Source organism: Anser cygnoides, chromosome 29 (assembly GCF_040182565.1).
Source record: "Anser cygnoides isolate HZ-2024a breed goose chromosome 29, Taihu_goose_T2T_genome, whole genome shotgun sequence".
In the NCBI taxonomy this organism is placed as follows: domain Eukaryota; kingdom Metazoa; phylum Chordata; class Aves; order Anseriformes; family Anatidae; genus Anser; species Anser cygnoides.
Genome location: NC_089901.1, coordinates 994,351 through 1,133,809, shown reverse-complemented (window position 1 = coordinate 1,133,809; position 139,459 = coordinate 994,351). Strand labels below are relative to the sequence as shown.

The following is a 139,459-nucleotide window of genomic DNA, read 5'->3' as shown; positions in this document are numbered from 1 at the left end:
TTCTGTCACCCTCCTTGCACACGTTCATTGCAAATGCCTCTCTCTGACATATCACTCTACCCTGCCTTCTGGACTGGTGGCAACAGCAAACTGGAGGCTCTTGGTGACAGCCAACATGGCTTCACTAGATCGTGCCTGACAAATCTGGTGGCCTTCTACGATGGGCTTACAGCATTGGTGGAGAGGGGAAGAGCAACTCACGTCATGAACCTTGACTTGTGCAAATCATTTGACGCTGTCCCACACCATATCCTTGTCTCTCAATTGGAGAGACATGCATGTGATGGATGGATCACCTGGTGGGTAAGGAAGTGGCTGGATGGTCACCCTCAAGGAGCTGGAGTCTACAGCTCAATGTCCAAGTGGAGGTCAGTAAAGAGTGGTGTTCCTCAGGGGCCAGTATTGGGACCAGCACTGTTTTAACACTTTGTCAGTGACACGGACAGTGTGATTGAGTGCAATCTGAGCGAGTATGCTGATGACACCAAGCTGGGTGGTGCAGTCGATACACTGGAGGGAAGGGATGATATGCAGGTGGACCTGGACAGGCTTGAGAGATTTTCCTGTGAGAACCTCATGAGGTTCCCAAAGGCCAAGTGCAAGGTCCTGCAGCTGGATTGGGGCAATCGCAAGCACAACTACCGGCTGGGTGGAGAATGGCTAGAGAGCAGCTCTGAGGAGAAGGACCTGGGGTGTTGGTGGATGAGAAGCTCAACCTGTGCCAGCAATGTGAGTTTGCAGCCCAGAAAGCCAGCTGTATTCTGGGCTGCATCAAAGAAGTTTGGCCCAAAGCTTGAGAGAGGTGATTCTGTCCTTCCACTCCGCTCTCGGGAGACCCCTTCTGGATTACTGCATTCAGCTCTGGGGCCCCGAACTCAAGAAGGACATGGAAGTATTCGAAGGAGTCTAGAAGAGGCCAAAAACATGACAGAGGGGCTGGGGCACCTTTTCAATGAAGACTGTCTGAGAAAGCTGGTTCTCTTCAGCCTGGAGAGACCCTATAGCAGCCTTCCAGTACCTAAAGGGGCCTTTAGGTAATGTTTTAAAACTAAAAGAGGGTACTTTAAAATTAGATATAAGGAAGACATTCTTTCCTTTGGGGGTGGTGGTCAATGGAACAGGTTGCCCAGAGAAGTTGTGGCTGACCCATCCATTGCCCCTTTGTGGCCAGAAGCCTCCCGTGCCAAACCAAGCTGGAGACCCCCCCTGCAAAGTTGCTGTTTAACCTCATCTTTTCTGCATGGGGCGTCCTCTGCACCACAGAGCCCAATCTCAGCTTCCGCTTTGCCACAAGCGTTCTGCATGGGCGCTACAGGGCCTAACTCTCCCATGTCCTGCCCTGGCTCTGCCATCCTGCTGGGCAGGGGAGAGGGTGGTGAGAACAAAGGGATGAATTTGGGTGTGGAACGTGGGGCCTGGCAGAGACAAGGAGTCGAGGGAGAGGACAGGGTAAGGAGGCAAAGGCAGCACGAGCGGTGGTGTTGGTGCGGGGCCACGTTTGTGCCAGGAGCATGAGTGGGCATCAGGTGGCAGGAGGCGAGGGTGATACTGTAAAAGCCAGTCAAAGGAACTCTCTAAGACTCAATTTGGAGTTTTAGAAAGCAGGCGTTCTTTCATTGAGGTGCTGGACTTAGTGGGGATCACTCCACCTAGTGTGCTTACAGAACTGTTTGAGCTATAGGGGTTATATACAATCAAAACATACATGTTAATCAGATTTCCCCAAAACATATTCATACTATTTCCTGTAACTCATTAAAATCAGTAAATGTCTCTGACCCATGCACATTTGTTTCCACTGGTGGTCTTTCAGGGGTCTCTGGTGGTCATCGGTAGTCTTCCTCACTATGTTCGTTAGTTGAATCCAGTTCTTGCCCATGCTCAAGCCATCTAAATCTTTCTTCTCTTCTTCTTTCATCTTAGGCATGCATACAAAGCTTAGTTGCTTACACATCCAAGGATATACGCATAGCATGAGTTCCTCGCCTAATCTTCTGACACATCCTCTAGGCATGGGTCAGCTTGCCCTCATTCTGAGATACAAGTCTGGAGGCTCTTATAGATAAAGCTGACTAATTAGTGAGTAAGCTAACATCAGGGATGAAAGTTTCTAAACTTCCTTCTGTCTAACAAAACCTAGTAAATGTTTCACCTATCTGCCAATGAAGCTTTTCAAATTTGATGCCATTGTTCTGTCAAGGAAGAGACCATTTTTCCTTTCAGCTCGCTATCGAGAGGAGGCCAGGAAGCGCCTCCCAAGGCCGCTCCTGCCAGCAGAGACAAGGCCGGGGCCGAGGGGAGGGGAGGAGGCTGGAAGGGCGGTGGTGAGGTCCCTGCCGCTGTGCGGCCTGGTTGCCCCGCAGGAGATGTGCTGGCCGGCAGGCCTTGTGAGGTCACCCAGCGCGTCACAGAGCACCCCAAGGCAGCAGGGATGGCACTGGAGAGGCGGGTGGCAGAGCGCAGCCAGGGGCTGGCTGTGGGTCCCCTCTGCTGCAGCCGCCTGACGGAGCGTGGCAGGAGGAGGGCAGGCAGGGCTCGTGGCAACCACGCTCACGGTTGCCTTGCCACAGGGTGCTGCAGAGCTTGGGCAAGGCCACCACAGCCCCAGCCCCTTGCAAGGCACCGCAGCTGCTGGGACAAAGGCAGATCCTGATATAGAGCCAAAAGAAAAGGAGGTCATTGGTGAATAAGCTGAACAAGACTGGACCCAGTACTGACCCCTGGGGGACACCAGCAACTACAGGCCTCCAACTAGACTCCACACCACTGAGCACAACCCTCCGAGCTCTGCCATCCACCCAATTATCAGTCCACCTCACTGTCCACTCAGGTAGGCCATGCTTCCTGAGCTTGTCTATGAGGATGTTATGGGAAACAGTGTCAAAAGCCTTTCTGAAATCAAGGAACACCACATTCACTGCTCCCCCCTCATCTGCCCAGCTAGTCGACTCATCATAGAAGGCTATCAGGTTGGTTAAGCGTGATTTCTCCTTGGGGAATCCATGCTGACTACTCCTGATCAACATATCCTCTACATGCTTGAAGATGACCTCCATGACTAGGTTCCGTTGCGGTACATTCCAGAATGTGCAGTTTCTTGTGAAACTCTTGGATTTGGTGAATAAATGTCATTGCATTTTCCAAGGAGAAGAGAGCCTCTCTTTCCCACCTTGTGATGCTCTGCATCAGGGGCAGAACAGCTCCATACATGACAGCAGGCTTGGACCGGACTGCAGGAAGAGCAACCAGGAGGAAAAGAGCCTGGGCACAACCAGGAATGCCATATGAGCCGGCAGTGCTAAACACGGATATGGTCATGTCCACACTGGGCTGCACTAGGAGGAGTGTGTCCACCCAGGCAAGGCACTTCTCATCTTCCATGACTGCACACTGGTGTGGCCCTAACTGGAAGAGTCTTTCCCAGTATGAGGCTCCTTTTCTGAAGGAATAGTGAGGAATGGAGAGGGTTCACAGGAGGTGTGCCAAGACAGGGCTAGGGGTCATGCGTGTGGAGGCTGAGAGCCCTGCGCTTCCTAGGCCTGGTGAAGCTCAGGCTCAGGGCACTCTTGTAGGAGCTCCTGAGAGCTGGAAATCTGCTTTCAGAGATGATGGCCCATTTTGGGTAGGGAGAAAGAACGTGAGAAAGGAAAGCCACCACAATCTGCCGTTTTGGAGGTCCAGCATGGTGATGAGGAGAAAGAAATGGCACTCCAAGGGCAGTGCTGTGGTGACTCAGAGGGAGTCTGGATCAGCCGATGGCTTTGCGTTTCAAGTCAAAGACAGTGAGCACAAGCAGTTCCTAGTATGGGTAGGGAGGTGCTGCAGTGGGGAAGCAGGTTGGATGTCCCCAGGCTGCAGGGAAAATGGTTCAGGCATGGGGCAGGACAGGACAACCTGTGGGGAGACGTCCAAGGGCACTGACAGGGCTGGAAGGCCCTGACAGAGCAGAGGTCTTTGTCCCCTTGGCTCTGACTGCTGTCTCTGCCACTGGGGCCTATGAGACGACACACTGTGCTCCTGGCACTGAAACCATGTGGCCTCCCTGCAGCCCTGTGCACTGGTGTTGTACTGTTGTCCTTTAGCTGCCATCACACAGCCGAGATCCCACTGCCCCTTGAAGAGCAGCATGAGGGACAGAAGCTCTCTTCCCAGAGCTGGGTGTCAGGCCTTGGTGTTTGCTTTGATAAAACACATGAAGGTTTTCCTCGGCATCAGGGCCACCTTTACTTTGCCTTTGCCTGCCTGTCATCACTGCCTCCCATTTCCTTCTCTAACAGGTCCATGGGGGAGCTGTGGTGGTAATGGCCCCCAGTGGGACCAATTAACACTCCCAGAAACTTCAGCATTTCTTCTGGCCTTCCCTTCTTGTGCGCCCGGCGCTATCTCCTCTCAGGACCAGAGGTCCACGGACTCAGCACCAAATAGACCCTGGGGCTCAGTACAATGCAGAGAGCCCTCCTGTGCCCTCCTTCTGCCCAGCAGTTCCTTCAAGGCTTCAGGGCTTGTACATCTAAGTGGGGAGATTTCGGGAGGGTAGCGAATGAGGCAGATTTCAATGAACAGTTGATAACAAGAGAGTTTTCCCTTCAGGTTGGATTCTTTCTTGATGTATTTCAATTCTCTGCCCTCTCCCTTTGCTATTGATCCAGAGGGTCTCCTAAGGAGGCCTGGTCAGCTTGGAAAAGCGGTCCCTTGAGGCCAGACAGTCTGTGGGCAACCTTGCTCCTCACCTCCCCAGCCCCACCATTTCTCTCAGGAGCCACCTGGGACTTGCAGCACTTCTCCTCCCATCAGACTTCTCCAGTCGGGGCTGCAGCTGCATGTTACAGCTCCTTTGCACCAACTCCCAGACCTTTTCCCCACAGAACTGCCTGCACGCAGGCACAGAAGGATTGCTCCCCATTGAAAACCAACCAAAGTTAAGTGTGATGCAGTTCAGTAAAACACTCTCCTCAGCTGTGTGCCCAGTGCAAGCTGCAGCTAATGACGGTCACCTTCCACAAGGGATGGCCATACAAGAACTGTTTCAGACAGAGTGTTTGAGGTGATGAACATGCGCTCTTTTTTAAATTTTATGTATTTATTTTTATTTTCTTTCCTATGTTGGAATAGTTTGTTCACCCTTCCAGGCAGACCTTGCTAGGTTCAGAGGCCCCTCTGGACTGAGGCTGGGAGCTGTCAAGAGGACCTGTGGGAGACCGGAGGCCCTCAGGAGCTGCAAGTGGAGGCTGGGCAGCGTGTCTCGGATCATCAACACTGGCCATTATTAACTATTAAAACAAAGGAAAACAAAATCACAAAAATCGTAAAAGCGGAAATGTGCATCAATCATAAACTATCAATGCTTTAGAAGTTTGCCTTTATTTCTGTTTAGTTTTGTTTTATTTATTTTTTTTTTTAATTTTTATTGACATTTCAAAACATTTCTAGTATTGTTAGGCCAACACCATTAAATAAGATCATTCTGCATCTTGTACAAAGCCCTGTGACCCGCCCCCCCCTCCCCACCCCCAATCTTATCTGCCCATGCAAGGTCCATGACAATTCACAGTCTTTGCAGGAAAGTAAATAACACTGAGATTTTGACCTCGCTGCACAGATGGAGGAAATCAGGGCCATGAACCTGCATGCAATATTCATTTTTCCAGGTGAAAGGAAAGTGTGGCAAAAGTAGAAACGATGCTCAGCTGTCCTTTAGGGCCAGGACAGAGTATGCATTCCCTTCAGACAGGTGAAGAGACGGAGTTCACCTGCCTGGCTTTAGATGGTCCCCTACAGCACAGGAGGATTCAGGCCCCACAGCATCTCCTCTGTCGCCAGCAGAAATTGGGCCTGAGGTCAAAGGACCACAAGGCATGTTGGCAGGGACCTCAGGAGGCCTGCAGCCCACGTTGTCACAAGCACAGCCAGAACAGGCTGTTCAAGGCATGATCCTGTTGCATTTTGCAAAACCAGCAAAGATGGAGACTGCACAGCCTCCAGGTGACGCCTGGCTGAGCTCATGGTGAAAAGGCTTTTTGCCTTCTCTCCAGCCTGAAGCTCTCCTCTTTCAGCTTCACAGCTGTTGTCTTTTGTCCTCCCACCCTGAACCCAGCTGAAGATCCTGGCTCTGCATCCTCCACAACCCCCTCAGAGCTACAGCCAGAGGAGGTCCCCCTCGTCCTGCCCTTCTCCAGGCTGGACAAGCCCAGCACCCTCAGCCTCTCCTCACAGGCAGAGTGCTCCAGAGCATCTTGGGGGCCCTGTGCCAAACCCGCTGCAGCTTGCTGACATCCCTCCTGTCCTGGGGACCCAAAATCTGGATGCCGTCTTCCGGATCATCCCTTCCCTGTATCCCCTGGCCTTTCCCGGCTCACACAGCCCAGGATGCTGCTGGCTGTCCTTGCTTGGTACAATTCCGTTGTTATTATTCTCCCTTCCTTTTCTGTCCCCTTCAACAATTTTCACCTCAACCAACAATTTCTTTCCGTTTTCTGGTTCTCTCCCATATCCCTGAGCTCAGAGGAGAGGGAGCTTTTTGGCAAAGACTAAGGCAGGAATGCGGCACTGAGTCCCTCAGCCCCATCTGTGCCCGCTGCTATGAAATGACCTCTTTGGCACTGAGGAGACGTGGGGGGGTGCCTCCCATGACTGGCGTGTTGGAATGGAAGGTACACGGACTCTTTAGGAAGGACAGGCTAAGGACACGAGGAGGGGGCATCGCCCTCCCTGTCAATGAGCAGCTGGAGTGTCTGGAGCTCTGCCTGGGGACAGATGTGCCTTAGGGAGGTTCTTGGGTGCCCCTGTAATGCTTTTATACCCCAGGGAGGTTCCTAGTGCTCCAGAGAAAGCCTTGGATGCTCTGTGGAGATGCGTTCGGTTCCCAGAGACATATCTGTGTACCCCAGGGAGGTTTTAGTGAACCATGGGGAGGGGCTGGAGGTCCCCATGGGGGATCTCGGCTATCCCTTGAGGTGCTTGTGTACCCTGGGGAGACGGTTCTGAGTTCCGTGTCAAGACTTGGGTGTCCAGGGCAATCTTTGTTTGTACCAGGAGGTGCTTGTGTGTCCTGGGGAGATGTTACAATGCTCAAAGAAGATGCCTGGGTGCCCCGGGGGCATGTCTGGGTGCTCCAGGGACACGCCTGGGTGCCACAGTGAGTGCGTTATTGCTCCAAATAGATGCTTGGGTGTTCTCAGAATGTACTTGGATGCCTCTGGGAGATGCTTGTGCGATCTGGGAATTTCTTGGGTTCATAAGGGATTGCTTGCACACCCCAGGGACAGGCTTTGTCATCAATGGGAGGAACCTGGGTGTCCCACAAAAGTGCATGGATGCTTTGTGGAGATGCTTGGGTGCTCCACAGAGATTCTCACGTGCTCAAGGAAGGTTGTCTGGGTCAAGCAAGGAGATGCTAGCGTGCCCTGGAAAAATGCTTGGGGATTCCAGAGGGATCCTTGGGTCCTCCAGGAAAGTGCTTGTGTTCCCCAGGGAGATGTTTGTCAGGTTTCTCCAAGGAGGTACTTCATTGCTGTGTGGAGATGTTTGGGTCCTGCAAGGATTTTCTTGGGTGCCCCATGGAGATGCTTGGGTGCCCACGGTTGATGCTACTCTTCCACAGAGAGGTGCTTGGGTCTTCCAAGAAGGTATTAGATAGAAGTATGGAGATGCTTGGGTGCTTGAAGGATATTCTTCTTATTTAGGGTAGATTCTTGAATGCTCTAGGTAGATGCCTGATATCTCCAAGGAGGTGCTTATGTGCCCTGTCACGATGCGTGGGTGCCCACGGGGACATATTATGACCCTTCTAGGTGCTTGTGTACCACATGGAAGCTCTTGGGTGCCAAGGGAGGTGCTTCCCATCTCCAGTGAGATATTTGTGTGCCCCAGGTGGTGTTTTGGAGCCCTGGGGAGATGCTTGGGTTCTCCACTCAGATGTGGGAGTGCGGTGGGGAGACCCTTGGGTACTGCCATGAGGTGCTTGAGTGTTCCAGGGAGGTACTTCTGTGCTGCAGGGAGATGCTTGGGTGACCTGGGGAGAATTTGGATGCTCCAGAGAGGTGTTTGTGTGCCTCAGGGATATGTTTATGTGCTCTGGGGAGAAACTTGTTTGACCTGGGAGTATTCTTGGGCTCTCTAGGAAGCTGTTCAGTTCCTCTGAGAAGACACTCGGAAGCCCCAGGAGGTGGTTGGGTACTGCAGAGAGCAGTTTGTGTGGTGCAGGGAGGTGCTGGAGTGCTCCACTTGTGCTGCTGAGTCCCTTAGAGAGCTGCTTGGTTGCCCCTGTGAGATTCTAGGGTGACTCTGGATGAAATTCTGACTCACAAGCAGGTGATTCCGGTCCCAAGCAAGGTGCTTGGTTGTCCCAGGAGGTGCTTGTGTACCATGAGAAAAAGCTTACAGACCCTGAGGAACTCCTTGGGTGCTCCAGGAAGGTGCTTGGATTCTCCAGGGAGATGCTTGTGTACCCAGGGAGATGTTTGGCTTACCCAGGGCGACGTGTGGTTTCTCCAGAGAGGTGCTTCATCGCTGGAGGGAGATTCTTGGCTGCTTGAAAGATATTCTTGGGTGACCTTTGAAGATCCTTGGGCACCTACAGGTGTTGATCTGGTTGCCTAGGGAGGTGTTTGGTATACGAAGGAGATGCTCTCAAGCATATCCTTAGGGCACCTAAACACCTCACTGGAACACCAAAGCCTCTCTTTGTATTATCCAAAAAACTCCCCAGGGAAGCCAAGCACCTCCCTGGAACACTCAAGCACCTCATGGCAGTACCCAGGAATCTCAAACCCACACTCCTACATCTGAGTGGAGAACCCAAGCATCTCCCCAGGGCTCCATACCACCACCTGGGGCACACAGACATCTCACTGGAGATGGGAAGCACCTCCCTTGGCACCCAACAGCTTCCATGGGGTGCACAAGACGCTCCTTAGGTCATTCAAGTATGTCCCCGTGGGTACCCGGGCATCCCCCAGGGGACACAAACACCAACGTGCAGGAGCCAAGCATCTCCCCACAGCCCTCCAGCATCTCCCTGGAGCCAAGCACCACACAGAAAGCACCCAACCATCTCCCTGGAGCACCCAAAATCCTCCCTGGAGAAACAGAGCTTTGCCCTGGATCAAACAAGCCTCTCCCTTGGGCACACAAGCACATCTCCTAGGGTACACAAGCATCCCCAGATAGCACTCAAGCATTTGTCTGCAGCCACCAAGAAACTTTCAGGATCACCAGTCCATCCTCCTGGGACATCCAGGAAACTCCCTGCATCACCCAGGTGTCTTCTTGGAGAAACCAAACATCTCCCTGCGCACCCAGGGAGCATCTGGATAGAGCAGCTAAGAAGCCTGGGGAGCAGCCAGAATATTCTTGGGATAGCGAAGAATCTCCATGGAGCAAGAAAGCATCTCCTGAGGCACCCAGGCATCTCAGGGGAGCACACAAGCATCTCCTCTGCACTCACCAGCACATCCTTCAAGTTTCCTGGGCCATTCAGGCTCACACTGCGCTTCAGCCCCTGCTCCATCGCACACTCACCTCCCTGTCCTGCCCTGCTCCGCCCTCAGAGCTGCTGCCAGGGGCTTCCATCCCCACTGGGGCCTGCCCGCACCCCTGGCCCTTTATCCCAGCTGGGCTGCCGTGTCACGGCCCCACTGTGACACCTGGGTGACACAGCCACCGCTGCCTCCTGCCCACTGGGACACCTCGATCACACAGCCACCGCTGCCCTCCTGCTCACCAAGGTTTCTCCTTTCAATACCCAACCACCTCTGTGGGACACCAAAGAATCTACAAGGCTACTCCCTCATCCCCTGGGGACACCCAAAAACATCCTGGGAGCACCCAACTCTCTCCACAGCACACACTACCGTATTCCCAGGGAAGCCAAGCACCTCCAAGAATGTCCCACGACATCTAAGTACCATTCTGGAGAACCCAAGCAACTTCCTGGGGCACTCAGGCATCTCCCCAGAGAAAGCAAGCAGCTTTATGGAGCACACAGTACTCGCTGGAGCTCTCCAGTTTCTGTCCAGGGCACCCCAGCACCTCCAGAGAAAAGAAGGCACCAACCGGGAGCACCCAAGCAGCTCCCTGCAGCACCTGACTGTCTCCCTGGACACACAAGGATCTCTCTGGAGCACTCAATCTTTAAGAGTTTTCTGCATCTTAATGGTTCAAAAAGCACCTCTCTGAAGCATGCCAAGACCTCTCTGGAGTACCCTATCTTCTCCCTGGGGCACCACGTAGATCCTCAGGACACCCAAGCATCACCCTGTGTCACCCATCACATCCTTGGTACAAACAAGCACCTTCCTTGACACCAAAACATAGCCCTGGAGCACCCGTGCCTCTTCCTGGAACACCCAAAGATCTCCCCAAGACATCCAAGCATCTTCCCAGGACACCCAAAATCCTTCCTGTCACCGCTGGGGCTGAACGTCTGCAACACCGTTTGTGCAGCAGACACTTGGTTCCCGTTGTGCTGTGGGACTGCTCAAAGCCAGCCCCTGCTCGAGCAGCTGCTGAGCTCCAGCCCCTGCTCAGGCTGCAGCAGGACTCTGGCCCTGCTCAGCCTCGCACACCGCTTCAGCCCCTGCTCCATCGCGCACTCACCTCCCTGTCCTGCCCTGCTCTGCCCTCTGCTGCCAGCTGCCAGGGGCTTCCATCCCGACTGGGGCCTGCCTGCATCCCTGGCCCTTTATCCCAGCTGGGCTGCCGTGTCACAGCCCCACTGTGACACCTGGGTGACACAGCCACCATTGCCCCCCTGCCCACTGGGACACCATTCTTTGGACTCACAGCTTTGTCAGTGACACAAAATGTGTCAGATTCACCTCGAAGAAAAATATTTCCGGCATCTTCCATAAACTTCACAGGTTATGAATACCAAATAATTCTTGAAGTTGTAATTAAAAGTGTTGTTTTTCTTATTTCTTTCTTTGCTTCCTGTCCACGTTTAGCAAGTTTTCCTTTTCTTGTTAAAGGTCCACACATATGTCTTTCTCCTTCTCTAGTTTGGAAAGTTCTCATAGAAAGAGATCTTCCATTTCCAGCTGCTTGCTCTACTCTTCTGTTAAGAGGAATCCTCCTGGTTTGTGTCTTGTCCTTGCCTCTGGATTTGCTTGGCCAGCTTTGTGTCTCAGCACTTCTGCTGAGCCTTCACCAGCTCCATTGCCCTTCTTTAGCACAAGGCAAAGCAGAGGACTTGAGGTGAGCAGCCTTGGGCCTGCTGAGGGACCTGCTTGGAGGATTCCTTTGGGATATGGCCCTGCAGAGAGGAGGGGTGCAGGGAGATGGTTGATGTTTGAGCATCAACTGATAGAATGGACTGGCTTGGAAGCGACTTTCAAGGTCATCTAATTCCACCCCTCCTCCCATGTGCAGGGACACCTTCAACCAGACCAGTCAGAAATTCCACTGAACAAGGGCCTCCCTTAGTGCCTGTAGAGTCCTGACACTCCTCACGCTGTTATCGTGTGAGAGTCACCACCATCAGGGTGAGCCATCAGCACCCAACCATGAACAGGAGACAAAAGGGAGCTTCAGGGCAGGGGGACCTTGGGAATGTCCAGCCTTCAGCCAACAGAAACCCCCTGGAGGTGGCAAGGAGACGTGGCCAGTGCTGCACGTGGGGCAGAATACCTGCATCCATCAGGGCAGGGTTGGACGTGAGCAGCTGAGGGGGGACCCTGAGGAGAAGGCGTGGGTGCTACGAGGACACCATAGGAGCCAGTGGGACATGCTGACAGGGAGCGGGGCTACACCAGGGGCAAGGGGGGCCACCCAGACCCTTACCCACTGTGCCCTGACCCAGGAAGAGCCCTGAGCCCTGCTGGAGGGACAGGATCTCCCTTTCCAGGGTCTGGAGTCAGGGCCGGACTTCTGTACTTCATGGGACAAATCATGGTTTCCTCAGCACCAGGGCCACCTTTCCTGGGCCTTGGTCTCCCCGCCATCACTGCCTACACTTTTCTGCTCTAACAAGTCCATGGGGAGGCTTTGTCAGTAATGTCCCTCAGTGGCACCGTTAACACTGGGAGAGGCTTTGCAGTTTGCATCAGACTTGGACTACTTGAGAAGCTGCTTCAGCCACCCACGAGCAGCTCCTGTGCCAGGCGCAGCAGGGCTGGGGGCACTGCGTGCAGCTGGCATGGGGAGAGGAGAGGAGAGGGAGAGAGGTTCAGGGCAGCCTGGCATAGAAAGGCAGGGGAGAGCTGGCAGAGGGAGAAATCCTCACAGCCACCTCCCCACGGTAAGTGTCTGGGTGCAGGGCAATGCCGCTGCGCACCCTGCCAGGCTCTCCTGGAGCTGGCACAGCCCTCAGGCGATGGCAGCTGTCAGGAGGACGCTCGGTGTTGGAGTTGAAGGGCACGCAGGGCTTGTGTGCTGCAGGGTGAGCGTGCAGGGCCCGAGGGCTCCCTTGTCTTGGGGCCGGCTGCAGGCTGTGCAGCCGGGGGTGCAGGCAGGGGTGCCCAGGGCTGTGGTGCAGAGCAGGGTCCCTGCTGTGCCCCAGGGGCTGTGTGGCGGGGCAGGGCCTCTGCCGCCAGCCAGGCTCAGCACTCAGCCTGCCCGGGGAGCTGCCCAGGGGCTGCGGGGAGAAGCTGCGGCTGGAAGGAGCCCCCCTGGCACGGCATGGCACGGCATGGCAGGGCAGGTTCCTGCTGCTGCCCAGAGCCTGCTGCCTGGGGCAGGCTGCTCACAGCCCCACACCTCCCCAGGGCACTGCACAGCAGAAATGCCCACCAAGAGCTACCTGAAGGCAGTGCACTTTTAGAATCTGCTTCATTTTCCTGCCCATGTGCTGAGGCAGAAGGATGGTAATGGAGTAGGAACATCTGTACTAGAGACTAAGGCTCCTTGAGCATTGCTGCTGCTCTGAGGCACCTCACACACCTCAGCGTACAGACGGTATCGACATCACCTTTGTTATTTCTTAGGGAATTATTTGACCTTCTCCTCATGTCCTGCATCAGGGACATGTCCCTGGCCTGTGGACTTCTCAGATCACTCCGGGTTCCCTCTTACCTGCTGCTGTAGACTAGGACTGACTGCAGCACAGCCCACAGCACAGCCCCCTGCTTCTTGTGGCAACCTCAGAGCACCAACCAGAGAAAAGACAAGGAGCGGCAGAAAGATCGTCCTGAAATGCATGAGGCAGTATGTTGTTTGTGTGGTGTTTGTTGAGACATGCAATGAATTTTCATCAGAAAAGTCCTTAAATTTTACACAGTCTTTGCTTCTTTTGGACAGGCTCCCTTGCTCCGAGGCAAGAAATGTGTAACAGCAGCTCCATCACCGAGTTCCTCCTGCTGGCATTTGCAGACACGCGCGAGCTGCAGCTCCTGCACTTCGTGCTCTTCCTGGGCATCTACCTGGCTGCCTTCCTGGGCAACGGGGTCATCATCACTGCCATAGCTTGCGACCACCGCCTCCACACCCCCATGTACTTCTTCCTCCTCAACCTTGCCCTCAACGACCTGGGCTGCATCTCCACCACTCTTCCCAAAGCCATGGCCAATTTCCTCTGGAACACCAGGGCCATTTCCTATGTGGGATGTGTTGCACAGCTCTTTCTGATAATCTTTTTCAATTTAGCAGAACTTTCTCTTCTCACTGTCATGTCTTATGACCGCTACGTTGCCATTTGCCAGCCCCTGCACTATGAGACCCTCCTGGGCACCAGAGCCTGTGCCACCATGGCAGCAGCTGCCTGGGGCAGTGGTTTTCTCCACGCTGTGCTGCACATTGCCAATACATTTTCACTGCCTCTCTGCTGTGGCAATTCCCTCAACCAGTTCTTCTGTGAAATCCCCCAGATCCTCAAGCTCTCCTGCTCAGACTCCTACCTAAGGGAAGTTCAAGTTCTTGTGGTTACTGCTTCTGTGTTTGGGGGGTGCTTTGTCTTCGTTTTACTGTCCTATGTGCAGATCTTCAGGGCTGTGCTGATGATTCCCTCACAGCAGGGACGGCACAAAGCCTTTTCCACGTGCCTCCCTCACCTGGCTGTGGTCTCCCTCTTTATGAGCACAGTCATTTTTGCCCACCTGAAGCCCCCCTCCATTTCCTCCCCTTCCCTGGATCTTGTTCTGGCACTTCTGTACTTGGTGGTGCCTCCAGTAGTGAACCCCTTCATCTACAGCATGAGGAACCAGGAGATCAAGGTTGCCATGTGGAAAGTGATGTCTGGGTGTTTTTCTTGAGCAATAGATTGCCCGCCTCCTTTTGTAAATCACTCCTAATATTACTCATGATAGACGAAGTCAATGGGTCTTATGCTCTTGTGTTGTTGCTGGTTTTTTCCAATTTTATTTTCTCAAATGTTGTCCACAAAGAAATATAATTCTTCATTTTGGTTATGTATTTAAACCAATTCAAGTGCCTCTTTGTCTTATGTCCTTCCTCTGAGGCCTTTTCTGTGGCTGCAGGTACAGTGCCTGTGTGCAGAGGTGGAGGAGAAAGTCGTGGCCCAGCAGTCCAGCCTGGCAGCACCAGCTCTGGGTCCATGCAGAGCTGCTCTCCTGCCACTGCCACCCTTTCCTGCTGAGCCCTGCTGGCGGTGTAAGGCCTGGCTGCTCTTGTAGCTTGGTGCCAGTGCTGCTGTGTGGCCGTGCTGGGACCGCAGGCAGGGACAGGCAGTGGGCACTTGAGTGACACAGCTGGCTTCCAGAACAGCATTTCCCTCCTAAAAGGGCCGTGCCTGAACGCTCACGTCATCTCTCGGAGTTGCCGTCCCATCAGAATTTGCTCAAAGATGTGAGAAACTAAGTTGTGTTTTTGCAGTAGAGAACTAATTTTCTGTATTCCAATGTAGTTGTGTGGTCATAATAAGGAGAAATGTTATGTAATTAATTGGCAGTAGCGGGCCTCACTGTTCCAAAATAAGGTGGAAGCTTGAGAAAAACAGGATGAGCAGTGTGGGAACAGTAAAACAAAGATCACAGGTTTTCAAAACATAAGAGAAGGAAAAAAAAAAAAGAAGAAGAAGAAAAAAAAGGCAAAAGGGAGAAATTAAAGGGTTGGAAAAAAGAAAAATTTTACATATGTGGTGTAGAGGAGTGTCAAGTAGCTTGTGAACCTACAGTCCTCATTGTAGTACTAACAGTACTAAAACTAAGTGTGTATCCTCTTAGGGACGTTCCAGTGGGACTAGGACAAATACCTTGTGTGAACTCCGCCCTTACCAACAGAGAGATTAGGAGATTTAAGACTTTTTTTTGCGTGTGTGTTTTTTTTAAGAAACAAAGTCTTTAACTGAGGACCCTATAGGACTAGCAGAACAGTCAAATCTGTTTCAAAAGCCTGAACTTGTATTCCTGGGCGGGAAACATCAATCTTGAGTATGTTATTCACTGGAGAAGAATGTTTAGGTGGGGAATGATTCAGCAGGCAGCTGTGCAAGAATGGCTAAGAACTAACACCCCCCCCCGGGCCAAGAGTAATTCCGATAGAGCAGAAATATCCATTTAGCTAACTACAATAATAACAACCCACAACACAGAAATCCTATGAGAGACTCAGGGTCAGAATTAGAAGGTACTCAGGGATGAATCCTGAGGACCCAGTAGCCCAAGGGCTCTTTAAAGTCCATTTTGTGATTAAAGCCTGGCCAGATATGCAGAAAAAGCTCCAGAAGTAGGGAGGATGGAGTGAACAGTGTATGTAGTATGAAGGTGTACGCGAAGATGGGAGATGAGACGGAAAAGCAGAGAGCAAAATTAATGGTATTCACAGCATACTGGGTAGTGAGGCAGAGGGTTGGAGATAGAGTGGACTTTGGGGAAGAGTTGGGCCTAGGATGGCAAGGAGAGGAAGAGAGATGAAGGAATGGCAGACAAGGAAAGCTACCTGTGTTGCAGCCTAAATCCTGGCAGGGACAGGCTTTGAGAAGATATTTTAAGTGTGGCCAGCCCAGTCACTTCAAATAGGAGTATGCAGAGTGGAAGAAGGAAGAGAGATTGCTGATATAAATTCAGAATAGGGGAGTCGGGGCTTCTCAGAAAGCCAGTTCCCTGATAAATGAAGAAGTGTACCTCAAGGGTTCCTCCTGTTGTGGTTTAACCCGGCTGGCAGCTAAACACCACACAGCCGTTCCCTCACCCTCCCCCCTCCCTCTCTGGGATGGGGGAGAGAAACGGGAAAGTGAAGTCGGTGAGTTGAGATAAAGACAGTTTATTAAGACAGGAATATACTAATAACAATAATAATAATAATAGTGATAATGATAATAGTATTAACAATAATAATGTGTAAGAAAACAAGTGATGCACAATGCAATTGCTCACCACCCGCTGACCGATGCCCAGCCTATTCCCGAGCAGCCGGCCCCCCCACCCCGGCCAGCCACCCCTATATATTGTTTAGCATGACGTCAGATGGTATGGAATACCCCTTTGGCCAGTTTGGGTCAGCTGTCCTGGGTCTGTCCCCTCCCAGCTCCTGCTGCACCCCCAGCCTGCTCGCTGGCAGGACAGAGCGAGAAGCTGAAAAGTCCTTGGCCTGGTGTAAACACTGCTCTGCAACAATTAAAACATCAGCATGTTATCAGCGCTCTTCTCATCCTAATCCAAAACATAGCACCCTACCAGCTACTATGAGGAAAATTAACTCTGTCCTAACTGGAACCAGGACAGATATCCACCCCTTATTCCATACCATTTATGTCATGCTCAGGTTACACTCTGTCCAATACATTCTAATTAATCACCATTTTCATCTATGATATATAGCAATCATGGTAGTGATGACATACAGTATTATATAATAATTAACATACTACAATTCAACTCATGGGCTATTCTCATCCAGTATCAAATCCCCTTGAGGTACACACCGGACTTCCCCATTCTTTTGCATTACCCACCAAGTGCATCCAGGTCCCTGAGCAAAAGCAATTCCACGAATGGGTTTGCCTTTTCCTGAGGCAGGAGTAGCCCAGACTGTTTTACCCAGCATGTTTCTTACGTGCACTACAGGAACTTTATCCCCTTCTACAGTGCGTAACAGGTTTGATTGGGCAGGTCCAGCTCAGTTGGCAGATCCCCTGGTATTGACTAACCAGGTGGCCTTTGCCAAATGTGTATCCCAATTTTTGAATGTCCCAGCACCCATTGCTTTCAGCGTAGTCTTCAACAGTCCATTGTATCGTTCAACTTTTCCAGAGGCTGGTGCATGATAGGGGATGTGATAAGCCCACTCAATACCATGTTCTTTGGCCCAAGTGTCTATAAGGTTGTTTCAGAAATGAGTCCCGTTGTCTGACTCAATTCTCTCTGGGGTGCCATGTCGCCATAGGACTTGCTTTTCAAGGCCCAGGATAGTGTTCCGGGCGGTGGCATGGGGCACAGGATATGTTTCCAGCCATCCGGTGGTTGCTTCCACCATTGTAAGTACGTGGCGCTTGCCGTTGCGGGTTTGAGGGAGTGTGATGTAATCAATCTGCCAGGCCTCTCCATATTTATATTTCAGCCATCGTCCTCCATACCAAAGAGGTTTTGACCGTTTGGCTTGCTTGATTGCAGCACATGTTTCACAATCATGAATAACCTGTGCTATAGTGTCCATGGTCAGGTCCACCCCTCAATCACGAGCCCATCTGTATGTTGCATCTCTACCTTGATGGCCTGAGGTGTCATGGGCCCATCGGGCTATAAATAATTCACCTTTCTGTTGCCAGTCCAGGTCCACCTGAGCCACTTCAATCTTAGCAGCCTGATCCACCTGCTGGTTGTTTTGATGTTCTTCAGTAGCCCGATTCTTGGGCACATGAGCATCTACATGGCGTACCTTTACAACCAGGTTCTCTACCCGGGCAGCAATATCTTGCCACAATGCCGCAGCCCAGATGGGCTTGCCCCTACGCTGCCAGTTGTTCTGCTTCCATTGCTGTAACCACCCCCACAGGGCATTTGCTACCATCCATGAATCAGTATAGAGATAGAGAACTGGCCACTTTTCTCGTTCTGCAATATCTAAAGCCAGCTGAATGGCTTTCACTTCTGCAAACTGACTCGATTCACCTTCTCCCTCAGCAGCTTCTGCAACTCGTCGTGTAGGACTCCATACAGCAGCTTTCCATCTCCGATGCTTTCCCACAATACGACAGGACCCATCAGTGAACAAGGCATATTTCTTCTCATTTTCTGGTAGCTTGTTGTACAGTGGGGCTTCTTCAACACGGACCACCTCCTCCTCTGATGATATCCCAAAGCATTTGCCTTCTGGCCAGTCCATAATCACCTCCAAGATTCCTGGGCGACTGGGGTTTCCTATTCGAGCCCGCTGAGTAATCAGTGCAACCCACTTGCTCCATGTAGCATCAGTTGCATGATGTGTAGAGGGGACCCTTCCTTTGAACATCCAACCTAGTACCGGCAGTCGGGGTGCCAGGAGGAGCTGCGCTTCAGTACCGACCACTTCCGAAGCAGATCGAACTCCTTCATATGCTGCCAATATCTCCTTTTCAGTTGGAGTATAGCGGGCCTCAGATCCTCTGTATCCCCGACTCCAAAACCCCAGGGGTCGACCTCGAGTTTCCCCAGGTTCTTTCTGCCAGAGGCTCCAGGTGGGACCATTCTCCCCGGCTGCGGTGTAGAGCACATTCTTTACATCTGGTCCTGTTCGGACTGGCCCGAGGGCTACTGCATGAACTATTTCCTGCTTAATTTGTTCAAAGGCTTGTCGTTGCTCAGGGCCCCATTCAAAAGCATTCTTCTTACGGGTTACTTGGTAGAGCGGGTTTACAATCAGACTGTAATTTGGAATATGCATTCTCCAAAACCCCACGACACCTAGGAAAGTTTGTGTTTCTTTTTTGCTAGTTGGTGGAGACATAGCTGTTATCTTGTTGATCACATCCATTGGGATTTGACGACGTCCATCTTGCCAATTTATTCCTAAAAACTGGATCTCTCGTGCAGGTCCTTTAACTTTATTCTGTTTTATGGCAAAACCGGCCTTCAGAAGGATTTGGACTATTTTCTTCCCTTTCTCGAAAACTTCTTCTGCAGTGTCACCCCACACAATGATGTCATCGATGTACTGCAGGTGTTCAGGAGCTTCCCCCTGCTCCAGCGCAGACTGGATCAGTCCATGGCAAATGGTAGGGCTGTGTTTCCACCCCTGGGGCAGCCGATTCCAAGTATATTGGACTCCCCTCCAAGTGAAAGCAAACTGTGGCCTGCACTGTGCTGCTAGAGGGATGGAGAAAAATGCATTAGCGATATCAATTGTGGCATACCACTTGGCTGCCTTTGATTCCAGTTCATACTGGAGTTCTAGCATGTCCGGCACTGCAGCACTCAGTGGTGGCGTGACTTCGTTCAGGCCACGATAGTCCACCGTTAGTCTCCACTCACCATTAGACTTTCGCACTGGCCATATGGGACTATTAAAAGGTGAATGAGTCTTGCTGATCACTCCTTGGCTCTCCAGTTGACGAATTAGCTTATGGATGGGACTCAGGGAGTCTCGGTTGGTGTGATATTGCCGCCGGTGCACAGTTGTGGTAGCGATCGGCACTTGCTGTTCTTCAACCCTCAGCAACCCCACAACAGAAGGGTCCTCTGAGAGACCAGGCAAGGTAGACAACTGTTTAATGTCCTCTGTCTCCAAGGCAGCTATGCCAAAAGCCCAGCGGAACCCTTTTGGGTCCTTGAAATATCCTCTTCTAAGATAGTCTATGCCAAGGATGCACGGAGCATCCGGGCAGTCACAATACGGTGCTTTTGCCACTCATTACCGGTTAGACTCACTTCAGCCTCCAATACAGTTAACTGCTGGGATCCCCCCGTCACACCATAAATACAGATGGGCTCTGGCCCTTTATAGCTTGATGGCATTAGAGTACATTGTGCACCGATGTCTACCAAAGCCTTATACTTCTGTGCGTCTGACGTGCCAGGCCATCGAATCCACACAGTCCAATAAACTCGATTGTCCCTTTCCTCCCCCTGGCTGGAGGCAGGGCCCCTCTAGTCCTGGTCAGAATCTTCGTTTCTGTGTCTAAAGGACTGCCTGCTGGAAGTTGGAGCAGCAAACTTTTCAGAGAATTCCTTTTTCCCAATTGTTTTCCTTTGCAATTCACGTACCCGTGCCTCTAGGGTCGCAGTAGATTTTCCATCCCATTTTCTCATGTCCTCTCCATGGTCACGTACGTAAAACCACAGGGTGGCGCGGTGTGTGTGCCCACCATATTGTCTTCCTTGCATAGATGAACGTTTACCCCTAATAGCTGAGACACTGGTTTGTACAGGTGGGGAGGAAAATAATCTCTCTTCAAGTTGGTGGATCTTTTCAGAAAGTTTCTCCAAGGTATTCTCTTTTAGCTGGTGGACACTGGTTCGTTCAGGTGGAGGGGAAGATAATCTTTCTTCAAGTTGGTGGATCTTTTCAGAAAGTTTCTCCAAAGCATTCTCTTTTAGCTGGTGGACACTGGTTCGTTCAGGTGGAGGGGAAGATAAATTCTCTTTAAGTTGGTGGACCTCTTCAGAGAGTTTCTCCACAGCCGAGACACAGGCCTGTAGGGAAGAGGAGAGATTTCCTTCGTACTGCCGGAGTAATTTAGCCACTTCATTCACTGGGGGATTCTCCTCCGCTTTCCAGGCTATTATTGCCAATGAGCTGGCATATGATGATGGTGCACTCCGTACAAACTTCCGCCACATAGGTGGTGTACACTGGACTGCATCTGGATCTGCGGATGTTTGTGCGTCGTCTAGGTCCTTATAAATTACTTCCCGTACGGCCAATTCCCTCAGGTACTGAATTCCCTTCTCCATGGTGGTCCATTTGCCTGGTAGACATACAAGTTCTTCCTTGAAGGGATACCTTTCCTGCACAGCTGACAGGAGACGCCTCCAGAGACTGCGAGATCGTGCTCCATCTCCAATTGCTTTGTCAATGCATGCGTCCCTAGCAAGGGATCCCAGCTGCCTGGCTTCCTTGCACTCTAATTCCACATAATTGGCTCCAGTGTCCCAGCACCGGAGCAGCCAGGTGACAAGCTGCTCACCTATACAGCGACCAAAATCTTTTCGCACATCTCGTAGCTCACGCTGGTATAGAGTCCGGGTAGTTACTGTTGATTTTTCGACACCCTCATCCTCATCTTCAGTCTCCTGCACCTTTGATGGCTGGTGTAGAGTCCGGGTAGTTACTGTTGATTTTTCGACACCCTCATCCTCATCTTCAGTCTCCTGCACCTTTGATGGCCCAGCCTCGTCTTCACTATGCCCAGACTTAGCAGAAGACTGTTTGCGTTGTAAACGACCTGAGCCTCTATACCATTTCTTCACCTTGTCTACAGGGGCAACTTGCACTGCTACAGCTCATTTCTCTAATCCAGACACAGGGTCTGCCACAGGGGTTGGAATACCCTCTGCGGGGTCAACTTGCACTGCTACAGCTCATTTCTCTAATCCAGACACAGGGTCTGCCACAGGGGTTGGAATACCCTCTGCGGGGTCAACTTGCACTGCTACAGCTCGTTTCTCTGACCCAGACACAGGGTCTGCCACAGGGGTTGGAATACCCTCTGCGGGGTCAACTTGCACTGCTACAGCTCGTTTCTCTGACCCAGACACAGGAGTGGGAGCAGCTGCAGGGGCTGGAGTGGCTGCGGGAGCTGGAGCTGGAGTGGCTGCAGGAGCTGGAGCGGCTGCAGGAGCTGGAACTGGAATGGCTGCAGGAGCTGGAGCTGGAGCGGCTGCAGGAGCTGGAGCGGCTGCAGGAGCTGGAGCGGCTGCAGGAGCTGCAGCTGGAGCGGCTGCAGGAGCTGGAGCTGGAGCTAGGTTGCTAGTAGCATCAATTGCAGCTCGATAGGCACAAGCCAGACCCCAGCACGCTACAGTGATTTGTGTCACTTTGGAACTGCCAGAGTCATGACACCTTTTTTTCAAGCATTCTGCCAGCTTTTTAGGATTTTGCAGTTGTTCAGGGGTGAATGTCCAAAACACTGGAGGTGACCACTGCTCTAGAAACCTGCCCATATCCTCCCACACTCCCTGCCACTCGCAACTATCCCGCCTCAAGACAGATCTCCGGATGAGATTCCTAAGTAGTTGTTTAACCCTCAACAAAACCTGAAGCGCATTCAGGAGACATAACAACAAGAGCAGGCTGGTCTGAGTATCCCAAGGATATTCAACATCTCGGAGAACCACCGTAACTAGCTCGGGGGATAAGAGGGTGGTGGTGAAGGAGAAAGGGAGAGTGAACAGGTAGGGAAACATGTCTTCCCCTGTCCCCTTCACAGATTGGCTCCCTAACGAAAACAGGCAATAGGTGTAATTGCTAATAGTTTCCGAGATATGGATTCCAAAGTATAGAGTCGACGTCAGTGCTGAGTACAAATACCACGTTAAAGTCGTGACCAGATATTTCATCATTTCATAAGCCATTGTTACACCGCACAGTACCATAACAATCTTAAACCAGGGCCCGGAAAGGATAAACAGTGCAACAGGGAGCACATACAGAAAGTAACGCACCATAAAACTCAATTTGGAATACAGGTACAGCAGACTGGAGATTAAGGCAATCAACATCGTGACTAGCAACTATTAAGCAGGTCCAATACTTATACCAATTTTAGTTTAACACACTCTGGTCAGATTTGTCGATATCTCAACCCTTCGCGCCCCACGTTGGGTGCCAAAAGGACTGTTGTGGTTTAACCCGGCTGGCAGCTAAACACCACACAGCCGTTCGCTCACCCTCCCCCCTCCCTCTCTGGGATGGGGGAGAGAAACGGGAAAGTGAAGTCGGTGAGTTGAGATAAAGACAGTTTATTAAGACAGGAATATACTAATAACAATAATAATAATAATAGTGATAATGATAATAGTATTAACAATAATAATGTGTAACAAAACAAGTGATGCACAATGCAATTGCTCACCACCCGCTGACCGATGCCCAGCCTATTCCCGAGCAGCCGGCCCCCCCACCCCGGCCAGCCACCCCTATATATTGTTTAGCATGACGTCAGATGGTATGGAATACCCCTTTGGCCAGTTTGGGTCAGCTGTCCTGGGTCTGTCCCCTCCCAGCTCCTGCTGCACCCCCAGCCTGCTCGCTGGCAGGACAGAGCGAGAAGCCGAAAAGTGCTTGGCCTGGTGTAAACACTGCTCTGCAACAATTAAAACATCAGCATGTTATCAGCGCTCTTCTCATCCTAATCCAAAACATAGCACCCTACCAGCTACTATGAGCTACTTAACTCTGTCCTAACTGGAACCAGGACAGTGTACCTCAATGGGGATCACTCTACAATTATCTTTACGGGCAAAACAGACTTGGCATAGGAAGATGAATAAAATTGATTACCTATTGCTGATGGGAACAGAGAGGAACAGAAAAACAAGCTGGGGGCACCTTCCCCCATCCACTCTCTTCCACCTCTTCCCTGCCCTGAGTGGCGCAGGGGAGCTGGGAGCAGGGGCTGCAATCAGTCCATGGTGCTTTGTTTCCTCTGTTCCTTCACTGTCGCTCTCCCCCCTGCTCTGGTGTGGGGTCCCGACCTTCCTGGGCTGGTCCTGTGTGGGATTCTCCACGGGCAGCGAAAAACGGGCTCTTTGGAAGCTGCTCCAGGTGGGGGTCTGTTCCGCAGGCTCTATTTGTCAGGAGCAAGTTGGTCCCCAGACCATACTAGGAATGGGAAGGGAAAATCATGCTTAACCAACCTGATAGCCTTCTGTGATGAGATGACTAGCTGGGTAGATGAGGGGAGAGCAGTGAATGTGGTCTACCTTGACTTCAGAAAGGCTTTTGACACTGTTTCCCATAACATCCTCATAGACAAGCTCAGGAAGCATGGCCTACATGAGTAGAGAGTGAGGTGGACTGATAATTGGGTGGATGGCAGAGCTCGGAGGGTTGTGCTCAGTGGTGTGAAGACTAGTTGGAAGCCTGTAGCTACCGGTGACCCCCAGGGGTCAGTACTGGGTCCAGTCTTGTTCAGCTTATTCACCAATGACCTCCTTTTCTTTTGGTTCTATATCAGGATCTGCTTTTGTCCCAGTGACTTGTGGAAAACGGACTCCACAATCAGTAAGATTGTAAAGTAGGTATGTTTATTCAGCGCTGGGCAGCATGGGGGGTAGTCCCGCCAAAGTCGTGCGCGCCTGACGCGGCAACTTGCCTTGGTTATATGCAGTAAAGAGTTACATATGCATGAAGTTTCACAATATGCCTATACATATTCATAACCTGTCCCCGCTTCGTATTAAAATTAGTTCCAAAGAGTCATTTCCATAAACTCCTCCCATCTGCGCTTGCGCAGTGCATTCTGGTGGTGGTCGTCGGGGGTCGTGGGGATGAAGATTGATGACTCTTCCTCATCACCGCTAGTTGACCTCTTGTCTCTGCGCAGACTCAGTTGCTTCTTGGATCTTGTCCATCCACAGGACCAGTTTCTACCAGTTTCTTAAGATAGGCTCACACTCTTATTAAGAGACTGACCTTGGTAAAGGGGCCCAAGGCTTCTTGCTTTAATTAATTTGCACAAGCACCATAGTTAGTAAAGACACTAAGTAGGATCCTAGTTTCATGCCGTCAGCACTCTATCTCTACTTGATAAGATTCCCCTAACTCCCTCTCTCAGTCCCGCCTTTTCTGAAAAGTTAGTAAATTCTTTTACTATTTCTAGGTTCAATATAGTGTTTCTCTATCTAACACTCCTTCAAAGTATCTGTTAGACTCCAGTTTCCGTCTGAGTTGGTTCTTTTTCCACTCGCTGTAGGAGTTTCCCATACTCTTAAAACACCATAAGGTGCATCAGATCACTACACAAAGAACCATGAACAAAACCACGACCACGATTACTGTGATAAACAACTGTTTCAGACAGGTTAGGTTTGGCAACCAGGAAGTCAATTTTTTTACCAAGTCTGTAAATCCCCAGGATGTGTCATCCTGAACTACTGCATGCAAAATTTTATTCCTTTCCCAAATCTTCTCCAGGTCAGTCTCAATCTGTTTTTGTTTGTTAACATATACACAGCAAGTTTGGTTTATGACTGTACACAGCCCTCCCTCCTTGGCTAAAAGCATATCTAATCCCATCCTATTCTGAAGTACTACTTTGTGTAGGGAGGAAATTTCTTCCTGTAATGCCAAAAGAACATCAGCTGTGGTATTTTCAATAATTTCTAATGTGGCTGAGATATTATAGCTTTTTCTGTTTCACTTATTCCCAGGGATGGAATCAACCACCTTACAAAACTATGGAATCCCGTGGGTCTCATCACGAGGGGGTTATTCGGAACAGTACGGGTTTGTCTCCATAAGGTCCGGATTATTCCCGGAGGTGGTTTAGTGAATATACCCCCTCGAGGGCTAAGATAGCCCCCGATACAATGACCCTTCCAATTTAAGGGTAAGCTTTTCCTAGCACGCCCATCTCCACATAGCCAATACAATCCTTTTTGTAGCTTGCAAATTTGCATGAGAGAATTGAGGCCGTGAGATCCTGAGTTCATATCCTTTTTATCGGCACATATTGTGACATCTACACCATAATCTCTAATTTTAGTAAGATTAAAAGTTCCTACATATTCTGCCATACTACAGTTGTCAGGTTCCTGGGCTAAATAACTAAGTGGACCTGTACCTACGCATGAGGTTTTATCATTTAAGCATCTCGTGTATACGTTAACATTTTCACGTGGGAGTAGTTCAAATCTCTCCCCTAGATGTTCACGATCATCCTTGCCAAATGGACATGTTCAATTTCTTGGGTACGCAAAGGTCAATGTCCAATTCATACTGGGTATGCCCCATACGGGGAATTCTAGGTTGCCTCTAGGCAGCACTGTGCACACCCAACAGTCAGAAAGGTTGAAACTATCACTCACTGCCTGGGTGAGTTTCACATAGGTATTGTGCACCCACTGTTCAGTTTCCTTGACCAATGATACCATTAAGACTGTGAGAAATGTAACCTTCCAGGTTGCACCTGAGTAACCTTCCATGGGGTCTTGGGTGCCTTTTTCACACTGTTGTGATAGATCCAGGCATTCTGCTCCTTGATTCTTGTCGCTGTGACCTGGAACAGTCCTTCCCGCTGTGGTTTCAAGGTCTTCTCTGCAAGAGACTTTACATACACATAATCTCCAGGTTGTATATTGTGCACGGGTCCATCTAACCCTCTACCCCGAGTCCCACTCACATGCTGTCCAATTTCATCGAGCTGTTTACCTAAGGCCACCATATAGGAGGTCATAATTTCATCCGCAGCTTGCATGGATATCCCTCTTTGTATTCCATAGGGTCATCCATATAAGATTTCAAAGGGGCTTAACCCTTCCTTTGCCCTTGGTATATGCAAAAGGGCTAAAGGAAGAGACTGAGGCCAGACCAAATTTGCATCTTGTCCCAGTTTCACAATTTGCTGTTTGATTAAGTGGTTCATTTTTTCTACTTGGCCACTCGACTGAGGGCGATATGAAGTTGCCAGTCTGTACCCAAATGGCGGCTAATTTCTTGTACCACTCTTGAGATAAAGTGTGGTCCCCTGTCAGAGGATATAGTTGCTGGAACTCCAAAACGTGGTATTATTTCTTGTATCTTAATTACCTCCCGAGCCTTGGCTGTTCTAGTTGGGAATGCTTCTGGCCATCCTGAAAAGGTGTCAGTTAATACCGATAAATACTGATACCCGCCTTTTCTTGGGAGTTCAAAAAAATAATTTGCCACTGTTTGGAGCTTGATTACTTTTATACCTGTCTAACAATGGTATACAAATTAGGCCCTATCCATTTTCTATTTAAAAACTCTTATACTACTTCAGCTCCCCAGCATGCTTTATTATGTTCTACAATTACCGTTCAATTTAATATGATATCACAATTCTCCCATCATTTATTTACATTAAACCTGCAGGTAACATTTTCCATTTACATCTTAGAATATTACACTTCATTTTCTGAAGCTTTTGTTAATGCCTGATTTTCTGTTCTTGGTACTAGTGCCAAAATTTGACTCTTAGGGGCCCCTTCTGCCACCCCTTTGGCTCCTGCATCAGCCAATCTATTTCCCTCTTCAATATCAGTATCCCCTAGTTGATGTCCTTTAATGTCAACTTTAGTAGGCAGGTATACTTCTTGGAGTAGTTTCAGTATCTCTTCTGCATGTTTAATTGAGGAAGATAAAAGTCCTCTCTCTCCTTCCAAATTGCCCTGTGTGCATGCACCACACCAAAGGCATATTTCAAATCTGTCCAAATGTTTGCCAGCTCAAAAGCTCTTATCAAGGCGATGATATCCACCTTTTGGGCTGATGTTTGTTACCGCATATCCTGTGAGGCGACGTCCCTGGCGGACGAAGCTGCTGCCATCTATATACCAATCCTCCGCATCTTCTAGGGGTGTATCCTTTAGGTCTGGTCAGCTGGAGTATACAGTGTCCATGGTCTTGATGCAATCATGAATGGGTAATCTGGAAACTCTGTTACTAAGGAAAGAGGCTGGGTTCACAGTATTAGTGCCGAAAAAAAAAATTGTAAACTAATAGTCCATTATACACATTCCTTTTCTTCTTCATATTGCAACAGTGTCCCCTTTTCCCGAAGGGGGCTTTCAAGCTTCAAGATCACAGGCTAGTTGTTTCCCGAATATGGTGGGGCTATTCTTGAACCCCTGTGGTAACACTGTCCAAGTAAGCTGAGTTTTCCATCCTCTATTAGGATTTTTCCCATTCAAAGGCAAAGAGTTTCTGGCTTTCAGTTGCCACGGGCAGGCAGAAAAAGGCACCCTTTAAATCTAGTACCATGAACCAAACTTGACTGTTTTTCTCAGTTTGTAATTCCAATCATTTTTCCCAATTTAAATTTCAAGCATTGCAAAAAAAAAAAAAAAAAAAAAAAACGCCTTTTCCTGTTGGCCAGTTGCTTCTATTACATTTACAGACTAATTAACACAGAGAAAGAAGCTCCTGTAACCAACAAAAATTCAAGCCTCTGTCTTTGTTTCCTAGCTTTATTTCAACTGGTGGACCTGCTAGGGTAGATGCCCCAGGTCCCCGTCATTCCTGACTGTTGTAAGTTTGTCCTGCAGCCTGAGACAATTTCTTCCTGATATCAGGGGCCGATTGCCCTAGAAAGAGGCTAGCCAATTGCCTCTGTTTGTTTTCTGAAGCCAGGTCCAAATTTTTGTCTGTTTATTTTAGTTTTTTTTTTCTCTTCGTTGCATTTCAAAGTTGGTCCAAAAATTCAAAAATTCCATAGGAGTTTCTTTTGGACCCTGTTGGGACAGATTCTCAATTCCCAGTTTAACCAGATTTTGGTATTTCCGGGGTGATTAGGGTCTCAGTGGGTGGGTCGGTTAGGGGAATGCAATCGTTGACAGTTCCCTGAGCGGTCCCATTGGCAATCTGAGCTCACACATGAACTCAGGTTGTTTTAAGAGTTAGCTGCTGTTCTGTTTCCATGACAACTCTCTTGGACCCATCACGGTCCCTCTGCCCCAGAGGGCTCACACCCGTGATTTAGAGATCTCAGCCTCGGGTTGAGGCGGAACTATTAGCATTCCTACATCCTCTTTCCCTGCTCATTCAGCATCAAACAGCTCTGTTAAATACTACATGCCACACAACCTTTAACACCTTCAACAACCCTTTTAACACTTCCTTTATCTTTCTCCAGCCTGTACTTTTCTATTGCCAACACCAAAGGCTCAGTCAGGGGCCAACTTAATTCCATACCCTTTTCCCTCCAAGATGCTGAAACAAAGTATCAGTATACAACATTTCATCCTATTTTCCTGCTCTCCTCAAAAACAACATTAGTTGCAAGACACTGTTATAATTGATTGATCCATAAAGTGGCCATTTAGTTTATATAGTGGCCACCATTGATTGCAATACTTAGTGGAAGTCCTCTTGCTTTCTGTGCCCCCATTTCTAACAATATCCTTCCAATGTGCCAATATGCACCCAAGGAAGCTTTCTTTTGGACGTCTTTGTTTTGGATATTACACATTTCCTTGATTTCCCATTCCCTTTTATTTATTTATATTAGTTAGTGTCCCTTGTTTCAATTTCCACGCAAACCTTCTTATTGCAGGTTTTTACTATCTTTTCCTAATCTTCTTCCCAAATGTCCCAGTCCTCTGGGATTAAACTCTTCTTTCCACAAACTTTACTATTTCAGATTATTAATGAGCCCCGTTCCAATCATAAATCCGCAGGACTTCGGAAAAACACCCGAAGCACTCAGCCTTCGGTCTTCTAGACAAACAATAACACCTTTTCCACAAAATTTACATTTCAATAAGACCGAATTTCAAGACAAATGCTAATTTTTCTCATGCACTTTGTTAGTAAGCCCACACGAAACAAGGAATCACTCCTGTGTATCTGTCAAGATGGGGGTTTAAAAGGTATTGAGGCCTAAATAAATTCTCTCTCCCCCTTCTTACCAAATTCCCAGGGCTCAGGCCCGAACCACCGAAGAAGTGATACTCTCCATTCTACCGCTTCGATAATCAGTCAGCCCCCCTCCCCCCGTACTTGGGAAACTCACCAAACACCACCGCAAATATACCAAAACCTTTAAACTGTTACTTAGATAATGCTCCCACCTTCCTCCTTGTCAGACTCAAAACATTTAAGAACGAAATAGGATTGCAAGATGCACCGCCGGGCCCATATATCGGGCACCACCAATCAACACTTGGATAAAACAGCACTTCTTTTTGGTCTGTCATGCACTTAGTTCGTCTCCGGCCGCTCCCCTCGCGGAGAATACAGAACCGCGGATCGGAACTCCGCACTCGCTTCGCAGCGATGCTGCGTCTCACTCACACAGCACAATCACGCAATCACACAGAGAGGCCCCTTGCACTTCTCGCTCATACCACAAGAATATATCACTTAAAACAATAACCAAACTTGTTTGTATCATCTCCGGCCGTGTTCCTTGTGGAGTAATTCACTTCACAACAATACTTTGTCTCAAACACATACACAAATGCTTTCAATGTGAGATACCCAGACATCCACAAATAAGACATACAATTATCAACACTCCAATTATTATCCCTACAGCAGCTGCAAATATTACCCAGATAACCTTGTCACAATTTTGAGAGGCCCGCTTACCCTTCTCCTGCTTCGTATACAGTCATTAGCAGGTCTGTCCTGGCTCCCAAAACTGGGATGCAGCAGTAACCTCGGATTTTCTCGATCTACTCCCAAGATCGCTAGCGGCTGCTCTATCAGTCAGCAAATCCCCCTTGATTCTATCAGTCAGCAAATACCCCTTGACCACTCCATCGGTCACCAAATGTCCCGTGACCGCTCTATTGGTCAGCCTGTAGGGTACCCTTCTCCCACATGGGGACTATGCTGCACGCCAGATGTCTCTGCGCGATTTACCAGCTGTCCCAACCACGCGTACGACTTACAGGCCCTTCCTGTACTGTAAAACATACCGTTTGTCCGCAGCTTCAGGAGGTCCTTGTCTGCTCCTGCAGTGAGCGGCTGAGAGTGGAAGCTCCTCCGAGGAAAATACTCAGGGTGCACCTAGGGGCATCCTCTCCGCAGTCGATCCTGCAGCCGAGCAGAGCGTCTCCTGGCTGGCTCGCCAAACTGACTTGCGGAAAACGGACACCACAATCAGTAAGACTATAAAGTAGGTATGTTTATTCAGCGCTGGGCAGCATGGGGGGTAGTCCCGCCAAAGTCATGTGCGCCTGACACAGCAACTTGCCTTGGTTATATGCAGTAAAGAGTTACATATGCATGAAGTTTCACAATATGCCTATACATATTCATAACCTGTCCCCGCTTCGTATTAAAATTAGTTCCAAGGAGTCATTTCCATAAACTCCTCCCATCTGCGCTTGCGCAGTGCATTCTGGTGGTGGTCGTCGGGGGTCGTGGGGATGAAGATTGATGACTCTTCCTCATCACCGCTAGTTGACCTCTTGTCTCTGCGCAGACTCAGTTGCTTCTTGGACCTTGTCCATCCACAGGACCAGTTTCTACCAGTTTCTTAAGATAGGCTCACACTCTTATTAAGAGACTGACCTTGGTAAAGGGGCCCAAGGCTTCTTGCTTTAATTAATTTGCACGAGCACCACAGTTAGTAAAGACACTAAGTAGGATCCTAGTTTCATGCCGTCAGCACTCTATCTCTACTTGATAAGATTCCCCTAACTCCCTCTCTCACCAGCAACTGCGGTGCCTTGCAAGGGGCTGGGGCTGTGTTGGCCATGCCCAAGCTCTGCAGCAGCCTGTGGCAAGGCAACCGTGAGCGTGGTTGCCACGAGCCCTGCCTGCCCTCCTCCTGCCACGCTCCGTCAGGCGGCTGCAGCAGAGGGGACCCACAGCCAGCCCCTGGCTGCGCTCTGCCACCCGCCTCTCCAGTGCCATCCCTGCTGCCTTGGGGTGCTCTCTGACGCGCTGGGTGACCTCACAAGGCCTGCCGGCCAGCACATCTCCTGCGGGGCAACCAGGCCGCACAGCGGCAGGGACCTCACCACCGCCCTTCCAGCCTCCTCCCCTCCCCTCGGCCCCGGCCTTGTCTCTGCTGGCAGGAGCGGCCTTGGGAGGCGCTTCCTGGCCTCCTCTCGATAGCGAGCTGAAAGGAAAAATGGTCTCTTCCTTGACAGAACAATGGCATCAAATTTGAAAAGCTTCATTGGCAGATAGGTGAAACATTTACTAGGTTTTGTTAGACAGAAGGAAGTTTAGAAACTTTCATCCCTGATGTTAGCTTACTCACTAATTAGTCAGCTTTATCTATAAGAGCCTCCAGACTTGTATCTCAGAATGAGGGCAAGCTGACCCATGCCTAGAGGATGTGTCAGAAGATTAGGCGAGGAACTCATGCTATGCGTATATCCTTGGATGTGTAAGCAACTAAGCTTTGTATGCATGCCTAAGATGAAAGAAGAAGAGAAGAAAGATTTAGATGGCTTGAGCATGGGCAAGAACTGGATTCAACTAACGAACATAGTGAGGAAGACTACCGATGACCACCAGAGACCCCTGAAAGACCACCAGTGGAAACAAATGTGCATGGGTCAGAGACATTTACTGATTTTAATGAGTTACAGGAAATAGCATGAATATGTTTTGGGGAAATCTGATTAACATGTATGTTTTGATTGTATATAACCCCTATAGCTCAAACAGTTCTGTAAGCACACTAGGTGGAGTGATCCCCACTAAGTCCAGCACCTCAGTAAAAGAACGCCTGCTTTCTATAACTCAAAACTGAGTCTTAGAGAGCTCCTTTGACTGGCTTTTACAGTATCACCCTCGCCTCCTGCCAGCTGCAGGAGGCAGCCCTTTCCCCTGCCCAGCAGGATGGCAGAGCCAGGGCAGGACATGGGAGAGTTAGGCCCTGTAGCGCCCATGCAGAACGCTTGTGGCAAAGTGGGAGCTGAGATTGGGCTCTGTGGTGCAGAGGAGGCCCCATGTAGAAAAGATGAGGTTAAACAGCAACTTTGCAGGGGGGGTCTCCAGCTTGGTTTGGCATGGGAGGCTTCTGGCCACAAAGGGGCAAGGGATGGGTCAGCCACAACTTCTCTGGGCAACCTGTTCCGTTGACCACCACCCCCAAAGGAAAGAATATCTTCCTTATACCTTATTTTAAAGTACCCTCTTTTGGCTTTAAAACATTACCTAAAGGCCCCTTTTAGGTACTGGAAGGCTGCTATAGGGTCTCTCCAGGCTGAAGAGAACCAGCTTTCTCAGACAGTCTTCATTGAAAAGGTGCCCCAGCCCCTCTGTCATGTTTTTGGCCTCTTCTAGACTCCTTCGAATACTTCCATGTCCTTCTTGAGTTCGGGGCCCCAGAGCTGAATGCAGTAATCCAGGAGGGGTCTCCCGAGAGCGGAGTGGAAGGACAGAATCACCTCTCTCAAGCTTTGGGCCAAACTTCTTTGATGCAGCCCAGAATACAGTTGGCTTTCTGGGCTGCAAACTCACATTGCCCGCACAGGTTGAGCTTCTCATCCACCAACACCCCAGGTCCTTCTCCTCAGAGCTGCTCTCTACCTATTCTCCCCCCAGCCGGTATTTGTGCTTGCGGTTGCCCCAATCCAGTTGCAAGACCTTGCACTTGGCCTTTGGGAACCTCATGAGGTTCTCACAGGAAAATCTCTCAAGTCTGTCCAGGTCCAACTGCATATCATCCCTTCCCTCCAGTGTAGCGACTGCACCACCCAGCTTGGTGTCATCATCATACTCACTCAGATTGCACTCACTCACACTGTCCGTGTCACTGACAAAGTGTTAAAACAGTGCTGGTCCCAATACTGGCCCCTGAGGAACACCGCTCTACTGACCTCCACTTGGACATTGAGCTGTAGACTCCAGCTCCTTGAGGGTGACCATCCAGCCACTTCCTTACCCACCAGGTGATCCATCCATCACATCCACGTCTCTCCAATTGAGAGACAAGGATATGGTGTGGGACAGTGTCAAATGATTTGCACAAGTCAAGGTTCATGACGTGAGTTGCTCTTCCCCTCTGCACCAATGCTGTAAGCCCATCGTAGAAGGCCACCAGATTTGTCAGGCACGATCTAGTGAAGCCATGTTGGCTGTCACCAAGAGCCACCAGTTTGCTGTCGCCACCAGTCCAGAAGGCAGGGTAGCGTGATATGTCAGAGAGAGGCATTTGCAATGAACGTGTGCAAGGAGGGTGACAGAAATCTCTTGGGAACACTGGGGGTAATTACTGGAGTTCTGGGGGTAATTACTGGAGTTCTGCACAGAGAAATGTCAGGGCTCTGTGAGGTGCCCACATCTGAGCTGGCCTCATGTACTGCTCATACACACTGGGCTCTTCAGAGACACGGGTCCCTGCCTTGCACACACAGGGGCAGAGACTGCCAGAGACTGGGAGGCGCCTCAGCCCTGCGGTGCATTGCCCTGCTCTGCCCTCCGCTGAGATGCCCCAAGGCACGAGCAATGGGCACAGGGACCTCGGAGGTGCAAGGAAGCACATCTCAGAGCTGCATTCAGGTCTTGCACTTTGGACTAGAGGATCTCTGAAGGTGCATTCCACCGGGCCTGTTCTGTGCTATTCAGGCAGATGCCCCATGGTTGTTACTCTCAGGATGAAGGGACCTGAAGACACTCTGCCCCACTGGTCTTCATGACACCCCTAGGGATAGCTGATGGCCTTTGTGCTCACTCTTGTTCCTCTCTCCATGTGCGTACGATGTGCCTGCAGATAGCTGCAGCACCAAAGGGTTTCTGTTCCCATGTCTCCCCTGCACCTGGACAGGCCCTGCTCTTCTCCCAGCACATCCTGTGTCCCAGGGAGCATTTGGGACTCTCTTTGAGCACATTCTGATGTGACGGCAACTCCAAAAGATGACGTGTGCCTTCAGGCATGGTCCTTTTAGGAGGGAAATGCTGTGCTGGAGGCCAGCTGTGTCACTCAAGTGCCCACTGCCTGTCCCTGCCCGTGGTCCCAGCACGGCCACACAGCAGCACTGGCACCAAGCTACAGGAGCAGCCAGGCCTTACACCACCAACAGGGCTCAGCAGGAGAGGGTGGCAGTGGCAGGAGAGCAGCTCTGCATGGACCCAGCGCTGGTGCTCCCGGGCTGGACTGCTGGGCCACAACTCTTTTCACCCCTACCTCTGCACACAGGCACTGTCCCTGCAGCTACACAAAAGGCCTCAGAGGAAGGACATAAGAAACAATGTCACTTTATTTGGTTTAAATGGAAAACCAAAATGAAGAATATTATTTCTAAGTGAACAAAACTACTCAGAATATTAGTGGAAAGTACCAGCAACACAAGAAAAAAGACAGGCATGGCCTATCGTCAGTAACGTTTTCAGGTGTTCTCAGAAGAAGAGAGGCAAGAATGTTTATTGGTTATGAAACACACGTGGTCATCAGTTTCCATATGGCATTCTTGAGCTCCTGGTTCCTCATGCTGTAGATGAGGGGGTTCACTGCTGGAGGCACCACTGCATACAGGACTGCCAGCACCAGGTCCAGGGATGGGGAGGATATGGAGGGGGGCTTCAGGTGGGCAAACATGATGGTGCTCATAAAGAGGGAGACCACAGCCAGGTGAGGGAGGCACGTGGAAAAGGCTTTGTGCCGTCCCTGCTGGGACGGGATCTTCAGCACGGCCCTGAAGATCTGCACATATGATAGAGCAATGAAAATAAAACAACTACCAAATAGAAAAGCAGTAACCACAAGAACATGAACTTCCCTTAGGTAGGAGTCTGAGCAGGAGAGCTTGAGGATCTGGGGGATTTCACAGAAGAACTGGTTGAGGGAATTGCCATTGCAGAGAGGCAGTGAAAATGTATTGGCAGTGTGCAGCACAGCGTGGAGAAAGCCACTGCCCCAGGCAGCTGCTGCCATGGTGGCACAGGCTCTGGTGCCCAGGAGGGTCCCGTAGTGCAGGGGCTGGCAGATGGCGATGTAGCGGTCGTAGGCCATGATTGTGAGAAGAGATAATTCTGCTGAAATCAAAAAGACTAGCAAAAAGAGCTGTACAGCACATCCTGGGTAGGAAATGGCCCTGGTGTCCCAGAGGAAATTGGCCATGGCTTTGGGGACAGAAGCGGAGATGGAGCCCAGGTCGAGGAGGGCGAGGTTGAGGAGGAAGAAGTACATGGGGGTGTGGAGGCGGTGGTCGCAGGCTACGACTGTGATGATGACCCCATTGCCTAGGAGGGCAGCCAGATAATGCCCAGGAAGAGCGCGAAGTGCAGGAGCTGCAGCTCCCGCGTGTCTACGAATGCCAGGAGGAGGAACTCGGTGATGGAGCTGCTGTTACACATTTCTTGCCTCGGAGCAAGGGAGCCTGTCCAAAAGAAGCAGAGACTGTGCAAAATTTAAGGACTTCTTTGACTGCAATCCATTGAATGACTCAACAAACACCACACAAACCAAAACACTGCCTCACTGTGCAGCAGCAATTCCTGGTCTGCAGCAAGAGGTAAGAGGGAACCAGGAGTGATCTGAGAAGTCCACAGGCCAGGGACATGTCCCTGCTGCAGGACGTGAGGAGAAGGTCAAATACTTCCCTAAGAAACAACGAAGGTGATGTCGGTACCGTCTGTATGCAGAGGTTTGTGAGGTGCCTCAGAGCAGCAGCAATGCTCAAGGAGCCTTAGTCTCTAGTACAGATGTTCCTACTCCATTACCATCCTTCTGCCTCAGCACATGGGCAGGAAAACGAAGCAGATTCTAAAAAGTGCACTACCTTCAGGTAGCTCTTGGTGGGCAGTTCTGCTGTGCAGTGCCCTGGGGAGGTGTGGGGCTGTGAGCAGCCTGCCCCAGGCAGCAGGCTCTGGGCAGCAGCAGGAACCTGCCCTGCCATGCCGTGCCGTGCCGTGCCAGGGGGGCTCCTTCCAGCCGCAGCTTCTCCCCGCAGCCCCTGGGCAGCTCCCCGGGCAGGCTGAGTGCTGAGCCTGGCAGGCGGCAGAGGCCCTGCCCCGCCACACAGCCCCTGGGGCACAGCAGGGACCCTGCTCTGCACCACAGCCCTGGGCACCCCTGCCTGCACCCCCGGCTGCACAGCCTGCAGCCGGCCCCAAGACAAGGGAGCCCTCGGGCCCTGCACGCTCACCCTGCAGCACACAAGTCCTGCGTGCCCTTCAACTCCAACACCGAGCGTCCTCCTGACAGCTGCCATCGCCTGAGGGCTGTGCCAGCTCCAGGAGAGCCTGGCAGGGTGCGCAGCGGCATTGCCCTGCACCCAGACACTTACCAAGGGGAGGTGGCTGTGAGGATTTCTCCCTCTGCCAGCTCTCCCCTGCCTTTCTATGCCAGGCTGCCCTGAACCTCTCTCCCCCTCCTCTCTTCTCCCCATGCCAGCTGCATGCAGTGCCCCCAGCCCTGCTGCGCCTGGCACAGGAGCTGCTCGTGGGTGGCTGACGCAGCTTCTCAAGTAGTCCAAGTCTGATGCAAACTGCAAAGCCTCTCCCAGTGTTAACGGTGCCACTGAGGGACATTACTGACAAAGCCACACCATGGACTTGTTAGAGCAGAAAAGTGCAGGCAGTGATGACGGGGAGACCAAGGCCCAGGAAAGGTGGCCCTGGTGCTGAGGAAACCTTGATGTGTCCCATGAAGTCAAACAGTCGGGCCCTGACCCCAGCCTCTGGGAAGGGAGATCCTGTCCCTCCAGTGCAGTTTAGGGCTCTTTCTGGGTCAGTGCGCAGTGGGTAAGGGCAGTGCCAAGTACAAGGCTACAGGAGGACATCTCCTAGGCTCCTGGAGGGGGATGAGGAGGCATTGAGACCCTAATGCTGTAAGGATGAGGTGTCTCCTCATAGGCCTCACTGACAAGAGCCAGAGCCCAGCAGACAAAGCTGTTGGCTCTGTCGGGGGCTTTCATCTTCCAAAGGATCCTTGACTATAACCATCACAGGCCGTCCTATGCTGTCTCATGTCTGCACCTATTACCCTGCAGGACTTAGATACCCACCTTGCTTCCCCACCTTGCACCTCCCTGCCTTGACTGATGTCTCTCCATCTGCCCTCAGTAATCCATGAAACACAAAGCCAGGGGCTAATCCTGACACCCTCTGCGTGACGTCTTGCACCACAGCTCTGCTCTTCAAGAAGCATTTCACCTCAGCCCCCATCTCACCACCCACACCCAGTCTGAATTTTGTGATGTCCTTTCTTTCCCATGTTCTTTCGGACAAAGAGGAAAAACTCCACCATCACTGCAAGCACCCCTCGAGCAGTCTCAGCCTACTTCTCTACTGCCCAGAGCCTGCACGACACAGGGCCATAGAAGCCCAGGTCCCTCAGCCTGGGCCACCCTGCTCCAGAGGTGGCCACAGCAGCACTGAGTCGAGGGGGACGATAACCCAAGTGGTCTGGGTGGCCCCCGCTGCCCCTAGTGCAGCCCCGTAAGGAGCTGACCTTGCTCCCTCTCAGCATGTCCCACTGGCTCCTATGGTGTCCTCGTAGCACCCACGCCTTCTCCTCAGGGTCCCCCCTCAGCTGCTCACGTCCAACCCTGCCCTGATGGATGCAGGTATTCTGCCCCACGTGCAGCACTGGCCACGTCTCCTTGCCACCTGCAGGGGGTTTCTGCTGGCTGAAGGCTGGACATTCCCAAGGTCCCCCTGCCCTGAAGCTCCCTTTTGTCACCTGTTCATGGTTGGGTGCCGATGGCTCACGCTGATGGTGGTGACTCTCACACAATAACAGCGTGAGGAGTGTCAGGACTCTACAGGCACTAAGGGAGGTACTTGTTTAGTGGAATTTCTGATCCAGGCAAGAATTACCATGAGAACCATCTCTGAAACACCCAATGACACTACAAAGCAAGCAAAGCCAGGACCAGAGGGAATGTGTGTTGGGCTCTTTGTATGCTAGGATATTTTCTGGGAAAACCTACACCTACACAGACACACATGGAATATGGATCCCTTCAGCACGAGGAGCAATGGTTTGAATCCCAAAGAAGGGTAGATTTAGATGAGGTATGAGGAAGAAATTCTTTTCTTATCAGGCTGGTGAGTCCTAGGAAGAGGTTGCCCAGGGAAACTGTGGATGCCCCATCCCAGAAAGTGTTCAAGGGCAGGTTGGATGGGGCTTTGAGGAAGCTGGTCTGGTGGAAGGTGTCCGTGCCCATGGCAGGAGGGGTGGAATTAGATGTCCTTGAAGGTCCCTTCCAAGCCAGTCCATTCTATCAGTCGATGCTCAAACATCAACTATCTCCCTGCACCTCTCCTCTCTGCAGGGCCATATCCCAAAGGAATCCTCCAAGCCGGTCCCTCAGCAGGCCCAAGGCTGCTCACCTCAAGTCCTCTGCTTTGCCTTGTGCAAAAGAAGGGCAATGGAGCTGGTGAAGGCTCAGCAGAAGTGCTGAGACACAAAGCTGGCCAAGCAAACCCAGACACAAGGACAAGACACAAACCAGGAGGATTCCTCTTAACAGAAGAGTAGAGAAAGCAGCTGGAAATGGAAGATCTCTTTATATGAGAACTTTCCAAACTAGAGAAGGAGAAAAGCGTATGTGTGGACCTTTAACAAAAAAGGAAAACTTGCTAAACGTGGACAGGAAGCAAAGAAAGAAATAAGAACACCAACACTTTTAATTAAAACTTCAAGAATTATTTGGTGTTCATTACCTGTGAGGTTTATGGAAGATGCCAGAAATATTTTCCTTGGAGGTGAATCTGACACATTTTGTGTCACTGACAAAGCTGTGAGTCCAAAGAAATAAATAGTGAGTGGTGTCCCAGTGGGCAGGGGGGCAATGGTGGCTGTGTCACCCAGGTGTCCCAGTGGGCAGGGGGCAGCAGTGGCTGCATCACCCAGGTGTCACAGTGGGGCCGTGACACGGCAGCCCAGCTGGGATAAAGGGCCAGGGGTGCGGGCAGGCCCCAGTCGGGACGGAAGCCTCTGGCAGCAGGCAGCAGAGCGCAGAGCAGGGCAGGACAGGGAGGTGAGTGCGCCATGGAGCAGGGGCTGAAGCGGTGTCTGAGGCTGAGCAGGGCCAGAGTCTCGCTGCAGCCTGAGCAGGGGCTGGAGCTCAGCAGACTGGGTGTGTTGGGGAGATCCTCGGGTGCTCTGGGAACAGGCATGGGTGCTGCAGGGTTATGTCTTGGTGTGAAGGGAGGTGCTTGCTTGCCCTGAGCGAGACAGTTGGTTGCCTCAGGAAGGTGTTGGATTCCTTGGGGAGATGCTTGGCAGTTCCACCAAGATGGGTGGTGTGCCCAGGGAGGTGCTTGCGTGTTCCACCAAGATGCTTTAGGACCTGCAGGGAGATGCCTGAGTGACCAGAGGAGAACCTTGGGTGCAGCAGGGTTATGCTTCTGTGCTCTGGGGAGGGAGGTGCTTGTGTGCCCTGGGCATGTCCTTGGGCTCTCTAGGAAGATGCTCCTATTCCCCTAGGAGATACTTGGGTGCCCCAGGAGGTGCTCGAGTACTGCAGCAAGGAGTTTGTCTCCTCCAGGGAGGGTGTCCAGAGACATGCCTGGGTGCCCCCGTGTTGTGCTTTCTTGCTCTAAATCGATGGTTGGGTGCTCTGGGAATGTTCTTTTGTGCCTCCAGGAGAAGACTGTGTGCTCCTGGAAGGTGCTTGTATGGCCTGAGGAGATGCCAGCATGCCCTGGGAAAATGCTTGGGTACCCCAGGGAGATCCTTGGTCTTCAAGAGAGGTTCCTGGGTTCCCCAGAGAGATGTTTGGCTGTCCCCCAGAGATGGACGGTTTCATTACCCTTCAAAGTAATGTTTGTTTGCTTCTGGTTGATGTCTTAGTGAGTCAGGAGGTGAGGGGTTCACAGTGGAAAGTTTTCAGCGCCCTAGTGAGATGCTTGAGTGCTGTGGGGAGGTGCATGGGTCCTTCTGGAAGATGCTTGTGTTCCCTGGGGAGAAGACTGGTACCTCCGGGATCAAACTGTGTTCCCGTGGAAATGCCTTGGAACTGCAGGGAGATGCTTGGGAACTCTGGGGAGACTTTGATGTCTTGGGTACATCCCTGAATTGTCCCAAAAGATGTTGAGGTTCCCAGGAGACATGTGAGGATGTCCCAGGGAGGTGCAACAAGCTCCTCCCTGAAGAAGCAAAGCATTGCCCTGGTTCACACCAACATCTCCCTTAGGCACACAGCCATGTCCCGAGGGTACCCAGGCTGCTCCATGCAGCACACAGGCATCTCCCTGGAGCACCCAACAGTCTCCCCACACCACCAACCTGTCTTCCTCGCAGGACCCAAGCACCTCCCCAAGGCACATGATCTTTCTCAAGGAGCATTCAGGCACCTCCCTGGAGAAGACAAGCACCTCCCTATTGAAAGCCAAAATCTTTGCTGGGAGCACAAGCATCTTCCTGGAGCACTCTCCACAGCACCAAAGCATCTCCGTGGAGCACCCAAGCACCTCCCAAAATACGCTAATGTATCCCCAGAGCTCCCAAGGAAGTTCTTTGAGCATCTGAGCAACTCCCCAGGGCATTGAAACATTCAAACATTTCCCAAGGTCATCCAAGCACCTCATAAGAATATCCAAAATTCTCCCCAAGGAAACAAGCCCCTCCTTGGAGCCACCCAACAGCGCCTCAAGTCCCATAGGACGTCCTAGCTCACCCAAGTCTTTCTGTGGGCAAGCAAGCATCTTCCCAGGGCACCCAGGAATCTCGCTGGTTCCATTTGCTGGGACAGCTATGCATGTCCCCAGGACACCCAAACACCTGCCTGGGGCATTGAGGAACCTTCCTGGAGCATCCAACTGTCCCACCAAGCCACCCTGGTTTCTCCTGGAGCATGCATATGAGCCAGGAGTGTGCCCTGGAAGCCAGGAGGGCCAACCGTACCTGGGATGCATCAAGCATGGCATTGCGAGTCGGTCGGGGGAAGTGATTGTCCCGCTCTGCTCTGCCCTGGTGCGGCCTCACCTCGGGTACTGTGTGCAGTTCTGGGCACCGCAGTACAAAAAGGACATTAAACTGTTGGAGAGTGTCCAGAGGAGGGCGACGAAGATGGTGAAGGGCCTAGAGGGGAAGACATATGAGGCGAGGCTGAGGTCACTCGGCCTGTTCAGCCTGGAAAAGAGGAGGCTGAGGGGGGACCTCATGGCAGTCTACAACTTCCTCGCAAGGTGGTGTGGAGGGGCAGGGGACCTATTCTCCGTAATTATCAGAGACAGGACCCGCGGGAACGGTGTTAAGCTGAGGCAGGGGAAGTTTAGGCTGGACATCAGGAAGAGGTTCTTCACCGAGAGGGTGGTCGCACACTGGAACAGGCTCCCCAGGGAAGTAGTCACTGCGCCAAGCCTGTCTGAATTTAAGAAGTGATTGGACTGCGCACCTAGTCAGATGGTCTAAACTTTTGGGTAGACCTGTGCGGTGCCAGGAGTTGGACTTGGTGGTCCTTATGGGTCCCTTCCAACTCGGGATACTCTATGATTCTATGTCTCAGGGAGCCTTTGGGACTCTCTTTGAGCAAGTTCTGATGTGATGGCAACTCCAAAAGATGACGTGAGCCTTCAGGCACAGCCCTTTTAGGAGGGAAATGTTGTTCTGGAGGCCAGCTGTGTCACTCAAGTGCCCACTGCCTGTCCCTGCCCGCGGTCCCAGCACGGCCACACAGCAGCACTGGCACCAAGCTGCAGGAGCAGCCAGGCCTTACACCGCCAGCAGGGCTCAGCAGGAGAGGGTGGCAGTGGCAGGAGAGCAGCTCTGCATTGACCCAGTGCTGGTGCTCCCGGGCTGGACTGCTGGGCCACGACTCTTTTCCCCTCCACCTCTGCACACAGGCACTGTACCTGCAGCCACAGAAAAGGCCTCAGAGGAAGGACATAAGACAAAAAGGCACTTGAATTCGTTTAAATACATAAGCAAAATGAAGAATTATATTTCTTTGTGGATAACATTTGAGAAAATAAAATTGGAAAAAAAAAATTCAACAATAACAACACAAGAACATAAGACCCACGGGCTTCGCCTATCATGAGTAACATTACGAGTGATTTACAGAAGAAGGCGGGCAATCTATTGCTCAAGAAAAACACCCAGACATCACTTTCCACACGGCAACCTTGATCTTCTGGTTCCTCATGCTGTAGATGAAGGGGTTCACTACTGGAGGCACCACCAAGTACAGAAGTGCCAGAACAAGATCCAGGGAAGGGGAGGAAATGGAGGGGGGCTTCAGGTGGGCAAAAATGACTGTGCTCATAAAGAGGGAGACCACAGCCAGGTGAGGGAGGCACGTGGAAAAGGCTTTGTGCCGTCCTTGCTGGGAGGGGATCCTCAGCACGGCCCTGAAGATCTGCACATAGGACAGTGAAATGAAAACAAAACACCCCAATAATAGAAAAGCAGTAACTGTAGTAATATGAATTTCCCTTAGGTAGGAGTCTGAGCAGGAGAGCTTGAGGGTCTCGGGGATTTCACAGAAGAACTGGTTGAGGGAATTGCCACAGCAGAGAGGCAGTGAAAATGTATTGGCAATGTGCAGCACAGCGTGGAGAAAGCCACTGCCCCAGGCAGCTGCTGCCATGGTGGCACAGGCTCTGGTGCCCAGGAGGGTTTCATAGTGCAGGGGCTGGCAGATGGCAACATAGCGGTCATAAGACATGACAGTGAGAAGAGAAAGTTCTGCTAAATTGAAAAAGATTATCAGAAAGAGCTGTGCAACACATCCCACATAGGAAATGTCCCTGGTGTCCCAGAGGAAATTGGCCATGGCTTTGGGGACAGAAGTGGAGATGGAGCCCAGGTCGAGGAGGGCGAGGTTGAGGAGGAAGAAGTACATGGGGGTGTGGAGGCGGTGGTCGCAAGCTATGGCAGTGATGATGACCCCGTTGCCCAGGAAGGCAGCCAGGTAGATGCCCAGGAAGAGCACGAAGTGCAGGAGCTGCAGCTCGCGCGTGTCTGCGAATGCCAGGAGGAGGAACTCGGTGATGGAGCTGCTGTTACACATTTCTTGCCCCTGGACAATGTAGTATGTCCAAAAGAAATAATGACATTGTAAAATTCCAGGACTTCTCTGACCAAAATACTTTGCATATCTCAAAGAGCAGCCACACACAACACATTCTTTCGCATTCCTTTCACAGGAAGAGCTTTCTGCAGCTGCTTGGCTTACCTCTGGTTGGTGCTCTGAGGGTGCCACAAGAAGCAGGGGGCTGTGCTGTGGGCTGTGCAGCAGTCAGTCCTGGTCTGCAGCAAGAATTAAAAGGGAACTGGGAGTGATCTGAGAAGTCCACAGGCCAGGGACATGTCCCTGCTGCACGACATGAGGAGAAGGTCAAATACTTCCTTAAGAAACAACAAAGGTGATGTCGGTACCGTCTGTATGCTGAGGTGTGTGAGGTGCCCCAGAGCAGCAGCAATGCTCAAGGAGCCTTAGTCTCTAGTACAGATGTTCCTACTCCATTACCATCCTTCTGCCTCAGCACATGGGCAGGAAAACGAAGCAGATTCTAAAAAGTGCACTACCTTCAGGTACCTGTTGCTGAGCAGTTCTGCTGTGCAGTGCCCTGGGGAGGTGTGGGGCTGTGAGCAGCCTGCCCCAGGCAGCAGGCTCTGGGCAGCAGCAGGACCCTGCCCTGCCGTTCCGTGCTGTGCTATCCGGGGGGGCTCCTTCCAGCCGCAGCTTCTCCCCGCAGCCCCTGGGCAGCTCCCCGGGCAGGCTGAGTGCTGAGCCTGGCAGGCGGCAGAGGCCCTGCCCCGCCACACAGCCCCTGGGGCACAGCAGGGACCCTGCTCTGCACCACAGCCCTGGGCACCCCTGCCTGCACCCCCGGCTGCACAGCCTGCAGCCGGCCCCAAGACAAGGAGCCCTCGGGCCCTGCACGCTCACCCTGCAGCACACAAGCCCTGCGTGCCCTTCAACTCCAACACCGAGCGTCCTCCTGACAGCTGCCATCGCCTGAGGGCTGTGCCAGCTCCAGGAGAGCCTGGCAGGGTGCGCAGCGGCATTGCCCTGCACCCAGACACTTACCGAGGGGAGGTGGCTGTGAGGATTTCTCCCTCTGCCAGCTCTCCCCTGCCTTTCTATGCCAGGCTGCCCTGAACCTCTCTCCCCCTCCTCTCCTCTCCCCATGCCAGCTGCATGCAGTGCCCCCAGCCCTGCTGCGCCTGGCACAGGAGCTGCTCGTGGGTGGCTGACGCAGCTTCTCAAGTAGTCCAAGTCTGATGCAAACTGCAAAGCCTCTCCCAGTGTTAACGGTGCCACTGAGGGACATTACTGACAAAGCCTCCCCATGGACTTGTTAGTGCAGAAAAGTGCAGGCAGTGATGACAGGGAGACCAAGGCCCAGGAAAGGTGGCCCTGATGCCCAGTGCACAGTGGGTAAGAGTCTGGGTGGCCCCCGCTGCCCCTAGTGCAGCCCCGTAAGGAGCTGGCCTTGCTCCCTCTCAGCATGTCCCACTGGCTCCTATGGTGTCCTCGTAGCACCCATGCCTTCTCCTCAGGGTCCCCCCTCAGCTGCTCACGTCCAGCCCTGCCCTGATGGATGCAGGTATTCTGCCCCACGTGCAGCACTGGCCACGTCTCCTTGCCACCTCCAGGGGGTTTCTGCTGGCTGAACGCTGGAGATTCCCAAGGTCCCCCTGCCCTGAAGCTCCCTTTTGTCTCCTGTTCATGGTTGGGTGCTGATGGCTCACCGTGATGGTGGTGACTCTCACAAGATAACAACGTGAGGAGTGTCAGGACTCTACAGGCACTAAGGGAGGCCCTTGTTCAGTGGAATTTCCGACCCACGGAAGAATTACCATGAAAACCATGTCTAAATCACCCAATGACACTACAAAGCAAGCAAAGCCAGGACCAGAGGGAATGAATGCTGGGCTTGTTCTCTGCTAGGGTATATTCTGGGAAAACATATACCTGTACAGACACACGGACAAAATGGATCCCTCCAGCAGCTGGACTTGGACCCTCTGTCTAGCCAGGAGCTTGCCCCACAGTCCCCTCCCATTCCCTAAACTCACAAACCGTAACGAGTCTCCTGTTCAGAATCACTGAGCCTTTGATGCTGGGAGGCAGCAAGCTCCCGCAGTTTATCTGCCTCCTCCTCCTGTTGATTTTGATCAGGAGTTCCTTTCTCATTCGTGCCAGCCTCCTGCCACTTGGCTTACTTCCCGTTTGTCAGGTTGGACCGTTCATGAGCTTGATGAGGAGATGATAGACCAAGGATGGAGCAATGGTTTGAATTCCAAAGAAGAGTAGATTTAGATTAGATATGAGGAAGAAATTCTTTTCTTATCTGGGTGGTGAGTCCTAGGAAGAGGTTGCCCAGGGAAACTGTGGATGCCCCATCCCAGAAAGTGTTCAAGGGCAGGTTGGATGGGGCTTTGAGCAAGCTGGTCTGGTGGAAGGTGTCCCTGCCCGTGGCAGGAGGGGCGGAATTAGATGACCTTGAAGGTCCCTTCCAAGCCAGTCCATTCTATCAGTCAATGCTCAAACATCAACCATCTCCCTGCATCCCTGTCCTGGTTCCAGTTAAGACAGAGTTAATTTTCCTCATAGTAGCTGGTAGGGTGCTATGTTTTGGATTAGGATGAGAAGAGCGCTGATAACATGCTGATGTTTTAATTGTTGCAGAGCAGTGTTTACACCAGGCCAAGGACTTTTCGGCTTCTCGCTCTGTCCTGCCAGCGAGCAGGCTGGGGGTGCAGCAGGAGCTGGGAGGGGACAGACCCAGGACAGCTGACCCAAACTGGCCAAAGGGGTATTCCATACCATCTGACGTCATGCTAAACAATATATAGGGGTGGCTGGCCGGGGTGGGGGGCCGGCTGCTCGGGGATAGGCTGGGCATCGGTCAGCGGGTGGTGAGCAATTGCATTGTGCATCACTTGTTTCTTACATATTATTATTATTAATACTATTATCATTATCAATATTATTATTATTATTGTTATTATTATATTCCTGTCTTAATAAACTGTCTTTATCTCAACTCACAGGCTTCACTTTCCCGGTTCTCTCCCCCATCCCAGAGAGGGAGGGGGGAGGGTGAGCGAACGGCTGTGTGGTGTTTAGCTGCCAGCCGGGTTAAACCACAACATGCATTCAGCTCTGGGGCCCCGAAATCAAGAAGGACATGGAAATATTAGAAGGAGTCTAGAAGAGGCCAAAAACATGACAGAGGGGCTGGGGCACCTTTTCAGTGAAGACTGGCTGAGAAAGCTGGTTCTCTTCAGCCTGGAGAGATCCTATAGCAGCCTTCCAGTACCTAAAGGGGGCCTTTAGGTAATGTTTTAAAACTAAAAGAGGGTACTTTAAAATTGGCCTCCTCTGCACCACAGAGCCCAATCTCAGCTTCCGCTTTGCCACAAGCGTTCTGCATGGGCGCTACAGGGCCTAACTCTCCCATGTCCTGCCCTGGCACTGCCATCCTGCTGGGCAGGGGAGAGGGTGGTGAGAGCAAAGGGATGCATTTGGATGTGGAACGTGGGGCCTGGCAGAGACAAGCAGTCGAGGGAGAGGACAGGGTAAGGAGGCAAAGGCAGCACGAGCGGTGGTGTTGGTGCGGGGCCATGTTTGTGCCAGGAGCGTGAGTGGGCAGCAGCTGGCAGGAGGCGAGGGTGATACTGTAAAAGCCAGTCAAAGGAACTCTCTAAGACTCAATTTGGAGTTTTAGAAAGCAGGCGTTCTTTTACTGAGGTGCTGGACTTAGTGGGGATCACTCCACCTAGTGTGCTTACAGAACTGTTTGAGCTATAGGGGTTATATACAATCAAAACATACATGTTAATCAGATTTCCCCAAAACATATTCATGCTATTTCCTGTAACTCATTAAAATCAGTAAATGTCTCTGACCCATGCACATTTGTTTCCACTGGTGGTCTTTCAGGGGTCTCTGGTGGTCATCGGTAATCTTCCTCACTATGTTCGTTAGTTGAATCCAGTTCTTGTCCATGCTTAAGCCATCTAAATCTTTCTTCTCTTCTTCTTTCATCTTAGGCATGCATACAAAGCTTAGTTGCTTACACATCCAAGGATATACGCATAGCATGAGTTCCTCGCCTAATCTTCTGACACATCCTCTAGGCCTGGGTCAGCTTGCCCTCATTCTGAGATACAAGTCTGGAGGCTCTTATAGATAGAGCTGACTAATTAGTGAGTAAGCTAACATCAGGGATGAAAGTTTCTAAACTTCCTTCTATCTAATAAAACCTAGTAAAGGTTTCACCTACCTGCTAATGAAGCTTTTCAAATTTGATGCCATTGTTCTGTCAAGGAAGAGACCATTTTTCCTTTCAGCTCGCTAGGGAGGGGAGGCCAGGAAGCGCCTCCCAAGGCCGCTCCTGCCAGCAGAGACAAGGCCATGGCCGAGGGGAGGGGAGGAGGCTGGAAGGGCGGTGGTGAGGTCCCTGCCGCTGTGCGGCCTGGTTGCCCCGCAGGAGATGTGCTGGCCGGCAGGCCTTGTGAGGTCACCCAGCGCGTCACAGAGCACCCAAGGCAGCAGGGATGGCACTGGAGAGGCGGGTGGCAGAGCGCAGCCAGGGGCTGGCTGTGGGTCCCCTCTGCTGCAGCCACCTGACGGAGCGTGGCAGGAGGAGGGCAGGCAGGGCTCGTGGCAACCACGCTCACGGTTGCCTTGCCACAGGGTGCTGCAGAGCTCGGGCATGGCCACCACAGCCCCAGCCCCTTGCAAGGCACCGCAGCTGCTGGGACAAAGGCAGATCCTGATATAGAGCCAAAAGAAAAGGAGGTCATTGGTGAATAAGCTGAACAAGACTGGACCCAGTACTGACCCCTGGGGGACACCAGCAGCTACAGGCCTCCAACTAGACTCCACACCACTGAGCACAACCCTCCGAGCTCTGCCATCCACCCAATTATCAATCCACCTCACTGTCCACTCAGGTAGGCCATGCTTCCTGAGCTTGTCTATGAGGATGTTATGGGAAACAGTGTCAAAAGCCTTTCTGAAATCAAGGAACACCACATTCACTGCTCACCCATAATCTGCCCAGTAGTCGACTCATCATAGAAGGCTATCAGGTTGGTTAAGCGTGATTTCTCCTTGGGGAATCCATGCTGACTACTCCTGATCAACATATCCTCTACATGCTTGAAGATGACTTCCATGACCAGGTTCCGTTGCGGTACATTTCAGAATGTGCAGTTTCTTGTGAAACTCTTGGATTTGGTGAATAAATGTCATTGCATTTTCCAAGGAGAAGAGAGCCTCTCTTTCCCACCTTGTGATGCTCTGCATCAGGGGCAGAACAGCTCCATACATGACAGCAGGCTTGGACCGGACTGCAGGAAGAGCAACCAGGAGGAAAAGAGCCTGGGCACAACCAGGAATGCCATATGAGCCGGCAGTGCTAAACACGGATATGGTCATGTCCACGCTGGGCTGCACTAGGAGGAGTGTGTCCACCCAGGCAAGGCACTTCTCATCTTCCATGACTCCACACTGGTGTGGCCCTAACTGGAAGAGTCTTTCCCAGTATGAGGCTCCTTTTCTGAAGGAATAGTGAGGAATGGAGAGGGTTCACAGGAGGTGTGCCAAGACAGGGCTAGGGGTCATGCGTGTGGAGGCTGAGAGCCCTGCGCTTCCTAGGCCTGCTGAAGCTCAGGCTCAGGGCACTCTTGTAGGAGCTCCTGAGAGCTGGAAATCTGCTTTCAGAGATGATGGCCCATTTTGGGTAGGGAGAAAGAACGTGAGAAAGGAAAGCCACCACAATCTGCTGTTTTGGAGGTCCAGAATGGTGATGAGCAGAAAGAAATGGCACTCCAAGGGCAGTGCTGTGGTGACTGCCAGGGAGCCTGGATCAGCCCATGGCTTTGTGTTTCAAGTCAAAGACAGTGAGCACAAGCAGTTCCTAGTATGGGTAGGGAGATGCTGCGGTGGGGAAGCAGGTTGGATGTCCCCAGGCTGCAGGGAAAATGGTTCAGGCATGGGGCAGGATAGGACAACCTGTGGGGAGACGTCCAAGGGCACTGCCAGGGCTGGAAGGCCCTGACAGAGCAGAGGTCTTTGTCCCCTTAGCTCTGACTGTTGTCTCTGCCACTGGGACCCAGGAGACGACACACTGTGCTCCTGGCACTGAAACCATGTGGCCTCCCTGCAGCCCTGTGCACTGGTGTTGTACTGTTGTCCTTTAGCTGCCATCACACAGCCCAGATCCCCCTGCCCCTTGAAGAGCAGCATGAGGGACAGAAGCTCTCTTCCCAGAGCTGGGTGTCAGGCCTTGGTGTTTGCTTTGATAAAACACATGAAGGTTTTGCTCGGCATCAGGGCCACCTTTACTTTGCCTTTGCCTGCCTGTCGTCACTGCCTCCCATTTCCTTCTCTAACAGGTCCGTGGGGGAGCTGTGGTGGTAATGGCCCCCAGTGGGACCAATTAACACTCCCAGAAACTTCAGCATTTCTTCTGGCCTTCCCTTCTTGTGCGCCCGGCGCTATCTCCTCTCAGGACCAGAGGTCCACGGACTCAGCACCAAATACACCCTGGGGCTCAGTACAATGCAGAGAGCCCTCCTGTGCCCTCTTTCTGCCCAGCAGTTCCTTCAAGGCTTCAGGGCTTGTACATCTAAGTGGGGAGATTTCGGGAGGGTAGCGAATGAGGCAGATTTCAATGAACAGTTGATAACAAGAGAGTTTTCCCTTCAGGTTGGATTCTTTCTTGATGTATTTCAATTCTCTGCCCTCTCCCTTTGCTATTGATCCAGAGGGTCTCCTAAGGAGGCCTGGTCAGCTTGGAAAAGCGGTCCCTTGAGGCCAGACAGTCTGTGGGCAACCTTGCTCCTCACCTCCCCAGCCCCACCATTTCTCTCAGGAGCCACCTGGGACTTGCAGCACTTCTCCTCCCATCAGACTTCTCCAGTCGGGGCTGCAGCTGCATGTTACAGCTCCTTTGCACCAACTCCCAGACCTTTTCCCCACAGAACTGCCTGCACGCAGGCACAGAAGGATTGCTCCCCATTGAAAACCAACCAAAGTTAAGTGTGATGCAGTTCAGTAAAACACTCTCCTCAGCTGTGTGCCCAGTGCAAGCTGCAGCTAATGACGGTCACCTTCCACAAGGGATGGCCATACAAGAACTGTTTCAGACAGAGTGTTTGAGGTGATGAACATGCGCTCTTTTTTAAATTTTATGTATTTATTTTTATTTTCTTTCCTATGTTGGAATAGTTTGTTCACCCTTCCAGGCAGACCTTGCTAGGTTCAGAGGCCCCTCTGTACTGAGGCTGGGAGCTGTCAAGAGGACCTGTGGGAGACCGGAGGCCCTCAGGAGCTGCAAGTGGAGGCTGGGCAGCGTGTCTCGGATCATCAACACTGGCCATTATTAACTATTAAAACAAAGGAAAACAAAATCACAAAAATCGTAAAAGCGGAAATGTGCATCAATCATAAACTATCAATGCTTTAGAAGTTTGCCTTTATTTCTGTTTAGTTTTGTTTTATTTATGTTTTTTTTTAATTTTTATTGACATTTCAAAACATTTCTAGTATTGTTAGGCCAACACCATTAAAAAAGATCATTCTGCATCTTGTACAAAGCCCTGTGACCCGCCCCCCCCTTGCCCCCCCAAATCTTATCTGCCCATGCAAGGTCCATGACAATTCACAGTCTTTGCAGAAAAGTAAATAACACTGAGATTTTGACCTCGCTGCACAGATGGAGGAAATCAGGGCCATGAACCTGCATGCAATATTCATTTTTCCAGGTGAAAGGAAAGTGTGGCAAAAGTAGAAACGATGCTCAGCTGTCCTTTAGGGCCAGGACAGAGTATGCATTCCCTTCAGACAGGTGAAGAGACGGAGTTCACCTGCCTGGCTTTAGATGGTCCCCTACAGCACAGGAGGATTCAGGCCCCACAGCATCTCCTCTGTCGCCAGCAGAAATTGGGCCTGAGGTCAAAGGACCACAAGGCATGTTGGCAGGGACCTCAGGAGGCCTGCAGCCCAAGTTGTCACAAGCACAGCCAGAACAGGCTGTTCAAGGCATGATCCTGTTGCATTTTGCAAAACCAGCAAAGATGGAGACTGCACAGCCTCCAGGTGACGCCTGGCTGAGCTCATGGTGAAAAGGCTTTTTGCCTTCTCTCCAGCCTGAAGCTCTCCTCTTTCAGCTTCACAGCTGTTGTCTTTTGTCCTCCCACCCTGAACCCAGCTGAAGATCCTGGCTCTGCATCCTCCACAACCCCCTCAGAGCTACAGCCAGAGGAGGTCCCCTTCGTCCTGCCCTTCTCCAGGCTGGACAAGCCCAGCACCCTCAGCCTCTCCTCACAGGCAGAGTGCTCCAGAGCATCTTGGGGGCCCTGTGCCAAACCCGCTGCAGCTTGCTGACATCCCTCCTGTCCTGGGGACCCAAAATCTGGATGCCGTCTTCTGGATCGTCCCTTCCCTGTATCCCCTGGCCTTTCCCGGCTCACACAGCCCAGGATGCTGCTGGCTGTCCTTGCTTGGTACAATTCCGTTGTTATTATTCTCCCTTCCTTTTCTGTCCCCTTCAACAATTTTCACCTCAACCGACAATTTCTTTCCGTTTTCTGGTTCTCTCCCATATCCCCGAGCTCAGAGGAGAGGGAGCTTTTTGGCAAAGACTAAGGCAAGAAGAACGCACTGAGTCCCTCAGCCCCATCTGTGCCCGCTGCTATGAAATGACCTCTGGCACTGAGGAGACGTGGGGGGGTGCCTCCCATGACTGGCGTGTTGGAATGGAAGGACACGGACTCTTTAGGAAGGACAGGCTAAGGACACGAGGAGGGGGCATCGCCCTCCCTGTCAATGAGCAGCTGGAGTGTCTGGAGCTCTGCCTGGGGACAGATGTGCCTTAGGGAGGTTCTTGGGTTGCCCCTGTAATGCTTTTATACCCCAGGGAGGTTCCTAGTGCTCCAGAGAAAGCCTTGGATGCTCTGTGGAGATGCGTTCGGTTCCCAGAGACATATCTGTGTACCCCAGGGAGGTTTTAGTGAACCATGGGGAGGGGCTGGAGGTCCCCATGGGGGATCTCGGCTATCCCTTGAGGTGCTTGTGTACCCTGGGGAGACGGTTCTGAGTTCCGTGTCAAGACTTGGGTGTCCAGGGCAATCTTTGTTTGTACCAGGAGGTGCTTGTGTGCCCTGGGGAGATGTTACAATGCTCAAAGGAGATGCCTGGGTGCCCCGGGGGCATGTCTGGGTGCTCCAGGGACACGCCTGGGTGCCACAGTGAGTGCGTTATTGCTCCAGATAGATGCTTGGGTGTTCTCAGAATGTACTTGGATGCCTCTGGGAGATGCTTGTGCGATCTGGGAATTTCTTGGGTTCATAAGGGATTGCTTGCACACCCCAGGGACAGGCTTTGTCATCAATGGGAGGAACCTGGGTGTCCCACAAAAGTGCATGGATGCTTTGTGGAGATGCTTGGGTGCTCCAGAGAGATTCTCATGCGCTCAAGGAAGGTTGTCTGGGTCAAGCAAGGAGATGCTAGTGTGCCCTGGAAAAATGCTTGGGGATTCCAGGGGGATCCTTGGGTCCTCCAGGAAAGTGCTTGTGTTCCCCAGGGAGATGTTTGTCAGGTTTCTCCAAGGAGGTACTTCATTGCTGTGTGGAGATGCTTGGGTCCTGCAAGGATTTTCTTGGGTGCCCCATGGAGATGCTTGGGTGCCCACGGTTGATGCTACTCTTCCACAGAGAGGTGCTTGGGTCTTCCAAGAAGGTATTAGATAGAAGTATGGAGATGCTTGGGTGCTTGAAGGATATTCTTCTTATTTAGGGTAGATTCTTGAATGCTCTAGGTAGGTGCCTGATATCTCCAAGGAGGTGCTTATGTGCCCTGTCACGATGCGTGGGTGCCCACGGGGACATATTATGACCCTTCTAGGTGCTTGTGTACCACATGGAAGCTCTTGGGTGCCAAGGGAGGTGCTTCCCATCTCCAGTGAGATATTTGTGTGCCCCAGGTGGTGGTATGGAGCCCTGGGGAGATGCTTGGGTTCTCCACTCAGATGTGGGAGTGCGGTGGGGAGACCCTTGGGTACTGCCATGAGGTGCTTGGTACTTCTGTGTCGCAGGGAGATGCTTGGGTGACCTGGGGAGAATTTGGATGCTCCAGAGAGGTGTTTGTGTGCCTCAGGGATATGTTTATGTGCTCTGGGGAGAAGCTTGTTTGACCTGGGAGTATTCTTGGGCTCTCTAGGAAGCTGTTCAGTTCCTCTGAGAGGACACTTGGAAGCCCCAGGAGGTGGTTGGGTACTGCAGAGAGCAGTTTGTGTGGTGCAGGGAGGTGCTGGAGTGCTCCACTTGTGCTGCTGAGTCCCTTAGAGAGCTGCTTGGTTGCCCCTGTGAGATTCTAGGGTGACTCTGGATGAAATTCTGACTCACAAGCAGGTGATTCCGGTCCCCAGCAAGGTGCTTGGTTGTCCCAGGAGGTGCTTGTGTACCATGAGAAAAAGCTTACAGACCCCGAGGAACTCCTTGGGTGCTCCAGGAAGGTGCTTGGATTCTCCAGGGAGATACTTGTGTACCCAGGGAGATGTTTGGCTTACCCAGGGCGATGTGTGGTTTCTCCAGAGAGGTGCTTCATTGCTGGAGGGAGATTCTTGGCTGCTTGAAAGATATTCTTGGGTGGCCTTTGCAGGTCCTTGGGCACCTACAGGTGTTGATCTGGTTGCCCAGGGAGGTGTTTGGTATACGAAGGAGATGCTCTCAAGCATATCCTTAGGGCACCTAAACACCTCACTGGAACACCAAAGCCTCTCTTTGTATTATCCAAAAATCTCCCCAGGGAAGCCAAGCACCTCCCTGGAACACTCAAGCACCTCATGGCAGTACCCAGGAATCTCAAACCCACACTCCTACATCTGAGTGGAGAACCCAAGCATCTCCCCAGGGCTCCATACCACCACCTGGGGCACACAGACATCTCACTGGAGATGGGAAGCACCTCCCTTGGCACCCAACAGCTTCCATGGGGTGCACAAGACTCTCCTTAGGTCATTCAAGTATGTCCCCGTGGGCACCCCAGGGAACATCAGCATTTTCCTTGTGGACCCAGGCATCTCCTTCTAGTACTCAAGCATCTCACTGCGGATGCACTGAAAAATTGTCCCAGACCACTAAAGGGTTGTTTAGAAAAGTCAAGAAAATACCAAGAGTACTTAAGCATCTCCCCAGGGAACCAAGGTACATCCTTCAAGCACCCGAATACCTCTCAACCATCTCCCCAGAGAATGCAAGCAGATTTACTGAGGAACAAATGCACTCACTGGAGCACTCCTTTATCAGTCCAGCGCACCCCAGCACCTCTGGGGAAAAGAAGGCACCAACCAGGAGCACCCAAGCAGCTCCCTGCAGCACCTGACTGTCTCCCTGGACACACAAGGATCTCCCTGGAGCATGCAATCTTTAAGAGCCAGGCTCCTGCCCTGGAGCACCCAAGCACCTCTCGGGGAACACAAGCACCTCTTTGGGCACCTGAGCATATCCCCAGGAAAACCAAGCACCTCCTGATCATCTCCCCACGGTTTGTCCAGGGAAGACCTTGGATGGACCTCCCTGGAGGACCCTCAAATATATCCTGGGAACAACAGCATCTTTCTGAACCACTGAAGCAACTTGGAAAAAAAAATTCCAGGAAGCCAAGCATTCCATTGGAGCTCCAACGAATGCCCCCGGGGCAAACTCCCTGGATCAGCCCTGAAGAACCTTGGAGGAGACAAGGATTTCCCTGGGCACATCAGGCCCTTCCCAGGTTACTCAGGAACCTCCCTGGAGCACCCTGGAATCTTCCTGGGGCAACCAAGGAGATCCTTTGAGAATCCAAGCATTTTCCTGTGTCACCCCGGCATCTCCACTGAGTACCCATTGAGTCCATCTTTCAGGGAACACAGAGATCTTCCTCGGTAACGCAGGCATCTCTGGTGTATCCTCGGAGAACAAAAGCATCTCAGCATTTCAGTAGCCAAAAAGCACACTTTCCATCAAAGCACCTCTCTTGGGAAAACAAGCATCTCCCTAGGGAACAGAAGCATCCTTCTGGAGGAACCAAGCATCTCTGCACAGCACTCAAGCCTCTCCCTGGAGCTACACAGTTCCTCCCCAGGCACATTGCTTTGGAACACCAATGGAAACATTTGGAGCTCCCTGCAGCCATTTCTTTAAGCATCATTGCAGGGCACACAAGCATGAACATTTTAGGGACCCAAGCATTCCATAGGAGGAGCGAAGTGTATCCTCAGGTACCCAGGGATATTCCTGAGGAACCAAGCACCACCCCAGAGAACCCAGGCATCTTCCTGAGTCTCTCCAGCAGCACCAACGAGCATCCACTGAGTACCACCTCTCAGGAAACGCCAAGATCTTCCTGGGCAGCCCAAGCACCTCCCTTGGAAACACAAGCACGTCCATGGGGATCACAAGCATCTCATGCCAGTAGCCAAGCATCACACTCACCATCAAAGCATCTCTCTGTGGAGAGCGGGCATCTCCCAAGGGAACAGAAGCATCCTGCGGGACAAACCAAGCATCTTACTGGACACGGAAGGAACTCCCTGGGGCAGCAATGAATGGCCCCTGCGAACTCCAACATTGTTCAGGACATGCCAAGGATTTCCCCAAGAAACCCAAGGGTCACCCTGGAGCACGCAAGCCTTTCCCTGGAGCTCCAAAGAAACTCCCAGGAACACAGCTCTGTCCCTGAGGCAACAAACATTCTCCCCAGGGAACCCAAGCTTCTTTTTGGAGGACACAGGCACCTCCCCACGGCTCTCACGCACCTCACTGGAGCACAGAGAATTTGCACTGTCTAAACCTCTCACCTCCTGATGCACTCCAACACCGCCCAAAGGCAGACAAGCATTACTTTGAACCACCCACAGACCTAAAGAGAGAAGCCAAGCATCTCCTTGGAAGAGCCAAGCACCTGCCTGGGGAACAGTAGCATCACTCGTGGGTGCTCAAGCATCTGCATAGGTCACCCCTGAACGTCTTCTGAGCACCCAGGAATCTCCCTCCAGCAATGAAGCACCTCTCTGGAGAAACTATCCGTGGGCCTGGGTCAGCCAACATCTCCCCGGGTACACAAGCATCTCCCTGGGGAAGCATTTTCCCATGGCACCCAAGCACCACCTGGGGGACCCAAGCACATCCTTGGGGACCACAAGCACCTGCCTCGGGGCCACATGTACCCCCAGGTGCACACAGACCTCTCACAGGGGCACCCAAGCACATCCCTAAGGCACAGCACAACACACTTGGAGCACTCAGGCATAGCCCTTGAGAATGCAAGCGGCTCTCTGCAGTACCCAAGCACCTCTTGGGGCATCCAAGTGTCCCCTAGGGGAAGAGGAGCATCTTCCTAGAGAGCCCAACGATGTTCCCAGGGCACACAAGTATCTCCTCAGGGCAAATAAGCATATCCCTGGGACACACAAACACCTCCCGGGAGCACCCAAAGTTCTCCCCAGTCACCCAAGCATCTCCCTGCAGCACACAAGCACCTCCCTGGAACACCCAAGCACCTCATGGCAGTACCTAAGAATCTCCCCAGCACACTCCTGCATCTGAGTGGAGAATTCAACCATCTCCCCAGGGCTCCATACCACCACCTGGGGCACACAAACTTCTCACTGGACATGGGAAGCACCTCCCTTAGCACCCAAGAGCTTGCATGGGGTGCACAAGCACCTGCCACAGTCATTTAAGTATGTCCCCGTGGGCACCCGGGCATCCCCCAGGGGACACAAACACCAACGTGCAGGAACCAAGCATCTCCCCACAGCCCTCCAGCATCTCCCTGGAGCCAAGCATCACACAGAAAGCACCCAACCATCTCCCTGGAGCACCCAAAATCCTCCCTGGAGAAACAGAGCTTTGCCCTGGATCAGACAAACCTCTCCCTCGGGCACACAAGCACATCTCCTAGGGTACACAAGCATCCCCAGATAGCACTCAAGCCTTTCTCTGCAGCCACCAAGAAACTTTCAGGATCACCAGTCCATCCTCCTGGGACAGTCAGGAAACTCCCTGCATCACCCAGGTGTCTTCTTGCAGAAACCAAGCATCTCCCTGCACACCCAGGGAGCATCTGGATAGAGCAGCTAAGAAGCCTGGGGAGCAGCCAGAATATTCTTGGGATAGCGAAGAATCTCCATGGAGCAAGAAAGCATCTCCTGAGGCACCCAGGCATCTCAGGGGAGCACACAAGCATCTCCTCTGCACTCACCAGCACACCCTTCAAGTTTCCTGGGCCATTCAGGCTCACACTGCGGTTCAGCCCCTGCTCCATCGCGCACTCACCTCCCTGTCCTGCCCTGCTCCGCCCTCGGAGCTGCTGCCAGGGGCTTACGTCCCGACTGGGGCCTGCCCGCACCCCTGGCCCTTTATCCCAGCTGGGCTGCCGTGTCACGGCCCCACTGTGACAGCTGGGTGACACAGCCACCGCTGCCCCCCTGCCCACTGGGACACCACTCAATATTTATTTCTTTGGACTCACAGCTTTGTCAGTGACACAAAATGGGTCAGATTCACCTCCAAGAAAAATATTGCCGGCATCTTCCATAAACTTCACAGGTAATGAATACCAAATAATTCTTGAAGTTTTAATCAAAAGTGTTGGTGTTCTTCTTTCTTTCTTTCCTTCTTGTCCATGTTTAGCAAGTTTTCCTTTTCTTCTTAAAGGTCCAAACATATGTCTTTCTCCTTCTCTAGTTTGGAAAGCTCTCATAAAAAGAGATCTTCTATTTCCAGCTGCTTGCTCTACTCTTCTGTTAAGAGGAATCCTCCTGGTTTGTGTCTTGTCCTTGTGTCTGGGTTTGCTTGGCCAGCTTTGTGTCTCAGCACTTCTGCTGAGCATTCACAAGCTCCGTTGCCCTTCTTTTGCACAAGGCAAAGCAGAGGACTTGAGGTGAGCAGCCTTGGGCCTGCTGAGGGACCTGCTTGGAGGATTCCTTTGGGATATGGTCCCCCTCCCTGCAGAGAGGAGGGGTGCAGGGAGATGGTTGATGTTTGAGCATCGACTGATAGAATGGACTGGCTTGGAAGGGACATTCCAGGTCATCTAATTCCAACCTCCCTGGTATGGGCAGGGACACCTTCAACCAGACCAGCTTGCTCAAAGCCCCATCCAACCTGCCCTTGAACACTTTCTGGGATGGGGCATCCACAGTTTCCCTGGTAAACCTCTTCCTAGGACTCACCAGCCTGATAAGAAGAGAATTTCTTCCTCATACCTCATCTAAATGTACCCTTCCTAAAGATTCAAACCATTGCTCCCTCCTTGGTCTATCATCTCCTTGTCAAGCTCATGAACGGTCCAACCTGACACACGGGAAGTAAGCCAAGTGGCAGGAGGCTGGCACGAATGAGAAAGGAACTCCTGATCAAAATCAACAGGAGGAGGAGGCAGATAAACGGCGGGAGCTTGCTGCCTCCCAGCATCAAAGGCTCAGTGATTCTGAACAGGAGACTCGTTACGGTTTGTGAGTTTAGGAAATGGGAGGGGACTGTGGGGCAAGCTCCTGGCTAGACAGAGGGTCCAAGTCCAGCTGCTGGAGGGATCCATTTTGTCCGTGTGTCTGTACAGGTATATGTTTTCCCAGAATATACCCTAGCAGAGAACAAGCCCAGCATTCATTTTGTCCTGGCTTTGCTTGCTTTGTAGTGTGTTTGGGTGTTTCAGAGATGGTTCTCATGGTAATTCTTGCCTGGGTCTCCACTAAACAAGTACCTCCCTTAGTGCCTGTAGAGTCCTGACACTCCTCACGCTGTTATCGTGTGAGAGTCACCACCATCAGGGTGAGCCATCGGCACCCAACCATGAACAGGAGACAAAAGGGAGCTTCAGGGCAGGGGGACCTTGGGAATCTCCAGCCTTCAGCCAGCAGAAACCCCCTGCAGGTGGCAAGGAGATGTGGCCAGTGCTGCACGTGGGGCAGAATACCTGCATCCATCAGGGCAGGGCTGGACGTGAGCAGCTGAGGGGGGACCCTGAGGAGAAGGCGTGGGTGCTACGAGGACACCATAGGAGCCAGTGGGACATGCTGAGAGGGAGCAAGGCCAGCTCCTTACGGGGCTGCACTAGGGGCAGCGGGGGCCACCCAGACCCTTACCCACTGTGCACTGACATGCACTGACATCTGAGATGCTCAGATACTCAAAGAACTTCCTTGGGAGCTCTGGGGATACGTTAGAGCATTTGGGGAGGTTCTTGGGTGCCCTGAGGAGATGCTTTGGTGCTCCAGTGAGATGCCTGAGTGCTGTGAGGAGCTGCATGGCTTCTCCAGGAAGATGCCCCGTGGAGATTCTTGGGTACCAACACTGATGCCGTTCTCTTCCAGGGAGGTGCTTGGGTGCTCCTGGGAGATGCTTTGGTGCTGTGGAGGGTGCTCCAGGAAGATGCTTGTGCTCCCAGCGAAGATTTTGGCTTTCAATAGGGAGGTGCTTGTCTTCTCTAGGGAGGTGCCTGAATGCTCCTTGAAAAAGATCATGTGCTTTGGGGAGGTGCTTGGGTCCTGCGAGGAAGACAGGTTGGTGGTGTGGGGAGACTGTTGGGTGCTCCAGGGAGATGCCTGTGTGCTGCATGGAGCAGCCTGGCTACCCTCGGGACGTGCTTGTGTGCCTAAGGGAGATGTTGGTGTGAACCAGGGCAATGCTTTGCTTCTCCAGGGAGGAGCTTGTTGCACCTCCCTGGGGCACCCTCACATGTTTCCTGGGAACCTCAACATCTTTTGGGACAATTCAGGGATGTACCCAAGACATCCAAGGCTCCCTAGAGTTCCCAAGCATCTCCCTGCAGTTCCAAGGCATTTCCACGGGAACACAGTTTGATCCCGGAGGTACCAGTCTTCTCCCCAGGGAACACAAGCATCTTCCAGAAGGACCCATGCACCTCCCCACAGCACTCAAGCATCTCACTGGGGTGCTGAAAACTCCACCGTGAACCCAGCACCTCCTACCTCACTAAGACATCAACCAGAAGCAAACAAACATTACTTTGAAGGGTAATGAAACCGTCCATCTCAGGGGACAGCCAAACATCTCTCTGGGGAACCCAGGAACCTCTCTTGAAGACCAAGGATCTCCCTGGGGTACCCAAGCATTTTCCCAGGGCATGCTGGCGTCTCCGCAGGGCATCCAAGCACCTTCCAGGAGCACACAGTCTTCTCCTGGAGGCACACAAGAACATTCCCAGAGCACCCAACCATCAATTTCGAGCAAGAAAGCACAATACGGGGGCACCCAGGTATGTCTCTGGAGACCCTCCCTGGACGAGACAACCTGCTTGCTGCAGTACTCGAGCACCTCCTGGGGCACCCAAGTATCTCCTAGGGGAATAGGAGCATCTTCCTAGAGAGCCCAAGGACATGCCCAGGGCACACAAGCACCTCCCTCCCCAGAGCACAGAAGCATAACCCTGCTGCATCCAAGGTTCTGCCCTGGTCACTCAGGCATCTCCCTGCAGGTCCTAAAGCATCTTGGCATAACACGCAAGCACCTCCCTGGGCACACCACCCATCTTGGTGGACCTGCCAAGCACCTCTCCAAGGAATCCAACACCTTCCTGGAGCACCCAACTGTCTCGCTCAGAGCAAGCAAGCACCTCCCTTCACACCAAGACATAACCCTGCAGCACCCATGCCTCTTCCCGGAACACCCAAGGATCTCCCCAACACACCCAGTCTGCTGAGCTCCAGCCCCTGCTCACGCTGCAGCGGGACTCTGGCCCTGCTCAGCCTCGCACACCACTTCAGCCCCTGCTCCATCGCGCACTCACCTCCCTGTCCTGCCCTGCTCTGCCCTCTGCTGCCTGCTGCCAGGGGCTTCCATCCTGACTGGGGCCTGCACGCAACCAAGGGCCCTTTATCCCAGCTGGGCTGCCGTGTCATGGCCCCACTGTGACACCTGGGTGACACAGCCACTGCTGCCCCCCTGCCCACTGGGACACCACTCACTACTTATTTCTTTGGACTCACAGCTTTGTCAGTGACACAAAATGGGTCAGATTCACCTCCAAGAACATATTTCTGGCATCTTTCATAAACTTCACAGGTAATGAATACCAAATAATTCTTGAAGTTTTAATTAAAAATGTTGGTGTTTTTATTTCCTTCTTTGCTTCTTATCCATGTTTAGCAAGTTTTCCTTTCCTTGTTCAAGGTCCACACATATGCTTTTCTCCTTCTCTAGCTTGGAAAGTTCTCTTATAAAGAGATCTTCCATTTCCAGCTGCTTGCTCTACTCTTCTGTTAAGAGGAATCCTCCTGGTTTGTGTCTTGTCCTTGTGTCTGGGTTTGCTTGGCCAGCTTTGTGTCTCAGCACTTCTGCTGAGCATTCACCAGCTCCATTGCCCTTCTTTAGCACAAGGCAAAGCAGAGGACTTGAGGTGAGCAGCCTTGGGCCTGCTGAGGGACCTGCTTGGAGGATTCCTTTGGGATATGGTCCCCCTCCCTGCAGAGAGGAGGGGTGCAGGGAGATGGTTGATGTTTGAGCATCAACTGATAAAATGGACTGGCTTGGAAGGGAAGTGCCAGGTCATCTAATTCCACCCCTCCTTCCACGGGCAGGGACACCTTCCACTAGACGAGCTTGCTCAAAGCCCCATCCAACCTGCCCTTGAACACTTTCTGGGATGGGGCATCCACAGTTTCCCTGGGCAACCTCTTCCTAGGAGTCACCACCCTGATCAGAAAAGAATTTCTTCCTCATACCTCATCTATATCTACCCTTCTTTGGGATTCAAACCATTGCTCCTCGTGCTGAAGGGATCCATTTTTTATGTGTGTTTGTACAGGTATATATTTTCCTAGAAAATATCCTAGCATACAAAAAGCCCAACACACATTCCCTCTGGTCCTGGCTTTGCTTGCTTTGTAGTGTCATTGGGTGTTTCAGAGATGGTTCTCATGGTAATTTTTGCGTGGGTCAGAAATTCCACTAAACAAGTACCTCCCTTAGTGCCTGTAGAGTCCTGACACTCCTCACGCTGTTATCGTGTGAGAGTCACCACCATCAGGGTGAGCCATCGGCACCCAACCATGAACAGGAGACAAAAGGGAGCTTCAGGGCAGGGGGACCTTGGGAATGTCCAGCCTTCAGCCAGCAGAAACCCCCTGCAGGTGGCAAGGAGATGTGGCCAGTGCTGCACGTGGGGCAGAATACCTGCATCCATGAGGGCAGGGCTGGACGTGAGCAGCTGAGGGGGGACCCTGAGGAGAAGGCGTGGGTGCTACGAGGACACCATAGGAGCCAGTGGGACATGCTGAGAGGGAGCAAGGCCAGCTCCTTACGGGGCTGCACTAGAGGCAGCGGGGGCCACCCAGACCACTTGGGTTATCGTCCCTCTCGACTCAGTGCTGCTGTGGCTACCTCTGGAGCAGGGTGGCCCAGGCTGAGGGACCTGGGCTTCTTTGGCCCTGTGTCGTGCAGGCTCTGGGCAGTAGAGAAGTAGGCTGAGACTGCTCGAGGGGTGGTTGCAGTGATGGTGGAGTTTTTCCTCTTTGTATGAAAGAACATGGGAAAGAAAGGACATCAAAAAAATTCAGATTCAGGGTGGTGAGATGGGGGTATGAGGTGAAATGCTTCTTGAAGAGCAGAGCTGTGGTGCAAGACGTCATGCAGAGGGTGTCAGGATCAGTGCCCTGGCTTTGTGTTTCATGGATTACTGAGGGCAGATGGAGAGACATCAGTCAAGGCAGGGAGGTGCTCAGGTGAGAGCAAGGTGGGGAAGCAAGGTGGGTATCTAAGTCCTGCAGGGAAACAGGTGCAGACAGGCAACAGCACAGCACAGCCTGTGATGGTTATTGTCAAGGATCCTTTGGAAGATGAAAGCCCCCGACAGAGCCAACAGCTTTGTCTGCTGTGCTCTGGCTCTTGTCTCTGTCAGTGAGGCCTATGAGGAGACACCTCATCCTTACAGCATTAGGGTCTCAATGCCTCCTCCTCCCCCTCCAGGAGCCTAGGAGATGTCCTCCTGTAGCCTTGTACTTGGCACTGCCCTTACCCACTGTGCACTGACCCAGAAAGAGCCCTAAACCCCGCTGGAAGGACAGGATCTCCCTTCCCAGAGGCTGGGGTCAGGGCCCGACTGTTGGACTTCATGGGACACATCAAGGTTTCCTCAGCACCAGGGCCACCTTTCCTGGGCCTTGGTCTCCCCATCATTACTGCCTGCACTTTTCTGCTCTAACAAGTCCATGGGGAGGCTTTGTCAGTAATGTCCCTCAGTGGCACCGTTAACACTGGGAGAGGCTTTGCAGTTTGCATCAGACTTGGACTACTTGAGAAGCTGCTTCAGCCACCCACGAGCAGCTCCTGTGCCAGGCGCAGCAGGGCTGGGGACACTGCGTGCAGCTGGCATGGGGAGAGGAGAGGAGGGGGAGAGAGGTTCAGGGCAGCCTGGCATAGAAAGGCAGGGGAGAGCTGGCAGAGGGAGAAATCCTCACAGCCACCTCCCCACGGTAAGTGTCTGGGTGCAGGGCAATGCCGCTGCGCACCCTGCCAGGCTCTCCTGGAGCTGGCACAGCCCTCAGGCGATGGCAGCTGTCAGGAGGACGCTCGGTGTTGGAGTTGAAGGGCACGCAGGGCTTGTGTGCTGCAGGGTGAGCGTGCAGGGCCCGAGGGCTCCCTTGTCTTGGGGCCGGCTGCAGGCTGTACAGCCGGGGGTGCAGGCAGGGGTGCCCAGGGCTGTGGTGCAGAGCAGGGTCCCTGCTGTGCCCCAGGGGCTGTGTGGCGGGGCAGGGCCTCTGCCGCCTGCCAGGCTCAGCACTCAGCCTGCCCGGGGAGCTGCCCAGGGGCTGCGGGGAGAAGCTGCGGCTGGAAGGAGCCCCCCTGGCACGGCACGGCACGGCATGGCAGGGCAGGTTCCTGCTGCTGCCCAGAGCCTGCTGCCTGGGGCAGGCTGCTCACAGCCCCACACCTCCCCAGGGCACTGCACAGCAGAAATGCCCACCAGGAGCTACCTGAAGGCAGTGCACTTTTAGAATCTGCTTCGTTTTCCTGCCCATGTGCTGAGGCAGAAGGATGGTAATGGAGTAGGAACATCTGTACTAGAGACTAAGGCTCCTTGAGCATTGCTGCTGCTCTGAGGCACCTCACACACCTCAGCATACAGACGGTACTGATATCACCTTTGTTGTTTCTTAGGGAATTATTTGACCTTCCCCTCATGTCCTGCAGCAGGGACTTGTCCCTGGCCTGTGGACTTCTCAGATCAATCCAGGTTCCCTTTTACCTGCTGCTGTAGACCAGGACTGACTGCTGCACAGCCCACAGCACAGCCCCCTGCTTCTTGTGGCATTGTCAGAGCACCAACCAGAGAAAAGACAAGGAGCAGCAGAAACATCATCCTGAAATGCATAAGGCAGTATGTTTTTTGTGTGGTGTATGTTGAGACAAGCAATGGATTTTGCATTAAATTTCCACAGTCTTTCCTTCGTTTGGACAGGCTCCCTTTCTCCGAGGCAAGAAATGTGTAACAGCAGCTCCATCACCGAGTTCCTCCTCCTGGCATTCGCAGACACGCGGGAGCTGCAGCTCCTGCACTTCGCGCTCTTCCTGGGCATCTACCTGGCTGCACTCCTGGGCAACGGGGTCATCATCACAGTCGTAGCCTGCGACCACCGCCTCCACACCCCCATGTACTTCTTCCTCCTCAACCTCGCCCTCCTCGACCTGGGCTCCATCTCCACTTCTGCCCCCAAAGCCATGGCCAATTTCCTCTGGGACACCAGGGCCATTTCCTACCCAGGATGTGCTGTACAGCTCTTTTTGCTAGTCTTTTTGATTTCAGCAGAATTATCTCTTCTCACCATCATGGCCTACGACCGCTACATCGCCATCTGCCAGCCCCTGCACTATGAGACCCTCCTGGGCACCAGAGCCTGTGCCACCATGGCAGCAGCTGCCTGGGGCAGTGGCTTTCTCCACGCTGTGCTGCACACTGCCAATACATTTTCACTGCCTCTCTGCTGTGGCAATTCCCTCAACCAGTTCTTCTGTGAAATCCCCCAGATCCTCAAGCTCTCCTGCTCAGACTCCTACCTAAGGGAAGTTCAAGTTCTTGTGGTTACTGCTTTTCTATTTGGGAGTTGTTTCATTTTCATTGCTCTGTCATATGTGCAGATCTTCAGGGCCGTGCTGAAGATCCCGTCCCAGCAGGGATGGCACAAAGCCTTTTCCACGTGCCTCCCTCACCTGGCTGTGGTCTCCCTCTTTATGAGCACCATCATGTTTGCCCAACTGAAGCCCCCCTCCATATCCTCCCCATCCCTGGACCTGGTGCTGGCAGTCCTGTATGCAGTGGTGCCTCCAGCAGTGAACCCCCTCATCTACAGCATGAGGAACCAGGAGCTCAAGAATGCCATATGGACACTGATGACCAGGTGTTTTTCATAACCAATAAACATTCTTGCCTCTCTTCTTCTGAAAACACCTGAAAACGTTACTCACGATAGGCCATGCCTGCCCTTTTTTCTTGTGTTGCTGGTACTTTCCACTAATATTCTGAGTAATTTTGTTCACTTAGAAATAATATTCTTCATTTTGGTTTTCCATTTAAACCAAATAAAGTAACATTTTTTTCTTATATCGTTCCTCCAGGGCCTTTACTGTAGCTGCACGGACAGTTCCTGTGTGCAGAGGTGGAGGGGAAAAGAGTCGCGGCCCAGCAGTCCAGCCCGGGAGCACCAGCACTGGGTCCATGCAGAGCTGCTCTCCTGCCACTGCCACCCTCTCCTGCTGAGCCCTGCTGGCGGTGTAAGGCCTGGCTGCTCCTGCAGCTTGGTGCCAGTACTGCTGTGTGGCCATGCTGGGACCGCAGGCAGGGACAGGCATTGGGCACTTGGGTGACACAGCTGGCCTCCCCCAAGGGAGACATGGGAACAGAAACCCTTTGCTGCTGCTGCTACCTGCAGGCACAACGTACGCACATGGAGAGAGGAACAAGAGCGAGCACAAAGGCCATCAGCTATCCCTAGGGGTGTCATGAAGACCAGTGGGGCAGAGTGTCTTCAGGTCCCTTCATCCTGAGAGTAACAACCACGGGGCATCTGCCTGAATAGCACAGAACAGGCCCGGTGGAATGCACCTTCAGAGATCATCTAGTCCAAAGTGCAAGACCTGAACGCAGCTCTGAGATGTGCTTCCTTGCACCTCCGAGATCCCTGTGCCCATTCCTCGTGCCTTGGGGCATCTCAGCGGAGGGCAGAGCAGGGCAATGCACCGCAGGGCTGAGGTGCCTTCCAGCCTCTGGCAGTGGCTGCAGGAGCCAGAGGGACCCTGCAAGTGTGCAGTGCACTGCCTGTGTGTGTGCAAGGCAGGGACCCGTGTCTCTGAAGAGCCCAGTGTGTATGAGCAGTACGTGAGGCCAGCTCGGATGTGGGCACCTCACAGAGCCCTGACATTTCTCTGTGCAGAACTCCAGTAATTACCCCCAGTGTTCCCATGAGATTTCTGTCACCCTCCTTGCACACGTTCATTGCAAATGCCTCTCTCTGACATATCACGCTACCCTGCCTTCTGGACTGGTGGCGACAGCAAACTGGAGGCTCTTGGTGACAGCCAACATGGCTTCACTAAGGGCAGATCGTGCCTTACAAATCTGGTGGCCTTCTACAATGGGCTTACAGCATTGGTGGAGAGGGGAAGAGCAACTCACGTCATGAACCTTGACTTGTGCAAATCATTTGACGCTGTCCCACACCATATCCTTGTCTCTCAATTGGAGAGACGTGGATGTGATGGATGGATCACCTGGTGGGTAAGGAAGTGGCTGGATGGTCACCCTCAAGGAGCTGGAGTCTACAGCTCAATGTCCAACTGGAGGTCAGTAGAGCGGTGTTCCTCAGGGGCCAGTATTGGGACCAGCACTGTTTTAACACTTTGTCAGTGACACGGACAGTGTGAGTGAGTGCAATCTGAGCGAGTATGCTGATGACACCAAGCTGGGTGGTGCAGTCGCTACACTGGAGGGAAGGGATGATATGCAGATGGACCTGGACAGACTTGAGAGATTTTCCTGTGAGAACCTCATGAGGTTCCCAAAGGCCAAGTGCAAGGTCCTGCAACTGGATTGGGGCAACCGCAAGCACAAATACCGGCTGGGGGGAGAATAGGTAGAGAGCAGCTCTGAGGAGAAGGACCTGGGGTGTTGGTGGATGAGAAGCTCAACCTGTGCCGGCAATGTGAGTTTGCAGCCCAGAAAGCCAACTGTATTCTGGGCTGCATCAAAGAAGTTTGGCCCAAAGCTTGAGAGAGGTGATTCTGTCCTTCCACTCCGCTCTCGGGAGACCCCTCCTGGATTACTGCATTCAGCTCTGGGGCCCCGAACTCAAGAAGGACATGGAAGTATTCGAAGGAGTCTAGAAGAGGCCAAAAACATGACAGAGGGGCTGGGGCACCTTTTCAATGAAGACTGGCTGAGAAAGCTGGTTCTCTTCAGCCTGGAGAGACCCTATAGCAGCCTTCCAGTACCTAAAGGGGGCCTTTAGGTAATGTTTTAAAGCCAAAAGAGGGTACTTTAAAATAAGGTATAAGGAAGATATTCTTTCCTTTGGGGGTGGTGGTCAACGGAACAGGTTGCCCAGAGAAGTTGTGGCTGACCCATCCCTTGCCCCTTTGTGGCCAGAAGCCTCCCGTGCAAAACCAAGCTGGAGACCCCCCCTGCAAAGTTGCTGTTTAACCTCATCTTTTCTACATGGGGCCTCCTCTGCACCACAGAGCCCAATCTCAGCTCCCACTTTGCCACAAGCGTTCTGCATGGGCGCTACAGGGCCTAACTCTCCCATGTCCTGCCCTGGCACTGCCATCCTGCTGGGCAGGGGAAAGGGCTGCCTCCTGCAGCTGGCAGGAGGCGAGGGTGATACTATAAAAGCCAGTCAAAGGAGCTCTCTAAGACTCAGTTTTGAGTTATAGATAGCAGGCGTTCTTTTACTGAGGTGCTGGACTTAGTGGGGATCACTCCACCTAGTGTGCTTACAGAACTGTTTGAGCTATAGGGGTTATATACAATCAAAACATACATGTTAATCAGATTTCCCCAAAACATATTCATGCTATTTCCTGTAACTCATTAAAATCAGTAAATGTCTCTGACCCATGCACATTTGTTTCCACTGGTGGTCTTTCAGGGGTCTCTGGTGGTCATCGGTAGTCTTCCTCACTATGTTCGTTAGTTGAATCCAGTTCTTGTCCATGCTCAAGCCATCTAAATCTTTCTTCTCTTCTTCTTTCATCTTAGGCATGCATACAAAGCTTAGTTGCTTACACATCCAAGGATATACGCATAGCATGAGTTCCTCGCCTAATCTTCTGACACATCCTCTAGGCCTGGGTCGGCTTGCCCTCATTCTGAGATACAAGTCTGGAGGCTCTTATAGATAAAGCTGACTAATTAGTGAGTAAGGTAACATCAGGGATGAAAGTTTCTAAACTTCCTTCTATCTAACAAAACCTAGTAAAGGTTTCACCTACCTGCCAATGAAGCTTTTCAAATTTGATGCCATTGTTCTGTCAAGGAAGAGACCATTTTTCCTTTCAGCTTGCTATCGAGAGGAGGCCAGGAAGCGCCTCCCAAGGCCGCTCCTGCCAGCAGAGACAAGGCCGTGGCCGAGGGGAGGGGAGGAGGCTGGAAGGGCGGTGGTGAGGTCCCTGCCGCTGTGCGGCCTGGTTGACCTGCAGGAGATGTGCTGGCCGGCAGGCCTTGTGAGGTCACCCAGCGCGTCACAGAGCACCCAAGGCAGCAGGGATGGCACTGGAGAGGCGGGTGGCAGAGAGCAGCCAGGGGTTGGCTGTGGGTCCCCTCTGCTGCAGCCACCTGACGGAGTGTGGCAGGAGGAGGGCAGGCAGGGCTCGTGGCAACCACGCTCACGCTTGCCTTTCCACAGGCTGCTGCAGAGCTTGGGCATGGCCACCACAGCCCCAGCCCCTTGCAAGGCACCGCAGTTGCTGGTGAGAGAGGGAGTTAGGGGAATCTTATCAAGTAGAGATAGAGTGCTGACGGCATGAAACTAGGATCCTACTTAGTGTCTTTACTAACTATGGTGCTTGTGCAAATTAATTAAAGCAAGAAGCCTTGGGCCCCTTTACCAAGGTCAGTCTCTTAATAAGAGTGTGAGCCTATCTTAAGAAACTGGTAGAAACTGGTCCTGTGGATGGACAAGATCCAAGAAGCAACTGAGTCTGCGCAGAGACAAGAGGTCAACTAGCGGTGATGAGGAAGAGTCATCAATCTTCATCCCCACGACCCCCGACGACCACCACCAGAATGCACTGCGCAAGCGCAGATGGGAGGAGTTTATGGAAATGACTCCTTGGAACTAATTTTAATACGAAGCGGGGACAGGTTATGAATATGTATAGGCATATTGTGAAACTTATGCTCCCCTCTGCTGCAGCCGCCTGACGGAGCGTGGCAGGAGGAGGGCAGGCAGGGCTCGTGGCAACCACGCTCAAGGTTGCCTTGCCACAGGGTGCTGCAGAGCTCGGGCATGGCCACCGCAGCCCCAGCCCCTTGCAAGGCACCGCAGCTGCTGGGACAAAGGCAGATCCTGATATAGAGCCAAAAGAAAAGGAGGTCATTGGTGAATAAGCTGAACAAGACTGGACCCAGTACTGACCCCTGGGGGACACCAGTAGCTACAGGCCTCCAACTAGACTCCACACCACTGAGCACAACCCTCCGAGCTCTGCCATCCACCCAATTATCAATCCACCTCACTGTCCACTCAGGTAGGCCATGCTTCCTGAGCTTGTCTATGAGGATGTTATGGGAAACAGTGTCAAAAGCCTTTCTGAAATCAAGGAACACCACATTCACTGCTCACCCCTCATCTGCCCAGCTAGTCGACTCATCATAGAAGGCTATCAGGTTGGTTAGGCGTGATTTCTCCTTGGGGAATCCATGCTGACTACTCCTGATCAACATATCCTCTACATGCTTGAAGATGACTTCCATGACCAGGTTCCGTTGCGGTACATTTCAGGATGGGCAGTTTCTTGTGAAACTCTTGGATTTGGTGAATAAATGTCATTGCATTTTCCAAGGAGAAGAGACCCTCTCTTTCTCACCTTGTGATGCTCTGCATCAGGGGCAGAACAGCTCCATACATGACAGCAGGCTTGGACCGGACTGCAGGAAGAGCAACCAGGAGGAAAAGAGCCTGGGCACAACCAGGAATGCCATATTAGCCAGCAGTGCTAAACACGGATATGGTCATGTCCACGCTGGGCTGCACTAGGAGGAGTGTGTCCACCCAGGCAAGGCACTTCTCATCTTCCATGACTGCACACTGGTGTGGCCCTAACTGGAAGAGTCTTTCCCAGTATGAGGCTCCTTTTCTGAAGGAATAGTGAGGAATGGAGAGGGTTCACAGGAGGTGTGCCAAGACAGGGCTAGGGGTCATGCGTGTGGAGGCTGAGAGCCCTGCGCTTCCTAGGCCTGCTGAAGCTCAGGCTCAGGGCACTCTTGTAGGAGCTCCTGAGAGCTGGAAATCTGCTTTCAGAGATGATGGCCCATTTTGGGTAGGGAGAAAGAACGTGAGAAAGGAAAGCCACCACAATCTGCTGTTTTGGAGGTCCAGCATGGTGATGAGCAGAAAGAAATGGCACTCCAAGGGCAGTGCTGTGGTGACTGCCAGGGAGCCTGGATCAGCCCATGGCTTTGTGTTTCAAGTCAAAGACAGTGAGCACAAGCAGTTCCTAGTATGGGTAGGGAGATGCTGCGGTGGGGAAGCAGGTTGGATGTCCCCAGGCTGCAGGGAAAATGGTTCAGGCATGGGGCAGGATAGGACAACCTGTGGGGAGACGTCCAAGGGCACTGCCAGGGCTGGAAGGCCCTGACAGAGCAGAGGTCTTTGTCCCCTTGGCTCTGACTGCTGTCTGCCACTGGGACCCAGGAGACGACACATTGTGCTCCTGGCACTGAAACCATGTGGCCTCCCTGCAGCCCTGTGCACTGGTGTTGTACTGTTGTCCTTTAGCTGCCATCACACAGCCCAGATCCCACTGCCCCTTGAAGAGCAGCATGAGGGACAGAAGCTCTCTTCCCAGAGCTGGGTGTCAGGCCTTGGTGTTTGCTTTGATAAAACACATGAAGGTTTTGCTCGGCATCAGGGCCACCTTTACTTTGCCTTTGCCTGCCTGTCGTCACTGCCTCCCATTTCCTTCTCTAACAGGTCCGTGGGGGAGCTGTGGTGGTAATGGCCCCCAGTGGGACCAATTAACACTCCCAGAAACTTCAGCATTTCTTCTGGCCTTCCCTTCTTGTGCGCCCGGCGCTATCTCCTCTCAGGACCAGAGGTCCACGGACTCAGCACCAAATACACCCTGGGGCTCAGTACAATGAAGAGAGCCCTCCTGTGCCCTCCTTCTGCCCAGCAGTTCCTTCAAGGCTTCAGGGCTTGTACATCTAAGTGGGGAGATTTCGGGAGGGTAGCGAATGAGGCAGATTTCAATGAACAGTTGATAACAAGAGAGTTTTCCCTTCAGGTTGGATTCTTTCTTGATGTATTTCGATTCCCTGCCCTCTCCCTTTGCTATTGACCCAGAGGGTCTCCTAAGGAGGCCTGGTCAGCTTGGAAAAGCGGTCCCTTGAGGCCAGACAGTCTGTGGGCAACCTTGCTCCTCACCTCCCCAGCCCCACCATTTCTCTCAGGAGCCACCTGGGACTTGCAGCACTTCTCCTCCCATCAGACTTCTCCAGTCGGGGCTGCAGCTGCATGTTACAGCTCCTTTGCACCAACTCCCAGACCTTTTCCCCACAGAACTGCCTGCACGCAGGCACAGAAGGATTGCTCCCCATTGAAAACCAACCAAAGTTAAGTGTGATGCAGTTCAGTAAAACACTCTCCTCAGCTGTGTGCCCAGTGCAAGCTGCAGCTAATGACGGTCACCTTCCACAAGGGATGGCCATACAAGAACTGTTTCAGACAGAGTGTTTGAGGTGATGAACATGCGCTCTTTTTTAAATTTTATGTATTTATTTTTATTTTCTTTCCTATGTTGGAATAGTTTGTTCACCCTTCCAGGCAGACCTTGCTAGGTTCAGAGGCCCCTCTGGACTGGGGCTGGGAGCTGTCAAGAGGACCTGTGGGAGACCGGAGGCCCTCAGGAGCTGCAGGTGGAGGCTGGGCAGTGTGTCTCAGATCATCAACACTGGCCATTATTAACTATTAAAACAAAGGAAAACAAAATCACAAAAATCGTAAAAGCGGAAATGTGCATCAATCATAAACTCTCAATGCTTTAGAAGTTTGCCTTTATTTCTGTTTAGTTTTGTTTTCTTTTATTTTTTTTTTAATTTTTATTGGCATTTCAAAACATTTCTAGTATTGTTAGGCCAACACCATTAAATAAGATCATTCTGCATCTTGTACAAAGCCCTGTGACCCGCCCCCCCCTCCCCACCCCCAATCTTATCTGCCCATGCAAGGTCCATGACAATTCACAGTCTTTGCAGAAAAGTAAGTAACACTGAGATTTTGACCTCGCTGCACAGATGGAGGAAATCAGGGCCATGAACCTGCATGCAATATTCATTTTTCCAGGTGAAAGGAAAGTGTGGCAAAAGTAGAAACGATGCTCAGCTGTCCTTTAGGGCCAGGACAGAGTATGCATTCCCTTCAGACAGGTGAAGAGACGGAGTTCACCTGCCTGGCTTTAGATGGTCCCCTACAGCACAGGAGGATTCAGGCCCCACAGCATCTCCTCTGTCGCCAGCAGAAATCGGGCCTGAGGTCAAAGGACCACAAGGCATGTTGGCAGGGACCTCAGGAGGCCTGCAGCCCAAGTTGTCACAAGCACAGCCAGAACAGGCTGTTCAAGGCATGATCCTGTTGCATTTTGCAAAACCAGCAAAGATGGAGACTGCACAGCCTCCAGGTGACGCCTGGCTGAGCTCATGGTGAAAAGGCTTTTTGCCTTCTCTCCAGCCTGAAGCTCTCCTCTTTCAGCTTCACAGCTGTTGTCTTTTGTCCTCCCACCCTGAACCCAGCTGAAGATCCTGGCTCTGCATCCTCCACAACCCCCTCAGAGCTACAGCCAGAGGAGGTCCCCCTCGTCCTGCCCTTCTCCAGGCTGGACAAGCCCAGCACCCTCAGCCTCTCCTCACAGGCAGAGTGCTCCAGAGCATCTTGGGGGCCCTGTGCCAAACCCGCTGCAGCTTGCTGACATCCCTCCTGTCCTGGGGACCCAAAATCTGGATGCCGTCTTCTGGATCGTCCCTTCCCTGTATCCCCTGGCCTTTCCCGGCTCACACAGCCCAGGATGCTGCTGGCTGTCCTTGCTTGGTACAATTCCGTTGTTATTATTCTCCCTTCCTTTTCTGTCCTCTTCAACAATTTTCACCTCAACCGACAATTTCTTTCCGTTTTCTGGTTCTCTCCCATATCCCCGAGCTCAGAGGAGAGGGAGCTTTTTGGCAAAGACTAAGGCAAGAAGAACGCACTGAGTCCCTCAGCCCCATCTGTGCCCGCTGCTATGAAATGACCTCTGGCACTGAGGAGACGTGGGGGGGTGCCTCCCATGACTGGCGTGTTGGAATGGAAGGTACACGGACTCTTTAGGAAGGACAGGCTAAGGACACGAGGAGGGGGCATCGCCCTCCCTGTCAATGAGCAGCTGGAGTGTCTGGAGCTCTGCCTGGGGACAGATGTGCCTTAGGGAGGTTCTTGGGTGCCCCCGTAATGCTTTTATACCCCAGGGAGGTTCCTAGTGCTCCAGAGAAAGCCTTGGATGCTCTGTGGAGATGCGTTCGGTTCCCAGAGACATATCTGTGTACCCCAGGGAGGTTTTAGTGAACCATGGGGAGGGGCTGGAGGTCCCCATGGGGGATCTCGGCTATCCCTTGAGGTGCTTGTGTACCCTGGGGAGACGGTTCTGAGTTCCGTGTCAAGACTTGGGTGTCCAGGGCAATCTTTGTTTGTACCAGGAGGTGCTTGTGTGTCCTGGGGAGATGTTACAATGCTCAAAGAAGATGCCTGGGTGCCCCGGGGGCATGTCTGGGTGCTCCAGGGACACGCCTGGGTGCCACAGTGAGTGCGTTATTGCTCCAGATAGATGCTTGGGTGTTCTCAGAATGTATTTGGATGCCTCTGGGAGACGCTTGTGCGATCTGGGAATTTCTTGGGTTCATAAGGGATTGCTTGCACACCCCAGGGACTGGCTTTGTCATCAATGGGAGGAACCTGGGTGTCCCACAAAAGTGCATGGATGCTTTGTGGAGATGCTTGGGTGCTCCAGAGAGATTCTCATGCGCTCAAGGAAGGTTGTCTGGGTCAAGCAAGGAGATGCTAGTGTGCCCTGGAAAAATGCTTGGGGATTCCAGAGGGATCCTTGGGTCCTCCAGGAAAATGCTTGTGTTCCCCAGGGAGATGCTTGTCAGGTTTGTCCAAGGAGGTACTTCATTGCTGTGTGGAGATGCTTGGGTCCTGCAAGGATTTTCTTGGGTGCCCCATGGAGATGCTTGGGTGCCCACGGTTGATGCTACTCTTCCACAGAGAGGTGCTTGGGTCTTCCAAGAAGGTATTAGATAGAAGTATGGAGATGCTTGGGTGCTTGAAGGATATTCTTATTTAGGGTAGATTCTTGAATGCTCTAGGTAGGTGCCTGATATCTCCAAGGAGGTGCTTATGTGCCCTGTCACGATGCGTGGGTGCCCACGGGGACATATTATGACCCTTCTAGGTGCTTGTGCACCACATGGAAGCTCTTGGGTGCCAAGGGAGGTGCTTCCCACCTCCAGTGAGATATTTGTGTGCCCCAGGTGGTGTTTTGGAGCCCTGGGGAGATGCTTGGGTTCTCCACTCAGATGTAGGAGTGCAGTGGGGAGACTCTTGGGTACTGCCATGAGGTGCTTGAGTGTTCCAGGGAGGTGCTTGTGTGCTGCAGGGAGATGCTTGGGTGACCTGGGGAGAATTTGGATGCTCCAGAGAGGTGTTTGTGTGCCTCAGGGATATGTTTATGTGCTCTGGGGAGAAGCTTGTTTGACCTGGGAGTATTCTTGGGCTCTCTAGGAAGCTGTTCAGTTCCTCTGAGAAGACACTCGGAAGCCCCAGGAGGTGGTTGGGTACTGCAGAGAGCAGTTTGTGTGGTGCAGGGAGGTGCTGGAGTGCTCCACTTGTGCTGCTGAGTCCCTTAGAGAGCTGCTTGGTTGCCCCTGTGAGATTCTAGGGTGACTCTGGATGAAATTCTGACTCACAAGCAGGTGATTCCGGTCCCCAGCAAGGTGCTTGGTTGTCCCAGGAGGTGCTTGTGTACCATGAGAAAAAGCTTACAGACCCTGAGGAACTCCTTGGGTGCTCCAGGAAGGTGCTTGGATTCTCCAGGGAGATGCTTGTGTACCCAGGGAGATGTTTGGCTTACCCAGGGCGATGTGTGGTTTCTCCAGAGAGGTGCTTCATTGCTGAAGGGAGATTCTTGGCTGCTTGAAAGATATTCTTGGGTGGCCTTTGCAGGTCCTTGGGCACCTACAGGTGTTGATCTGGTTGCCCAGGGAGGTGTTTGGTATACGAAGGAGATGCTCTCAAGCATATCCTTAGGGCACCTAAACACCTCACTGGAACACCAAAGCCTCTCTTTGTATTATCCAAAAATCTCCCCAGGGAAGCCAAGCACCTCCCTGGAACACTCAAGCACCTCATGGCAGTACCCAGGAATCTCAAACCCACACTCCTACATCTGAGTGGAGAACCCAAGCATCTCCCCAGGGCTCCATAACACCACCTGGGGCACACAGACATCTCACTGGAGATGGGAAGCACCTCCCTTGGCACCCAACAGCTTCCATGGGGTGCACAAGACTCTCCTTAGGTCATTCAAGTATGTCCCCGTGGGCACCCCAGGGAACATCAGCATTTTCCTTGTGGACCCAGGCATCTCCTTCTAGTACTCAAGCATCTCACTGCGGATGCACTGAAAAATTGTCCCAGACCACTAAAGGGTTGTTTAGAAAAGTCAAGAAAATACCAAGAGTACTTAAGCATCTCCCCAGGGAACCAAGGTACATCCTTCAAGCACCCGAATACCTCTCAACCATCTCCCCAGAGAATGCAAGCAGATTTACTGAGGAACAAATGCACTCACTGGAGCACTCCTTTATCAGTCCAGCGCACCCCAGCACCTCTGGGGAAAAGAAGGCACCAACCAGGAGCACCCAAGCAGCTCCCTGCAGCACCTGACTGTCTCCCTGGACACACAAGGATCTCCCTGGAGCATGCAATCTTTAAGAGCCAGGCTCCTGCCCTGGAGCACCCAAGCACCTCTCGGGGAACACAAGCACCTCTTTGGGCACCTGAGCATATCCCCAGGAAAACCAAGCACCTCCTGATCATCTCCCCACGGTTTGTCCAGGGAAGACCTTGGATGGACCTCCCTGGAGGACCCTCAAATATATCCTGGGAACAACAGCATCTTTCTGAACCACTGAAGCAACTTGGAAAAAAAAATTCCAGGAAGCCAAGCATTCCATTGGAGCTCCAACGAATGCCCCCGGGGCAAACTCCCTGGATCAGCCCTGAAGAACCTTGGAGGAGACAAGGATTTCCCTGGGCACATCAGGCCCTTCCCAGGTTACTCAGGAACCTCCCTGGAGCACCCTGGAATCTTCCTGGGGCAACCAAGGAGATCCTTTGAGAATCCAAGCATTTTCCTGTGTCACCCCGGCATCTCCACTGAGTACCCATTGAGTCCATCTTTCAGGGAACACAGAGATCTTCCTCGGTAACGCAGGCATCTCTGGTGTATCCTCGGAGAACAAAAGCATCTCAGCATTTCAGTAGCCAAAAAGCACACTTTCCATCAAAGCACCTCTCTTGGGAAAACAAGCATCTCCCTAGGGAACAGAAGCATCCTTCTGGAGGAACCAAGCATCTCTGCACAGCACTCAAGCCTCTCCCTGGAGCTACACAGTTCCTCCCCAGGCACATTGCTTTGGAACACCAATGGAAACATTTGGAGCTCCCTGCAGCCATTTCTTTAAGCATCATTGCAGGGCACACAAGCATGAACATTTTAGGGACCCAAGCATTCCATAGGAGGAGCGAAGTGTATCCTCAGGTACCCAGGGATATTCCTGAGGAACCAAGCACCACCCCAGAGAACCCAGGCATCTTCCTGAGTCTCTCCAGCAGCACCAACGAGCATCCACTGAGTACCACCTCTCAGGAAACGCCAAGATCTTCCTGGGCAGCCCAAGCACCTCCCTTGGAAACACAAGCACGTCCATGGGGATCACAAGCATCTCATGCCAGTAGCCAAGCATCACACTCACCATCAAAGCATCTCTCTGTGGAGAGCGGGCATCTCCCAAGGGAACAGAAGCATCCTGCGGGACAAACCAAGCATCTTACTGGACACGGAAGGAACTCCCTGGGGCAGCAATGAATGGCCCCTGCGAACTCCAACATTGTTCAGGACATGCCAAGGATTTCCCCAAGAAACCCAAGGGTCACCCTGGAGCACGCAAGCCTTTCCCTGGAGCTCCAAAGAAACTCCCAGGAACACAGCTCTGTCCCTGAGGCAACAAACATTCTCCCCAGGGAACCCAAGCTTCTTTTTGGAGGACACAGGCACCTCCCCACGGCTCTCACGCACCTCACTGGAGCACAGAGAATTTGCACTGTCTAAACCTCTCACCTCCTGATGCACTCCAACACCGCCCAAAGGTAGACAAGCATTACTTTGAACCACCCACAGACCTAAAGAGAGAAGCCAAGCATCTCCTTGGAAGAGCCAAGCACCTGCCTGGGGAACAGTAGCATCACTCGTGGGTGCTCAAGCATCTGCATAGGTCACCCCTGAACGTCTTCTGAGCACCCAGGAATCTCCCTCCAGCAATGAAGCACCTCTCTGGAGAAACTATCCGTGGGCCTGGGTCAGCCAACATCTCCCCGGGTACACAAGCATCTCCCTGGGGAAGCATTTTCCCATGGCACCCAAGCACCACCTGGGGGACCCAAGCACATCCTTGGGGACCACAAGCACCTGCCTCGGGGCCACATGTACCCCCAGGTGCACACAGACCTCTCACAGGGGCACCCAAGCACATCCCTAAGGCACAGCACAACACACTTGGAGCACTCAGGCATAGCCCTTGAGGATGCAAGCGGCTCTCTGCAGTACCCAAGCACCTCTTGGGGCATCCAAGTGTCCCCTAGGGGAAGAGGAGCATCTTCCTAGAGAGCCCAACGATGTTCCCAGGGCACACAAGTATCTCCTCAGGGCAAATAAGCATATCCCTGGGACACACAAACACCTCCCGGGAGCACCCAAAGTTCTCCCCAGTCACCCAAGCATCTCCCTGCAGCACACAAGCACCTCCCTGGAACACCCAAGCACCTCATGGCAGTACCTAAGAATCTCCCCAGCACACTCCTACATCTGAGTGGAGAATTCAACCATCTCCCCAGGGCTCCATACCACCACCTGGGGCACACAAACATCTCACTGGACATGGGAAGCACCTCCCTTGGCACCGAACAGCTTCCATGGGGTGCACAAGCACCTGCCACAGTCATTCAAGTATGTCCCCGTGGGCACCCGGGCATCCCCCAGGGGACACTAACACCAACGTGCAGGAGCCAAGCATCTCCCCACAGCACTCCAGCATCTCCCTGGAGCCAAGCATCACACAGAAAGCACCCAACCATCTCCCTGGAGCACCCAAAATCCTCCCTGGAGAAATAAAGCTTTGCCCTGGATCAAACAAGCCTGTCCCTTGGGCACACAAACGCATCTCCTAGGGTACACAAGCATCCCCAGATAGCACTCAAGCATTTGTCTGCAGCCACCAAGAAACTTTCAGGATCACCAGTCCATCCTCCTGGGACATCCAGGAAACTCCCTGCATCACCCAGGTGTCTTCTTGGAGAAACCAAGCATCTCCCTGCGCACCCAGGGAGCATCTGGATAGAGCAGCTAAGAAGCCTGGGGAGCAGCCAGAATATTCTTGGGATAGCGAAGAATCTCCATGGAGCAAGAAAGCATCTCCTGAGGCACCCAGGCATCTCAGGGGAGCACACAAGCATCTCCTCTGCACACACCAGCACATCCTTTGAGTTTCCTGGGCCATTCAGGCTCACACTGCGCTTCAGCCCCTGCTCCATTGCGCACTCACCTCCCTGTCCTGCCCTGCTCCGCTCTCAGAGCTGCTGCCAGGGGCTTACGTCCCGACTGGGGCCTGCCGGCACCCCTGACCCTTTATCCCAGCTGGGCTGCCGTGTCACGGCCCCACTGTGACAGCTGGGTGACACAGCCACCGCTGCCCCCTGCCCACTGTGACACCTGGGTGACACAGCCACCGCTGCCCCCTGCCCACTGTGACACCTGGGTGACACAGCCACCGCTGCCTCCTGCCCACTGGGACACCTCGATCACACAGCCACCGCTGCCCTCCTGCTCACCAAGGTTTCTCCTTTCAATACCCAACCACCTCTGTGGGACACCAAAGAATCTACAGGGCTACTCCCTCATCCCCTGGGGACACCCAAAAACATCCTGGGAGCACCCAACTCTCTCCACAGCACACACTACCATACTCCCAGGGAAGCCAAGTACCTCCAAGAATGCCCCACGACATCCAAGTACCATTCTGGAGAACCCAAGCAACTTCCTGGGGCACTCAGACATCTCCCCAGAGAAAGCAAGCAGCTTTACGGAGCACACAGCACTCGCTGGAGCTCTCCGGTATCTGTCCAGGGCACCCCAGCACCTCCAGAGAAAAGGAGGCACCAACCGGGAGCACCCAAGCAGCTCCCTGCAGCACCTGACTTTCTCCCTGGACACACAAGGATCTCTCTGGAGCACTCAATCTTTAAGAGTTTTCTGCATCTTAATGGTTCAAAAAGCACCTCTCTGAAGCATGCCAAGACCTCTCTGGAGTACCCTATCTTCTCCCTGGGGCACCACGTAGATCCTCAGGACACCCAAGCATCACCCTGTGTCACCCATCACATCCTTGGTACAAACAAGCACCTTCCTTGACACCAAAACATAGCCCTGGAGCACCCGTGCCTCATCGCGGAGCACCCAAGGATCTCCCCAAGACATCCAAGCATCTTCCCAGGACACCCAAAATCCTTCCTGTCACCGCTGGGGCTGAACGTCTGCAACACCGTTTGTGCAGCAGACACTTGGTTCCCGTTGTGCTGTGGGACTGCTCAAAGCCAGCCCCTGCTCGAGCAGCTGCTGAGCTCCAGCCCCTGCTCAGGCTGCAGCAGGACTCTGGCCCTGCTCAGCCTCGCACACCGCTTCAGCCCCTGCTCCATCGCGCACTCACCTCCCTGTCCTGCCCTGCTCCACCCTCTGCTGCCTGCTGCCAGGGGCTTCCATCCCAACTGGGGCCTGCCTGCATCCCTGGCCCTTTATCCCAGCTGGGCTGCCGTGTCACGGCCCCACTGTGACACCTGGGTGACATAGCCACTGCTACCCTGCTTTGCACTGCAGCACCTCTAAGCATTTATTTCTTTGGACTCAGAGGTTTGTCAGTGACAGTTCAATTTAAAAGAATTTATCAGATTCACCCCCAAGAAAAAAATATATCTGGCAACTTCTGTAAACTTCACAGGTAATGAATACCAAATAATTCTTGAAGTTTTAATCAAAAGTGGTGGTGGGGTTTTTTTGGTGGTTCTTTGTTTCTTGTCCGTTGTTCCTCATATCTAATCTAAATCTTCCCTTCTTTTGGATTCAAACCATTGCTCCCTCCTTGGTCTATCATCTCCTTGTCAAGCTCATGAACGGTCCAACCTGACACACAGGAAGTAAGCCAAGTGGCAGGAGGATGACACGAATGAGAAAGGAACTCCTGACCAAAATCAACAGGAGGAGGTGGCAGGTAAATGGTGGGAGCTTGCTGCCTCCCAGCATCAAAGGCTCAGTGATTCTGAACAGGAGACTCGTTACCGTTTGTGAGTTTAGGGAATGAGAGGGGACTGTGGGGCAAGCTCCTGGCTAGACAGAGGGTCCAAGTCCAGCTGCTGGAGGGATCCGTATTGTACGTGTGTTTGTACAGGTATATGTTTTCCTAGAATATACTCTAGCAGAGAACAAGCCCAGCATTCATTCAGTTTTGTCCTGGCTTTGCTTGCTTTGTAGTGTGTTTGGGTGTTTCAGAGATGGTTCTCATGGTAATTCTTGCGTGGGTCAGAAATTCCACTAAACAAGTACCTCCCTTAGTGCGTGTAGAGTCCTGACACTCCTCACGCTGTTATCGTGTGAGAGTCACCACCATCAGGGTGAGCCATCGGCACCCAACCATGAACAGGTGATAAAAGGGAGCTTCAGGGCAGGGGGACCTTGGGAATGTCCAGCCTTCAGCCAGCAGAAACCCCCTGCAGGTGGCAAGGAGACGTGGCCAGTGCTGCACGTGGGGCAGAATACCTGCATCCATCAGGGCAGGGCTGGACGTGAGCAGCTGAGGGGGGACCCTGAGGAGAAGGCGTGGGTGCTACGAGGACACCATAGGAGCCAGTGGGACATGCTGAGAGGGAGCAAGGCCAGCTCCTTACGGGGCTGCACTAGGGGCAGCGGGGGCCACCCAGACCCTTACCCACTGTGCACTGACATGCACTGACATCTGAGATGCTCAGATACTCAAAGAACTTCCTTGGGAGCTCTGGGGATACGTTAGAGCATTTGGGGAGGTTCTTGGGTGCCCTGAGGAGATGCTTTGGTGCTCCAGTGAGATGCCTGAGTGCTGTGAGGAGCTGCATGGCTTCTCCAGGAAGATGCCCCGTGGAGATTCTTGGGTACCAACACTGATGCCGTTCTCTTCCAGGGAGGTGCTTGGGTGCTCCTGGGAGATGCTTTGGTGCTGTGGAGGGTGCTCCAGGAAGATGCTTGTGCTCCCAGCAAAGATTTTGGCTTTCAATAGGGAGGTGCTTGTCTTCTCCAGGGAGGTGCCTGAATGCTCCTTGAAAAAGATCATGTGCTTTGGGGAGGTGCTTGGGTCCTGCGAGGAAGACAGGTTGGTGGTGTGGGGAGACTGTTGGGTGCTCCAGGGAGATGCCTGTGTGCTGCATGGAGCAGCCTCGGTACCCTCAGGACGTGCTTGTGTGCCTAAGGGAGATGTTGGTGTGAACCAGGGCAATGCTTTGCTTCTCCAGGGAGGAGCTTGTTGCACCTCCCTGGGGCACCCTCACATGTCTCCTGGGAACCTCAACATTAGGTTGGAGACACCGTTTGTGCAGCAGACAATTGGTTCACGTTGTGCTGTGGGACTGCTCAAAGCCAGCCCCTGCTCGAGCAGCTGCTGAGCTCCAGCCCCTGCTAACGCTGCAGCGGGACTCTGGCCCTGCTCAGCCTCGCACACCGCTTCAGCCCCTGCTCCATGGCGCACTCACCTCCCTGTCCTGCCCTGCTCTGCCCTCTGCTGCCTGCTGCCAGGGGCTTCCATCCCGACTGGGGCCTGCCCACACCCCTGGCCCTTTATCCCAGCTGGGCTGCCGTGTCACGGCCCCACTGTGACACCTGGGTGACACAGCCACTGCTGCCCCTCTGCCCATTGTGACACCTGGGTGACACAGCCACCGCTGCCCCCCTGCCCACTGGGACACCACTCACTATTTATTTCTTTGGACTCACAGCTTTGTCAGTGACACAAAATGGGTCAGATTCACCTCCAAGAAAAATATTGCCGGCATCTTCCATAAACTTCACAGGTAATGAATACCAAATAATTCTTGAAGTTTTAATCAAAAGTGTTGGTGTTCTTATTTCTTTCTTTCCTTCTTGTCCATGTTTAGCAAGTTCTCCTTTTCTTGTTAAAGGTCCAAACATATGTCTTTCTCCTTCTCTTGTTTGGAAAGCTCTCATAAAAAGAGTTCTTCTATTTCCAGCTGCTTGCTCTACTCTTCTGTTAAGAGGAATCCTCCTGGTTTGTGTCTTGTCCTTGCCTCCGGATTTGCTTGGCCAGCTTTGTGTCTCAGCACTTCTGCTGAGCATTCACAAGCTCCGTTGCCCTTCTTTTGCACAAGGCAAAGCAGAGGACTTGAGGTGAGCAGCCTTGGGCCTGCTGAGGGACCTGCTTGGAGGATTCCTTTGGGATATGGTCCCCCTCCCTGCAGAGAGGAGGGGTGCAGGGAGATGGTTGATGTTTGAGCATCGACTGATAGAACGGACTGGCTTGGAAGGGACATTCCAGGTCATCTAATTCCAACCTCCCTGGTATGGGCAGGGACACCTTCCACCAGACCAGCTTGCTCAGAGCCCCATCCAACCTGCCCTTGAACACTTTCTGGGATGGGGCATCCACAGTTTCCCTGGTAAACCTCTTCCTAGGACTCACCAGCCTGATAAGAAGAGAATTTCTTCCTCATACCTCATCTAAATGTACCCTTCCTTAAGATTCAAACCATTGCTCCCTCCTTGGTCTGTCATCTCCTTGTCAAGCTCATGAACGGTCCAACCTGACACACAGGAAGTAAGCCAAGTGGCAGGAGGCTGGCACGAATGAGAAAGGAACTCCTGATCAAAATCAACAGGAGGAGGAGGCAGATAAACGGCGGGAGCTTGCTGCCTCCCAGCATCAAAGGCTCAGTGATTCTGAACAGGAGACTCGTTACGGTTTGTGAGTTTAGGGAATGGGAGGGGACTGTGGGGCAAGCTCCTGGCTAGACAGAGGGTCCAAGTCCAGCTGCTGGAGGGATCCATTTTGTCCGTGTGTCTGTACAGGTATATGTTTTCCCAGAATATACCCTAGCAGAGAACAAGCCCAGCATTCATTTTGTCCTGGCTTTGCTTGCTTTGTAGTGTGTTTGGGTGTTTCAGAGATGGTTCTCATGGTAATTCTTGCGTGGGTCAGAAATTCCACTAAACAAGTACCTCACTTAGTGCCTGTAGAGTCCTGACACTGCTCACGCTGTTATCGTGTGAGAGTCACCACCATCAGGGTGGGCCATCGGCACCCAACCATGAACAGGAGACAAAAGGGAGCTTCAGGGCAGGGGGACCTTGGGAATGTCCAGCCTTCAGCCAGCAGAAACCCCCTGCAGGTGGCAAGGAGACGTGGCCAGTGCTGCACGTGGGGCAGAATACCTGCATCCATCAGGGCAGGGCTGGACGTGAGCAGCTGAGGGGGGACCCTGAGGAGAAGGCGTGGGTGCTACGAGGACACCATAGGAGCCAGTGGGACATGCTGAGAGGGAGCAAGGCCAGCTCCTTACGGGGCTGCACTAGAGGCAGCGGGGGACCACCCAGACCACTTGGGTTATCGTCCCTCTCGACTCAGTGCTGCTGTGGCTACCTCTGGAGCAGGGTGGCCCAGGCTGAGGGACCTGGGCTTCTTTGGCCCTGTGTCGTGCAGGCTCTGGGCAGTAGAGAAGTAGGCTGAGACTGCTCGAGGGGTGGTTGCAGTGATGGTGGAGTTTTTCCTCTTTGTACGAAAGAACATGGGAAAGAAAGGACATCACAAAATTCAGACTGGGTGTGGGTGGTGAGATGGGGGTATGAGGTGAAATGTTTCTCGAAGAGCAGAGCTTTGGTGCAAGACATCAAGCAGAGGGTATCTGGATCAGCCTCTGGCTTTGTGTTTCATGGATTACTGAGGGCAGATGGAGAGACATCAGTCAAGGCAGGGAGATGCTCAGGTGAGAGCAAGGTGGGGAAGCAAGGTGGATATCTAAGTCCTGCAGGGAAACAGGTGCTGACATGAGACAGCATAGGACAGCCTGTGATGGTTATAGTCAAGGATCCTTTGGAAGATGAAAGCCCCTGACAGAGCCAACAGCTTTGTCTGCTGGGCTCTGGCTCTTGTCTCTGTCAGTGAGGCCTATGAGGAGACACCTCATCCTTACAGCATTAGGGTCTCAATGCCTCCTCCTCCCCCTCCAGGAGCCTAGGAGATGTCCTCCTGTAGCCTTGTACATGGCACTGCCCTTACCCACTGCGCACTGACCCAGAAAGAGCCCTAAACCCCGCTGGAAGGACAGGATCTCCCTTCCCAGAGGCTGGGGTCAGGGCCAGACTGTTGGACTTCATGGGACACATCAAGGTTTCCTCAGCACCAGGGCCACCTTTCCTGGGCCTTGGTCTCCCCATCATTACTGCCTGCACTTTTCTGCTCTAACAAGTCCATGGGGAGGCTTTGTCAGTAATGTCCCTCAGTGACACCGTTAACACTGGGAGAGGCTTTGCAGTTTGCATCAGACTTGGACTACTTGAGAAGCTGCTTCAGCCACCCACGAGCAGCTCCTGTGCCAGGCGCAGCAGGGCTGGGGGCACTGCGTGCAGCTGGCATGGGGAGAGGAGAGGAGGGGGAGAGAGGTTCAGGGCAGCCTGGCATAGAAAGGCAGGGGAGAGCTGGCAGAGGGAGAAGGAGCCCCCCCGGCACGGCACGGCACGGCACGGCAGGGCAGGGTCCTGCTGCTGCCCAGAGCCTGCTGCCTGGGGCAGGCTGCTCACAGCCCCACACCTCCCCAGGGCACTGCACAGCAGAACTGCTCAGCAACAGGTACCTGAAGGCAGTGCACTTTTTAGAATCTGCTTCATTTTCCTGCCCATGTGCTGAGGCAGAAGGATGGCAATGGAGTAGGAACATCTGTACTAGAGACTAAGGCTCCTTGAGCATTGCTGCTGCTCTGGGGCACCTCACACACCTCAGCATACAGACGGTACCGACATCACCTTTGTTGTTTCTTAGGGAAGTATTTGACCTTCTCCTCATGTCCTGCAGCAGGGACATGTCCCTGGCCTGTGGACTTCTCAGATCACTCCGGGTTCCCTTTTACCTGTTGCTGCAGACCAGGACTGACTGCTGCACAGCCCACAGCACAGCCCCCTGCTTCTTGTGGCACCCTCAGAGCACCAACCAGAGAAAAGACAAGGAGGGCAGAAAGATCTACCTGAAATGAATAAGGCAGTATGTTGTCTGTGTGGTGTATGTTGAGACATGCAATGGAATTTCGTCAGAAAAGTCCTAAAATCTTTGCTTCGTTTGGACAGACTGCATTGCTCAGAGGCAATAGATGTGTAACAGCAGCTCCATCACCGAGTTCCTCCTCCTGGCATTCGTAGACACGCGGGAGCTGCAGCTCCTGCACTTCGCGCTCTTCCTGGGCATCTACCTGGCTGCCCTCCTAGGCAATGGGGTCATCATCACAGTCGTAGCCTGCGACCACCGCCTCCACACCCCCATGTACTTCTTCCTCCTCAACCTCGCCCTCCTCGACCTGGGCTCCATCTCCGCTTCTGTCCCCAAAGCCATGGCCAATTTCCTCTGGGACACCAGGGCCATTTCCTACCCAGGATGTGCTGTACAGTTCTTTTTGCTAGTCTTTTTGATTTCAGCAGAATTATCTCTTCTCACCATCATGGCCTACGACCGCTACATCGCCATCTGCCAGCCCCTGCACTACGGGACCCTCCTGGGCACCAGAGCCTGTGCCACCATGGCAGCAGCTGCCTGGGGCAGTGGCTTTCTCCACGCTGTGCTGCACACTGCCAATACATTTTCACTGCCTCTCTGCTGTGGCAATTCCCTCAACCAGTTCTTCTGTGAAATCCCCCAGATCCTCAAGCTCTCCTGCTCAGACTCCTACCTAAGGGAAGTTCAAGTTCTTGTGGTTACTGCTTTTCTATTTGGGAGTTGTTTTGTTTTCATTGCTCTGTCCTATGTGCAGATCTTCAGGGCCGTGCTGAAGATCCCGTCCCAGCAGGGATGGCACAAAGCCTTTTCCACGTGCCTCCCTCACCTGGCTGTGGTCTCCCTCTTTATGAGCACCATCATGTTTGCCCACCTGAAGCCCCCCTCCATATCCTCCCCTTCCCTGGACCTGGTGCTGGCAGTCCTGTATGCAGTGGTGCCTCCAGCAGTGAACCCCCTCATCTACAGCATGAGGAACCAGGAGCTCAAGAATGCCATATGGAAACTGATGACCAAGTGTGTTTCATAACCAATAAACATTCTTGCCTCTCTTCTTCTGAGAACACCTGAAAACGTTACTCACGATAGGCCATGCCTGCCCTTTTTTCTTGTGTTGCTGGTACTTTCCACTAATATTCTGAGTAATTTTGTTCACTTAGAAATAATATTCTTCATTTTGGTTTTCCATTTAAACCAAATAAAGTAACATTTTTTTCTTATATCGTTCCTCCAGGGCCTTTACTGTAGCTGCACGGACAGTTCCTGTGTGCAGAGGTGGAGGGAAAAAGAGTCGTGGCCCAGCAGTCCAGCCTGGGAGTGCCAGCTCTGGGTCCATGCAGAGCTGCTCTCCTGCCACTGCCACCCTCTCCTGCTGAGCCCTGCTGGCGGTGTAAGGCCTGGCTGCTCTTGAAGCTTGGTGCCAGTGCTGCTGTGTGACCATGCCGGGACCGCAGGCAGGGACAGGCATTGGGCACTTGAGTGACACAGCTGGCCTCCAGAACAGCATTTCCCTCCTAAAAGGGCCGTGCCTGAACGCTCACGTCATCTTTTGGAGTTGCCATCCGATCAGAATGTGATCAAAGAGAGTCCCAGATGCTCCCTGGGACACAGGATGTGCTGGGAGAAGAGCAGGGCCTGTCCAGGTGCAGGGAAGACATGGGAACAGAAACCCTTTGGTGCTGCTGCTACCTGCAGGCACATCGTACGCACATGGAGAGAGTAACAAGAGCGAGCACAAAGGCCATCAGCTATCCCTAGGGGTGTCATGAAGACCAGTGGGGCAGAGTGTCTTCAGGTTCCTTCATCCTGAGAGTAACAACCATGGGGCATCTGCCTGAATAGCACAGAACAGGCCCGGTGGAATGCACCTTCAGAGATCATCTAGTCCAAAGTGCAAGACCTGAACGCAGCTCTGAGATGTGCTTCCTTGCACCTCCGAGGTCCCTGTGCCCATTCCTCATGCCTTGTGGCATCTCAGCGGAGGGCAGAGCAGGGCAATGCACCGCAGGGCTGAGGTGCCTCCCAGCCTCTGGCAGCGGCTGCAGGAGCCAGAGGGACCCTGCAAGTGTGCAGTGCACTGCCTGTGTGTGTGCAAGGCAGGGACCCGTGTCTCTGAAGAGCCCAGTGTGTATGAGCAGTACGTGAGGCCAGCTCGGATGTGGGCACCTCACAGAGCCCTGACATTTCTCTGTGCAGAACTCCAGTAATTACCCCCAGTGTTCCCAAGAGATTTCTGTCACCCTCCTTGCACACGTTCATTGCAAATGCCTCTCTCTGACATATCACGCTACCCTGCCTTCTGGACTGGTGGCGACAGCAAACTGGAGGCTCTTGGTGACAGCCAACATGGCTTCACTAGATCGTGTCTGACAAATCTGGTGGCCTTCTACGATGGGCTTACAGCATTGGTGGAGAGGGGAAGAGCAACTCACGTCATGAACCTTGACTTGTGCAAATCATTTGACGCTGTCCCACACCATATCCTTGTCTCTCAATTGGAGAGACGTGGATGTGATGGATGGATCACCTGGTGAGTAAGGAAGTGGCTGGATGGTCACCCTCAAGGAGCTGGAGTCTACAGCTCAATGTCCAACTGGAGGTCAGTAGAGCGGTGTTCCTCAGGGGCCAGTATTGGGATCAGCACTGTTTTAACACTTTGTCAGTGACACGGACAGTGTGAGTGAGTGCAATCTGAGCGAGTATGCTGATGACACCAAGTTGGGTGGTGCAGTCGCTACACTGGAGGGAAGGGATGATATGCAGATGGACCTGGACAGACTTGAGAGATTTTCCTGTGAGAACCTCATGAGGTTCCCAAAGGCCAAGTGCAAGGTCCTGCAACTGGATTGGGGCAACCGCAAGCACAAATACCGGCTGGGGGGAGAATAGGTAGAGAGCAGCTCTGAGGAGAAGGACCTGGGGTGTTGGTGGATGAGAAGCTCAACCTGTGCCGGCAATGTGAGTTTGCAGCCCAGAAAGCCAACTGTATTCTGGGCTGCATCAAAGAAGTTTGGCCCAAAGCTTGAGAGAGGTGATTCTGTCCTTCCACTCCGCTCTCGGGAGACCCCTCCTGGATTACTGCATTCAGCTCTGGGGCCCCGAACTCAAGAAGGACATGGAAGTATTCGAAGGAGTCTAGAAGAGGCCAAAAACATGACAGAGGGGCTGGGGCACCTTTTCAATGAAGACTGGCTGAGAAAGCTGGTTCTCTTCAGCCTGGAGAGACCCTATAGCAGCCTTCCAGTACCTAAAAGGGGCCTTTAGGTAATGTTTTAAAGCCAAAAGAGGGTACTTTAAAATAAGATATAAGGAAGATATTCTTTCCTTTGGGGGTGGTGGTCAACGGAACAGGTTGCCCAGAGAAGTTGTGGCTGACCCATCCCTTGCCCCTTTGTGGCCAGAAGCCTCCCGTGCCAAACCAAGCTGGAGACCCCCCCTGCAAAGTTGCTGTTTAACCTCATCTTTTCTGCATGGGGCCTCCTCTGCACCACAGAGCCCAATCTCAGCTCCCACTTTGCCACAAGCGTTCTGCATGGGCGCTACAGGGCCTAACTCTCCCATGTCCTGCCCTGGCACTGCCATCCTGCTGGGCAGGGGAAAGGGCTGCCTCCTGCAGCTGGCAGGAGGCGAGGGTGATACTATAAAAGCCAGTCAAAGGAGCTCTCTAAGACTCAGTTTTGAGTTATAGATAGCAGGCGTTCTTTTACTGAGGTGCTGGACTTAGTGGGGATCACTCCACCTAGTGTGCTTACAGAACTGTTTGAGCTATAGGGGTTATATACAATCAAAACATACATGTTAATCAGATTTCCCCAAAACATATTCATACTATTTCCTGTAACTCATTAAAATCAGTAAATGTCTCTGACCCATGCACATTTGTTTCCACTGTTGGTCTTTCAGGGGTCTCTGGTGGTCATCGGTAGTCTTCCTCACTATGTTCGTTAGTTGAATCCAGTTCTTGTCCATGCTCAAGCCATCTAAATCTTTCTTCTCTTCTTCTTTCATCTTAGGCATGCATACAAAGCTTAGTTGCTTACACATCCAAGGATATACGCATAGCATGAGTTCCTCGCCTAATCTTCTGACACATCCTCTAGGCCTGGGTCGGCTTGCCCTCATTCTGAGATACAAGTCTGGAGGCTCTTATAGATAAAGCTGACTAATTAGTGAGTAAGGTAACATCAGGGATGAAAGTTTCTAAACTTCCTTCTATCTAACAAAACCTAGTAAAGGTTTCACCTACCTGCCAATGAAGCTTTTCAAATTTGATGCCATTGTTCTGTCAAGGAAGAGACCATTTTTCCTTTCAGCTTGCTATCGAGAGGAGGCCAGGAAGCGCCTCCCAAGGCCGCTCCTGCCAGCAGAGACAAGGCCGTGGCCGAGGGGAGGGGAGGAGGCTGGAAGGGCGGTGGTGAGGTCCCTGCCGCTGTGCGGCCTGGTTGACCTGCAGGAGATGTGCTGGCCGGCAGGCCTTGTGAGGTCACCCAGCGCGTCACAGAGCACCCAAGGCAGCAGGGATGGCACTGGAGAGGCGGGTGGCAGAGAGCAGCCAGGGGTTGGCTGTGGGTCCCCTCTGCTGCAGCCACCTGACGGAGTGTGGCAGGAGGAGGGCAGGCAGGGCTCGTGGCAACCACGCTCACGCTTGCCTTTCCACAGGCTGCTGCAGAGCTTGGGCATGGCCACCACAGCCCCAGCCCCTTGCAAGGCACCGCAGTTGCTGGTGAGAGAGGGAGTTAGGGGAATCTTATCAAGTAGAGATAGAGTGCTGACGGCATGAAACTAGGATCCTACTTAGTGTCTTTACTACCTATGGTGCTTGTGCAAATTAATTAAAGCAAGAAGCCTTGGGCCCCTTTACCAAGGTCAGACTCTTAATAAGAGTGTGAGCCTATCTTAAGAAACTGGTAGAAACTGGTCCTGTGGATGGACAGGATCCAAGAAGCAACTGAGTCTGTGCAGAGACAAGAGGTCAACTAGCGGTGATGAGGAAGAGTCATCAATCTTCATCCCCACGACCCCCGACAACTACCACCAGAATGCACTGTGCAAGCGGAGATGGGAGGAGTTTATGGAAATGACTCCTTGGAACTAATTTTAATATGAAGCGGGGACAGGTTATGAATATGTATAGGCATATTGTGAAACTTCATGCATATGTAACCCTTTACTGCATATAACCAAGGCAAGTTGCTGTGTCAGGCGCACACGACTTTGGCGGGACTACCCCCCATGCTGCCCAGCGCTGAATAAACATACCTACTTTATAGTCTTACTGATTGTGGTGTCCGTTTTCCGCAAGTCAGTTTGGCGAGCCAGCCAGGAGACGCTCTGCTCGGCTGCAGGATCGACTGCGGAGAGGATGTCCCTAGGTGTACCCTGAGTATTTTCCTCGGAGGAGCTTCCACTCTCAGCCGCTCACCGCGGGAGCAGACAAGGACCTCCTGAAGCTGCGGACAAACGGTATGTTTTACAGTACAGGAAGGGCCTGTAAGTCGTACGCGTGGTTGGGACAGCTGGTAAATCGCGCAGAGACATCTGGCGTGCAGCATAGTCCCCATGTGGGAGAAGGGTACCCTACAGGCTGACCGATAGAGCGGTCACAGGAGATTTGGTGACCGATGGAGTGGTCAAGGGGTATTTGCTGACTGATAGAATCAAGGGGGATTTGCTGACTGATAGAGCAGCCGCTAGCGATCTTGGGAGTAGATCGAGCAAATCCGAGGTTACCGCTGCATCCCAGTTTTGGGAGCCAGGACAGACCTGCTAATGACTGTATACGAAGCAGGAGAAGGGTAAGCGGGCCTCTCAAAATTGTGACAAGGTTATCTGGGTAATATTTGCAGCTGCTGTAGGGATAATAATTGGAGTGTTGATAATTGTATGTCTTATTTGTGGATGTCTGGGTATCTCACGTTGAAAGCATTTGTGTATGTGTTTGAGACAAAGTATTGTTGTGAAGTGAATTACTCCACAAGGAACACGGCCGGAGATGATACAAACAAGTTTGGTTATTGTTTTAAGTGATATATTCTTGTGGTGTGAGCAAGAAGTGCAAGGGGCCTCTCTGTGTGATTGCGTGATTGTGCTGTGTGAGTGAGACGCAGCATCGCTGCGAAGTGAGTGCGGAGTTCCGATCCGCGGTTCTGTATTCTCCGCGAGGGGAGCGGCCGGAGATGAACTAAGTGCATGACAGACCAAAAAGAAGTGCTGTTTTATCCAAGTGTTGATTGGTGGTGCCCGATATATGGGCCCGGCGGTGCATCTTGCAATCCTATTTCGTTCTTAAATGTTTTGAGTCTGACAAGGAGGAAGGTGGGAGCATTATCTAAGTAACAGTTTAAAGGTTTTGGTATATTTGCGGTGGTGTTTGGTGAGTTTCCCAAGTACGGGGGGAGGGGGGCTGACTGATTATCGAAGCGGTAGAATGGAGAGTATCACTTCTTCGGTGGTTCGGGCCTGAGCCCTGGGAATTTGGTAAGAAGGGGGAGAGAGAATTTATTTAGGCCTCAATACCTTTTAAACCCCCATCTTGACAGATACACAGGAGTGATTCCTTGTTTCGTGTGGGCTTACTAACAAAGAGCATGAGAAAAATTAGCATTTGGCTTGAAATTCGGTCTTATTGAAATGTAAATTTTGTGGAAAAGGTGTTATTGTTTGTCTAGAAGACCGAAGGCTGAGTGCTTCGGGTGTTTTTCCGAAGTCCTGCGGATTTATGATTGGAACGGGGCTCATTAATAATCTGAAATAGTAAAGTTTGTATGCGGAAAGAAGAGTTTAATCCCAGAGGACTGGGACATTTGGGAAGAAGATTAGGAAAAGATAGTAAAAACCTGCAATAAAAAGGTTTGCGTGGAAATTGAAACAAGGGACACTAACTAATATAAATAAATAAAAGGGAATGGGAAATCAAGGAAATGTGTAATATCCAAAACAAAGACGTCCAAAAGAAAGCTTCCTTGGGTGCATATTGGCACATTGGAAGGATATTGTTAGAAATGGGGGCACAGAAAGCAAGAGGACTTCCACTAAGTATTGCAATCAATGGTGGCCACTATATAAACTAAATGGCCACTTTATGGATCAATCAATTATAACAGTGTCTTGCAACTAATGTTGTTTTTGAGGAGAGAAGGAAAATAGGATGAAATGTTGTATACTGATACTTTGTTTCAGCATCTTGGAGGGAAAAGGGTATGGAATTAAGTTGGCCCCTGACTGAGCCTTTGGTGTTGGCAATAGAAAAGTACAGGCTGGAGAAAGATAAAGGAAGTGTTAAAAGGGTTGTTGAAGGTGTTAAAGGTTGTGTGGCATGTAGTATTTAACAGAGCTGTTTGATGCTGAATGAGCAGGGAAAGAGGATGTAGGAATGCTAATAGTTCCGCCTCAACCCGAGGCTGAGATCTCTAAATCACGGGTGTGAGCCCTCTGGGGCAGAGGGACCGTGATGGGTCCAAGAGAGTTGTCATGGAAACAGAACAGCAGCTAACTCTTAAAACAACCTGAGTTCATGTGTGAGCTCAGATTGCCAATGGGACCGCTCAGGGAACTGTCAACGATTGCATTCCCCTAACCGACCCACCCACTGAGACCCTAATCACCCCGGAAATACCAAAATCTGGTTAACTGGGAATTGAGAATCTGTCCCAACAAGGTCCAAAAGAAACTCCTATGGAATTTTTGAATTTTTGGACCAACTTTGAAATGCAACGAAGAGAAAACAAAAAACTAAAATAAACAGACAAAAATTTGGACCTGGCTTCAGAAAACAAACAGAGGCAATTGGCTAGCCTCTTTCTAGGGCAATCGGCCCCTGATATCAGGAAGAAATGGTCTCAGGCTGCAGGACAAACTTACAACAGTCAGGAATGACGGGGACCTGGGGCATCTACCCTAGCAGGTCCACCAGTTGAAATAAAGCTAGGAAACAAAGACAGAGGCTTGAATTTTTGTTGGTTACGGGAGCTTCTTTCTCTGTGTTAATTAGTCTGTAAATGTAATAGGAGCAACTGGCCAACAGGAAAAGACTTTTTTTTTTTTTTTTTTGCAATGCTTGAAATTTAAATTGGGAAAAATGATTGGAATTACAAACTGAGAAAAACAGTCAAGTTTGGTTCATGGTACTAGATTTAAAGGGTGCCTTTTTCTGCCTGCCCGTGGCAACTGAAAGCCAGAAACTCTTTGCCTCTGAATGGGAAAAATCCTAATAGAGGATGGAAAACTCAGCTTACTTGGACAGTGTTACCACAGGGGTTCAAGAATAGCCCCACCATATTCGGGAAACAACTAGCCTGTGATCTTGAAGCTTGAAAGCCCCCTTCGGGAAAAGGGGACACTGTTGCAATATGAAGAAGAAAAGGAATGTGTATAATGGACTATTAGTTTACTTTACATTTTACATTTACTTTACATTGAAACTTCATGCATACGTAACTCTTTACTGCATATAACCAAGGCAAGTTGCCGCGTCAGGCGCGCACGACTTTGGCGGGACTACCCCCCATGCTGCCCAGCGCTGAATAAACATACCTACTTTACAATCTTACTGATTGTGGAGTCCGTTTTCCGCAAGTCACTGGGACAAAAGCAGATCCTGATATAGAGCCAAAAGAAAAGGAGGTCATTGGTGAATAAGCTGAACAAGACTGGACCCAGTACTGACCCCTGGGGGTCACCGGTAGCTACAGGCTTCCAACTAGTCTTCACACCACTGAGCACAACCCTCCGAGCTCTGCCATCCACCCAATTATCAGTCCACCTCACTCTCTACTCATGTAGGCCATGCTTCCTGAGCTTGTCTATGAGGATGTTATGGGAAACAGTGTCAAAAGCCTTTCTGAAGTCAAGGTAGACCACATTCACCGCTCTCCCCTCATCTACCCAGCTAGTCATCTCATCACAGAAGGCTATCAGGTTGGTTAAGCATGATTTTCCCTTCCCATTCCTAGTATGGTCTGGGGACCAACTTGCTCCTGACAAATAGAGCCTGCGGAACAGACCCCCACCTGGAGCAGCTTCCAAAGAGCCCGTTTTTCGCTGCCCGTGGAGAATCCCACACAGGACCAGCCCAGGAAGGTCGGCACCCCACGAGAGGGACCCCACACCAGAGCAGGGGGGAGAGCGACAGTGAAGGAACAGTGGAAACAAAGCACCATGGACTGATTGCAGCCCCTGCTCCCAGCCCCCCTGTGCCACTCAGGGCAGGGAAGAGGTGGAAGAGAGTGGATGGGGGAAGGTGCCCCCAGCTTGTTTTTCTGTTCCTCTCTGTTCCCATCAGCAATAGGTAATCAATTTTATTCATCTTCCTATGCCAAGTCTGTTTTGCCCGTAATGATAATTGTAGAGTGATCCCCATTGAGGTACACTGTCCTGGTTCCAGTTAGGACAGAGTTAAGTAGCTCATAGTAGCTGGTAGGGTGCTATGTTTTGGATTAGGATGAGAAGAGCGCTGATAACATGCTGATGTTTTAATTGTTGCAGAGCAGTGTTTACACCAGGCCAAGGACTTTTCGGCTTCTCGCTCTGTCCTGCCAGCGAGCAGGCTGGGGGTGCAGCAGGAGCTGGGAGGGGACAGACCCAGGACAGCTGACCCAAACTGGCCAAAGGGGTATTCCATACCATCTGACGTCATGCTAAACAATATATAGGGGTGGCTGGCCAGGGTGGGGGGCCGGCTGCTCGGGGATAGGCTGGGCATCGGTCAGCGGGTGGTGAGCAATTGCATTGTGCATCACTTGTTTTCTTACACATTATTATTGTTAATACTATTATCATTATCACTATTATTATTATTATTGTTATTAGTATATTCCTGTCTTAATAAACTGTCTTTATCTCAACTCACCGGCTTCACTTTCCCGTTTCTCTCCCCCATCCCAGAGAGGGAGGGGGGAGGGTGAGGGAACGGCTGTGTGGTGTTTAGCTGCCAGCCGGGTTAAACCACAACAGGAGGAACCCTTGAGGTACACTTCTTCATTTATCAGGGAACTGGCTTTCTGAGAAGCCCCGACTCCCCTATTCTGAATTTATATCAGCAATCTCTCCTCCTTCTTCCACTCTGCATACTCCTATTTGAAGTCCCTGTGCTGGCCACACTTAAAATATCTTCTCAAAGCCTGTCCCTGCCAGGATTTAGGCTGCAACACAGGTAGCTTTCCTTGTCTGCCATTCCTTCATCTCTCTTCCTCTCCTTGCCATCCTAGGCCCAACTCTTCCCCAAAGTCCACTCTATCTCCAACCCTCTGCCTCACTACCCAGTATGCTGTGAATACCATTAATTTTGCTCTCTGCTTTTCCGTCTCATCTCCCATCTTGGCGTACACCTTCATACTACATACACTGTTCACTCCATCCTCCCTACTTCTGGAGCTTTTTCTGCATATCTGGCCAGGCTTTAATCACAAAATGGACTTTAAAGAGTCCTTGGGCTACTGGGTCCTCAGGATTCATCCCTGAGTACCTTCTAATTCTGACCCTGAGTCTCTCATAGGATTTCTGTGTTGTGGGTTGTTATTATTGTAGTTAGCTAAATGGATATTTCTGCTCTATCGGAATTACTCTTGGTCCGGGGAGGGTGTTAGTTCTTAGCCATTCTTGCACAGCTGCCTGCTGAATCATTCCCCCCCTCAACATTCTTCTCCAGTGAATAACATACTCAAGATTGATGTTTCCCGCCCAGGAATACAAGTTCAGGCTTTTGAAACAGATTTGACTGTTCTGCTAGTCCTATAGGGTCCTCAGTTAAAGACTTTGTTTCTTAAAAAAAACACACACACAAAAAAAAGTCTTAAATCTCCTAATCTCTCTGTTGGTAAGGGTGGAGTTCACATAAGGTATTTGTCCTAGTCCCACTGGAACGTCCCTAAGAGGATACACACTTAGTTTTAGTACTGTTAGTACTACAGTGAGGACTGTAGGTTCACAAGCTACTTGACACTCCTCTACACCACATATGTAAAATTTTTCTTTTTTCCAACCCTTTAATTTCTCCCTTTTGCCTTTTTTTTCTTCTTCTTCTTTTTTTTTTTTTCCTTCTCTTATGTTTTGAAAACCTGTGATCTTTGTTTTACTGTTCCCACACTGCTCATCCTGTTTTTCTCAAGCTTCCACCTTATTTTGGAACAGTGAGGCCCCCTACTGCCAATTAATTACATAACATTTCTCCTTATTATGACCACACAACTACATTGGAATACAGAAAATTAGTTCTCTACTGCAAAAACACAACTTAGTTTCTCACATCTTTGAGCAAATTCTGATGGGACGGCAACTCCGAGAGATGACGTGAGCGTTCAGGCACGGCCCTTCTAGGAGGGAAATGCTGTTCTGGAGGCCAGCTGTGTCACTCAAGTGCCCACTGCCTGTCCCTGCCCGTGGTCCCAGCACGGCCACACAGCAGCACTGGCACCAAGCTACAAGAGCAGCCAGGCCTTACACCGCCAGCAGGGCTCAGCAGGAAAGGGTGGCAGTGGCAGGAGAGCAGCTCTGCATGGACCCAGAGCTGGTGCTGCCAGGCTGGACTGCTGGGCCACGACTTTCTCCTCCACCTCTGCACACAGGCGCTGTACCTGCAGCCACAGAAAAGGCCTCAGAGGAAGGACATAAGACAAAGAGGCACTTGAATTGGTTTAAATACATAACCAAAATGAAGAATTATATTTCTTTGTGGACAACATTTGAGAAAATAAAATTGGAAAAAACCAGCAACAACACAAGAGCATAAGACCCATTGACTTCGTCTATCATGAGTAATATTAGGAGTGATTTACAAAAGGAGGCGGGCAATCTATTGCTCAAGAAAAACACCCAGACATCACTTTCCACATGGCAACCTTGATCTCCTGGTTCCTCATGCTGTAGATGAAGGGGTTCACTACTGGAGGCACCACCAAGTACAGAAGTGCCAGAACAAGATCCAGGGAAGGGGAGGAAATGGAGGGGGGCTTCAGGTGGGCAAAAATGACTGTGCTCATAAAGAGGGAGACCACAGCCAGGTGAGGGAGGCACGTGGAAAAGGCTTTGTGCCGTCCCTGCTGCGAGGGAATCCTCAGCACAGCCCTGAAGATCTGCACATAGGACAGTAAAACGAAGACAAAGCACCCCCCAAACACAGAAGCAGTAACCACAAGAACTTGAACTTCCCTTAGGTAGGAGTCTGAGCAGGAGAGCTTGAGGATCTGGGGGATTTCACAGAAGAACTGGTTGAGGGAATTGCCACAGCAGAGAGGCAGTGAAAATGTATTGGCAATGTGCAGCACAGCGTGGAGAAAGCCACTGCCCCAGGCAGCTGCTGCCATGGTGGCACAGGCTCTGGTGCCCAGGAGGGTCTCATAGTGCAGGGGCTGGCAGATGGCGATGTAGCGGTCATAAGACATGACAGTGAGAAGAGAAAGTTCTGCTAAATTGAAAAAGATTATCAGAAAGAGCTGTGCAACACATCCCACATAGGAAATGGCCCTGGTGTTCCAGAGGAAATTGGCCATGGCTTTGGGAAGAGTGGTGGAGATGCAGCCCAGGTCGTTGAGGGCAAGGTTGAGGAGGAAGAAGTACATGGGGGTGTGGAGGCGGTGGTCGCAAGCTATGGCAGTGATGATGACCCCGTTGCCCAGGAGTGCAGCCAGATAGATGCCCAGGAAGAGCACGAAGTGCAGGAGCTGCAGCTCGCGCGTGTCTGCAAATGCCAGCAGGAGGAACTCGGTGATGGAGCTGCTGTTACACATTTCTTGCCTCGGAGCAAGGGAGACTGTCCAAAAGAAGCAAAGACTGTGCAAAATTTAAGGACTTCTTTGACTGCAATCCATTGAATGACTCAACAAACACCACACAGACCAAAACACTGCCTCACTGTGCAGCAGTCAGTCCTGGTCTACAGCAGCAGCTAAAAGGGAACCCGGAGTGATTTGAGAAGTCCACAGGCCAGGGACATGTCCCTGCTGCAGGACATGAGGGGAAGGTCAAATAATTCCCTAAGAAACAACAAAGGTGATATCAGTACCGTCTGTATGCTGAGGTGTGTGAGGTGCCCCAGAGCAGCAGCAATGCTCAAGGAGCCTTAGTCTCTAGTACAGATGTTCCTACTCCATTACCATCCTTCTGCCTCAGCACATGGGCAGGAAAACGAAGCAGATTCTAAAAAGTGCACTGCCTTCGGGTCGCTCTTGGTGGGCAGTTCTGCTGTGCAGTGCCCTGGGGAGGTGTGGGGCTGTGAGCAGCCTGCCCCAGGCAGCAGGCTCTGGGCAGCAGCAGGACCCTGCCCTGCCGTGCCGTGCTGTGCTATCCGGGGGGGCTCCTTCCAGCCGCAGCTTCTCCCCGCAGCCCCTGGGCAGCTCCCCGGGCAGGCTGAGTGCTGAGCCTGGCAGGCGGCAGAGGCCCTGCCCCGCCACACAGCCCCTGGGGCACAGCAGGGACCCTGCTCTGCACCACAGCCCTGGGCACCCCTGCCTGCACCCCCGGCTGCACAGCCTGCAGCCGGCCCCAAGAGAACAGAGCCCTCGGGCCCTGCACGCTCACCCCGCAGCACACAAGCCCTGCGTGCCCTTCAACTCCAACACCGAGCGTCCTCCTGACAGCTGCCATCGCCTGAGGGCTGTGCCAGCTCCAGGAGAGCCTGGCAGGGTGCGCAGCGGCATTGCCCTGCACCCAGACACTTACCGTGGGGAGGTGGCTGTGAGGATTTCTCCCTCTGCCAGCTCTCCCCTGCCTTTCTATGCCAGGCTGCCCTGAACCTCTCTCCCCCTCCTCTCCTCTCCCCATGCCAGCTGCACGCAGTGCCCCCAGCCCTGCTGCGCCTGGCACAGGAGCTGCTCGTGGGTGGCTGAAGCAGCTTCTCAAGTAGTCCAAGTCTGATGCAAACTGCAAAGCCTCTCCCAGTGTTAACGGTGCCACTGAGGGACATTACTGACAAAGCCTCCCCATGGACTTGTTAGAGCAGAAAAGTGCAGGCAGTAATGATGGGGAGACCAAGGCCCAGGAAAGGTGGCCCTGGTGCTGAGGAAACCTTGACGTGTCCCATGAAGTCCAACAGTCGGGCCCTGACCCCAGCCTCTGGGAAGGGAGATCCTGTCCCTCCAGCGCGGTTTAAGACTCTTTCTGGGTCAGTGCGCAGTGGGTAAGGGCAGTGCCAAGTACAAGGCTACAGGAGGACATCTCCTAGGCTCCTGGAGGGGGAGGAGGAGGCATTGAGACCCTAATGCTGTAAGGATGAGGTGTCTCCTCATAGGCCTCACTGACAGAGACAAGAGCCAGAGCCCAGCAGACAAAGCTGTTGGCTCTGTCAGGGGCTTTCATCTTCCAAAGGATCCTTGACAATAACCATCACAGGCTGTGCTGTGCTGTTGCCTGTCTGCACCTGTTTCCCTGCAGGACTTAGATACCCACCTTGCTTCCCCACCTTGCTCTCACCTGAGCACCTCCCTGCCTTGACTGATGTCTCTCCATCTGCCCTCAGTAATCCATGAAACACAAAGCCAGGGCACTGATCCTGACACCCTCTGCATGACGTCTTGCACCACAGCTCTGCTCTTCAAGAAGCATTTCACCTCATACCCCCATCTCACCACCCTGAATCTGAATTTTTTTGATGTCCTTTCTTTCCCATGTTCTTTCATACAAAGAGGAAAAACTCCACCATCACTGCAACCACCCCTCGAGCAGTCTCAGCCTACTTCTCTACTGCCCAGAGCCTGCACGACACAGGGCCAAAGAAGCCCAGGTCCCTCAGCCTGGGCCACCCTGCTCCAGAGGTAGCCACAGCAGCACTGAGTCGAGAGGGACGATAACCCAAGTGGTCTGGGTGGCCCCCGCTGCCCCTAGTGCAGCCCCGTAAGGAGCTGACCTTGCTCCCTCTCAGCATGTCCCACTGGCTCCTATGGTGTCCTCGTAGCACCCACGCCTTCTCCTCAGGGTCCCCCCTCAGCTGCTCACGTCCAGCCCTGCCCTGATGGATGCAGGTATTCTGCCCCACGTGCAGCACTGGCCACGTCTCCTTGCCACCTGCAGGGGGTTTCTGCTGGCTGAAGGCTGGACATTCCCAAGGTCCCCCTGCCCTGAAGCTCCCTTTTGTCTCCTGTTCATGGTTGGGTGCCGATGGCTCACCCTGATGGTGGTGACTCTCACACGATAACAGCGTGAGGAGTGTCAGGACTCTACAGGCACTAAGCGAGGCCCTTGTTCAGTGGAATTTCTGACTGGTCTGGTTGAAGGTGTCCCTGTACATGGGAGGAGGGGTGGAATTAGATGACCTTGAAAGTCCCTTCCAAGCCAGTCCATTCTATCAGTCGATGCTCAAACATCAACCATCTCCCTGCACCCCTCCTCCCTACAGGGCCATATCCCAAAGGAATCCTCCAAGCAGGTCCCTCAGCAGGCCCAAGGCTGCTCACCTCAAGTCCTCTGCTTTGCCTTGTGCTAAAGAAGGGCAATGGAGCTGGTGAAGGCTCAGCAGAAGTGCTGAGACACAAAGCTGGCCAAGCAAACCCAGATACAAGGACAAGACACAAACCAGGAGGATTCCTCTTAACAGAAGAGTAGAGCAAGCAGCTGGAAATGGAAGATCTCTTTCTATGAGAACTTTCCAAACTAGAGAAGGAGAAAGACATATGTGTGGACCTTTAACAAAAAAGGAAAACTTGCTAAACGTGGACAGGAAGCAAAGAAAGAAATAAGAAAAACAACACTTTTAATTAAAACTTCAAGAATTATTTGGTATTCATAACCTGTGAAGTTTATGGAAGATGCCGGCAATATTTTTCTTGGAGGTGAATCTGACCCATTTTGTGTCACTGACAAAGCTGTGAGTCCAAAGAATGGTGTCCCAGTGGGCAGAGGGGCAGTGGTGGCTGTGTCACCCAGCTGTCACAGTGGGGCTGTGACACGGCAGCCCAGCTGGGATAAAGGGCCAGGGATGCAGGCAGGCCCCAGTCGGGATGGAAGCCCCTGGCAGCAGGCAGCAGAGGGTGGAGCAGGGCAGGACAGGGAGGTGAGTGCGCGATGGAGCAGGGGCTGAAGCGGTGTGCGAGGCTGAGCAGGGCCAGAGTCCCGCTGCAGCCTGAGCAGGGGCTGGAGCTCAGCAGCTGCTCGAGCAGGGGCTGGCTTTGAGCAGTCCCACAGCACAACGGGAACCAAGTGTCTGCTGCACAAACGGTGTTGCAGACGTTCAGCCCCAGCGGTGACAGGAAGGATTTTGGGTGTCCTGGGAAGATGCTTGGATGTCTTGGGGAGATCCTTGGGTGCTCCGCGATGAGGCACGGGTGCTCCAGGGCTATGTTTTGGTGTCAAGGAAGGTGCTTGTTTGTACCAAGGATGTGATGGGTGACACAGGGTGATGCTTGGGTGTCCTGAGGATCTACGTGGTGCCCCAGGGAGAAGATAGGGTACTCCAGAGAGGTGTTGGCATGCTTCAGAGAGGTGCTTTTTGAACCATTAAGATGCAGAAAAATCTTAAAGATTGAGTGCTCCAGAGAGATCCTTGTGTGTCCAGGGAGACAGTCAGGTGCTGCGGGGAGCTGCTTGGGTGCTCCCGGTTGGTGCCTCCTTTTCTCTGGAGGTGCTGGGGTGCCCTGGACAGATACCGTAGAGCTCCAGCGAGTGCTGTGTGCTCCGTAAAGCTGCTTGCTTTCTCTGGGGAGATGCCTGAGTGCCCCAGGAAGTTGCTTGGGTTCTCCAGAATGGTACTTGGATGTCGTGGGGCATTCTTGGAGGCGCTTGGCTTCCCTGGGAGTATGGTAGTGTGTGCTGTGGAGAGAGTTGGGTGCTCCCAGGATGTTTTTGGGTGTCCCCAGGGGATGAGGGAGTAGCCCTGTAGATTCTTTGGTGTCCCACAGAGGTGGTTGGGTATTGAAAGGAGAAACCTTGGTGAGCAGGAGGGCAGCGGTGGCTGTGTGATCGAGGTGTCCCAGTGGGCAGGAGGCAGCAGTGGCTGTGTCACCCAGGTGTCACAGTGGGCAGGGGGTCAGTGGTGGCTGTGTCACCCAGGTGTCCCAGTGGGGCCGTGACACGGCAGCCCAGCTAGGATAAAGGGCCAGGGGTGCGGGCAGGCCCCAGTGGGGATGGAAGCCCCTGGCAGCAGCTCTGAGGGCGGAGCAGGGCAGGACAGGGAGGTGAATGCGTGATGGAGCAGGGGCTGAAGCGCAGTGTGAGCCTGAATGGCCCAGGAAACTTGAAGGATGTGCTGGTGAGTGCAGAGGAGATGCTTGTGTGCTCCCCTGAGATGCCTGGGTGCGTCAGGAGATGCTTTCTTGCTCCATGGAGTTTCTTCGCTATCCCAAGAATATTCTGGCTGCTCCCCAGGCTTCTTAGCTGCTCTATCCAGATGCTCCCTGGGTGCGCAGGGAGATGCTTGGTTTCTCCAAGAAGACACCTGGGTGATGCAGGGAGTTTCCTGGCTGTCCCAGGAGGATGGACTGGTGATCCTGAAAGTTTCTTGGTGGCTGCAGACAAATGCTTGAGTGCTATCTGGGGATGCTTGTGTACCCTAGGAGATGTGCTTGTGTGCCCAAGGGAGAGGCTTGTTTGATCCAGGGCAAAGCTCTGTTTCTCCAGGGAGGATTTTGGGTGCTCCAGGGAGACGGTTGGGTGCTTTCTGTGTGGTGCTTGGCTCCAGGGAGATGCTGGAGGGCTGTGGGGAGATGCTTGGCTCCTGCACGTTGGTGTTTGTGCCCCAGGGAGATGTTTGTCAGGTTTCTCCAAGGAGGTACTTCATTGCTGTGTGGAGATGTTTGGGTCCTGCAAGGATTTTCTTGGGTGCCCCATGGAGATGCTTGGGTGCCCACGGTTGATGCTACTCTTCCACAGAGAGGTGCTTGGGTCTTCCAAGAAGGTATTAGATAGAAGTATGGAGATGCTTGGGTGCTTGAAGGATATTCTTCTTATTTAGGGTAGATTCTTGAATGCTCTAGGTAGGTGCCTGATATCTCCAAGGAGGTGCTTATGTGCCCTGTCACGATGCGTGGGTGCCCACGGGGACATATTATGACCCTTCTAGGTGCTTGTGCACCACATGGAAGCTCTTGGGTGCCAAGGGAGGTGCTTCCCATCTCCAGTGAGATATTTGTGTGCCCCAGGTGGTGTTTTGGAGCCCTGGGGAGATGCTTGGGTTCTCCACTCAGATGTGGGAGTGCGGTGGGGAGACCCTCGGGTACTGCCATGAGGTGCTTGAGTGTTCCAGGGAGGTACTTCTGTGTCGCAGGGAGATGCTTGGGTGACCTGGGGAGAATTTGGATGCTCCAGAGAGGTGTTTGTGTGCCTCAGGGATATGTTTATGTGCTCTGGGGAGAAGCTTGTTTGACCTGGGAGTATTCTTGGGCTCTCTAGGAAGCTGTTCAGTTCCTCTGAGAAGACACTCGGAAGCCCCAGGAGGTGGTTGGGTACTGCAGAGAGCAGTTTGTGTGGTGCAGGGAGGTGCTGGAGTGCTCCACTTGTGCTGCTGAGTCCCTTAGAGAGCTGCTTGGTTGCCCCTGTGAGATTCTAGGGTGACTCTGGATGAAATTCTGACTCACAAGCAGGTGATTCCGGTCCCCAGCAAGGTGCTTGGTTGTCCCAGGAGGTGCTTGTGTACCATGAGAAAAAGCTTACAGATGCCCGGGTACCCACGGGGACATACTTGAATGACCTAAGGAGCGTCTTGTGCACCCCATGGAAGCTGTTGGGTGCCAAGGGAGGTGCTTCCCATTTCCAGTGAGATGTCTGTGTGCCCCAGGTGGTGGTATGGAGCCCTGGGGAGATGCTTGGGTTCTCCACTCAGATGTAGGAGTGTGGATTTGAGATTCCTGGGTACTGCCATGAGGTGCTTGAGTGTTCCAGGGAGGTGCTTGGCTTCCCTGGGGAGTTTTTTGGATAATACAAAGAGAGGCTTTGGTGTTCCAGTGAGGTGTTTAGGTGCCCTAAGGATATGCTTGAGAGCATCTCCTTCGTATACCAAACACCTCCCTAGGCAACCAGATCAACACCTGTAGGTGCCCAAGGATCTTCAAAGGTCACCCAAGAATATCTTTCAAGCAGCCAAGAATCTCCCTCCAGCGATGAAACACCTCTCTGGAGAAACCACACGTCGCCCTGGGTAAGCCAAACATCTCCCTGGGTACACAAGCATCTCCCTGGAGAATCCAAGCACCTTCCTGGAGCACCCAAGGAGTTCCTCAGGGTCTGTAAGCTTTTTCTCATGGTACACAAGCACCTCCTGGGACAACCAAGCACCTTGCTGGGGACCGGAATCACCTGCTTGTGAGTCAGAATTTCATCCAGAGTCACCCTAGAATCTCACAGGGGCAACCAAGCAGCTCTCTAAGGGACTCAGCAGCACAAGTGGAGCACTCCAGCACCTCCCTGCACCACACAAACTGCTCTCTGCAGTACCCAACCACCTCCTGGGGCTTCCGAGTGTCTTCTCAGAGGAACTGAACAGCTTCCTAGAGAGCCCAAGAATACTCCCAGGTCAAACAAGCTTCTCCCCAGAGCACATAAACATATCCCTGAGGCACACAAACACCTCTCTGGAGCATCCAAATTCTCCCCAGGTCACCCAAGCATCTCCCTGCGACACAGAAGTACCTCCCTGGAACACTCAAGCACCTCATGGCAGTACCCGAGGGTCTCCCCACCGCACTCCCACATCTGAGTGGAGAACCCAAGCATCTCCCCAGGGCTCCAAAACACCACCTGGGGCACACAAATATCTCACTGGAGATGGGAAGCACCTCCCTTGGCACCCAAGAGCTTCCATGTGGTGCACAAGCACCTAGAAGGGTCATAATATGTCCCCGTGGGCACCCACGCATCGTGACAGGGCACATAAGCACCTCCTTGGAGATATCAGGCACCTACCTAGAGCATTCAAGAATCTACCCTAAATAAGAAGAATATCCTTCAAGCACCCAAGCATCTCCATACTTCTATCTAATACCTTCTTGGAAGACCCAAGCACCTCTCTGTGGAAGAGTAGCATCAACCGTGGGCACCCAAGCATCTCCATGGGGCACCCAAGAAAATCCTTGCAGGACCCAAACATCTCCACACAGCAATGAAGTACCTCCTTGGAGAAACCTGACAAACATCTCCCTGGGGAACACAAGCACTTTCCTGGAGGACCCAAGGATCCCCCTGGAATCCCCAAGCATTTTTCCAGGGCACGCTAGCATCTCCTTGCTTGACCCAGACAACCTTCCTTGAGCGCATGAGAATCTCTCTGGAGCACCCAAGCATCTCCACAAAGCATCCATGCACTTTTGTGGGACACCCAGGTTCCTCCCATTGATGACAAAGCCTGTCCCTGGGGTGTGCAAGCAATCCCTTATGAACCCAAGAAATTCCCAGATCGCACAAGCATCTCCCAGAGGCATCCAAGTACATTCTGAGAACACCCAAGCATCTATTTGGAGCAATAACGCACTCACTGTGGCACCCAGGCGTGTCCCTGGAGCACCCAGACATGCCCCCAGGGCACCCAGGCATCTCCTTTGAGCATTGTAACATCTCCCCAGGACACACAAGCACCTCCTGGTACAAACAAAGATTGCCCTGGACACCCAAGTCTTGACACGGAACTCAGAACCGTCTCCCCAGGGTACACAAGCACCTCAAGGGATAGCCGAGATCCCCCATGGGGACCTCCAGCCCCTCCCCATGGTTCACTAAAACCTCCCTGGGGTACACAGATATGTCTCTGGGAACCGAACGCATCTCCACAGAGCATCCAAGGCTTTCTCTGGAGCACTAGGAACCTCCCTGGGGTATAAAAGCATTACAGGGGCACCCAAGAACCTCCCTAAGGCACATCTGTCCCCAGGCAGAGCTCCAGGCACTCCAGCTGCTCATTGACAGGGAGGGCGATGCCCCCTCCTCGTGTCCTTAGCCTGTCCTTCCTAAAGAGTCCGTGTACCTTCCATTCCAACACGCCAGTCATGGGAGGCACCCCGCCACGTCTCCTCAGTGCCAAAGAGGTCATTTCATAGCAGCGGGCACAGATGGGGCTGAGGGACTCAGTGCCGCATTCCTGCCTTAGTCTTTGCCAAAAAGCTCCCTCTCCTCTGAGCTCAGGGATATGGGAGAGAACCAGAAAACGGAAAGAAATTGTCGGTTGAGGTGAAAATTGTTGAAGGGGACAGAAAAGGAAGGGAGAATAATAACAACGGAATTGTACCAAGCAAGGACAGCCAGCAGCATCCTGGGCTGTGTGAGCCGGGAAAGGCCAGGGGATACAGGGAAGGGACGATCCAGAAGACGGCATCCAGATTTTGGGTCCCCAGGACAGGAGGGATGTCAGCAAGCTGCAGCGGGTTTGGCACAGGGCCCCCAAGATGCTCTGGAGCACTCTGCCTGTGAGGAGAGGCTGAGGGTGCTGGGCTTGTCCAGCCTGGAGAAGGGCAGGACGAAGGGGACCTCCTCTGGCTGTAGCTCTGAGGGGGTTGTGGAGGATGCAGAGCCAGGATCTTCAGCTGGGTTCAGGGTGGGAGGACAAAAGACAACAGCTGTGAAGCTGAAAGAGGAGAGCTTCAGGCTGGAGAGAAGGCAAAAAGCCTTTTCACCATGAGCTCAGCCAGGCGTCACCTGGAGGCTGTGCAGTCTCCATCTTTGCTGGTTTTGCAAAATGCAACAGGATCATGCCTTGAACAGCCTGTTCTGGCTGTGCTTGTGACAACTTGGGCTGCAGGCCTCCTGAGGTCCCTGCCAACATGCCTTGTGGTCCTTTGACCTCAGGCCCAATTTCTGCTGGCGACAGAGGAGATGCTGTGGGGCCTGAATCCTCCTGTGCTGTAGGGGACCATCTAAAGCCAGGCAGGTGATCTCCGTCTCTTCACCTGTCTGAAGGGAATGCATACTCTGTCCTGGCCCTAAAGGACAGCTGAGCATCGTTTCTACTTTTGCCACACTTTCCTTTCACCTGGAAAAATGAATATTGCATGCAGGTTCATGGCCCTGATTTCCTCCATCTGTGCAGCGAGGTCAAAATCTCAGTGTTACTTACTTTTCTGCAAAGACTGTGAATTGTCATGGACCTTGCATGGGCAGATAAGATTGGGGGTGGGGAGGGGGGGGCGGGTCACAGGGCTTTGTACAAGATGCAGAATGATCTTATTTAATGGTGTTGGCCTAACAATACTAGAAATGTTTTGAAATGCCAATAAAAATTAAAAAAAAAATAAAAGAAAACAAAACTAAACAGAAATAAAGGCAAACTTCTAAAGCATTGAGAGTTTATGATTGATGCACATTTCCGCTTTTACGATTTTTGTGATTTTGTTTTCCTTTGTTTTAATAGTTAATAATGGCCAGTGTTGATGATCTGAGACACACTGCCCAGCCTCCACCTGCAGCTCCTGAGGGCCTCCGGTCTCCCACAGGTCCTCTTGACAGCTCCCAGCCCCAGTCCAGAGGGGCCTCTGAACCTAGCAAGGTCTGCCTGGAAGGGTGAACAAACTATTCCAACATAGGAAAGAAAATAAAAATAAATACATAAAATTTAAAAAAGAGCGCATGTTCATCACCTCAAACACTCTGTCTGAAACAGTTCTTGTATGGCCATCCCTTGTGGAAGGTGACCGTCATTAGCTGCAGCTTGCACTGGGCACACAGCTGAGGAGAGTGTTTTACTGAACTGCATCACACTTAACTTTGGTTGGTTTTCAATGGGGAGCAATCCTTCTGTGCCTGCGTGCAGGCAGTTCTGTGGGGAAAAGGTCTGGGAGTTGGTGCAAAGGAGCTGTAACATGCAGCTGCAGCCCCGACTGGAGAAGTCTGATGGGAGGAGAAGTGCTGCAAGTCCCAGGTGGCTCCTGAGAGAAATGGTGGGGCTGGGGAGGTGAGGAGCAAGGTTGCCCACAGACTGTCTGGCCTCAAGGGACCGCTTTTCCAAGCTGACCAGGCCTCCTTAGGAGACCCTCTGGGTCAATAGCAAAGGGAGAGGGCAGGGAATCGAAATACATCAAGAAAGAATCCAACCTGAAGGGAAAACTCTCTTGTTATCAACTGTTCATTGAAATCTGCCTCATTCGCTACCCTCCCGAAATCTCCCCACTTAGATGTACAAGCCCTGAAGCCTTGAAGGAACTGCTGGGCAGAAAGAGGGCACAGGAGGGCTCTCTGCATTGTACTGAGCCCCAGGGTGTATTTGGTGCTGAGTCCGTGGACCTCTGGTCCTGAGAGGAGATAGCGCCGGGCGCACAAGAAGGGAAGGCCAGAAGAAATGCTGAAGTTTCTGGGAGTGTTAATTGGTCCCACTGGGGGCCATTACCACCACAGCTCCCCCACGGACCTGTTAGAGAAGGAAATGGGAGGCAGTGACGACAGGCAGGCAAAGGCAAAGTAAAGGTGGCCCTGATGCCGAGCAAAACCTTCATGTGTTTTATCAAAGCAAACACCAAGGCCTGACACCCAGCTCTGGGAAGAGAGCTTCTGTCCCTCATGCTGCTCTTCAAGGGGCAGGGGGATCTGGGCTGTGTGATGGCAGCTAAAGGACAACAGTACAACACCAGTGCACAGGGCTGCAGGGAGGCCACATGGTTTCAGTGCCAGGAGCACAGTGTGTCGTCTCCTGGGTCCCAGTGGCAGAGACAGCAGTCAGAGCCAAGGGGACAAAGACCTCTGCTCTGTCAGGGCCTTCCAGCCCTGTCAGTGCCCTTAGACGTCTCCCCACAGGTTGTCCTATCCTGCCCCATGCCTGAACCATTTTCCCTGCAGCCTGGGGACATCCAACCTGCTTCCCCACCGCAGCATCTCCCTACCCATACTAGGAACTGCTTGTGCTCACTGTCTTTGACTTGAAACACAAAGCCATGGGCTGATCCAGGCTCCCTGGCAGTCACCACAGCACTGCCCTTGGAGTGCCATTTCTTTCTGCTCATCACCATGCTGGACCTCCAAAACAGCAGATTGTGGTGGCTTTCCTTTCTCACGTTCTTTCTCCCTACCCAAAATGGGCCATCATCTCTGAAAGCAGATTTCCAGCTCTCAGGAGCTCCTACAAGAGTGCCCTGAGCCTGAGCTTCACCAGGCCTAGGAAGCGCAGGGCTCTCAGCCTCCACACACATGACCCCTAGCCCTGTCTTGGCACACCTCCTGTGAACCCTCTCCATTCCTCACTATTCCTTCAGAAAAGGAGCCTCATACTGGGAAAGACTCTTCCAGTTAGGGCCATACCAGTGTGGAGTCATGGAAGATGAGAAGTGCCTTGCCTGGGTGGACACACTCCTCCTAGTGCAGCCCAGTGTGGACATGACCATATCCGTGTTTAGCACTGCCGGCTCATATGGCATCCCTGGTTGTGCCCAGGCTCTTTTCCTCCTGGTTGCTCTTCCTGCAGTCCGGTCCAAGCCTGCTGTCATGTATGGAGCTGTTCTGCCCCTGATGCAGAGCATCACAAGGTGGGAAAGAGAGGCTCTCTTCTCCTTGGAAAATGCAATGACATTTATTCACCAAATCCAAGAGTTTCACAAGAAACTGCACATTCTGGAATGTACCGCAACGGAACCTGGTCATGGAGGTCATCTTCAAGCATGTAGAGGATATGTTGATCAGGAGTAGTCAGCATGGATTCCCCAAGGAGAAATCACGCTTAACCAACCTGATAGCCTTCTATGATGAGTCGAGAAGCTGGGCAGATGAGGGGAGAGCAGTGAATGTGGTGTTCCTTGATTTCAGAAAGGCTTTTGACACTGTTTCCCATAACATCCTCATAGACAAGCTCAGGAAGCATGGCCTACCTGAGTGGACAGTGAGGTGGATTGATAATTGGGTGGATGGCAGAGCTCGGAGGGTTGTGCTCAGTGGTGTGGAGTCTAGTTGGAGGCCTGTAGCTGCTGGTGACCCCCAGGGGTCAGTACTGGGTCCAGTCTTGTTCAGCTTATTCACCAATGACCTCCTTTTCTTTTGGCTCTATATCAGGATCTGCCTTTGTCCCAGCAGCTGCAGTGCCTTGCAAGGGGCTGGGGCTGTGGTGGCCATGCCCGAGCTCTGCAGCAGCCTGTGGCAAGGCAACCGTGAGCGTGGTTGCCACGAGCCCTGCCTGCCCTCCTCCTATCACTCTCCATCAGTCAGCTGCAGCAGAGGGGACCCACAGCTAGCCCCTGGCTGCGCTCTGCCACCCGCCTCTCCAGTGCCATCCCTGCTGCCTTGGGGTGCTCTCTGACGCGCTGGGTGACCTCACAAGGCCTGCCGGCCAGCACATCTCCTGCGGGGCAACCAGGCCGCACAGCGGCAGGGACCTCACCACCGCCCTTCCAGCCTCCTCCCCTCCCCTCGGCCATGGCCTTGTCTCTGCTGGCAGGAGCGGCCTTGGGAGGCGCTTCCTGGCCTCCCCTCCCTAGCGAGCTGTAAGGAAAAATGGTCTCTTCCTTGACAGAACAATGGCATCAAATTTGAAAAGCTTCATTAGCAGGTAGGTGAAACCTTTACTAGGTTTTGTTAGACAGAAGGAAGTTTAGAAACTTTCATCCCTGATGTTACCTTACTCACTAATTAGTCAGCTTTATCTATAAGAGCCTCCAGACTTGTATCTCAGAATGAGGGCAAGCTGACCCAGGCCTAGAGGATGTGTCAGAAGATTAGGCGAGGAACTCATGCTATGCGTATATCCTTGGATGTGTAAGCAACTAAGCTTTGTATGCATGCCTAAGATGAAAGAAGAAGAGAAGAAAGATTTAGATGGCTTGAGCATGGACAAGAACTGGATTCAACTAACGAACATAGTGAGGAAGACTACCGATGACCACCAGAGACCCCTGAAAGACCACCAGTGGAAACAAATGTGCATGGGTCAGAGACATTTACTGATTTTAATGAGTTACAGGAAATAGTATGAATATGTTTTGGGGAAATCTGATTAACATGTATGTTTTGATTGTATATAACCCCTATAGCTCAAACAGTTCTGTAAGCACACTAGGTGGAGTGATCCCCACTAAGTCCAGCACCTCAATGAAAGAACGCCTGCTTTCTAAAACTCCAAATTGAGTCTTAGAGAGTTCCTTTGACTGGCTTTTACAGTATCACCCTCGCCTCCTGCCACCTGATGCCCACTCATGCTCCTGGCACAAATGTGGCCCTGCACCAACACCACCGCTCATGCTGCCTTTGCTGCCTCGCCCTGTCCTCTCCCTCGACTCCTTGTCTCTGCCAGGCCCCACGTTCCACCCCCAAATGCATCCCTTTGCTCTCACCACCCTCTCCCCTGCCCAGCAGGATGGCAGTGCCAGGGCAGGACATGGGAGAGTTAGGCCCTGTAGCGCCCATGCAGAACGCTTGTGGCAAAGTGGGAGCTGAGATTGGGCTCTGTGGTGCAGAGGACACCCCATGCAGAAAAGATGAGGTTAAACAGCAACTTTGCAGGGGGGGTCTCCAGCTTGGTTTGGCACGGGAGGCTTCTGGCCACAAAGGGGCAATGGATGGGTCAGCCACAACTTCTCTGGGCAACCTGTTAAATTGAGCACCACTCCCAAAGGAAAGAATGTCTTCCTTATACCTAATTTTAAAGTACCCTCTTTTAGTTTTAAAACATTACCTAAAGGCCCCCTTTAGGTACTGGAAGGCTGCTATAGGGCCTCTCCAGGCTGAAGAGAACCAGCTTTCTCAGCCAGTCTTCATTGAAAAGGTGCCCCAGCCCCTCTGTCATGTTTTTGGCCTCTTCTAGACTCCTTCGAATACTTCCATGTCCTTCTTGAGTTCGGGGCCCCAGAGCTGAATGCAGTAATCCAGGAGGGGTCTCCCGAGAGCGGAGTGGAAGGAGAGAATCACCTCTCTCAAGCTTTGGGCCAAACTTCTTTGATGCAGCCCAGAATACAGCTGGCTTTCTGGGCTGCAAACTCACATTGCCGGCACAGGTTGAGCTTCTCATCCACCAACACCCCAGGTCCTCCTCCTCAGAGCTGCTCTCTAGCCATTCTCATGAGGTTCTCACAGGAAAATCTCTCAAGCCTGTCCAGGTCCATCTGCATATCATCCCTTCCCTCCAGTGTATCGAATGCACCACCCAGCTTGGTGTCATCAGCATTGTCTCTGAGATTGCACTCAATCACACTGTCCGTGTCACTGACAAAGTGTTAAAACAGTGCTGGTCCCAATACTGGCCCCTGAGGAACACCACTCTTTACTGACCTCCACTTGGACATTGAGCTGTAGACTCCAGCTCCTTGAGGGTGACCATCCAGCCACTTCCTTACCCACCAGGTGATCCATCCATCACATCCACGTCTCTCCAATTGAGAGACAAGGATATGGTGTGGGACAGCGTCAAATGATTTGCACAAGTCAAGGTTCATGACGTGAGTTGCTCTTCCCCTCTTCACCAATGCTGTAAGCCCATCGTAGAAGGCCACCAGATTTGTCAGGCACGATCTAGTGAAGCCATGTTGGCTGTCACCAAGAGCCTCCAGTTTGCTGTCGCCACCAGTCCAGAAGGCAGGGTAGCGTGATATGTCAGAGAGAGGCATTTGCAATGAACGTGTGCAAGGAGGGTGACAGAAATCTCTAGGGAACACTGGGGGTAATTACTGGAGTTCTGCACAGAGAAATGTCAGGGCTCTGTGAGGTGCCCACATCCGAGCTGGCCTCACGTACTGCTCATACACACTGGGCTCTTCAGAGACACGGGTCCCTGCCTTGCACACACAGGGGCAGTGCACTGCACACTTGCAGGGTCCCTCTGGCTCCTGCAGCCACTGCCAGAGGCTGGGAGGCACCTCAGCCCTGCGGTGCATTGCCCTGCTCTGCCCTCCGCTGAGATGCCACAAGGCATGAGGAATGGGCACAGGGACCTCGGAGGTGCAAGGAAGCACATCTCAGAGCTGCTTTCACGTCTTGCACTTTGGACTAGATGATCTCTGAAGGTGCCTTCCATCTGGACTGTTCTGTGCTATTCAGGCACATGCCCCATGGTTGTTACTCTCAGGATGAAGGGACCTGAAGACACTCTGCCCCACTGGTCTTCATGACACCCCTAGGGATAGCTGATGGCCTTTGTGCTCGCTCTTGTTCCTCTCTCCATGTGCGTACGATGTGCCTGCAGATAGCAGCAGCACCAAAGGGTTTCTGTTCCCATGTCTCCCCTGCACCTGGACAGGCCCTGCTCTTCTCCCAGCACATCCTGTGTCCCAGGGAGCATTTGGGACTCTCTTTGAGCACATTCTGATGTGACGGCAACTCCAAAAGATGACGTGTGCCTTCTGGCACGGCTCTTTTAGGAGGGAAATGCTGTGCTGGAGGCCAGCTGTGTCACTCAAGTGCCCACTGCCTGTCCCTGCCTGCGGTCCCAGCACGGCCACACAGCAGCACTGGCACCAAGCTACAAGAGCAGCCAGGCCTTACACCGCCAGCAGGGCTCAGCAGGAGAGGGTGGCAGTGGCAGGAGAGCAGCTCTGCATGGACCCAGAGCTGGCACTCCCAGGCTGGACTGCTGGGCCACGACTCTTTTCCCCTCCACCTCTGCACACAGGCACTGTCCCTGCAGCTACACAAAAGGCCTCAGAGGAAGGATATAAGAAACAATGTCACTTTATTTGGTTTAAATGGAAAACCAAAATGAAGAATATTATTTCTAAGTGAACAAAATTACTCAGAATATTAGTGGAAAGTACCAGCAACACAAGAAAAAAGGGCAGGCATGGCCTATCGTGAGTAACGTTTTCAGGTGTTCTCAGAAGAAGAGAGGCAAGAATGTTTATTGGTTATGAAACACACCTGGTCATCAGTGTCCATATGGCATTCTTGAGCTCCTGGTTCCTCATGCTGTAGATGAGGGGGTTCACTGCTGGAGGCACCACTGCATACAGGACTGCCAGCACCAGGTCCAGGGAAGGGGAGGATATGGAGGGGGGCTTCAGGTGGGCAAACATGATGGTGCTCATAAAGAGGGAGACCACAGCCAGGTGAGGGAGGCACGTGGAAAAGGCTTTGTGCCGTCCCTGCTGGGAGGGGATCCTCAGCACAGCCCTGAAGATCTGCACATAGGACAGAGCAATGAAAACAAAACAACTCCCAAATAGAAAAGCAGTAACCACAAGAACTTGAACTTCCCTTAGGTAGGAGTCTGAGCAGGAGAGCTTGAGGATCTGGGGGATTTCACAGAAGAACTGGTTGAGGGAATTGCCACAGCAGAGAGGCAGTGAAAATGTATTGGCAGTGTGCAGCACAGCGTGGAGAAAGCCACTGCCCCAGGCAGCTGCTGCCATGGTGGCACAGGCTCTGGTGCCCAGGAGGGTCCCGTAGTGCAGGGGCTGGCAGATGGCGATGTAGCGGTCGTAGGCCATGATGGTGAGAAGAGATAATTCTGCTGAAATCAAAAAGACTAGCAAAAAGAACTGTACAGCACATCCTGGGTAGGAAATGGCCCTGGTGTCCCAGAGGAAATTGGCCATGGCTTTGGGGACAGAAGCGGAGATGGAGCCCAGGTCGAGGAGGGCGAGGTTGAGGAGGAAGAAGTACATGGGGGTGTGGAGGCGGTGGTCGCAGGCTACGACTGTGATGATGACCCCATTGCCTAGGAGGGCAGCCAGGTAGATGCCCAGGAAGAGCGCGAAGTGCAGGAGCTGCAGCTCCCGCGTGTCTACGAATGCCAGCAGGAGGAACTCGGTGATGGAGCTGCTGTTACACATTTCTTGCCTCGGAGCAAGGGAGCCTGTCCAAAAGAAGCAGAGACTGTGCAAAATTTAAGGACTTCTTTGACTGCAATCCATTGAATGACTCAACAAACACCACACAAACCAAAACACTGCCTCACTGTGCAGCAGCAATTCCTGGTCTGCAGCAAGAGGTAAAAGGGAACCAGGAGTGATCTGAGAAGTCCACAGGCCAGGGACATGTCCCTGCTGCAGGACGTGAGGAGAAGGTCAAATAATTCGCTAAGAAACAACAAAGGTGATGTCGGTACCGTCTGTATGCAGAGGTTTGTGAGGTGCCTCAGAGCAGCAGCAATGCTCAAGGAGCCTTAGTCTCTAGTACAGATGTCCCTACTCCATTGCCATCCTTCTGCCTCAGCACATGGGCAGGAAAACGAAGCAGATTCTAAAAAGTGCACTACCTTCAGGTAGCTCCTGGTGGGCATTTCTGCTGTGCAGTGCCCTGGGGAGGTGTGGGGCTGTGAGCAGCCTGCCCCAGGCAGCAGGCTCTGGGCAGCAGCAGGACCCTGCCCTGCCGTGCCGTGCCGTGCCAGGGGGGCTCCTTCCAGCCGCAGCTTCTCCCCGCAGCCCCTGGGCAGCTCCCCGGGCAGGCTGAGTGCTGAGCCTGGCAGGTGGCAGAGGCCCTGCCCCGCCACACAGCCCCTGGGGCACAGCAGGGACCCTGCTCTGCACCACAGCCCTGGGCACCCCTGCCTGCACCCCCGGCTGCACAGCCTGCAGTCGGCCCCAAGAGAACAGAGCCCTCGGGCCCTGCACGCTCACCCCGCAGCACACAAGCCCTGCGTGCCCTTCAACTCCAACACCGAGCGTCCTCCTGACTGCTGCCATCGCCTGAGGGCTGTGCCAGCTCCAGGAGAGCCTGGCAGGGTGCGCAGCGGCATTGCCCTGCACCCAGACACTTACCGTGTGGAGGTGGCTGTGAGGATTTCTCCCTCTGCCAGCTCTCCCCTGCCTTTCTATGCCAGGCTGCCCTGAACCTCTCTCCCCCTCCTCTCCTCTCCCCATGCCAGCTGCATGCAGTGCCCCCAGCCCTGCTGTGCCTGGCACAGGAGCTGCTCGTGGGAGGCTGAAGCAGCTTCTCAAGTAGTCCAAGTCTGATGCAAACTGCAAAGCCTCTCCCAGTGTTAACGGTGCCACTGAGGGACATTACTGACAAAGCCTCCCCATGGACGTGTTAGTGCAGAAAAGTGCAGGCAGTGATGACGTGGAGACCAAGGCCCTGGAAAGGTGGCCCTGGTGCTGAGGAAACCTTGATGTGTCCCATGAAGTCAAACAGTCGGGCCCTGACCCCAGCCTCTGGGAAGGGAGATCCTGTCCCTCCAGCGCAGTTTAGGGCTCTTTCTGGGTCAGTGCGCAGTGGGTAAGGGCAGTGCCAAGTACAAGGCTACAGGAGGACATCTCCTAGGCTCCTGGAGGGGGAGGAGGAGGCATTGAGACCCTAATGCTGTAAGGATGAGGTGTCTCCTCATAGGCCTCACTGACAAGAGCCAGAGCCCAGCAGACAAAGCTGTTGGCTCTGTCGGGGGCTTTCATCTTCCAAAGGATCCTTAACAATAACCATCACAGGCCGTCCTATGCTGTCTCATGTCTGCAGCTGTTACCCTGCAGGACTTAGATACCCACCTTGCTTCCCCACCTTGCTCTCACCTGAGCACCTCCCTGCCTTGACTGATGTCTCTCCATCTGCCCTCAGTAATCCATGAAACACAAAGCCAGGGGCTAATCCTGACACCCTCTGCGTGACGTCTTGCACCATAGCTCTGCTCTTCAAGAAACATTTCACCTCAGCCCCCATCTCACCACCCACACCCAGTCTGAATTTTGTGATGTCCTTTCTTTCTCATGTTCTTTCATACAAAGAGGAAAAACTCCACCATCACTGCAACCACCCCTCGAGCAGTCTCAGCCTACTTCTCTACTGCCCAGAGCCTGCACGACAAAGGGCCAAAGAAGCCCAGGTCCCTCAGCCTGGGCCACCCTGCTCCAGAGGTGGCCACAGCAGCACTGAGTCGAGGGGGACGATAACCCAAGGGGTCTGGGTGGCCCCCACTGCCCCTAGTGCAGCCCCGTAAGGAGCTGACCTTGCTCCCTCTCAGCATGTCCCACTGGCTCCTACGGTGTCCTCGTAGCACCCACGCCTTCTCCTCAGGGTCCCCCCTCAGCTGCTCACGTCCAGCCCTGCCCTGATGGATGCAGGTATTCTGTCCCACGTGCAGCACTGGCCACGTCTCCTTGCCACCTGCAGGGGGTTTCTGCTGGCTGAAGGCTGGACATTCCCAAGGTCCCCCTGCCCTGAAGCTCCCTTTTGTCACCTGTTCATGGTTGGGTGCCGATGGCTCACCCTGATGGTGGTGACTCTCACACGATAACAGCGTGAGGAGTGTCAGGACTCTACAGGCACTAAGGGAGGTACTTGTTTAGTGGAATTTCTGACCCACGCAAGAATTACCATGAGAACCATCTCTGAAACACCCAATGACACTACAAAGCAAGCAAAGCCAGGACCAGAGGGAATGTGTGTTGGGCTCTTTGTATGCTAGGATATTTTCTGGGAAAACCTACACCTACACAGACACACGTGGAATATGGATCCCTTCAGCACGAGGAGCAATGGTTTGAATCCCAAAGAAGGGTAGATTTAGATGAGGTATGAGGAAGAAATTCTTTTCTTATCAGGGTGGTGAGTCCTAGGAAGAGGTTGCCCAGGGAAACTGTGGATGCCCCATCCCAGAAAGTGTTCAAGGGCAGGTTGGATGGGGCTTTGAGGAAGCTGGTCTGGTGGAAGGTGTCCGTGCCCATGGCAGGAGGGGTGGAATTAGATGTCCTTGAAGGTCCCTTCCAAGCCAGTCCATTCTATCAGTCGATGCTCAAACATCAACCATCTCCCTGCACCTCTCCTCTCTGCAGGGCCATATCCCAAAGGAATCCTCCAAGCCGGTCCCTCAGCAGGCCCAAGGCTGCTCACCTCAAGTCCTCTGCTTTGCCTTGTGCAAAAGAAGGGCAATGGAGCTGGTGAAGGCTCAGCAGAAGTGCTGAGACACAAAGCTGGCCAAGCAAACCCAGACACAAGGACAAGACACAAACCAGGAGGATTCCTCTTAACAGAAGAGTAGAGCAAGCAGCTGGAAATGGAAGATCTCTTTATAAGAGAATTTTGAGCAAGCAGCTGGAAATGGAATATCTCTTTATATGAGAACTTTCCAAACTAGAGAAGGAGAAAAGCGTATGTGTGGACCTTTAACAAAAAAGGAAAACTTGCTAAACGTGGACAGGAAGCAAAGAAAGAAATAAGAACACCAACACTTTTAATTAAAACTTCAAGAATTATTTGGTATTCATTACCTGTGAAGTTTATGGAAGATGCCGGCAATATTTTTCTTGGAGGTGAATCTGACCCATTTTGTGTCACTGACAAAGCTGTGAGTCCAAAGAAATAAATAGTGAGTGGTGTCCCAGTGGGCAGGGGGGCAATGGTGGCTGTGTCACCCAGGTGTAACAGTGGGCAGGGGGCAGCAGTGGCTGCATCACCCAGGTGTCACAGTGGGGCCGTGACATGGCAGCCCAGCTGGGCTAAAGGGCCAGGGGTGCGGGCAGGCCCCAGTCGGGACGGAAGCCTCTGGCAGCAGGCAGCAGAGCGCAGAGCAGGGCAGGACAGGGAGGTGAGTGCGCCATGGAGCAGGGGCTGAAGCGGTGTGTGAGGCTGAGCAGGGCCAGAGTCTCGCTGCAGCCTGAGCAGGGGCTGGAGCTCAGCAGACTGGGTGTGTTGGGGAGATCCTCGGGTGCTCCGGGAAGAGGCATGGGTGCTGCAGGGTTATGTCTTGGTGTGAAGGGAGGTGCTTGCTTGCCCTGAGCGAGACAGTTGGTTGCTCCAGGAAGGTGTTGGATTCCTTGGGGAGATGCTTGGCAGTTCCACCAAGATGGGTGGTGTGCCCAGGGAGGTGCTTGCGTGTTCCACCAAGATGCTTTAGGACCTGCAGGGAGATGCCTGAGTGACCAGAGGAGAACCTTGGGTGCAGCAGGGTTATGCTTCTGTGCTCTGGGGAGGGAGGTGCTTGTGTGCCCTGGGCATGTCCTTGGGCTCTCTAGGAAGATGCTCCTATTCCCCTAGGAGATACTTGGGTGCCCCAGGAGGTGCTCGAGTACTGCAGCAAGCAGTTTGTCTCCTCCAGGGAGGGTGTCCAGAGACATGCCTGGGTGCCCCCGTGTTGTGCTTTCTTGCTCTAAATCGATGGTTGGGTGCTCTGGGAATGTTCTTTTGTGCCTCCAGGAGAAGACTGTGTGCTCCTGGAAGGTTCTTGGATGCCCTGCGGAGACGCCAGCATGCCCTGGGAAAATGCTTGGGTACCCCAGGGAGATCCTTGGTCTTCAAGAGAGGTTCCTGGGTTCCCCAGAGAGATGTTTGGCTGTCCCCCAGAGATGGATGGTTTCATTACCCTTCAAAGTAATGTTTGTTTGCTTCTGGTTGATGTCTTAGTGAGTCAGGAGGTGCTGGGTTCACAGTGGAAAGTTTTCAGCACCCCAGTGAGATGCTTGAGTGCTGTGGGGAGGTGCATGGGTCCTTCTGGAAGATGCTTGTGTTCCCTGGGGAGAAGACTGGTACCTCCAGGATCAAACTGTGTTCCCGTGGAAATGCCTTGGAACTGCAGGGAGATGCTTGGGAACTCTGGGGAGACTTGGATGTCTTGGGTACATCCCTGAATTGTCCCAAAAGATGTTGAGGTTCCCAGGAGACATGTGAGGATGTCCCAGGGAGGTGCAACAAGCTCCTCCCTGAAGAAGCAAAGCATTGCCCTGGTTCACACCAACATCTCCCTTAGGCACACAAGCACGTCCTGAGGGTAGCCAGGCTGCTCCATGCAGCACACAGGCATCTCCCTGGAGCACCCAACAGTCTCCCCACACCACCAACCTGTCTTCCTCGCAGGACCCAAGCACCTCCCCAAGGCACATGATCTTTCTCAAGGAGCATTCAGGCACCTCCCTGGAGAAGACAAGCACCTCCCTATTGAAAGCCAAAATCTTTGCTGGGAGCACAAGCATCTTCCTGGAGCACTCTCCACAGCACCAAAGCATCTCCGTGGAGCACCCAAGCACCTCCCAAAATACGCTAATGTATCCCCAGAGCTCCCAAGGAAGTTCTTTGAGCATCTGAGCAACTCCCCAGGGCATTGAAACATTCAAACATTTCCCAAGGTCATCCAAGCATCTCATAAGAATATCCAAAATTCTCCCCAAGGAAACAAGCCCCTGCTTGGAGCCACCCAACAGCGCCTCAAGTCCCATAGGACGTCCTAGCTCACCGAAGTCTTTCTGTGGGCAAGCAAGCATCTTCCCAGGGCACCCAGGAATCTCGCTGGTTCCATTTGCTGGGACAGCTATGCATGTCCCCAGGACACCCAAACACCTGCCTGGGGCATTGAGGAACCTTCCTGGAGCATCCAACTGTCCCACCAAGCCACCCTGGTTTCTCCTGGAGCATGCATATGAGCCAGCAGTGTGCCCTGGAAGCCAGGAGGGCCAACCGTACCTGGGATGCATCAAGCATGGCATTGCGAGTCGGTCGGGGGAAGTGATTGTCCCGCTCTGCTCTGCCCTGGTGCGGCCTCACCTCGGGTACTGTGTGCAGTTCTGGGCACCGCAGTACAAAAAGGACATTAAACTGTTGGAGAGTGTCCAGAGGAGGGCGACGAAGATGGTGAAGGGCCTAGAGGGGAAGACATATGAGGCGAGGCTGAGGTCACTCGGCCTGTTCAGCCTGGAAAAGAGGAGGCTGAGGGGGGACCTCATGGCAGTCTACAACTTCCTCGCAAGGTGGTGTGGAGGGGCAGGGGACCTATTCTCCGTAATTATCAGAGACAGGACCCGCGGGAACGGTGTTAAGCTGAGGCAGGGGAAGTTTAGGCTGGACATCAGGAAGAGGTTCTTCACCGAGAGGGTGGTCGCACACTGGAACAGGCTCCCCAGGGAAGTAGTCACTGCGCCAAGCCTGTCTGAATTTAAGAAGTGATTGGACTGCGCACCTAGTCAGATGGTCTAAACTTTTGGGTAGACCTGTGCGGTGCCAGGAGTTGGACTTGGTGGTCCTTATGGGTCCCTTCCAACTCGGGATACTCTATGATTCTATGTCTCAGGGAGCCTTTGGGACTCTCTTTGAGCAAGTTCTGATGTGATGGCAACTCCAAAAGATGACGTGAGCCTTCAGGCACAGCCCTTTTAGGAGGGAAATGTTGTTCTGGAAGCCAGCTGTGTCACTCAAGTGCCCACTGCCTGTCCCTGCCCGCGGTCCCAGCACGGCCACACAGCAGCACTGGCACCAAGCTGCAGGAGCAGCCAGGCCTTACACCGCCAGCAGGGCTCAGCAGGAGAGGGTGGCAGTGGCAGGAGAGCAGCTCTGCATTGACCTAGTGCTGGTGCTCCCGGGCTGGACTGCTGGGCCACGACTCTTTTCCCCTCCACCTCTGCACACAGGCACTGTCCCTGCAGCCACAGAAAAGGCCTCAGAGGAAGGACATAAGACAAAAAGGCACTTGAATTCGTTTAAATACATAAGCAAAATGAAGAATTATATTTCTTTGTGGATAACATTTGAGAAAATAAAATTGGAAAAAAAAATTCAACAATAACAACAAAAGAACATAAGACCCAGGGGCTTCGCCTATCATGAGTAACATTACGAGTGATTTACAGAAGAAGGCGGGCAATCTATTGCTCAAGAAAAACACCCAGACATCACTTTCCACACGGCAACCTTGATCTTCTGGTTCCTCATGCTGTAGATGAAGGGGTTCACTACTGGAGGCACCACCAAGTACAGAAGTGCCAGAACAAGATCCAGGGAAGGGGAGGAAATGGAGGGGGGCTTCAGGTGGGCAAAAATGATTGTGCTCATAAAGAGTGAGACCACAGCCAGGTGAGGGAGGCACGTGGAAAAGGCTTTGTGCCGTCCCTGCTGGGAGGGGATCCTCAGCACGGCCCTGAAGATCTGCACATAGGACAGTGAAATGAAAACAAAACACCCCAATAATAGAAAAGCAGTAACTGTAGTAATATGAATTTCCCTTAGGTAGGAGTCTGAGCAGGAGAGCTTGAGGATCTGGGGGATTTCACAGAAGAACTGGTTGAGGGAATTGCCATTGTAGAGAGGCAGTGAAAATGTATTGGCAATGTGCAGCACAGCGTGGAGAAAGCCACTGCCCCAGGCAGCTGCTGCCATGGTGGCACAGGCTCTGGTGCCCAGGAGGGTCTCATAGTGCAGGGGCTGGCAGATGGCAACGTAGCGGTCATAAGACATGACAGTGAGAAGAGAAAGTTCTGCTAAATTGAAAAAGATTATCAGAAAGAGCTGTGCAACACATCCCACATAGGAAATGTCCCTGGTGTCCCAGAGGAAATTGGCCATGGCTTTGGGGACAGAAGTGGAGATGGAGCCCAGGTCGAGGAGGGCGAGGTTGAGGAGGAAGAAGTACATGGGGGTGTGGAGGCGGTGGTCGCAAGCTACGACTGTGATGATGACCCCGTTGCCCAGGAAGGCAGCCAGGTAGATGCCCAGGAAGAGCACGAAGTGCAGGAGCTGCAGCTCGCGCGTGTCTGCGAATGCCAGGAGGAGGAACTCGGTGATGGAGCTGCTGTTACACATTTCTTGCCCCTGGACAATGTAGTATGTCCAAAAGAAATAATGACATTGTAAAATTCCAGGACTTCTCTGACCAAAATACTTTGCATATCTCAAAGAGCAGCCACACACAACACATTCTTTCGCATTCCTTTCACAGGAAGAGCTTTCTGCAGCTGCTTGGCTTACCTCTGGTTGGTGCTCTGAGGGTGCCACAAGAAGCAGGGGGCTGTGCTGTGGGCTGTGCAGCAGTCAGTCCTGGTCTGCAGCAAGAATTAAAAGGGAACTGGGAGTGATCTGAGAAGTCCACAGGCCAGGGACATGTCCCTGCTGCAGGACATGAGGAGAAGGTCAAATAATTCCTTAAGAAACAACAAAGGTGATGTCGGTACCGTCTGTATGCTGAGGTGTGTGAGGTGCCCCAGAGCAGCAGCAATGCTCAAGGAGCCTTAGTCTCTAGTACAGATGTTCCTACTCCATTACCATCCTTCTGCCTCAGCACATGGGCAGGAAAACGAAGCAGATTCTAAAAAGTGCACTACCTTCAGGTACCTGTTGCTGAGCAGTTCTGCTGTGCAGTGCCCTGGGGAGGTGTGGGGCTGTGAGCAGCCTGCCCCAGGCAGCAGGCTCTGGGCAGCAGCAGGACCCTGCCCTGCCATGCCGTGCCGTGCCGTGCCGGGGGGGCTCCTTCCAGCCGCAGCTTCTCCCCGCAGCCCCTGGGCAGCTCCCCGGGCAGGCTGAGTGCTGAGCCTGGCTGGCGGCAGAGGCCCTGCCCCGCCACACAGCCCCTGGGGCACAGCAGGGACCCTGCTCTGCACCACAGCCCTGGGCACCCCTGCCTGCACCCCCGGCTGCACAGCCTGCAGCCGGCCCCAAGACAAGGAGCCCTCGGGCCCTGCACGCTCACCCTGCAGCACACAAGCCCTGCGTGCCCTTCAACTCCAACACCGAGCGTCCTCCTGACAGCTGCCATCGCCTGAGGGCTGTGCCAGCTCCAGGAGAGCCTGGCAGGGTGCGCAGCGGCATTGCCCTGCACCCAGACACTTACCGTGTGGAGGTGGCTGTGAGGATTTCTCCCTCTGCCAGCTCTCCCCTGCCTTTCTATGCCAGGCTGCCCTGAACCTCTCTCCCCCTCCTCTCCTCTCCCCATGCCAGCTGCATGCAGTGCCCCCAGCCCTGCTGCGCCTGGCACAGGAGCTGCTCGTGGGTGGCTGACGCAGCTTCTCAAGTAGTCCAAGTCTGATGCAAACTGCAAAGCCTCTCCCAGTGTTAACGGTGCCACTGAGGGACATTACTGACAAAGCCTCCCCATGGACTTGTTAGTGCAGAAAAGTGCAGGCAGTGATGACGGGGAGACCAAGGCCCAGGAAAGGTGGCCCTGATGCCCAGTGCACAGTGGGTAAGAGTCTGGGTGGTCCCCGCTGCCCCTAGTGCAGCCCCGTAAGGAGCTGGCCTTGCTCCCTCTCAGCATGTCCCACTGGCTCCTATGGTGTCCTCGTAGCACCCACGCCTTCTCCTCAGGGTCCCCCCTCAGCTGCTCACGTCCAGCCCTGCCCTGATGGATGCAGGTATTCTGTCCCACGTGCAGCACTGGCCACTTCTCCTTGCCACCTGCAGGGGGTTTCTGCTGGCTGAAGGCTGGACATTCCCAAGGTCCCCCTGCCCTGAAGCTCCCTTTTGTCTCCTGGTCATAGTTGGGTGCTGATGGCTCACCGTGATGGTGGTGACTCTCACAAGATAACAACGTGAGGAGTGTCAGGACTCTACAGGCACTAAGGGAGGCCCTTGTTCAGTGGAATTTCCGACCCACGGAAGAATTACCATGAAAACCATGTCTAAATCACCCAATGACACTACAAAGCAAGCAAAGCCAGGACCAAACTGAATGAATGCTGGGCTTGTTCTCTGCTAGGGTATATTCTGGGAAAACATATACCTGTACAGACACACGGACAAAATGGATCCCTCCAGCAGCTGGACTTGGACCCTCTGTCTAACCAGGAGCTTGCACCACAATCCCCCCCCATTCCGTAAACTCCCAAACTATAACGAGTCTCTCCTGTACGGAATTACTGAGCCTTTGATGCTGGGAGGCAGCAAGCTCCCGCCGTTTATCTGCCTCCTTCTCCTGCTCGTTTTGGTCAGCAGTTCCTTTCTCAATTCGTGCCAGCCTACTGCCACTTGGCTTACTTCCTGTGTGTCAGGTTGGACCGTTCATGAGCTTGATGAGGAGATGATAGACCAAGGAGGGAGCAATGGTTTGAATTCCAAAGAAGAGTAGATTTAGATTAGATATGAGGAAGAAATTCTTTTCTTATCTGGGTGGTGAGTCCTAGGAAGAGGTTGCCCAGAGAAACTGTGGATGCCCCATCCCAGAAAGTGTTCAAGGGCAGGTTGGATGGGGCTTTGAGCAAGCTGGTCTGGTGGAAGGTGTCCCTGCCCGTGGCAGGAGGGGCGGAATTAGATGACCTTGAAGGTCCCTTCCAAGCCAGTCCATTCTATCAGTCAATGCTCAAACATCAACCATCTCCCTGCATCCCTGTCCTGGTTCCAGTTAAGACAGAGTTAATTTTCCTCATAGTAGCTGGTAGGGTGCTATGTTTTGGATTAGGATGAGAAGAGCGCTGATAACATGCTGATGTTTTAATTGTTGCAGAGCAGTGTTTACACCAGGCCAAGGACTTTTCGGCTTCTCGCTCTGTCCTGCCAGCGAGCAGGCTGGGGGTGCAGCAGGAGCTGGGAGGGGACAGACCCAGGACAGCTGACCCAAACTGGCCAAAGGGGTATTCCATACCATCTGACGTCATGCTAAACAATATATAGGGGTGGCTGGCCGGGGTGGGGGGCCGGCTGCTCGGGGATAGGCTGGGCATCGGTCAGCGGGTGGTGAGCAATTGCATTGTGCATCACTTGTTTCTTACATATTATTATTATTAATACTATTATCATTATCAATATTATTATTATTATTGTTATTATTATATTCCTGTCTTAATAAACTGTCTTTATCTCAACTCACAGGCTTCACTTTCCCGGTTCTCTCCCCCATCCCAGAGAGGGAGGGGGGAGGGTGAGTGAACGGCTGTGTGGTGTTTAGCTGCCAGCCGGGTTAAACCACAACATGCATTCAGCTCTGGGGCCCCGAAATCAAGAAGGACATGGAAGTATTCGAAGGAGTCTAGAAGAGGCCAAAAACATGACAGAGGGGCTGGGGCACCTTTTCAATGAAGACTGGCTGAGAAAGCTGGTTCTCTTCAGCCTGGAGAGATCCTATAGCAGCCTTCCAGTACCTAAAGGGGGCCTTTAGGTAATGTTTTAAAAGTAAAAGAGGGTACTTTAAAATTGGCCTCCTCTGCACCACAGAGCCCAATCTCAGCTTCCGCTTTGCCACAAGCGTTCTGCATGGGCGCTACAGGGCCTAACTCTCCCATGTCCTGCCCTGGCACTGCCATCCTGCTGGGCAGGGGAGAGGGTGGTGAGAGCAAAGGGATGCATTTGGATGTGGAACATGGGGCCTGGCAGAGACAAGCAGTCGAGGGAGAGGACAGGGTAAGGAGGCAAAGGCAGCACGAGCGGTGGTGTTGGTGCGGGGCCATGTTTGTGCCAGGAGCGTGAGTGGGCAGCAGCTGGCAGGAGGTGAGGGTGATACTGTAAAAGCCAGTCAAAGGAACTCTCTAAGACTCAATTTGGAGTTTTAGAAAGCAGGCGTTCTTTTACTGAGGTGCTGGACTTAGTGGGGATCACTCCACCTAGTGTGCTTACAGAACTGTTTGAGCTATAGGGGTTATATACAATCAAAACATACATGTTAATCAGATTTCCCCAAAACATATTCATACTATTTCCTGTAACTCATTAAAATCAGTAAATGTCTCTGACCCATGCACATTTGTTTCCACTGGTGGTCTTTCAGGGGTCTCTGGTGGTCATCGGTAATCTTCCTCACTATGTTCGTTAGTTCAATCCAGTTCTTGTCCATGCTTCAGCCATCTAAATCTTTCTTCTCTTCTTCTTTCATCTTAGGCATGCATACAAAGCTTAGTTGCTTACACATCCAAGGATATACGCATAGCATGAGTTCCTCGCCTAATCTTCTGACACATCCTCTAGGCCTGGGTCGGCTTGCCCTCATTCTGAGTTACAAGTCTGGAGGCTCTTATAGATAAAGCTGACTAATTAGTGAGTAAGCTAACATCAGGGATGAAAGTTCCTAAACTTCCTTCTATCTAACAAAACCTAGTAAATGTTTCACCTACCTGCTAATGAAGCTTTTCAAATTTGATGCCATTGTTCTGTCAAGGAAGAGACCATTTTTCCTTTCAGCTCGCTAGGGAGGGGAGGCCAGGAAGCGCCTCCCAAGGCCGCTCCTGCCAGCAGAGACAAGGCCATGGCCGAGGGGAGGGGAGGAGGCTGGAAGGGCGGTGGTGAGGTCCCTGCCGCTGTGCGGCCTGGTTGCCCCGCAGGAGATGTGCTGGCCGGCAGGCCTTGTGAGGTCACCCAGCGCGTCAGAGAGCACCCCAAGGCAGCAGGGATGGCACTGGAGAGGCGGGTGGCAGAGCGCAGCCAGGGGCTGGCTGTGGGTCCCCTCTGCTGCAGCCACCTGACGGAGCGTGGCAGGAGGAGGGCAGGCAGGGCTCGTGGCAACCACGCTCACGGTTGCCTTGCCACAGGCTGCTGCAGAGCTCGGGCATGGCCACCACAGCCCCAGCCCCTTGCAAGGCACCGCAGCTGCTGGGACAAAGGCAGATCCTGGTATAGAGCCAAAAGAAAAGGAGGTCATTGGTGAATAAGCTGAACAAGACTGGACCCAGTACTGACCCCTGGGGGTCACCAGCAGCTACAGGCCTCCAACTAGACTCCACACCACTGAGCACAACCCTCCGAGCTCTGCCATCCACCCAATTATCAATCCACCTCACTGTCCACTCAGGTAGGCCATGCTTCCTGAGCTTGTCTATGAGGATGTTATGGGAAACAGTGTCAAAAGCCTTTCTGAAATCAAGGAACACCACATTCACTGCTCACCCATAATCTGCCCAGCTAGTCGACTCATCATAGAAGGCTATCAGGTTGGTTAAGCGTGATTTCTCCTTGGGGAATCCATGCTGACTACTCCTGATCAACATATCCTCTACATGCTTGAAGATGACTTCCATGACCAGGTTCCGTTGCGGTACATTTCAGAATGTGCAGTTTCTTGTGAAACTCTTGGATTTGGTGAATAAATGTCATTGCATTTTCCAAGGAGAAGAGAGCCTCTCTTTCCCACCTTGTGATGCTCTGCATCAGGGGCAGAACAGCTCCATACATGACAGCAGGCTTGGACCGGACTGCAGGAAGAGCAACCAGGAGGAAAAGAGCCTGGGCACAACCAGGAATGCCATATTAGCCAGCAGTGCTAAACACGGATATGGTCATGTCCACGCTGGGCTGCACTAGGAGGAGTGTGTCCACCCAGGCAAGGCACTTCTCATCTTCCATGACTGCACACTGGTGTGGCCCTAACTGGAAGAGTCTTTCCCAGTATGAGGCTCCTTTTCTGAAGGAATAGTGAGGAATGGAGAGGGTTCACAGGAGGTGTGCCAAGACAGGGCTAGGGGTCATGCGTGTGGAGGCTGAGAGCCCTGCGCTTCCTAGGCCTGGTGAAGCTCAGGCTCAGGGCACTCTTGTAGGAGCTCCTGAGAGCTGGAAATCTGCTTTCAGAGATGATGGCCCATTTTGGGTAGGGAGAAAGAACGTGAGAAAGGAAAGCCACCACAATCTGCTGTTTTGGAGGTCCAGCATGGTGATGAGCAGAAAGAAACGGCACTCCAAGGGCAGTGCTGTGGTGACTGCCAGGGAGTCTGGATCAGCCCATGGCTTTGTGTTTCAAGTCAAAGACAGTGAGCACAAGCAGTTCCTAGTATGGGTAGGGAGATGCTGCGGTGGGGAAGCAGGTTGGATGTCCCCAGGCTGCAGGGAAAATGGTTCAGGCATGGGGCAGGATACGACAACCTGTGGGGAGACGTCCAAGGGCACTGACAGGGCTGGAAGGCCCTGACAGAGCAGAGGTCTTTGTCCCCTTGGCTCTGACTGTTGTCTCTGCCACTGGGACCCAGGAGATGACACACTGTGCTCCTGGCACTGAAACCATGTGGCCTCCCTGCAGCCCTGTGCACTGGTGTTGTACTGTTGTCCTTTAGCTGCCATCACACAGCCCAGATCCCACTGCCCCTTGAAGAGCAGAGTGAGGGACAGAAGCTCTCTTCCCAGAGCTGGGTGTCAGGCCTTGGTGTTTGCTTTGATAAAACACATGAAGGTTTTGCTCGGCATCAGGGCCACCTTTACTTTGCCTTTGCCTGCCTGTCGTCACTGCCTCCCATTTCCTTCTCTAACAGGTCCGTGGGGGAGCTGTGGTGGTAATGGCCCCCAGTGGGACCAATTAACACTCCCACAAACTTCAGCATTTCTTCTGGCCTTCCCTTCTTGTGCGCCCGGCGCTATCTCCTCTCAGGACCAGAGGTCCACGGACTCAGCACCAAATACACCCTGGGGCTCAGTACAATGCAGAGAGCCCTCCTGTGCCCTCCTTCTGCCCAGCAGTTCCTTCAAGGCTTCAGGGCTTGTACATCTAAGTGGGGAGATTTCGGGAGGGTAGCGAATGAGGCAGATTTCAATGAACAGTTGATAACAAGAGAGTTTTCCCTTCAGGTTGGATTCTTTCTTGATGTATTTCAATTCCCTGCCCTCTCCCTTTGCTATTGACCCAGAGGGTCTCCTAAGGAGGCCTGGTCAGCTTGGAAAAGCAGTCCCTTGAGGCCAGACAGTCTGTGGGCAACCTTGCTCCTCACCTCCCCAGCCCCACCATTTCTCTCAGGAGCCACCTGGGACTTGCAGCACTTCTCCTCCCATCAGACTTCTCCAGTCGGGGCTGCAGCTGCATGTTACAGCTCCTTTGCACCAACTCCCAGACCTTTTCCCCACAGAACTGCCTGCACGCAGGCACAGAAGGATTGCTCCCCATTGAAAACCAACCAAAGTTAAGTGTGATGCAGTTCAGTAAAACACTCTCCTCAGCTGTGTGCCCAGTGCAAGCTGCAGCTAATGACGGTCACCTTCCACAAGGGATGGCCATACAAGAACTGTTTCAGACAGAGTGTTTGAGGTGATGAACATGCGCTCTTTTTTAAATTTTATGTATTTATTTTTATTTTCTTTCCTATGTTGGAATAGTTTGTTCACCCTTCCAGGCAGACCTTGCTAGGTTCAGAGGCCCCTCTGTACTGAGGCTGGGAGCTGTCAAGAGGACCTGTGGGAGACCGGAGGCCCTCAGGAGCTGCAAGTGGAGGCTGGGCAGTGTGTCTCAGATCATCAACACTGGCCATTATTAACTATTAAAACAAAGGAAAACAAAATCACAAAAATTGTAAAAGCGGAAATGTACATCAATCATAAACTCTCAATGCTTTAGAAGTTTGCCTTTATTTCTGTTTAGTTTTGTTTTCTTTTTTTTTTTTTTAAATTTTATTGGCATTTCAAAACATTTCTAGTATTGTTAGGCCAACACCATTAAATAAGATCATTCTGCATCTTGTACAAAGCCCTGTGACCCGCCCCCCCCTCCCCACCCCCAATCTTATCTGCCCATGCAAGGTCCATGACAATTCACAGTCTTTGCAGGAAAGTAAATAACACCGAGATTTTGACCTCGCTGCACAGATGGAGGAAATCAGGGCCATGAACCTGCATGCAATATTCATTTTTCCAGGTGAAAGGAAAGTGTGGCAAAAGTAGAAACGATGCTCAGCTGTCCTTTAGGGCCAGGACAGAGTATGCATTCCCTTCAGACAGGTGAAGAGACGGAGTTCACCTGCCTGGCTTTAGATGGTCCCCTACAGCACAGGAGGATTCAGGCCCCACAGCATCTCCTCTGTCGCCAGCAGAAATTGGGCCTGAGGTCAAAGGACCACAAGGCATGTTGGCAGGGACCTCAGGAGGCCTGCAGCCCAAGTTGTCACAAGCACAGCCAGAACAGGCTGTTCAAGGCATGATCCTGTTGCATTTTGCAAAACCAGCAAAGATGGAGACTGCACAGCCTCCAGGTGACGCCTGGCTGAGCTCATGGTGAAAAGGCTTTTTGCCTTCTCTCCAGCCTGAAGCTCTCCTCTTTCAGCTTCACAGCTGTTGTCTTTTGTCCTCCCACCCTGAACCCAGCTGAAGATCCTGGCTCTGCATCCTCCACAACCCCCTCAGAGCTACAGCCAGAGGAGGTCCCCCTCGTCCTGCCCTTCTCCAGGCTGGACAAGCCCAGCACCCTCAGCCTCTCCTCACAGGCAGAGTGCTCCAGAGCATCTTGGGGGCCCTGTGCCAAACCCGCTGCAGCTTGCTGACATCCCTCCTGTCCTGGGGACCCAAAATCTGGATGCCGTCTTCTGGATCGTCCCTTCCCTGTATCCCCTGGCCTTTCCCGGCTCACACAGCCCAGGATGCTGCTGGCTGTCCTTGCTTGGTACAATTCCGTTGTTATTATTCTCCCTTCCTTTTCTGTCCTCTTCAACAGTTTTTACCTCAACCGACAATTTCTTTCCATTTTCTGGTTCTCTCCCATATCCCTGAGCTCAGAGGAGAGGGAGCTTTTTGGCAAAGACTAAGGCAGGAATGCGGCACTGAGTCCCTCAGCCCCATCTGTGCCCGCTGCTATGAAATGACCTCTGGCACTGAGGAGACGTGGGGGGGTGCCTCCCATGACTGGCGTGTTGGAATGGAAGGTACACGGACTCTTTAGGAAGGACAGGCTAAGGACACGAGGAGGGGGCATCGCCCTCCCTGTCAATGAGCAGCTGGAGTGTCTGGAGCTCTGCCTGGGGACAGATGTGCCTTAGGGAGGTTCTTGGGTGCCCCCGTAATGCTTTTATACCCCAGGGAGGTTCCTAGTGCTCCAGAGAAAGCCTTGGATGCTCTGTGGAGATGCGTTCGGTTCCCAGAGACATATCTGTGTACCCCAGGGAGGTTTTAGTGAACCATGGGGAGGGGCTGGAGGTCCCCATGGGGGATCTCGGCTATCCCTTGAGGTGCTTGTGTACCCTGGGGAGACGGTTCTGAGTTCCGTGTCAAGACTTGGGTGTCCAGGGCAATCTTTGTTTGTACCAGGAGGTGCTTGTGTGTCCTGGGGAGATGTTACAATGCTCAAAGGAGATGCCTGGGTGCCCCGGGGGCATGTCTGGGTGCTCCAGGGATACGCCTGTGTGCCACAGTGAGTGCGTTATTGCTCCAGATAGATGCTTGGGTGTTCTCAGAATGTACTTGGATGCCTCTGGGAGATGCTTGTGCGATCTGGGAATTTCTTGGGTTCATAAGGGATTGCTTGCACACCCCAGGGACAGGCTTTGTCATCAATGGGAGGAACCTGGGTGTCCCACAAAAGTGCATGGATGCTTTGTGGAGATGCTTGGGTGCTCCAGAGAGATTCTCATGCGCTCAAGGAAGGTTGTCTGGGTCAAGCAAGGAGATGCTAGTGTGCCCTGGAAAAATGCTTGGGGATTCCAAGGGGATCCTTGGGTCCTCCAGGAAAGTGCTTGTGTTCCCCAGGGAGATGTTTGTCAGGTTTCTCCAAGGAGGTACTTCACTGCTGTGTGGAGATGCTTGGGTCCTGCAAGGATTTTCTTGGGTGCTCCATGGAGATGCTTGGGTGCCCACGGTTGATGCTACTCTTCCACAGAGAGGTGCTTGGGTCTTCCAGGAAGGTATTAGATAGAAGTATGGAGATGCTTGGGTGCTTGAAGGATATTCTTCTTATTTAGGGTAGACTCTTGAATGCTCTAGGTAGGTGCCTGATATCTCCAAGGAGGTGCTTATGTGCCCTGTCACGATGCGTGGGTGCCCACGGGGACATATTATGACCCTTCTAGGTGCTTCTGTACCACATGGAAGCTCTTGGGTGCCAAGGGAGGTGCTTCCCATCTCCAGTGAGATATTTGTGTGCCCCAGGTGGTGGTATGGAGCCCTGGGGAGATGCTTGGGTTCTCCACTCAGATGTGGGAGTGCGGTGGGGAGACCCTTGGGTACTGCCATGAGGTGCTTGGTACTTCTGTGTCGCAGGGAGATGCTTGGGTGACCTGGGGAGAATTTGGATGCTCCAGAGAGGTGTTTGTGTGCCTCAGGGATATGTTTATGTGCTCTGGGGAGAAGCTTGTTTGACCTGGGAGTATTCTTGGGCTCTCTAGGAAGCTGTTCAGTTCCTCTGAGAGGACACTTGGAAGCCCCAGGAGGTGGTTGGGTACTGCAGAGAGCAGTTTGTGTGGTGCAGGGAGGTGCTGGAGTGCTCCACTTGTGCTGCTGAGTCCCTTAGAGAGCTGCTTGGTTGCCCCTGTGAGATTCTAGGGTGACTCTGGATGAAATTCTGACTCACAAGCAGGTGATTCCGGTCCCCAGCAAGGTGCTTGGTTGTCCCAGGAGGTGCTTGTGTACCATGAGAAAAAGCTTACAGACCCCGAGGAACTCCTTGGGTGCTCCAGGAAGGTGCTTGGATTGTCCAGGGAGATGCTTGTGTACCCAGGGAGATGTTTGGCTTACCCAGGGCGATGTGTGGTTTCTCCAGAGAGGTGCTTCATTGCTGGAGGGAGATTCTTGGCTGCTTGAAAGATATTCTTGGGTGGCCTTTGCAGATCCTTGGGCACCTACAGGTGTTGATCTGGTTGCCCAGGGAGGTGTTTGGTATACGAAGGAGATGCTCTCAAGCATATCCTTAGGGCACCTAAACACCTCACAGGAACACCAAAGCCTCTCTTTGAATTATCCAAAAATCCCCCCAGGGAAGCCAAGCACCTCCCTGGAACACTCAAGCACCTCATGGCAGTACCCAGGAATCTGACTGGGGCCTGCCCGCACCCCCGGCGCTTTATCCTAGCTGGGCTGCTATGTCACAGCCCCACTGTGACACCTGGGTGACACAGCCACCGCTGCCCTCTGCCCACTGGGACACCTCGATCACACAGCCACCGCAGCCCTCCTGCTCACCAAGGTTTCTCCTTTCAATACCCAACCACCTCTGTGGGACACCAAAGAATCTACAGGGCTACTCCCTCATCCCCTGGGGACACCCAAAAACATCCTGGGAGCACCCAACTCTCTCCACAGCACACACTACCCTATTCCCAGGGAAGCCAAGTACCTCCAAGAATGCCCCACGACATCCAAGTACCATTCTGGAGAACCCAAGCAACTTCCTGGGGCACTCAGGCATCTCCCCAGAGAAAGCAAGCAGCTTTACGGAGCACACAGCACTCGCTGGAGCTCTACGGTATCTGTCCAGGGCACCCCAGCACCTCCAGAGAAAAGGAGGCACCAACCGGGAGCACCCAAGCAGCTCCCTGCAGCACCTGACTGTCTCCCTGGACACACAAGGATCTCTCTGGAGCACTCAATCTTTAAGAGTTTTCTGCATCTTAATGGTTCAAAAAGCACCTCTCTGAAGCATGCCAAGACCTCTCTGGAGTACCCTATCTTCTCCCTGGGGCACCACGTAGATCCTCAGGACACCCAAGCATCACCCTGTGTCACCCATCACATCCTTGGTACAAACAAGCACCTTCCTTGACACCAAAACATAGCCCTGGAGCACCCGTGCCTCATCGCGGAGCACCCAAGGATCTCCCCAAGACATCCAAGCATCTTCCCAGGACACCCAAAATCCTTCCTGTCACCGCTGGGGCTGAACGTCTGCAACACCGTTTGTGCAGCAGACACTTGGTTCCCGTTGTGCTGTGGGACTGCTCAAAGCCAGCCCCTGCTCGAGCAGCTGCTGAGCTCCAGCCCCTGCTCAGGCTGCAGCAGGACTCTGGCCCTGCTCAGCCTCGCACACCGCTTCAGCCCCTGCTCCATCGCGCACTCACCTCCCTGTCCTGCCCTGCTCCACCCTCTGCTGCCTGCTGCCAGGGGCTTCCATCCCAACTGGGGCCTGCCTGCATCCCTGGCCCTTTATCCCAGCTGGGCTGCCGTGTCACGGCCCCACTGTGACACCTGGGTGATGCAGCCACTGCTGCCCCCTGCCCACTGTGACACCTGGGTGACACAGCCACCGCTGCCCCCCTGCCCACTGGGCACCACTCAATATTTATTTCTTTGGACTCACAGCTTTGTCAGTGACACAAAATGTGTCAGATTCACCTCCAAGAAAAATATTTCTGGCATCTTCCATAAACTTCACAGGTAATGAATACCAAATAATTCTTGAAGTTGTAATTAAAAGTGTTGTTGTTCTTATTTCTTTCTTTGCTTCCTGTCCACGTTTAGCAAGTTTTCCTTTTTTGTTAAAGGTCCACACATACGCTTTTCTCCTTCTCTAGTTTGGAAAGTTCTCATATAAAGAGATATTCCATTTCCAGCTGCTTGCTCAAAATTCTCTTATAAAGAGATCTTCCATTTCCAGCTGCTTTCTCTACTCTTCTGTTAAGAGGAATCCTCCTGGTTTGTGTCTTGTCCTTGTGTCTGGGTTTGCTTGGCCAGCTTTGTGTCTCAGCACTTCTGCTGAGCCTTCACCAGCTCCATTGCCCTTCTTTAGCACAAGGCAAAGCAGAGGACTTGAGGTGAGCAGCCTTGGGCCTGCTGAGGGACCTGCTTGGAGGATTCCTTTGGGATATGGCCCTGCAGAGAGGAGGGGTGCAGGGAGATGGTTGATGTTTGAGCATCGACTGATAGAATGGACTGGCTTGGAAGGGACTTTCAAGGTCATCTAATTCCACCCCTCCTCCCATGTACAGGGACACCTTCAACCAGAGCAGTCAGAAATTCCACTGAACAAGGGCCTCCCTTAGTGCCTGTAGAGTCCTGACACTCCTCACGCTGTTATCGTGTGAGAGTCACCACCATCAGGGTGAGCCATCGGCACCCAACCATGAACAGGTGATAAAAGGGAGCTTCAGGGCAGGGGGACCTTGGGAATGTCCAGCCTTCAGACAACAGAAACCCCCTGCAGGTGGCAAGGAGACGTGGCCAGTGCTGCACGTGGGGCAGAACACCTGCATCCATCAGGGCAGGGTTGGACGTGAGCAGCTGAGGGGGGACCCTGAGGAGAAGGCGTGGGTGCTACGAGGACACCATAGGAGCCAGTGGGACATGCTGACAGGGAGCGGGGCTACACCAGGGGCAAGGGGGGGCGCCCAGACCCTTACCCACTGTGCCCTGACCCAGGAAGAGCCCTGAGCCCTGCTGGAGGGACAGGATCTCCCTTTCCAGGGTCTGGAGTCAGGGCCGGAATTCTGTACTTCATGGGACAAATCATGGTTTCCTCAGCACCAGGGCCACTTTTCCTGGGCCTTGGTCTCCCCGCCATCACTGCCTGCACTTTTCTGCTCTAACAAGTCCATGGGGAGGCTTTGTCAGTAATGTCCCTCAGTGGGACTGTTAACACTGCGAGAGGCTTTGGAGTTTCCATCAGACTTGGACTACTTGAGAAGCTGCTTCAGCCACCCACGAGCAGCTCCTGTGCCAGGCGCAGCAGGGCTGGGGGCACTGCGTGCAGCTGGCATGGGGAGAGGAGAGGAGGGGGAGAGAGGTTCAGGGCAGCCTGGCATAGAAAGGCAGGGGAGAGCTGGCAGAGGGAGAAATCCTCACAGCCACCTCCCCTCGGTAAGTGTCTGGGTGCAGGGCAATGCCGCTGCGCACCCTGCCAGGCTCTCCTGGAGCTGGCACAGCCCTCAGGCGATGGCAGCAGTCAGGAGGACGCTCGGTGTTGGAGTTGAAGGGCACGCAGGGCTTGTGTGCTGCAGGGTGAGCGTGCAGGGCCCGAGGGCTCCCTTGTCTTGGGGCCGGCTGCAGGCTGTGCATCCGGGGGTGCAGGCAGGGGTGCCCAGGGCTGTGGTGCAGAGCAGGGTCCCTGCTGTGCCCCAGGGGCTGTGTGGCGGGGCAGGGCCTCTGCCGCCTGCCAGGCTCAGCACTCAGCCTGCCCGGGGAGCTGCCCAGGGGCTGCGGGGAGAAGCTGCTGCTGGAAGGAGCCCCCCTGGCACGGCACAGCACGGCACGGCAGGGTCCTGCTGCTGCCCAGAGCCTGCTGCCTGGGGCAGGCTGCTCACAGCCCCACACCTCCCCAGGGCACTGCACAGCAGAACTGCCCACCAAGAGCGACCTGAAGGTAGTGCACTTTTAGAATCTGCTTCGTTTTCCTGCCCATGTGCTGAGGCAGAAGGATGGTAATGGAGTAGGAACATCTGTACTAAAGACTAAGGCGCCTTGAGCATTGCTGCTGCTCTGGGGCACCTCACACACCTCAGCATACAGACGGTACCGACATCACCTTTGTTGTTTCTTAGGGAAGTATTTGACCTTCTCCTCACGTCCTGCAGCAGGGACATGTCCCTGGCCTGTGGACTTCTCAGATCACTCCGGGTTCCCTTTTACCTGTTGCTCTAGACTAGGACTGACTGCTGCACAGCCCACAGCACAGCCCCCTGCTTCTTGTGGCACCCTCAGAGCACCAACCAGAGAAAAGACAAGGAGCGGCAGAAAGATCGTCCTGAAATGCATGAGGCAGTATGTTGTTTGTGTGGTGTTTGTTGAGACATGCAATGAATTTTCATCAGAAAAGTCCTTAAATTTTACACAGTCTTTGCTTCTTTTGGACAGGCTCCCTTGCTCCGAGGCAAGAAATGTGTAACAGCAGCTCCATCACCGAGTTCCTCCTGCTGGCATTTGCAGACACACGCGAGCTGCAGCTCCTGCACTTCGTGCTCTTCCTGGGCATCTACCTGGCTGCACTCCTGGGCAACGGGGTCATCATCACTGCCATAGCCTGCGACCACCGCCTCCACATCCCCATGTACTTCTTCCTCCTCAACCTTGCCATACTCGACCTGGGCTCCATCTCCACCACTGTCCCCAAAGCATTTGCCAATTTCCTCTGGAACACCAGGGACATTTCCTATGTGGGATGTGTTGCACAGATCTTTCTGCTAATCTTTTTCAATTTAGCAGAACTTTCTCTTCTCACTGTCATGTCTTATGACCGCTACGTTGCCATCTGCCAGCCCCTGCACTACGGGACCCTCCTGGGCACCAGAGCCTGTGCCACCATGGCAGCAGCTGCCTGGGGCAGTGGCTTTCTCCACGCTGTGCTGCACACTGCCAATACATTTTCACTGCCTCTCTGCTGTGGCAATTCCCTCAACCAGTTCTTCTGTGAAATCCCCCAGATCCTCAAGCTCTCCTGCTCAGACTCCTACCTAAGGGAAGTTCAAGTTCTTGTGGTTAGTGCTTTTCTATTTGGGGTTTGCTTTGTTTTCATTGCTCTGTCCTATGTGCAGATCTTCAGGGCTGTGCTGATGATTCCCTCACAGCAGGGACGGCACAAAGCCTTTTCCACGTGCCTCCCTCACCTGGCTGTGGTCTCCCTCTTTATGAGCACAGTCATTTTTGCCCACCTGAAGCCCCCCTCCATTTCCTCCCCTTCCCTGGATCTTTTTCTGGCACTTCTGTACTTGGTGGTGCCTCCAGTAGTGAACCCCTTCATCTACAGCATGAGGAACCAGGAGATCAAGGTTGCCATGTGGAAAGTGATGTCTGGGTGTTTTTCTTGAGCAATAGATTGCCCGCCTCCTTTTGTAAATCACTCCTAATATTACTCATGATAGACGAAGTCAATGAGTCTTATGCTCTTGTGTTGTTGCTGGTCTTTTCCAATTTTATTTTCTCAAATGTTGTCCACAAAGAAATATAATTCTTCATTTTGGTTATGTATTTAAACCAATTCAAGTGACTCTTTGTCTTATGTCCTTCCTCTGAGGCCTTTTCTGTGGCTGCAGGGACAGTGCCTGTGTGCAGAGGTGGAGGAGAAAGTCGTGGCCCAGCAGTCCAGCCCAGGAGCACCAGCACTGGGTCCATGCAGAGCTGCTCTCCTGCCACTGCCACCCTTTCCTGCTGAGCCCTGCTGGCGGTGTAAGGCCTGGCTGCTCTTGTAGCTTGGTGCCAGTGCTGCTGTGTGGCCATGCTGGGACCACGGGCAGGGACAGGCAGTGGGCACTTGAGTGACACAGCTGGCCTCCAGAACAGCATTTCCCTCCTAGAAGAGCCGTGCCTGAACGCTCACG

The 139,459-nt window shown here is 52.6% G+C and overlaps 10 protein-coding genes and 1 long non-coding RNA gene across 11 annotated transcripts in view; 6 read left to right on the top strand and 5 right to left on the bottom strand.

The window, feature by feature from the left end:
• Positions 1-910, top strand: part of LOC136787367 (olfactory receptor 14C36-like) — a 2,927-nt gene extending 2,017 nt beyond the window's left edge. The window contains exons 2-3 of the mRNA XM_066984547.1: positions 435-729; positions 860-910. Of these exons, the coding sequence (XP_066840648.1) occupies positions 435-729; positions 860-910 (346 nt within the window). The remainder of the gene's footprint in view (positions 1-434; positions 730-859) is intronic.
• A 12,346-nt stretch (positions 911-13,256) lies between these two features.
• On the top strand, positions 13,257-14,592 carry LOC136787366 (olfactory receptor 14C36-like). Its single transcript, XM_066984546.1, has one exon. It carries the CDS (start codon positions 13,257-13,259, stop codon positions 14,181-14,183), a length of 927 nt encoding a protein of 308 aa, XP_066840647.1. The 3' UTR covers positions 14,184-14,592.
• A 20,233-nt stretch (positions 14,593-34,825) lies between these two features.
• On the bottom strand, positions 34,826-35,587 carry LOC136787365 (olfactory receptor 14C36-like). The gene has a single exon (XM_066984545.1). The coding sequence runs from the start codon at positions 35,582-35,584 to the stop codon at positions 34,826-34,828; it is 759 nt and encodes a 252-aa protein (XP_066840646.1). The 5' UTR covers positions 35,585-35,587.
• Positions 35,588-42,434: 6,847 nt separating this feature from the next.
• Positions 42,435-43,361, bottom strand: LOC136787364 (olfactory receptor 14C36-like). The gene has a single exon (XM_066984544.1). It carries the CDS (start codon positions 43,359-43,361, stop codon positions 42,435-42,437), a length of 927 nt encoding a protein of 308 aa, XP_066840645.1.
• Positions 43,362-64,670: 21,309 nt separating this feature from the next.
• Positions 64,671-67,446, top strand: LOC136787363 (olfactory receptor 14C36-like). The gene is made up of 2 exons (XM_066984543.1): positions 64,671-65,715; positions 67,221-67,446. The coding sequence occupies exons 1-2, from the start codon at positions 64,700-64,702 to the stop codon at positions 67,444-67,446; spliced, it is 1,242 nt and encodes a 413-aa protein (XP_066840644.1). The 5' UTR covers positions 64,671-64,699.
• An 18,843-nt stretch (positions 67,447-86,289) lies between these two features.
• On the top strand, positions 86,290-87,216 carry LOC136787336 (olfactory receptor 14C36-like). The gene has a single exon (XM_066984509.1). It carries the CDS (start codon positions 86,290-86,292, stop codon positions 87,214-87,216), a length of 927 nt encoding a protein of 308 aa, XP_066840610.1.
• A 10,558-nt stretch (positions 87,217-97,774) lies between these two features.
• LOC136787362 (olfactory receptor 14C36-like) lies at positions 97,775-98,908 on the bottom strand. The gene has a single exon (XM_066984542.1). It carries the CDS (start codon positions 98,906-98,908, stop codon positions 97,982-97,984), a length of 927 nt encoding a protein of 308 aa, XP_066840643.1. The 3' UTR covers positions 97,775-97,981.
• Positions 98,909-111,388: 12,480 nt separating this feature from the next.
• Positions 111,389-111,999, top strand: LOC136787535 (uncharacterized). The gene is made up of 2 exons (XR_010826926.1): positions 111,389-111,555; positions 111,794-111,999. It is a non-coding gene; the product is annotated as an uncharacterized lncRNA (long non-coding RNA).
• A 2,839-nt stretch (positions 112,000-114,838) lies between these two features.
• Positions 114,839-115,765, bottom strand: LOC136787361 (olfactory receptor 14C36-like). The gene has a single exon (XM_066984541.1). The coding sequence runs from the start codon at positions 115,763-115,765 to the stop codon at positions 114,839-114,841; it is 927 nt and encodes a 308-aa protein (XP_066840642.1).
• Positions 115,766-122,498: 6,733 nt separating this feature from the next.
• LOC136787360 (olfactory receptor 14C36-like) lies at positions 122,499-123,425 on the bottom strand. Its single transcript, XM_066984540.1, has one exon. The coding sequence runs from the start codon at positions 123,423-123,425 to the stop codon at positions 122,499-122,501; it is 927 nt and encodes a 308-aa protein (XP_066840641.1).
• A 14,597-nt stretch (positions 123,426-138,022) lies between these two features.
• On the top strand, positions 138,023-138,949 carry LOC136787359 (olfactory receptor 14C36-like). Its single transcript, XM_066984539.1, has one exon. It carries the CDS (start codon positions 138,023-138,025, stop codon positions 138,947-138,949), a length of 927 nt encoding a protein of 308 aa, XP_066840640.1.
• The last annotated feature ends 510 nt before the right edge of the window (positions 138,950-139,459 follow it).

Bases quoted from the DNA above. Each gene is read 5' to 3' on its own strand.
- LOC136787366 (XM_066984546.1), top strand. From the start codon at position 13,257: ATGTGTAACAGCAGCTCCATCACCGAGTTCCTCCTGCTGGCATTTGCA.
- LOC136787365 (XM_066984545.1), bottom strand. From the start codon at position 35,584: ATGTACTTCTTCCTCCTCAACCTCGCCCTCCTCGACCTGGGCTCCATC.
- LOC136787364 (XM_066984544.1), bottom strand. From the start codon at position 43,361: ATGTGTAACAGCAGCTCCATCACCGAGTTCCTCCTCCTGGCATTCGCA.
- LOC136787363 (XM_066984543.1), top strand. From the start codon at position 64,700: ATGTTTTTTGTGTGGTGTATGTTGAGACAAGCAATGGATTTTGCATTA. The intron at 65,716-67,220 runs GTGTTTTTCATA...ACACTTTGTCAG, and splicing joins ATATGGACACTGATGACCAG to TGACACGGACAGTGTGAGTG.
- LOC136787336 (XM_066984509.1), top strand. From the start codon at position 86,290: ATGTGTAACAGCAGCTCCATCACCGAGTTCCTCCTCCTGGCATTCGTA.
- LOC136787362 (XM_066984542.1), bottom strand. From the start codon at position 98,908: ATGTGTAACAGCAGCTCCATCACCGAGTTCCTCCTGCTGGCATTTGCA.
- LOC136787361 (XM_066984541.1), bottom strand. From the start codon at position 115,765: ATGTGTAACAGCAGCTCCATCACCGAGTTCCTCCTGCTGGCATTCGTA.
- LOC136787360 (XM_066984540.1), bottom strand. From the start codon at position 123,425: ATGTGTAACAGCAGCTCCATCACCGAGTTCCTCCTCCTGGCATTCGCA.
- LOC136787359 (XM_066984539.1), top strand. From the start codon at position 138,023: ATGTGTAACAGCAGCTCCATCACCGAGTTCCTCCTGCTGGCATTTGCA.